At 50.0% G+C, this 127010-nt stretch overlaps 2 protein-coding genes, 1 long non-coding RNA gene and 1 pseudogene across 14 annotated transcripts; 2 read left to right on the plus strand and 2 right to left on the minus strand.

Annotated features, from left to right (window-relative positions):
* Positions 1-1611: 1611 nt before the first annotated feature.
* On the plus strand, positions 1612-33099 carry LOC311512626 (serum amyloid P-component-like). Of its 11 annotated transcripts, none has more exons than XM_084613958.1 (5): positions 1612-1776; positions 4335-4615; positions 9074-9334; positions 22623-22695; positions 31193-33099. In XM_084613958.1, the coding sequence occupies exons 3-5, from the start codon at positions 9272-9274 to the stop codon at positions 31813-31815; spliced, it is 759 nt and encodes a 252-aa protein (XP_084470084.1). In that variant the 5' UTR covers positions 1612-1776; positions 4335-4615; positions 9074-9271; the 3' UTR covers positions 31816-33099. The 11 variants fall into 11 exon arrangements, 9 of the variants coding, with proteins under 9 accessions (XP_084470084.1, XP_084470083.1, XP_084470086.1 ...); XM_084613957.1 differs by having other exon boundaries at positions 9077-9334; XM_084613960.1 differs by having other exon boundaries at positions 4338-4615; positions 9077-9334.
* A 9127-nt stretch (positions 33100-42226) lies between these two features.
* On the minus strand, positions 42227-44895 carry LOC311512162 (serum amyloid P-component-like; the record flags this gene model as incomplete). The annotated part of the gene is made up of 2 exons (XM_084613220.1): positions 42227-42708; positions 44832-44895. 2 exons carry the CDS (start codon positions 44893-44895, stop codon positions 42227-42229), a joined length of 546 nt encoding a protein of 181 aa, XP_084469346.1.
* A 16283-nt stretch (positions 44896-61178) lies between these two features.
* On the plus strand, positions 61179-73728 carry LOC311512137. The gene is made up of 3 exons (XR_014709407.1): positions 61179-61283; positions 61459-61600; positions 73120-73728. It is a non-coding gene; the product is annotated as an uncharacterized lncRNA (long non-coding RNA).
* Positions 73729-90151: 16423 nt separating this feature from the next.
* On the minus strand, positions 90152-113794 carry LOC311512410 (serum amyloid P-component-like; annotated as a pseudogene). Its single transcript has 4 exons — positions 113779-113794; positions 111636-112247; positions 90598-90767; positions 90152-90240 (listed from the first exon to the last, which is right to left on the minus strand). The product of its transcript is annotated as a serum amyloid P-component-like (transcript).
* Positions 113795-127010: the final 13216 nt, after the last annotated feature.

The following is a 127010-nucleotide window of genomic DNA, read 5'->3' on the forward strand; positions in this document are numbered from 1 at the left end:
GGCAGCAGCAGCCGCCTCCCTCCTAACCTTAACCCCAGGGATTGGCACGCTAGCCCGGAATGTGGGAGCCCTGGTTTGATTCCCCCTTTCCCCCGTCTGACAGAGAGAAAGGTTACGAACTGGGGTTTCCTCCTCACAGGGGGTGCCCCTCCCACCCAGCTATAGAGTCAGTCTGACCTGCTCTCTGGCCCAAGGCTGATTCAATTATTTACACAGTGGAACAATTTCAACCGGTGAGTTCAGGGCAGCACATTGTCATGTAGCCAGTGGCAGGGGTGCAGTGAGGGAGGGGGCCCAGACCCGCACCCTGGCTCCTGACTGCAGCTGGGTGATGTAACCCAGACACCCCTCCATCATGGCTAGGACAAATTTGAATGGTGTTGTGACCTGGCTCACAGGGTTGCAACGCCATGCAAATTTGGGGTGGCCGGGCAGGTAAACTGGGGCCCCTCCTTAGCAAAACTGCTGTTCAGATTCCTTCTCCAGCCCTAGATGCCTAAGTCCCAGGAAGGGGCAGGGCTTAGGACATCCCTCTCCCTCTGGTCTGTTTAGGTGGCCTTGGGGGTGCCATTCTCAGGTGTCTAATGCTCCCTGTGCATTGTGTAGGGAGCCCAGGTACCTAACTCAGGGCATCTAGACATCGAAACATTATGCACGGCACTGCAGAGTGTTGCAATGGGCCTGTGTTGAGATCAGGTAAACAAGAGGAGACTGGGCCCAGAAATCAGTGGACCAAAACTGGCATGTCAGAAACTAGGCCTAATGACAGGTTTCAGAGTAACAGCCGTGTTAGTCTGTATTCGCAAAAAGAAAAGGAGTACTTGTGGCACCTTAGAGACTAACCAATTTATTTGAGCATAAGCTTTCATGAGCTACAGCTCATTTCATCGGATGCATACTGTGGAAAGTGTAGGAAAGTGTAGAAGGAAAAGATCTTCCTGCACCTGCACGCCCAGAGAAGGCATGTAACTGTTGATAGTCGGAGGGCACGTACTTTGAACACACTCCCCACAAAAATATAAATGCAAATATAAACTCTGGCCGAAATTGGGGGTCGGGGGAGGACGGGACACATGACCCTGCATGCTCTCCCCACACGTTGCCTCTGCGCACGACAAGATGAGACAGTCCTCCCCAGCTCTGCTCAGCCTGAGAAGTTCCAGTGAAGGAGAGGGACCTGACCAGCCTAGCCAGATGGAGTCCGGATGGAGGACTGTCTGACAAAGTGGGAGACTCTAACCTGTCTCTCTCTTGCCAAGGGGCTCTCCTAGGTTTTGAATGAGCTTGGTTTACAGAACCGAGCGGTAGCAATGCCAGAATGCTGCATGCCTTCTTTTGACACTTTTTCTCTTGTGTATCTTGATCAACACGTTTCCAGTTTTTGGCATGAATTTCCTAGTGTGTTTGCCATGGGACTAAGCAGGCCAAGGTCTCTGCACTCAGAACCCTGAACTGTGTTTCGAGCAATCCACCTGGCTATTGGTGCAGCCTGCTGGGCTCTGCACCTCCAGGGCTCCCCTCTACCACAGCTGCAAATATTTGCTTTCAGTAGCTCTTACTCATTAACCTGTGTGGGCCAGGAGGTGTTCTTTGCCCTCGCACAGTGTTAGTGCTGCCTGAGGAGCAGGGGATATAGCACCTGCATCTGCTCAGCCATTCACTTCCTTTGTGCATTCCTGCCTCCTGGCTCTCCCCTTGGGTTGGCTCTGCAGGGGCTGAACATGGAGAAGTAGCTGCTTTGGTACCTTGCCCTCTTGGGAGCCGTTGCACAAACAAGTAGGTGATGTGATAGGCGGGCTGAGCCCTGTCTGTTTGTCTGTCCGCCTTCCAAACAGTTGACAAACCGTTCCAGGAAGCTATAAACACAAACCCAGGGCCAGGCCCATATCCCAGAATGAGCTGCCCGCTGCAGTCCCTGCCCCAGCACAAGGTGAGCTCAGCCACCCTGCACCAACGGCTGCTCCTCTTCCTGGGTAGCTTAATGTGCTCAGTGCATCTGGCCCACCATTGGCCCCTAGAGTCAGGGGCGGCAGGTTTGTATAATTTTTGGTGGTGCCCAGAACCCGTCCCTGCCCAAACTCCACCCCCCCAACTCTGACCCCCACCTGCCCAAGGCTCTGGGAAGGAGTTTGGGTGGGGGAGGAGGTCTGGGATGCAGGCCCTAGGCTGGGGCAGGGGATTGGGGTGCAGGCTCTGGGTGGGAGTTTGGGGATGGAAGCGGGTGCAGAGGGAGGGAGTGCAGGGGTGAGGGCTGTGGGGTGTAGGGTGAGGGCTTTGGGGTGTGGGAGGGGCTTATGGCAAAAGTAGGGGTGTAGGGGGTGAGGGCTCTGTCTGGGGCTGGGAATGAGGGGTTTGGGGTGTTAGAGAGGTTCAGGGCTGGGGAAGAGGGTTGGAGTGCAGGGGGATGAGGGCTCTGACTGGAAGTGGGGATAAGGAGTTTGTGGTGCTGGAGGGGCTCAGGGCTGGGGTTGAGGGTGTGGGGGGGTGAAAGCTGTGGCTGGGGGTGTGGGCTCTGGGGTGGGGCAGGGCTGGGGATGAGTTTGGGGTGCAGACAGGCTGCTCTGGGACAGGGGCCAGAGAGGAGGACTCCCCCAAGCCCTTTCCCTGCCGGCAGCGGCGAGCTCTCGGGGAGGAGCCCCCCTTTCCTGCCCCCCCAGCAGCACACTCAGCCCCACCACTGTCACTGCATGTGCTCCTAGGGCCCCTCTCAGGTCCAGGAATCTCCCTCGCCTCCCCCGTGGTGGGTGCTGGGGGGAGCTGCGTGCGCCTCCTCCCCTGCTGTTGCCCCTGACTGTAGCCTCACTGGGGGCGAGGGATGGGGCTGCCCCTTGCCCAGCATGGGGCAGGAGTGGTGACTGCGGGCGGGGGGGCCCTGTGCTGGTGGAGGGTCCTGCCGGAAAAGAGAAGGGTCTGAGGTGGAAGGGTAGGCTCAGTCAGTCTGCCCTGGCAGTTGAGATGGCGGCACTAGGACCCTGTGGCAGCAGTTGCTGCAGGGAGGCAGCATGGAGCTGCAGGGCACAGGCTGGGATGCTCTGCTCCGGGGCCAGGGGAGGCAGCAAGCAGGGGCTGGGGAACACTCGGGGGTGGGGGGCGGCAGGTGGGCCAGGGGGGACACCCAGCCCCAAACATTGGTGGAGCTGGGCTCCTGGGCTCTGCATATTGCTGGTGCCAAGGCACCACATGGAGATATAACTCGCTGCCTATGCCTAGAGTCCCTGCAGCTGGAGCCTTGATTTGTGTATGAGCTGATTGAGCTGTGCCACACGACCATGGCCTTGGCACCCGGGCCCAGTCACGGTGCTGCAGGACCTAGTCCTTGGGTTGGAGTCCTGGAGCCATCGCACCGAGGGTTCCTGGAACATGCTTTGGCCTCACACGTGTACTCGCTCTGGGAGGATGTGTTGGGGATAGGGGAGTGGGATGGGAGTATTCGTGGGGGGAGGAGGGAAGCTCACGGGGCCCTCAAAAATATTGGTGGGGGGAGGTTGGAGGAAGGACCCTGCCCCTCCAACGAGAACACAAGCAGGTTTGGGGAGGGGTTGGTCCAGCAGCAGCAGCCACAGTGTCTGGTGACATTCCTGGTCCATGGCCATCAGGGAGGCCAGTCACATACCTGGAGAGAGGGTGGGGGTAGGGTGGGGAGTGCATGCCATGGAGATCCATGGGCCTTGTGGCCTGGTCCCCTGCCCCTCGTGGGTGGCAGGGGGCTTTGTCTCCGGTGGGAGAACGGGGGGGACACATCAGCAGGAGGTGCTAGCAGTGGCCACGGTGCAGCCTGGATGATGCTTACATTGGACTGGGGGGCGAAGGAGGTGGGCGGCCTGCCCACAATTGGCTACATTCCCTAGGCAGGGGGCTGCATGCAGCACACACAGCCAGCTGGGCCATTAGGACCTGGCAGCCCCTGGTTGAAGTGGGCTGGGGTCTCAGATTAGCTCCCAGTGGGACAGAGCTATAACAAGCCCCACTCTCCTATCAAGCGTTTGTGAGCAGAGGGGCCATGGAGACTAAGTGGCCCCTCCAGGCAGGATCCCACTATGCTGGCGTGCAGTGTGGGGAAGTGGTGTGACAGAGTACACCCTTGTGTTCACATCCTACACACTGTTGTAGTAATCTTTATACAAGATATGCCTCATGAAGTACCATTTGAAACCTCAGATTTTGCTGGTCAGTATTGTCCTGATAAAATGTGTGTGGCAAGATTGTAGGTGAAGTTATAAGATTCTCCTGTCTGGTATTTTAAACACATGTTCCACAGCCCTGTTCCAGCAGAAGTCGGCCAACAAGTCTATCCTACACAAAGGAGTGTGAGCATGCCTTAATTTGCATTTCAGCAGGAAACAAAGACATCACGGAGGAAGGGAAACAAACAGGTGAGGAGAAGCCAGCAGGGAACATCCTGCCACATCGACTCTTTGTCTCCTGGTGCCCAGCTGGAAATGTTTTTCAAGAGAGGGACTGAAACTATGAGAAGGAGGAACAAACACCCTAAGGGATCCCGCCCCCCCACTCATCGCATTCACTGCACCTGAAATGGCAAAGAAAGCATTCGTTGGACTCTGGCGGAGGGGTCCTGACCTACAGGGTTTGGTCAGTTGTGCTGCTGAAACGTGAGGTGAGACACTTTGCCTGACTCTGATGGAGTTGGTTAAGTTGGGCATTAGTAAACATCTTGTCTTTATCTTTCTTGTAACCATTTCTGACTTTTAGGCCTAGTGACTAGTACTCACTTAAAATCTCTCTTGTTGTGGTTAATAAGCTTGTTTTATTGTTTTATCGAATCCAGTGTGTTTAAATTGAAGTGTCTGAACAACTATTTGAGATGATAAACTGGCATATTGTGCCCTTTCAGGAATAATGGACTTAATATATTTGAACTGGCCAAGAGAGGGCTGGGCAGTGCAGGACATACATTTCTTGGGGTAAATCTGAGACTGGGGTTGTGTTGGGGTCACCCTGCAGTATAACCCAGGGTGGTGAGAGCCAGTGTGTAACCTACATGCAGCTGGCAGGCTGCAGTCACACACATACCGGGTCAGACCAAAGGTCCATCCAGCCCAGTATCCTGTCTGCCGTCAGCGGCCAATGCCAGGTGCCCCAGAGGGAGTGAACCTAACAGGTAATGATCAAGTGATCTCTCTCCTGCCATCCATCTCCAACCTCTGACAAACAGAGGCTAGGGACACCATTCCTTACCCATCCTGGCTAATAGCCATTAATGGACTTCACCTCCATGAATTTATCCAGTTCTCTTTTAAACCCTGTTATAGACTCATCGATATTAAGGTCAGAAGAGACCATTATGATCATCTAGTCTGAACCTCCTGCGCAATACAGGCCACAGAATCTCACCCACTCACTCCTGCAATAAACCTCTCACCTATGTCTGAACTATTGAAGTCCTCAAATCATGGTTTAAAGACGTCAAGGTGCAGAGAATCCTCCAGCAAGTGACCCATGCCCCATGCTGCAGAGGAAGGCGAAAAACCCCCAGGGCCTCTTTCAATCTGCCCTTGAGGAAAATTCCTTCCTGACCCCAAATATGGCGATCAGCTAAACCTGAGCATGTGGGCAAGATTCACCAGCCAGATACCCAGGAAAGAATTCTCTGTAGTAACTCAGATCCCACCCCATCTAACATTCCATTACAGGCCATTGGGCCTATTTACCATGAATAGTTAAAGATCAATTAATTGCCAAAATCATGTTATCCCATCATACCATCTCCTCCATAAACTTATCGAGTTTAATCTTGAAGCCAGATAGGTCTTTTGCCCCCACTGCTTCCCTTGGAAGGCTGTTCCAGAACTTCACTCCTCTGATGGTTAGAAACCTTCCTCTAATTTCGAGTCTAAACTTCCTGATGGCCAGTTTATATCCATTTGTTCTTGTGTCCACATTGGAACTGAGCTTAAATAATTCCTCTCCCTCCCTGGTATTTATCCCTCTGATATATTTATAGAGAGTAATCATATCTCCCCTCAGCCTTCCTTTGGTTAGGCTAAACAAGCCAGGCTCCTTGAGTCTCCTTTCATAAGACAGGTTTTCCATTCCTCAGATCATCCTAGTAGCTCTTCTCTGTACCTGTTCCAGTTTGAATTCATCCTTCTTAACCATGGGAGACCAGAACTGCACACAGTATTCCAGATGAGGTCTCACCAGTGCCTTGTATAACGGTACTAACACCTTATCTCTACTAGAAATACATCGCCTGATGCATCCTAAGACCGCATTAGCTTTTTTCACAGCTATATCACATTGGCGGCTCATAGTCATCCTGTGGTCAACCAATACTCCAACGTCCTTCTCCTCCTCCGTTACTTCTAATTGATGCGTCCCCAGCTTATAACTAAAATTCTTGTTATTAATCTCTAAATGTATGACCTTACACTTCTCACTATTAAATTTCATCCTATTACTATTACTCCAGTTTACAAGAGGAAAAGGAGTGCTTGTGGCACCTTAGAGACTAACCAATTTATTTGAGCATAAGCTTTCGTGAGCTACAGCTCACTTCATCGGATACATTCAGCGTTGCCAAGAAGGCTAATGGCATATTGGGCTGTATTAGTAGGAGCATTGCCAGCAGATCAAGGGAAGCGATTATTCCCCTCTATTCGGCACTGGTGAGTCCACACCTGGAGTATTGTGTCCAGTTGTGGTCCCCACATACAGAAGGGTTGTGGACAAATTAGAGAGAGTCCAGCAGAGGGCAGCGAAAATGATTAGGGGGCTGGGGCACATGATTTACGAGGAGCGGCTGAGGGAACTGGGCTTATTTAGTCTGCAGAAGAGAAGAGTAAGGGGGGGATTTTATAGCAGCTTTCAACTACCTGAAGGGGGGTTCCAAAGAGGATGGAACTTGGCTGTTCTCAGTGGTGGCAGATGACAGAACAAGGCGCAGTGGTCTCAAGTTGCAGTGCGGGAGGTCTAGGTTGGATATTAGGAAACACTATTTCACTATGAGGGTGGTGAAGCACTGGAATGGGTTACCTAGGGAGATGGTGGAATCTCCATGCTTAGAGGTTTTTAAGGCCGGGCTTGACAAAGCCCTTGTTGGGATGATTTATTTGGGGTTGGTCCTGCTTTGAGCAGGGGGTTGGACTAGATGACCTCCTTAGGTCTCTTCCAATACTAATATTCTATGATTCTATAGGGGGCTATGGAAGAGCCTGCTCTCACCCCAGGGCCCAGAGAGGGGTTGTCAGTCTCCACCAGTTCATGTTTATTGTGACTGTCAACAAAACGAGGGTCAGGAAATGTTGGAAGGGAGAAAACACTTTGATCAGCACCTTGTAGAAGAGGGGAGAGTCACAGGTGTCAGGGGACACATTTGTCCTAGTAGGACCTCCCACCCTTCTGCGGGGTCCCACACCACCGAATCCAGCACTGATGCCATATTCATGCCCCAAACCTGAACCAATGTGTGAGAAGAGGCTGGGAGGCAGGGATGGCTAACACCTCTGATGTCCCCTAGCCAGGGATTGCTGCCCTGCAAGGCCACTATGCTCCCAGGCTGATGGGCTGTGACAGATTAGGTGCCCAGGACTGTCCCAGATCCATCAGCGCCAGGGCTACAGGAATGACAGCTCCATTCCCTGGGCCCCAGCTCCTGTGGGGAGCTGAGACCCACATGAGGTTACCCCTCCCCCAGTGCCCCTGGACATAGATCTGTCATGGGGAGCCCTCCCCCAACAAGGGCACCTGAGCCCATACAGCTCTACCCCCAGCCACCGGAGCTGGGGAAGGGAGAAGTTGCTGGGAAGGGCAGCTCAGAAGCAGACCCAGCAAGAGCTGAGGCCAGTGGCTGCAGCAGAGCCCTGGGGATGTAGGATGCATGACTGACTGGTCTGTGGAGCTTTACCTGCGCTGACTGGCTGTTCACTCCAAACCCTCCCTTGCAGTCTCTGCACCTCAGCTTACTAACCCCCCAGCCTGTTCTCATTCTCCTCCCCTTCCTCTTTGTTTAGCTAATCTCCTCCCAGCCCAAAACACCCCCCAGGAAACACAAAGGAAGAAACAAACAAAAGAATCATGGCTTGCCCATGCCCTCCGGAGCCACAGATCTGCTTGCACATCACGCCCCACCCCACCCTGCCGCGCGCCTGGCTGGTCTCTTCAGGTGTGAGCTCCCCTGACTCTTGGCGCATGCCCATGGTATGTGCCATGCTTTAAACTGGGACGCTGGTCTCTGGAGGCACAGGATTCTTCACTGCTTTGGAGAGCACAAACCCTCAGGGCCCTGTGTGTAACAGTGCTCCGCCTACAGTGTGCCTCTGTACCACGACAACCCTCGCTAGCAACAGGGAATGCAGTGGGGGGTGTCCAAAAAGTTCAACCACTGTGAAAGTTCAGTTATCGCTGTAAGAGCTTTGCCCGCCCTTGTGTGTATCCCTTCCATCTACCCAGTGCAGATGGACAGATAGGAGCTAGCTGTGCACTAAAGAGAGCAGAATGGCCACAGCGGCACAGGCAGAGGGTTGGACTAACCACTCGAGTACAACTCCACCCGACCCTCTGGGTACCTCCTTGGGCAGTCACGAGCCACCACAATCAGAGCCACACTGCTACCATGTGCCTGTCTCCCCACTCTCCTTAGCACTACAAAAAGTAATTTTCCCTCTGTTGATATTCACCCCTTCCTGTCAACTGTTGGGAATGGGCCACATCCACCCTAATTGAATTGGCCTCGTTAGCACTGACCCCGCCACTTGGTAAGGTAACTCCCATCTTTTCATGTGCTGTATATTTATACCTGCTTACTGTATTTTCCAGTCCATGTCTCTGATGAAGTAGGCTATAGCCCACAAAAGCTTATGCCCAAATAAATTTGTTAGTCTCTAAGGTGCCACAAGGACTCCTCGTTGTTTCTACCCACTCTGAGACTCACACCTCCCACCTGCTGTGTACACGTGCACTTACTGTGCATCTGTTCAGTGCCCAGCCCAGTGGGGCTCCAGTCTCCGTGGGGGTCTCTAGGTACCACCATAAAATACTAACAATAATAATTAATAAACGGCCCCCAGAGACCTGTGTTTACATCACAATCTCAGCTTTCATTTCTTTCAAAAAGTAGGTTTTTAGCTCTCATGATTGCAGAGAAAAGATTGAAAAGATGACCTGAGTGTAATCAACACAGCAGCACCTTCCTGAGTCTGCAGAGAGTCTGAGATACTCACTCTCCAAAGGGGACCTACTCCAGTCATCTCAATGGAGTGTAAACTTCCAGCCCCACTGCTCCAAGCCCTCCACCCCCACCCCAGGATTGTGCATGTGGCAGAAGGGGAAGGGTGAAGTGATCCCTTCCGCTAGCAGCTATACCCCGGCTTCTGGGGTAAGTATTGGGGGGTACAGGGGAGCCTGTTTGGTGGGGAGTGGGGCCCCTACTGCTGCTCCTGGGGGAAGAAAGGGGTCTCTGCCTGAGAGAGTAATAGGGCCCCAAACACTGCTACTGTAAGTGGAGGGGCTTGGGCCATGGTGGAGATTCTGTTCTATTCTATTCTAGTTCTTCCCCCACCCTGCTTGCTCTACCTGAGTACCTTAATCCAGCCTTGACAGCTCCTGCACAAATAGACCCCTCATTAGCAACAGAGGAATCTTGCTTGGAAGTGTCACTAAGAGAGAGGAACTTGCTTGGACTCCCTCCCTCTCCTAATGGACATTAGAAGTTGCATTGCATGACTTCCAGTCAGCCAGCCCCAGTGCCAAGGAATAGGAAGTCTCACTATATGTCTACACTACGAAATTAGATCAAATTTATAGTCGATTTTTTAGAAATTGATTTTGTACAGTCGATTGTGTGTCCCCCCACTTAAGACCATTAAGACCATTAAGTTGGCGGAATGCGTCCACAGTACCAAGGCTAGCGTCGACTTCCAGAGCGTTGCACTAGGGGTAACTATCCCTCAGTTCCTGCAGTCTCTACTGCCCATTGAAATTCTGGGTAGAAATCCCAATGCCTGATGGGGCAAAAACATTGTCACGGGTGGTTCTGGGTACGTCATCAGGACTCCCCTCCCTCTGTGAAAGGAACGGCAGACAATCATTTCGCACCGTTTTTTCCTGGGTTACCCGTGCAGACGCCATACCATGGCAAGCATGGAGCCCGCTCAGCTCACGGTCACTGTACGTGTCCTGGCTGCTGGCAGATGTGCTACTGCATTGCTATACAGCAGCAGCTCATTGTCTTGTGGCAGCAGATGGTGCAGTACGACTGGTAGCTGTCGTCATCATCCTCTCCTGGGTGCTCTTGGCCGACCTCAGTGAGGTCTGTCAGGGGTGCCTGGACATAAATGGGAGTGACTCCAGGTCATTCTCTTCTTAAGTTTCGTCTCATGGAGATTCAGTCTCCCTGGAAATGATTTGGCTACAGTCCTACTGCACTGTCTGCTGGCAAGCACCCAGGAGATGACAACGGCTAGCAGTCGAACTGCACCATCTGCTGCCAGCCTACCCCTTGCTCCCCCCCTCCCTCCGTGAAGCAATGGCCAACAATAGTTTCTCGCCTTTTTCCGTGTGGGTGCCATATTGCTGTCAGCATCGTCATCCACCTGCCGCTTCTGCTGCCACTCTGCTCTCCTGCAGATGCCATGCCACGGCAAGCATGGAGCCCGCTCAGATCACTGTGGAAGTTATGAGCGTTGTAAACACCACACACGTTATCCAGCAGTATATGCAGAACCAGAAGCTGCAAAAGCAGGCAAAGAGGCGACGGCAGCGCGGTGACGAGAGTGACGAGGACATGGACACAGACATCTCTCAAAGTACGGGCCCCAGTAATTTGGACATCATGGTGGTAATAGGGCAGGTTCTTGCCATGGAACGCCGATTCTGGGCCCAGGAAACAAGCACAAACTAGTGGAACTGTAGTCTTGCAGGTCTAGGACGATTCCCAGTGGCTCCAAAACTTTCGCATGTGTAAGGGCACTTTCATGGAACTTTGTGACTTGCTTTCCCCTGCCCTGAGGTGCAAGAATACCAAGATGAGAGCAGCCGTCACAGTTGAGAAGCGAGTGGCGATAGCCCTGTGGAAGCTTGCAATGCCAGATAGCTACCAGTCAGTCAGGAATCAATTTGTAGTGGGTAAATCTACTGTGGGGGCTGCTGTGATCCAAGTGCCAACACAATCACTGAGCTGCTGCTATCAAGGGTAGTGACTCTGGGAAATGTGCAGGTCATAGTGGTTGGCTTTGCTGCAATGAGATTCCCTAACTGTAGTGGGGCCATAGACGGAACCCATATCCCTATCTTGGCACCAGAGCACCAAGGCAGCGAGTACATAAACCGAAAGGGGTACTTTTCAATGGTGCTGCAAGCACTGGTGGATCACAAGTGACGTTTCACCAACATCAACATGGGATGGCCAGGAAAGGTACATGACGCTCGCATCTTCAGAAACTCTGGTCTGTTTCAACAGCTGCAGCAAGGGACTTTCTTCCTACACAAGAAAATAACCGTTGGGGATGTTGAAATGCCTATAGTAATCCTTGGGGACCCAGCCTACCCCTTGCTCCCATGGCTCATGAAGCCGTACACAGGCAGCCTGGACTGTAGTCAGGAGCTGTTCAACTATAGGCTGAGCAAGTGCAGAATGGTGGTAGAATGTGCATTTGGACGTTTAAAAGCGCACTGGCGCAGTTTACTGACTCACTTAGACCTCCGCGAAAACAATATTCTCATTGTTATTACTGCTTGCTGTGCACTCCACAGTATCTGTGAGCGTAAGGGGGAGACGTTTATGACAGCGTGAGAGGTTGAGGCAAATTGCCTGGCCACTGATTACGTGCAGTCAGACACCAGGGCGGTTAGAAGGGTACAGGAGGCCGCAGTGTGCATCAGAGAAGCTTTGAAAACCAGTTTCATGACTGGCCAGGCTACGGTGTGAAAGTTCTGTTTGTTTCTCCTTGATGAAAACCCACCCCCTTCGTTCACTCTATTTCCCTGTAAGCCAACCGCCCTCCCCTCCCCACTTCAATCACCGCTTGCAGAGGCAATAAAGTCATTGTTGTTTCAAATTCATGCATTCTTTAAACTGTCAAGGTAGCCCGGAGGGGTGGGGGAGGAGGGAAGCATCGGGTGGGGTCGGGGAAGAGAGAAGAACAAGGCCACACTGTACTTTAAAACTTAGTGAACGCCAGCTTTCTGTTGCTTGGGCAGTCCTCTGGGGTGGAGTGCTTGGGTGCCCGGAGGCTCCCCGCCACCACGTTCTTGGGCGTCTGGGTCAGGAGGCTATGGAACTTGGGGAGGAGGGCAGTTGGTTACACAGGGGCTGTAGCAGCGGTCTGTGCTCCTGCCTTTCCTGCAACTCAACCATACACCGGAGCATATCAGTTTGATCCCCCAGTAGCCTCAGCATTGCCTCCTGCCTTCTGTTAGCAAGCTGACACCACCTATCATCTTCAACCTGCCACCTGTCCTCGCCTTCATATTGTGCTTTCCTGGACTCTGACATTGCTTGCCTCCATGCATTCTGCTGTGATCTTTCAGTGTGGGAGGACTGCATGAGCTCAGAGAACATTTCATCGCGAGTGCATTTTTTTCGCCTTCTAATCTTCGCTAACCTCTGGGACAGAGATGATTGTGTGAGTATTGAAACATTTGCAGCTGTGGGAGGGAAAAAAAGGGAGAGTAGTAGTTAAAAAGACACATTTTAGAGAACAATGGGTAGACTCTTTTATAGTGAACCTTGCTGTTAACATTACATAGCACATGTGCTTTCGGTACAAGGTCGCATTTTGCCTTTTATATTGAGGTCTGCCAGTTTGGTGTCAGAGATCACACATGGAGGGCCGGGCAACAGAATTCGGCTTGCAGGCAGCCACGGTAAGCCACAGTCTTTTGGCTTCTTTAACCTTCCTAACATGTGGGAATGGTTTCAAACAGCAGCGACCCCATTTCCCATACCAAGCAGCCGTTGAGTTGGCCATTTAAAATGGGCTGGCAATTTAAAAGGAGGGGCTGCGGTTTTTGGGTTAACATGCAGCACAAACCCAACTTACCCCCCCCCAACACACACACACAATTCTCTGGGATGATCGCTTCACCCGTCCCCCCACCACGTGGCTAACAGCGGGGAATATTTCTTTTCAGCCACAGGCAAACAGCCCAGCAGGAACAGCCACCTCTGAATGTCCCCTTACTAAAATTACCCTATTTCAATCAGGTGACCATGAGGAGATGTCCCTGGAGGATTTCCACTCCATCCCCAGACAGGTTAACAGACATTTCCAGTAGCTGTACTGGCTGCGAATGCATCATAGAATCATAGAATATCAGGGTTGGAAGGGACCCCTGAAGGTCATCTAGTCCAACCCCCTGCTCGAAGCAGGACCAATTCCCAGTTAAATCATCCCAGCCAGGGCTTTGTCAAGCCTGACCTTAAAAACCTCCAAGGAAGGAGATTCTACCATCTCCCTAGGTAACGCATTCCAGTGTTTCCCCTCCCTCTTAGTGAAAAAGTTTTTCCTAATATCCAATCTAAACCTCCCCCACTGCAACTTGAGACCATTACTCCTCGTTCTGTCATCTGCTACCATTGAGAACAGTCTAGAGCCATCCTCTTTGGAACCCCCTTTCAGGTAGTTGAAAGCAGCTATCAAATCCCCCCTCATTCTTCTCCTCTGCAGGCTAAACAATCCCAGCTCCCTCAGCCTCTCCTCATAAGTCATGTGTTCTAGACCCCTAATCATTTTTGTTGCCCTTCGCTGGACTCTCTCCAATTTATCCACATCCTTCTTGTAGTGTGGGGCCCAAAACTGGACACAGTACTCCAGCTGAGGCCTCACCAATGTCGAATAGAGGGGAACGATCACGTCCCTCGATCTGCTCGCTATGCCCCTACTTATACATCCCAAAATGCCATTGGCCTTCTTGGCAACAAGGGCACACTGCCGACTCATATCCAGCTTCTCGTCCACTGTCACCCCTAGGTCCTTTTCCGCAGAACTGCTGCCTAGCCATTTGGTCCCTAGTCTGTAGCAGTGCATTGGGTTCTTCCGTCCTAAGTGCAGGACCCTGCACTTATCCTTATTGAACCTCATCAGATTTCTTTTGGCCCAATCCTCCAATTTGTCTAGGTCCTTCTGTATCCTTTCCCTCCCCTCCAGCGTATCTACCACTCCTCCCAGTTTAGTATCATCAGCAAATTTGCTGAGAGTGCAATCCACACCATCCTCCAGATCATTTATGAAGATATTTAACAAAACCGGCCCCAGGACCGACCCTTGGGGCACTCCACTTGATACCGGCTGCCAACTAGACATGGAGCCATTGATCACTACCCGTTGAGCCCGACAATCTAGCAAGCTTTCTACCCACCTTATAGTGCATTCATCCAGCCCATACTTCCTTAACTTGCTGACAAGAATACTGTGGGAGACCGTGTCAAAAGCTTTGCTAAAGTCAAGAAACAATACATCCACTGCTTTCCCTTCATCCACAGAACCAGTAATCTCATCATAAAAGGCGATTACATTAGTCAGGCATGACCTTCCCTTGGTGAATCCATGCTGGCTGTTCCTGATCACTTTCCTCTCATGCAAGTGCTTCAGGATTGATTCTTTGAGGACCTGCTCCATGATTTTTCCAGGGACTGAGGTGAGGCTGACTGGTCTGTAGTTCCCAGGATCCTCCTCCTTCCCTTTTTTAAAGATTGGCACTACATTAGCCTTTTTCCAGTCATCCGGGACTTCCCCGGTTCGCCACGAGTTTTCAAAGATAATGGCCAATGGCTCTGCAATCACAGCCGCCAATTCCTTCAGCACTCTCGGATGCAACTCGTCCGGCCCCATGGACTTGTGCACGTCCAGCTTTTCTAAATAGTCCCTAACCACCTCTATCTCCACAGAGGGCTGGCCATCTCTTCCCCATTTTGTGATGCCCAGCGCAGCAGTCTGGGAGCTGACCTTGTTAGTGAAGACAGAGGCAAAAAAAGCATTGAGTACATTAGCTTTTTCCACATCCTCTGTCACTAGGTGGCCTCCCTCATTCAGTAAGGGGCCCACACTTTCCTTGGCTTTCTTCTTGTTGCCAACATACCTGAAGAAACCCTTCTTGTTACTCTTGACATCTCTTGCTAGCTGCAGCTCCAGGTGCGGTTTGGCCCTCCTGATATCATTCCTACATGCCCGAGCAATATTTTTATACTCTTCCCTGGTCATATGTCCAACCTTCCACTTCTTGTAAGCTTCTTTTTTATGTTTAAGATCCGCTAGGATTTCACTATTAAGCCAAGCTGGTCGCCTGCCATATTTACTATTCTTTCGACTCATCGGGATGGTTTGTCCCTGTAACCTCAACAGGGATTCCTTGAAATACAGCCGGCTGTCCTGGACTCCTTTCCCCTTCAAGTTAGTCCCCCAGGGGATCCTGGCTATCCGTTCCCTGAGGGAGTCGAAGTCTGCTTTCCTGAAGTCCAGGGTCCGTATCCTGCTGCTTACCTTTCTTCCCTGCGTTAGGATCCTGAACTCAACCAACTCATGGTCACTGCCTCCCAGATTCCCATCCACTTTTGCTTCCCCCACTAATTCTACCCGGTTTGTGAGCAGCAGGTCAAGAAAAGAAAAGTCTTCATCCCAAGTCTTCAGGACAAATTGATCATTAAACACGCTTGCTTTTAAACCATGTATTATATTTATAAAGGTACACTCACCAGAGGTCACGTCTCCGCCTGGTGGGTCCGGGAGCTTGCCTTGGGTGGGTTTGGGGGGTATTGGCTCCAGGTCCAGGGTGAGAAACAGTTTCTGGCTCTCAGGGAAAACAGTTTCTCTGCTTACTTGCTGTGCGCTATCTTCAACCTCCTCTTCCTCCTCCTCATCTTCCTCATCCCCAAAATGTGCATCCCTGTTGCGTGATAATCCATTGATGGAGTCAAAGCACAGGGGTGGGGTAGTGGTGGCTGCACCCACTAGAATGGCATGCAGCTCATCATAGAAGCAGCAGGTCTGGGGCTCTGACCCCGAGCGGCCGTTTGCCTCTCTGGTTTTTTGGTAGGCTTGCCTGAGCTCCTTAAGTTTCACGCGGTACTGCTGCAGGTCCCTGTTATAGCCTCTGTCCTTCATGCCCTTGGAGATTTTTTCAAATGTTTGGGCATTTTGTCTTTTGGAACGGAGTTCTGATAGCACAGATTCGTCTCCCCATACAGCAATCAAATCCCGTACCTCCCGTTCAGTCCATGCTGGAGCTCTTTTGCAATTCTGGGACTCCATCATGGTCACTTCTGCTGATGAGATCTGCGCTCATCTGCAGCTTGTCATACTGGCCAAACAGGAAATGAGATTCAAAAGTTTGCGGGCCTTTTCCTGTCTCCCCCAAATTCGACCCGGCAAGGTCGATTTCAGCACTAGTACCCTCATTGGGGGAGGAGTACAGAAATCGATTTTAAGAGCCCTTTAAGTTGAAAAAAATGGCTTTGTCCTGTTGACGGGTGCAGGGTTAAATCGATCTAACGCTGCTAAATTTGACCTAATCTCGTAGCGAGAGCAGGGCTTATATATTGAAGCTGAGTTTAGTGCTGTTCTTATCTGAAAACTAGCCAGTGTCTCTACTGGGCTTCACTACAGAGACAGAGCTAAATAAATGGCACTGTCTTAGGTCCTTGCAAAATGTGAATTAGTTTTTTAAAGTCCACGCAAAATCCACTGGTTTATGCCATGCAAGGAAAGCAGACTTTCTCCATTAAAAAGAAAACAGTCGAGTCTTATTGTCTGCTCATATAATTTGATTACAGTGCAGTGTGAGCCATCAGCATTATCATGTGACCAGCCCCCAGGAAAGCCTCACTTGGGGCAAAGAGCTGGGGGTGCTGTTGCAAAGGGCAGGGTTTAGATGCATACTCAGTGCAATGCCCTGCCTTGTTCTGGTGAGGTAAGTGGCAGCCCCTGGAGAGAACAGGAGATGTGCATTTACTGTGAAGGCTGCTGGCCTTCCCTTGCAGAAAGTCTTGTCACTGTTCTTCCCAGATCCTATGCCACCAGAGATGCTTACGGAAAAAAGCTGAGCTGAATTCTGCAGCCCAGCCTGTGGGGCAGTCACACACCACATCATCTCGGCCAGGGAGGAGCTCTGTTCTTTTACTGGCGCTGAGGACCTAAAACGTCTGAAACTTAGCCATTCTGCCCAGACTGGAGATGCTGAGTTGCACCGTCCAGGGCACAAATGATCTAAGAAAGTCCCTGCAATGAGGTCCAGGGCTGAAGTCCGTACTCAGTGAAAACTCCCACAGCTCACCAGGCCCAGAATGGAAGTTCTCACTGAGTAAAGACTAAAAATCTCAGAACTGGGGCCAGTAATTTGTGCTGTTCTCACCTTAACTGAGCGTTCCAGTGGTCTGTCTGGGCAGTGTGGAGAAGGCCATAATGCTCAAGGGCTCCACCCTAGGGAATCCCCAGTCTCTCCCTAAATGACGGGTTTTAACAAGATTTCCAGTACAAGCCTGATTTGCTCCCGTTTCCCTTGGTTTTCCCAAAAGCCCTTAGCACTTCCAATGTTGCTTGTGTCCTCAGTAGCCAGAGGAAAATTTGTTTGAAATTTTTGAACTGAATGAAAAAAAGGTGTGTGGTGGGGGAAATAGTCGACTTTCCCTAACTGGTCCGGGCACATCTGAGCCTTTCAACAGTGGCCTCTGATTTTGGGAGGCCAACCTCAGGTACCTCGGGCCTGTCTCTCAGAGAATCTGAGCAGCCCAGCTCTCGTTGACTTTGCATTGTGGGTGGCATCTGTGGGTGCTCAACCCTTCTGAAAATCTGGCCCAAGAGGTGTCCAGTTAGGCATCCAAAATGACTGGCCACTTTTGAACGTGGAGCCCTTTTATCTGAAAGGTACCTCGAGTGGGGTATTTTAGGGAGTTCTACAGTGCTGGTCTCTGTAGTGTCTAAGTGCTAATTTGCTTCATTCTTGTGCATGGGGCAATTTCCGTGGACACTTGTTTTTGTAGTTATTCACCTTGGACATAGGAGCAGATGATGCTCTGCCAGGGATTGGCAAACATAATGAAGCCTTTTAGATTAAATTACAAAATTAGGGGCTATTTGCAGGAGTAAGAATTACTCACTCGAGTAAAGGTTGCAGATCCAGGTCCTTAGTGGCTGAAGAGGATGCAGGGGATGTGCTGTATGTGGATGTTATTCAAGCATTTCATTCTCTGTTTCATTGCAATCTCACTCACCATTCAGATTGGCTTGGAAATGACACTAGCGCATGGGCTGAGAACTGGCTGCAGGCCTGAAAACTTGTGAGCCATGTAACATGCTGGGGTGCTAGCCCAGTGCTGCTGCAGGGGTCTGAGATAGCATCATCTGGTTTCATAGATTCCATGGCCAGAAGGGACCACTGTGATTGTCTAGTATAACACAGGCCAGAGAACTGTTAGAAAAATATCCGTTTAATCTCTTCATTAACACCATAGAAGGGGGTGTAATGGCAAGACACAGAGAGACCGAGAGCTCCTGGCTAAAGGGAAACAATGCACCTGAGACAACAGAGAATGCCTGAGAATCCTTTCCTGTGCACCCAGCTGATCCCTGCCTTCGGCGAGGGCGGGGATGAGCGGGATTCATGCTACTAGTCTCCTTCCTTATGTTTGCTTTGCGGTCGCTTTGGGTCTAACGACGAAAAGGCCCGTGAGCTCTGCCAGGAACTCCTTTGGGACTCATTTCCACCACTGCAGGCTAAACAGCCATGTAGAGTGTTCACACACATTGTGGCACCAGTTTAACCAGAATGTCCACGCTGCTATGTTTACTGCACTAGCTCGAGCCCTGCTAGCCTAAGTCTCTCTAGCTGGGCTAGGAGGCGTCCTGCCTGCTGCCGTGTGGCCAAGCCCTTGGAGGGGGTGTATTCACAGGGGGAACTGAACGAGGGGGTGATTGGAGCTGCGCAGAAAGCAGGGGCAGAAGGATATGGAGAATGCCGTGGGCACATTCCCTGGCGTTTCTCTTTAAGAAGCTGGTCTCAGTGGAGGCAGCTCTGAGCTCTCAGCCTTCCCATCCCCTGGCTCCTGCCCACTCTCTGTTTCACTGTCCTCTCTAATTCGGTCTTTCCTAAACAGCACAGACCCTTCAATACCTGTAGTTCAGTCATGACGACTATTCCACCATGTTTCTGTTATCCCTAGAATAGCTGGTTTCACTTCCCGCACCAGTAGCTCTAGTTCCTCCATTTTGTTACCCAGGCTCCTCGCACTGGTGTACAAACATCTTCATTTTTGCTGTTTGGCCTCACTCACATTCTGTACCCGATTAGGCATGGACACTCTACAGCCAGTATGACCTGTTAGACTGGTATCCACACTGCCCTTCCTCCTTATGTCCATTCTCCTACCCACGGCTGTATTCTTTCTTACTTCGTTTTCTTCCCTCTCAATGTGAAAATCCGGTGTGGAGATTACCTGGACATCTCCCAACCATCCCCACAAATTCCTAGTTTAAAGCTCTCTTAATCAGTTGTGCCAGCCTCCATCCTCAAAGTCTATTTCCTTCCCTACTCAGATAAAGTCCATCCTGAGAGAACTGTCCTCTGTCCATGAATGCCTCCCAGTGGACATACATCCCAAAGCCCTCCTTATAGCACCACTGCCTGAGTCATCTGTTGATAGTCATAATCTTGTCACACCTTTGTTGCCCTTCTCTAGGAACAGGCAGAATCCCACTGAAGATCAGTCCTAGCCTTCACAACTTCCTCAGGCAAGGAGTTCCACAGGTTGATTGTGTGCTTGCTGCCCATTCATTTCATTTGGTGGCCCCTAGTTCTTATATTATGGGAACAAGTAAATAACTTTTCCTTATTCACTTTCTCCACACCACTCATGATTTTATATACCTCTATCATATGCCCCCTTAGTCTTCTCTTTTCCAAGCTGAAAAGTCTCTTTAGCCTCTTTAATCTCTCCTCATATAGGATCCGTTCCAAACCCCTAATCATTTTAGTTGCCCTTCTCTGAACCTTTTCTAATGCCAGTATATCTGTTCTGAGATGAGACCACATCTGTACGCAGTATTCAAGATGTGGGCATAACATGGATTTATGTAACGGCAATAAGATATTCTCCGTCTTATTCTCTATCCCTTTTTTTAATGATACCTGACATCCTGTTTGCTTTTTTGACTGCCGCTGCACACTGTGTGGGCGTCTTCAGAGAACTAGCCACGATGACTTCAAGCTCTTTCCTGATTTTCTGATCCTGGACGGGAAGGTCTGTGTGTTCCCCAAGAGGTCCAACGACGCATGCGCCATCCTGTCACCAAGGCTGGAGAGGCTGCAGCAGAGCTTCACCGTGTGCCAGAGACCCTTCAGCCACCTAGCCCGGCCCTGTGGCCTCTTCTCCTGTGCCACCAGGGACACAATGACCAGATCCTGCTCTGCCAGGAGAGCCCCACTGAGTATCAGAGGCACGTGGGCGAGAAGCCCCTGACGTTCAGTGTCCCACCGAGCAGCAGCAGTGCCTGGCCTGGGACTCGGCCACGGGGCTGGTGCAGCGGCGGCGAACAGGCAAGCCTTAGGCAGGAAGGGTGCTGCCGAGGGCTGAGCCGGCGATCGTCCTGGGGAAGGACGAGGACTCCTACGGGGGCTCATTAGATGCCAATCAGGCATTTGTGGGGAGGTGAACATGTGGCGTTATGTGCTGTCGCCTGAACAGATGGGGCAGCTGCACAGGGAGAAGCTCCCAGCCCCAGTCCAGACAGGGCAGCCCGGAGTTACCAGCTCCAGGCTAGGGGGTGACGGAGCCCATGGTGCACCACGGTGCACTGAGGCCGCGAGCAGTCAGCGCCCAGGAACCTGGAGTGGGGAGGAGTGGGAGGGCCCTGGGAGATGGAGGGAGCCACCCGGCTCCTGAGCCCTGGGAGCGGGGGACACGCTTTTCACAAGCGACTTGGGATTTTGGGTGTCTCAGTTTGTGGGACACCTGGAAGGGCCCAGCTCCAGAGGGGGCTGAGCAATCTGCTGCCAAGACCTGGCCGTTCCAGGGGCCCCAAATCACTCGTCGCTTATGAAAACATTGGCCCTTGTCTGGGCCCATTTGTGCCTGATGGGCTTCTCTGGAGGCCCCCCCGTCTCTGTGTCACTATTGAGTCCGATGAAGTGAGGAAACCTGCCGGGGCCTCTGCTGGTAGGGCTCCGAAATCAGCAAGGGGTGGGCAGGAGCCTCCCACGCAGAGGCTGTGAGCTCCCCGCGTGGATGGGGAGATGGCTGGGGATGGGCCCACAGCACAGCTAATGCAACGACCCCTCTGCTGCTACCCCTCCACTGCTGCACTCATCACCACCACAGAGAGCTGGGCCCAACCAGCCACTGGCCATAGTAGCTCACGGTGAAGCCCTGCAATCCTGCCCCACCCCGGCCTTTCCTATTCGCCCTCCCAGAGTAGGGCAGCAGCCTGAACCAGGGGCACATTCATCTCTGTGCTGAGAGTTGCCTGGACACTGAGCAGAACCAAAGTCCAGTGCTGGGACCCCTGAGACACTGCTTCCCCCGTGTTCCCACCGGCATAGGCAAAATCCCTCCCAGGGCCGCTGCCTCCTGCCATGGGGACTAGTGCGCTTTTTGGGCCTCAGCCCTTCAGAATAGCAGGGTTGAGCTGGGTGAGATCTGCTTCTACCCGTCTCCTAACAGAGCCAGCCAGGGAGCTCCAGCAAGCCCTCCAGTAACTGGCCTGGCCACCACTTGGTGCTGCTCTGAACACCCTGTCAGCACCAGCATAAACCCTTGTTCCAGCACGGATGTCACCTGCCAGGTGCATGACATCACATGCCATCCCAGGGACCCAGAACTGCTGCTTCCCAGAATGCATCAGCCAGGGAAGCGGCTGATGGGTTAGAAACCACTGCAGTCTCCTGGCACCTGGCAGGCAAGTCTAGGCGGGCTGTGGGGAGAGGGTGTTTCCGACCCTGGATGAGGGCCCTGCTGCGCCTGCACCCAGCATATGGTGTAACAAGGAGCCGTGCTGGGCAGGGCCATGGTGCCCTGGGGGTGATGGACACAGAGAGCACGTGGTCAGCTCATCGCCCCTTTACCTGGCCTGGCCTGGCTCTATTACGGCGGCAGGGTGGGGGTGGGGGTGTTCCCTGTGGGCTGAGCCTCCCCTCCGTCCCCGTCAAAAGCTGCTGTCCTGGAGACCATTCCATAGCCAAGGTAGGCTGGAGGGTGCTGTGGCTGGAGCCTTTGCCAGCAGCTGTGAGAGCGCTGGCCCCGAGGCCAGCACTGCAGCCACGGCTGTGCCAGATGCCCTGCATGGCTGCATGTGGCTGGCTGAGCCCTTTTCCTTCCCTCCCCCCCCACCTCGGGAACAGCCTGTTCCTTCTTGAGAGAAGCTGTTGAAAGTGTGGCTGGTTTCCCCTGTGCAGCTCTAATGAGTAACTGCCATGATCAGCAGCCCTGCAACCTCCCAGCCCCACCCCCTGCATCTGCAACTCTGACTGCACCCGACCTGCAAATACTGGAATATTGTTTACCCATTGATTCTGCTGCTGTCACCACTGGGGATATAAATCAGGGCTGGTCCCCCTGGTCTCTGCGCTTGGGGACTAGCATTGCCTGGGGCAGGTTTCAGGGCAGAGCAGCCCTGGCCTCCCACCTCCCTTCTCTGTGTTCCTGCCCTGCTAACACTCCCCTCTGGGTCTCTCTGCAGGTGAAGAATATGGAGAAACTGCAGCTTTGGCTCCTCGTCCTTGCTGGCTTCTCAGGAGCGGTCACGCAAACAGGTGGGGTAGAGCTGGCTGTGCCAGGGGGCCGAGCCCTGGCTGAATCTGCAGAAGGATGGGGCTGGCCCCTGGCTTCTGCAAGGTTTAAGATGACCCTTGTAATTGCAATGCTGCTGCTGCTGCTGCAAAAAGCAAATGCAATTTTAGGTTTCATTACCAGAGGCACAGCATGCAAGTCCCGGGTGGAGATAGCACTGCTCTGCTCAGTGCTGGTGAGGCCTCAGCTGCAGTACTGTGTCCAGTTTTGGTCCCCAATGCATAGAAAGGATGTAGAGAAACTGGCAAGGATCCAGAGCCAAGCGACCAAGATGATCAAGGGGAGGGAGTTCAGGCCATCTGAGCACAGGCTGAAGGAACTGGGAAGGTTTAGTTTGGAAAAGAGGAGATTAAGGGGGAATATGATAGCGAGCTTCAAATACTTGAAAGGCTGCCATAAAAACGATGGAGAAAAGTTGCTCTCTCTTGCCACGGAGGGCAGGACAAGAGGCAGCGGGTTCAGACTACAGCAGAGCAGATTTAGATGAAAAACTTCCTAACGGTAAGAACAGAAGGACAATGGAGCAGATGCGTAGGGAGGCTGTGGAAGCTCCTTCACTGGAGGTTTTCAAAAGGAGGCTGGAGCCATCTGTCTGCGATGGTTTAGCCCAACAAATCCTGAATCTTGGCAGGGGTTAGACTAGGTGACCCTGGCGGTCCCTTCTAACCCCAAGGGTCCATGATTCCAAGCCCTCTTCCTGGCTTGCTTGTCGAGTGCGTGGGGAGAGGAGGGGACGAGCCGGACTGGGTGCTGGGACCCTCACTCACTCAAGTCCCTTTGCTGCAGCGGGCCTGGGTGCTGGGGGAAGCTGTGAGCTGTCTCTGCAGTGACAGTGTTCCCAGGTTCTTGGCTCAGCAGCTCCTCACACTGAGAGTTGCCCCCCACAGCAGCTGCAGAGAAAGGGAAGAGAGGAAAACAAGGGAGGGAGAAAGGAGGTTGTGGGGGAGGACAGGGCTCCATGGGGCATCGGCCAAAGCACTCACCTCCCAGCGCTAAGTCTCATTGCCAGATATACTGCACAGCCCCGGAGAGAGGTGCCTGGGCAGAGATGTGTGTGTGGGGAGCTTAGGGCTGGGATAACAGGGGGCTGCAGGTCGGGATTGAGGGGCATCGGCAGAGCTGTGTACACAGGCCCCTGCTCTTGCTGTGCAATGGGCCGTGGATTGTGGCCACGGGCAGAGGTGAGCGCATGCATGGCTGGGAAGGGCTGTGAATGTCCAGGGATAGGAATAGCAGTTTTTTCTGCAGGCCAGGGCTGGAGGCAGCCCAGACTGGAAGGGCAGCAGGTACCGCGATCAGGGTCCCATCTCTGGGCACAGCGTGAGAGGGAAGCTCGCCCTCTGTCAGCCCAGCCTGTCCGACGCCAGCCAGGACTGAGCCTCCTGTCTGAGAACATGGCCCAGGTTCCATCCAGCCTCAGCAGGCACAGGGCCAGCTCCTCAATGGGTGCAAATCAGCAGAGCTCCAGTGACATGACTTGTTGTGCCTTGTTAACACCAGCTGCAGCTCTGGCCCCACATGTTTCCTCATGGGAGAGATTGGAAACCTAGATTGAGCCATTTTCTGACAGGCTAAAATTTCCTGCATCCGAGCGCCCATGGGGACGAGGAGCAGCTCCCCTACGGGGAGCGAACAGCACCACCCCTCGCAGGGCACATTTCACCAGGGGATCCGCAGGTACCATGCAGATGAGCTGGGATTCACTCACAGATCGCCCCCTCCACCAGCAGGCAGTCACCACGGGGGCGGGACCCAGTGGCTGTCTGTGCCCAGCAGCTGCATGGCAAAGCCCTGGCGCTGGGTGCAAAGAGGGATGGTGTCTGCAGGGGATTGTGGCTGGTGAACGCACTGGGCTGAGCTGGAGTCTGACAAGGCCTTGCTGTGGGGATCAGAGTGCCAGCCTGGTCAGACAACTGGCACCTTCCTACCAGTCAGCTGGTTCCATGTGAATTCTGGGTCACACCAACTGATTTACTGATTCCAGTCCACCGAGCCGGGGTGAATCCATTAGCTGGGTGCCACAGGGCAGGGTGCCACGGGGCAGAAGGTTGGCAGGGAGGGGCCAGTGCCAGGCGCGTGGGTGGCAGCGACTGGGCAGGCTTGGCCGGAAGCCTTGGGGTAGAGCAGATTCAGCCAGGTGCTGTGGGGGATAGAAAGGCTCGGACCCCCACAGCACCTTGGGGTAAACAGGCTCAGACAGGCACTGTGGAGTAGGTAGGAAGGGGGCCAGGCGGGCTTGGCTAGGTGCCCTGAGGCAGGAGGGGAGCCGGTCAGACTCAGCCAGGTGCAGTGAGGAAGGGGGGCTGGCTCCTGCCCCCCTGAAGGCTTGTTACACTCTGTGACGAGTTGCTTGGAGTCTCCTGGGGCTCGGCAGGCTCAGCCCAGCTCAGTCCCCTCTGCAACGGGGAGGGCCGTGCCACCGTGCCTTCCATTGACCTTATGCGGGGCTGGGCAGGGCGACACGCTTGCTCCACAAGCAGGAACGGAGCAGGCGGGGGAGCCCCATTGGCCTGTGGCCCAGGAGGCTCTGGAGTCCAGCAGTCTCTGGACTCATCAAGCCCTCGGATCGCTACCCCTTCCTGCTTCTCCACGTGGGCACCAATGATACTGCCAAGAATGACCTTGAGCGGATCACTGCGGACTATGTGGCTCTAGGAAGAAGAATAAAGGAGTTGGAGGCGCAAGTGGTGTTCTCGTCCATCCTCCCCGTGGAAGGAAAAGGCCTAGGTAGGGAGCGTCGAATCGTGGAAGTCAACGAATGGCTACGCAGATGGTGTCGGAGAGAAGGCTTTGGTTTCTTTGACCATGGGATGGTGTTCCATGAAGGAGGAGTGCTGGGTAGAGACGGGCTCCATCTTACGAAGAGAGGGAAGAGCATCTTTGCCAGCAGGCTGGCTAACCTAGTGAGGAGGGCTTTAAACTAGGTTCACCGGGGGAAGGAGACCAAAGCCCTGAGGTAAGTGGGAAAGCGGGATACCGGGAGGAAGCACAGGCAGGAATGTCTGTGAGGGGAGGGCTCCTGCCTCATACTGGCAATGAGGGGCGATCAACAGGTTATCTCAAGTGCTTATATACAAATGCACAAAGCCTTGGAAACAAGCAGGGAGAACTGGAGGTCCTGGTGATGTCAAGGAATTATGATGTGATTGGAATAACAGAGACTTGGTGGGATAACTCACATGACTGGAGTACTGTCATGGATGGTTATAAACTGTTCAGGAAGGACAGGCAGGGCAGAAAAGGTGGGGGAGTAGCACTGTATGTAAGGGAGCAGTATGACTGCTCAGAGCTCCGGTACGAAACTGCAGAAAAACCTGAGTGTCTCTGGATTAAGTTTAGAAGTGTGTGCAACAAGAGTGATGTAGTGGTGGGAGTCTGCTATAGACCACCGGACCAGGGGGATGAGGTGGATGAGGCTTTCTTCCGGCAGCTCACGGAAGCTACTAGATCGCATGCCCTGATTCTCATGGGTGACTTTAATTTTCCTGATATCTGCTGGGAGAGCAATACAGCGGTGCATAGACAATCCAGGAAGTTTTTGGAAAGCGTAGGGGACAATTTCCTGGCGCAAGTGCTAGAGGAGCCAACTAGGGGGGGTGCTTTTCTTGACCTGCTGCTCACAAACCGGGTAGAATTAGTGGGGGAAGCAAAAGTGGATGGGAATCTGGGAGGCAGTGACCATGAGTTGGTTGAGTTCAGGATCCTGACGCAGGGAACAAAGGTAAGCAGCAGGATACGGACCCTGGACTTCAGGAAAGCAGACTTCGACTCCCTCAGGGAACGGATGGCCAGGATCCCCTGGGGGACTAACTTGAAGGGGAAAGGAGTCCAGGAGAGCTGGCTGTATTTCAAGGAATCCCTGTTGAGGTTACAGGGACAAACCATCCCGATGAGTCGAAAGAATAGTAAATATGGCAGGCGACCAACTTGGCTTAATGGTGAAATCCTAGCGGATCTTAAACATAAAAAAGAAGCTTACAAGAAGTGGAAGGTTGGACATATGACCAGGGAAGAGTATAAAAACATGCTCGGGCATGTAGGAATGTTATCAGGAGGGCCAAATCGCACCTGGAGCTGCAGCTAGCCAGAGATGTCAAGAGTAACAAGAAGGGTTTCTTCAGGTATGTTGGCAACAAGAAGAAAGACAAGGAATGTGTGGGCCCCTTACTGAATGAGGGAGGCAACCTAGTGACAGAGGATGTGGAAAAAGCTAATGTACTCAATGCTTTTTTTGCCTCTCTTTTCACTAACAAGGTCAGCTCCCAGACTGCTGCGCTGGGCATCACAAAATGCGGAAGAGATGGCCAGCCCTCTGTGGAGATAGAGGCGGTTAGGGACTATTTAGAAAAGCTGGACGTGCACAAGTCCATGGGGCCGGACGAGTTGCATCCGAGAGTGCTGAAGGAATTGGCGGCTGTGATTGCAGAGCCACTGGCCATTATCTTTGAAAACTCGTGGCGAACCGGGGAAGTCCCGGATGACTGGAAAAAGGCTAATGTAGTGCCAATCTTTAAAAAAGGGAAGAAGGAAGATCCTGGGAACTACAGGCCAGTCAGCCTCACCTCAGTCCCTGGAAAAATCATGGAGCAGGTCCTCAAAGAATCAATCCTGAAGCACTTGCATGAGAGGAAAGTGATCAGGAACAGCCAGCATGGATTCACCAAGGGAAGGTCATGCCTGACTAATCTAATCGCCTTTTATGATGAGATTACTGGTTCTGTGGATGAAGGGAAAGCAGTGGATGTATTGTTTCTTGACTTTAGCAAAGCTTTTGACACGGTCTCTCATAGTATTCTTGTCAGCAAGTTAAGGAAGTATGGGCTGGATGAATGCACTATAAGGTGGGTAGAAAGCTGGCTAAATTGTCGGGCTCAACGGGTAGTGATCAATGGCTCCATGTCTAGTTGGCAGCCGGTATCAAGTGGAGTGCCCCAGGGGTCGGTCCTGGGGCCGGTTTTATTCAATATCTTCATAAATGATCTGGAGGATGGTGTGGATTGCACTCTCAGCAAATTTGCGGATGATACTAAACTGGGAGGAGTGGTAGATACGCTGGAGGGGAGGGATAGGATACAGAAGGACCTAGACCAATTGGAAGATTGGGCCAAAAGGAATCTGATGAGGTTCAATAAGGATAAGTGCAGGGTCCTGCACTTAGGACGGAAGAACCCAATGCACAGCTACAGACTAGGGACCGAATGGCTAGGCAGCAGTTCTGCAGAAAAGGACCTAGGGGTGACAGTGGACGAGAAGCTGGATATGAGTCAGCAGTGTGCCCTTGTTGCCAAGAAGGCCAATGGCATTTTGGGATGTATAAGTAGGGGCATAGCGAGCAGATCGAGGGACGTGATCGTTCCCCTCTATTCGACATTGGTGAGGCCTCATCTGGAGTACTGTGTCCAGTTTTGGGCCCCACACTTCAAGAAGGATGTGGATAAATTGGAGAGAGTCCAGCGAAGGGCAACAAAAATGATTAGGGGACTGGAACACATGAGTTATGAGGAGAGGCTGAGGGAGCTGGGATTGTTTAGCCTGCAGAAGAGAAGAATGAGGGGGGATTTGATAGCTGCTTTCAACTACCTGAAAGGGGGGGTTCCAAAGAGGATGGCTCTAGACTGTTCTCAATGGTAGCAGATGACAGAACGAGGAGTAATGGTCTCAAGTTGCAGTGGGGGAGGTTTAGATTGGATATTAGGAAAAACTTTTTCACTAAGAGGGTGGTGAAACACTGGAATGCGTTACCTAGGGAGGTGGTAGAATCTCCTTCCTTAGAGGTTTTTAAGGTCAGGCTTGACAAAGCCCTGGCTGGGATGATTTAACTGGGAATTGGTCCTGCTTGAGCAGGGGGTTGGACTAGATGACCTTCTGGGGTCCCTTCCAACCCTGATATTCTATGATTCTATGATTCTCTGGGCGGGCCCTGGGCTGGCACAAGAGGCACACCCCCTGCTCTGGACAGCGCTGCTGGGCTCTGCCCTGGGCGCCTATCCCAGGTCTGGGCCCAGGGCTCTCATTCACTCTCCTGGTCAGTGGACTCTGCGAACCCCAGCACACATGTGACTGCTGCACTCTCAGGCAGCCAGCGGGGCTCAGACCCAGGTGGGATCTGCAGGGACCCACCATCCTCCCTGGAAATGGCTGAAATCGGGCCCTGAGCTCTGGGAGACAAGCAGCATGACGCTGCCCGTGCTCTTCACACAGGGACCGGGTTAGAGCCCAACTGCCCTCCCCTGAGTGCCAGGTATCAAATGCCGCCTGAACTGCCCTGCAACAACCTGCACCCCCTGCCCAAACGGTCCCCCCAGCACCCTTGATCCCCCTGCCCAAGCCGCCTCCCTAGCACCTTTCATCCGCTGCCCAAACTGCCCCCCAGCAATCTGCACCCCCCTGTATGAACCGCTCCCCAGCACCCTTCATCCCCCTGCCCGAACCGCCCCCCCAGCACGCTGCACCTGCTGCCTGAACCGCCCCCCCAGCACCCTTCCTCCCCCTGCCCGAACCGCCCCCCCAGCACCCTTCATCCCCCTGCCCGAACCGCTCCCTTAGCACCCTTCATCCCCCTGCCCGAACCGCCCCCCTAGCACTCTTCATCCCTCTGCCTGAACCGCACCCCCCAGCACCCTTCATCCCCCTGCCCGAACCGCCCCCCACAGCACTCTTTATCCCCCTGTCCGAACCGCTCCCCTAGCACCCTTCATCCCCCTGCCCGAACCGCCCCCCCCCAGCACCCTTCATCCCCCTGCCTGAACTGCCCCCCAGCAACCTGCACCCCCTATCCGAACCGCCCCCACAGGACGCTGCCCTCGCTGCCCGAACCGCCCCCCAGCACTCTTCATCCCCCTGCCTGTGCCGCCCGCCCCAGCCACCTGCATGCCCCTGTCCGAACAGCCTCCCTAGCACGCTGCATCCGCTGCCCGAACTGCTCCCCCAGCACCCTTCATCCCCCTGCCCAAACCGCCCCCCCAGCAACCTGCACCCCCCTGTCTGAACCGCCCCCCCCAGCACGCTGCCCCCGCTGCCCGAACCACCCCCCCCCCAGCACCTTCATCCCCCTGCCCGAACCGCTCCCCCAGCACCTTCATCCCCCTGTCCGAACTGCCCCCCCAGCACCTTCATCCCCCTGCCCGAACCGCTCCCCTAGCACCCTTCATCCCCCTGTCCGAACCGCCCCCCCAGCACTCTTCATCCCCCTGTCCGAACCGCTCCCCTAGCACCCTTCATCCCCCTGCCCGAACCGCCCCCCCAGCACCCTTCATCCCCCTGCCCGAACCGCCCCCCCAGCACCCTTCATCCCCCTGCCTGAACTGCCCCCCAGCAACCTGCACCCCCCAGCAACCTGCACCCCCCTATCCGAACCGCCCCCCCAGCACGCTGCCCTTGCTGCCAGAACCGCCCCCCAGCACTCTTCATCCCCCTGCCTGTGCTGCCCCCCCCAGCCACCTGCATGTCCCTGTCCGAACAGCCTCCCTAGCACGCTGCATCCGCTGCCCGAACCGCCTCCCCAGCACCCTTCATCACCCTGCTTGAATTGCCCCCCCAGCACCCTTCATCCCTGTTAAGGTTCCCTCCCCACTCTGAACTCTGGGGTACAGATGTGGGGACCTGCATGAAAGACCGCCTAAGCTTATTCCCACCAGCTTAGGTTTAAACATTTCTCAAGGTACAATTTTTTTCTTGTCCTTGGATGGGTTCTGCTGCCACCACCAAGTGAGTTAGACAAAGATTCAGGAAAAGGACCACTTGGAGTTCCTGTTTCCCTAAAATATCCCCCAAGCCCCTTCACCCCCTTTCCTGGGGAGGCTTGAAAATAGTTTACCAACCAAATAGGTAAACCAGGTGAGCACAGACCAGAGGCTTGGATTTCTAGGACACTAAAAACCAATCAGATTTTTAAAAAACAGAACTTTATTATAAAGAAAAAAAAGTAAAAGAAACCCCTCTGTAAAATCAGGATGGAAGGTAATTTTACAGGGTAATAAGATTCAAAACACAGAGGATTTTCCTTTAGGCAAAACTTCAAAGTTACAAAAAACAGGGATAAACCTCCCTTTTAGCACAGGGAAAATATACAAGCTAAAACAAAAGATACTTTAATGCATTTTTTTGCTATTACTTACTATTTTTGTAAGTTAGATATATTATTTAGGAGGAGTTAGATTACTTGCTTGGTCTCTTTTTTTGTCTTTGAGAGAACACACAGAAAGAGACAAAGCAAAAACCTTCCCCCCACAGCTTTGAAAGTATTTTTTCCCCTTATTGGTCCTTTTGGTCAGGTGCCAACCAGGTTATCTGAGCTTCTTAATCCTTTACAGGTAAAGGAGGGATTTTATACTACCCTTACATGTATGTTTATGACACTCCCCCTTCTCGAACTGCCCCCCCCCCAGCACCCTTCACCCCCTGCCCAAACTGCCCCCCCACAGAACCCAGCCTCACTGGCCGCCCATGTCTCCCTGGCAGATCTACATGGCAAAGTGTTCGTGTTCCCTAAGGCATCTGGAACTGCCCACGTCATCCTGAAGCCGAGGCTGGAGCAGCCGCTGCGGAACGTCACTGTGTGTCTGAGATTCGGGTGCGACCTGACTCGGGCCTACAGCCTCTTCTGCTACGCCACCAAGGCCAAGGACAACGACATCCTCCTCTTCAAACCCAAGCCCGGGGAGCTCAGTCTGTACATCGGAGGCGAACTGGTCACCTTCAAAGTCCCAGAAAGAACAGGAACAAGCGCTGGGTGGGTGCACATCTGTGCTAGCTGGGAGTCTGCCACCGGCATAGCCGAGCTCTGGGTGAACGGGAGTCCCTTACCCAGGAAGGGGCTAAAGAAAGGCTACTCTGTTGGCGCCAAGGGTGTGCTCGTCCTGGGGCAGGAGCAGGATACCCCTGGGGGTGGGTTTGACGTAAATCAGTCGTTTGTCGGGGAAATCACAGATGTGTACATGTGGGACACTCTGCTTTCCCCGGATAAAGTTAGCCTTGTCATGAACAATGGGGTCCTGCCTCACCTCATCCTTGACTGGACAACCCTGAGCTACGAGACCAAAGATTATGTTGTCATTAAACCCAGCCTGCTCCCAGTGTACTGAGGGCCCAGCACTGGTTGGCTAGTGGGGCTGGAAAATGGGTGGGGGCGCAAAGCAAGGAATTGTCTGTATCATTGTGGTAATGTAATGGACCTGCTCGGCAGGGGGCTTGCCAGAGCCCTGCGATGGGAAAGAGGCAGGTGTGCTCCGGAGATCTGCACATGGACCTGGGACCAGGGAGCTCCTCACGTCTATCTCCAGCTCTGATCCCAACTCCTACTGGGACCTTGGGAAATCACATGGGCCAGATTTGCGCGGGTGCTCACCTTGTAACAGGGCCAGCCACCCCTGAGCACCTCCTGCTGGCCAGGGGTGGCTCTGCGGTTCCCTGCCTCAGTTTCCCCTCTTGGACTCTCAATCATTCCCCCAAAGCCTTTCATGAGTCCAATTACAACAGCCCTTCTTGGGGTCTGGTTTAAGGCCATAAAATGCCAAAGGATTCAAAGAGCCCCACCCGGCTTAGCCTATGAGCAGACCTCTGTGCCTGCCCATGGCTCCAAGGAGTCTGCAGGCAAAGCTCTTTGCTGGTCCCTCAGTCTTCTCAGGGTCCCTGCAGCACACCCTCTGCAGCATCTTTGCACTATTTCTGACTGGGCTCAGCCCTCCTTCCCAAGGGGGCTGTTCTCTGCTGCAGCTCTGCCAGGCTCCCAGCCACTGCCCATGGCCCCCCCATCTCTAACCCCCTCTAACTCATCTCCCCTGGAAATGGCCATGTCACAGGCCGTGGCCATCCCCCTCAAGGGGCAACCACCCTGAGGCACACACCCGTGCTGAGCTTTTGAGCATTCACCCTTCCCTCCTGGGAGGTGCTGATGGCAACATGTGCCTCCCGGGGAATTGGGAGGTAGAACCAGACCAAGCCTGCCTTGTGAACAGTGCAAAAGGGGTTCAGGCACCCGAGCCCCACTCAGTTCAATGGGAGTTTGTGCCCAGCCAGAGTCTGTGATGTGCTTGGAGCACAGCAGTGCTGGAAGTGTCAGGGGCCTTCATGGTCACCATAAGCAGAGCCTGCCAGAGCAGACCAGCTCCATGTGTCCAGCCTGATACATTCCTGGGTTGGCTCAGTGTTGGAGATATTTCCCAGCCTTGTATGTCACTGTCTCCATTGCTTCTGGGAGGCATCCCAAGTACTAGGTCCAAGGAGCCCCACGGTTACCCTGCTGCCTCTTCACTGGGTGCCTAGGGCCGAGTTTGGAATGACTGTGATCATCTGTGTTGTAAGAGACTGTGTCATTGTCCCAGGGGCTTGGCGCCCTGCCAGCCCCAGTAGATGACCCTTTCAGCTGAGCTGTGTGCATGGTTATTGGGAACCCACATGGTGACCTGCAGGGCCCAGCAAGGTGGGTGCTGTGGTCAGACCTCTTCTAACACCTCTAAGTGACCAAACAGGGAGAGAACAGGTGGGTGGGGGCTTGTGGCACCAGGCCTTGTGCAGGTAGCTAAAGGGGGGTCTGAACAGCTATCCACCCTGTTTCTTTGATTGCCAAGTGCCCGCTTTTCAACCAGAAAGTCTGGTCGAAAGGGGACCTGACAATGTCTGGTCAGATGTACTGAGTGGACATCAAAAGGGCAGTTACCACGGGGCCGGGGGAGACACCGGGTCATTAAACCATGCCAGCCCCATCTCAACCGGAACCGCCTCCTACCTGCAAGTAGGCTCCTTGTCAGACTGCAGCAGCTCCTGCAGCCCCAGAGCAGAGGGGGGAGCCCAGCTGGTGGGGGGAGGGAGGTGGAGACGATCCAATGAGGGGAAGAGGGAGAGAGAGGAGCGATTGACTGAGGCAGGGCCATGGGGAGAAGAGGTGGAGAAGGAGACAGGGCCTCATGATAAGAGGTGGAGCCGGGGTGGAGCCTTGGGGGAAGGGGTGAGGTGGGAGTCAGGGACTTGGGGGAAGGAGTGGGGAAGAGGGCGGGGCCTTGGGGGTGTGGTTACCAGCAATCCAAAAGGTGGCAACCTTCACTGTTTCTGAGAGCTACACTGCATCGGTGTACAGGAGAGACTGATTCCACAAAACACCCTGTCAGTGTGTACTGCTCTTCACACAACACAAAGAAAATGGAGAAACCACACAGGTACTGTTGGGTCAGCCTCACGTTGCGCGCACGCACACCCATACACACACACTCACTCTAAGCTCAAGGCGTCCTATCCCCTTCAGGGGCAGGCAGCTGTGAGCAGCTCCCCTTTCTCAGAGATGCTAGCTGAGTGACTGCACAGAACAGGACAAGACCCTGGTTCTAACCCCAAAGACTTCCGTTTCATTCCTGTGGTCACACTGCCTTGGGCCAGAGCTCGCTTAAAAATGGAATTCCTGTCCTGATAGGAATGGTGACATTTTGAAAGGTGGTTTTGTCCCAAATCAGGAGGAAAATTCAAAATTGCAGAATATTTTGCAGAACAAAATTTTTTGATTTGGACCCATCAGAATGACTTTATCACAATGTTTCATTGTAATATTGTCAAACCCCTGTAATGTAAGCAGAATCTGAATGAGTTTTCCCCTGACATCTGATGATGAGCTATGGAATAGGACTTCAGGAACTGATCTCATTTGCATGGGCACACCCACCCTGCCTAGGTGCTCAGCACGATGGGATTGCTTGCCCAAATGATCACTTTTGGCTGGTGTTGCATCCCCAGTCTCCTTGTTATTGGGACAGGAGTAAGAAAGTGTTGTTATCCTTGTTGTGTGCACCAAGGGCAGCAGAACTGTGCTTGGAAAGCCATGACTGATCAACTAAATGGCACTCGCTAGGCAGGGGACATAGGTTCCACAGACCAGCAGTGGTGGTGGGATTATGAGTAAGTGTATTTGGTGGGGTGGATGTGATTGCAGGGTGCTAGAGACCATCTGATCCATCCTTTCACCACTCTGTAATAAAAGACCTAATTTAGACTCAACTGAAAGTTTTGTTACATGCTGTAGGGTTGAAATAATTGATACCTAGCTTTGAGTGTTAGACCTGCTTTAGGACAGCATTTCTGGTGTAAGAGACTGCCCAGTATGTACCAGCAGTGAGGATCCCATACTAACAATTGGAATCACTGAGAGCTGTGTTAAGTTGTGAGACTTGAAGGCATCCTGGGGGGTTGGCAATCATCTGGCACAATGGTCAGTGGAGAGGTGCGGCAATCTGCCAGCAAGGCAGCTGTTGGAGAGGACTGGAGTGGAGCAGCGCCGAGCAGCGTGGCGATTGGCTAGCAGGGTGTCTGGCAGAGAGATGCGGAGCACCAGCTGGCCGGCAGGGCGGCTGCCGAAGAGGAACGGAGTGCTGATCGGCCAGCAGGGCAGCCGGCAAAGAGGAGTGGCAAGCAAGTGCCTGGGCAGTGGAGTGAGTAAGGTGCCAGGGAGGGAGGTGAACTCTGCAGATCCATCTCTGAACTCTGGGTCTGCACTGACCAAGGGCAGCAACTGTGAGTGGGGTGCAGAGGAGGGTTTGGCATGTTAAAGGGACTTTTGGTTGCTGGACTTAAGAACCTGAGGGGGAAAGGACATTGCCAAACTTACTTGGGGGGTGGGTGTTTTGTTCATGGTTTATGTTTTGAACCCTGTTTGCGGTGTTTTCCCAAATTAATGCTGAGTTACTTCCCTCCTTTTATTAAAAGTTTCTTTGCTACACTAAGACTCTGTGCTTGCGAGAGGGGAAGTATTGCCTCTTAGAGGTGCCCAGGGGGTGGTGTGTAATAGTCCCAGATCACTGCGTGCGAGCTCGAGCTGGTTTTGTGTTGAATTGTTGAAAAGGAACTCCTAGATACTGAACCCGGCCAATGCTGACTGGCAGAAGGGTTACAGAAATATAATATCAAAATAATGAATAATCTATTAAGAATACAATACAATATAAAAGTAAATTGAAATGAAAAAGTCAAACTGAGCTAAACTATTTCATGTTGATTTTTAATCTTTTTAGAAATGTTTCCTTCAGATGTTTTGTTGAAATTGACACGTTCCCACCAAACTTGATAATTTTGACCAAGCAGCCCTTTCTGATGGAAAACTGATCAACGAGCTCTCCTTTTGGCATGAATATGCCAGATCTCGGTTTGGCTGTCCTGTCTGTAGCACCTGCTTTACCCACTTCCAGAGCTGGGAAGTGAACCCAGGGGTTACCATGTGCTTCTGCTGTCTAGCCAGAGGTGAAAGTAGGCCGGTACTGGTCGGTATGGCATACTGGTAAGAAGCGGCTACCTGTACCGGCCCGTACACAGCCCACATGAAAGTGCTGCTGCTTTAACATTGCTGACCCTTTTGCCCCCCTCTCCATGCCACTGATGGGGTGGGGTGGGGGGCGCAAAAGGGGCATCTGCCCCGGGGCCTGACGATTTAAAAGGGCCTGGGGCTCCTGGCTGCTGCCACCACTACCCAAGCAGTGGCCGGAGCCACTGAGCCGGGCAGCGTGGAAGGGCTGGCTGGGGGGGGCTGACCCCACCCGTTCTGGGGCCCCGGAGCCGGGCCCCCTTACCGGTAAGTATTTTATCTTATTTTCACCCCTGTGTTTAGCCAAGAATGTGTCACCCACTGCCAAAGCTCATGGTGTGTGGATCAGAAAGTTCCATGTTCAAACCTTGCTACCAACCCACCGGCTTGTCGTTACAGGTGCACCTAACTCCTGTGGAGGAGTGGGAATGGGAAACCCTGGAATGGGGGAAGGGGAGGATAGTGGGGTCCACACAGATCCTAGTGTGGGGAACCCTGGTAAGGAGGAAGGGGGGAAAGAGGGGCACACAGAGTCCCTGGCATGGGGAGAAGGTGAGAATGGGGGCCACACAGAGTCCCTGGCATGGGGGGAAGGTGAGAATGGGTGGGCACACAGAGCCCCTGGCATGGGGTGAAGTGGGAGGTGGGATGCAGTTAATGCTGGTGGAAGGAGGAGCATGCTGGGAGGAAAGAGAGGTGACACAGCTTCTGGAAGGAGAAGGAGATTGGGGGACCAGTATGGGAGGAGGGTCTGGGGGCCACACAGAACCCCTGGTATGAGGGAACAGCACGGAGTCCCTGCGATTGAGGGAGTTAGGAAGGTGGCATATGAGGAGATGGAGGGATGCCAGGAGCCCTGGGCTGTGCAATGAGCTTGGCCAATACAAGCCAAAGAGTGTGCGGGCCCTAGTATTTCACATGGTTCAAGGAGGGTCCACAGGCAATTTCTGGCAGAGCCAAGGCTAGAATCCAAATCTGTCCTGGAGTCACTGCAAATCCCAAACCAAACCTGTTTCCCACCCAAGGCAGTGTAGAGGGAAGGTGCAGCCTCTCCCACAGCACAACCCACCATCTCCCCTCTGCCCCCCTGGGGGGGAGGCCCACACCTCATATTCCTTCTTGGGGTGGTGGTGGGGAACTTTTCCCTCAACTGTGAATTGTAGGAGATCCACAGAGGCAGTGCTAGCCTATTTTGTTGTATTAATGCCACCAGAAATACAGCAGCGAGGCAGCATGCTGTGCCCAGGGCTCCTCTGAGATGCCCGCGGGCAGAGCGGGAGGTGAATTTGCTTAGCTATATTAACATGGTCAGAGTCTCTGGAGGGCTCCTGGTCTTTCCAACTCTACAATTGCCTTCACCTTCCACAGGTCTGGCTGAGCTACTCTGTCCCTGAGCACATTTCCCCAGAGCCGGTTGCATGCAGCCAGGCCTGGCGTTTGTGCCTGTCCAGTCTGAGGTTCTTCTTTCTGGCTCACTGCCGATTCCCTGTTCTAAACGGAGTGGTGCAGGGTCACTGGGACAGCGCGCACCCAGCCTTGTGGGCCCTGCTGGAGGCCCTGTGGCTCTACTACCTCCCTCCTCCCCCAAAGGAGCAGCAGAAGGTGTCCTCCAGACCTGCCTAGACAGACCTCCCAGAAGCAACCAATCAGAGCCCAGCAGGCTCAGATAAAAGGAGCAGCAGGGCCTCACCAGCTCAGTTGGTGAGCTGGGCTGACTCTGACCTGGGTCTGGTCGCCGGCTCAGCAGGGTGGAGTCAGAGGCGACAGGGCATGGCTGGATGGGTCAGTCAGTTCCTGGCTGGGACCAAAGAGGTGGGGTGGGGAGAGGCTAGGCTGGGGGGATAGGCCTGTCTGTTCCCGCCTGGAGCCATAGCGGGCAGGGTGGAGCTGGGGGGGGGGTACGGGGCTCCGCTCCCGCCACAGGAGCTTGACTGGATGCATTTCCTGGTCCTGGGAGTGAGAGGGCCTGAGAGCTGTAACCCTGAAGTCACGGTGGGAGGTGAAGGGCCTGGTGGGAAGACACCCAGATAAGCAGCAGGAGCTGACTGAAGGAAGAGTCCATGGCTGCTCTTTATAGTGTCCCTGGGTTGGACCTGGAGCCATGAGTGGCCTGCGTCTCCCCGCCAATCACCACCTCCCGGCCACTGGCAAAATGGCCTAAGCCCTGAGAAGGAGGCAATGCTACTTTAGAAGCCCAAGCAGAGGGCTAGATTTAAAGGGTCCAGGGTCTGGGCTGAAGACCTTACTGGAGGCAGACAGTTTGGTGAACTCTTTGCTACCCCAGACAAGGTCCACAACAACTGTGTGACTTGGCTGGAGGGCTGAGCTACTGAAGATCTGCCTATCAAGGTCAGGAGCCCAACAGGGGGTGCCAGTAGTGGGGGGAAAGATTGCAGCACCACTTCCAGCCTCTAGTAGGCACTCAGGAGGAGAGTGCCCCCATTACAGTCATTTGGACCCATAACCACATTGCTGTGTAAACATACATTTAGAACAAGGAGAGAGCAGAATCCAAAAGGTTTTGTCAGTGGACTTTTTTTGGACTGGAATAGCCATAGTTTGAGATTCCCAAGGCCAGGATAAGCTTAGTGATTTCCAGGGAAGTGCATTAGCAGATCTGTATCAAGAGGGACCAGAAACCATCTCTGATTGGACTCTGGGATGGGATGGTGGTGGCTGGCCAAACCCCTTTTGGACATTTCTTTGGGGAGCCCTTTGCCAAAGGCTACAAACACCAGAACTCACCTATGGCTTGTGCAAGCCATTTGTCTCTAAACTTTGGGGAGCTTTTCCCCTACACCCAGACCATAGGTGGACAACTTTGGAACCAGGGAGACCATAGCAAGGGTCCAGAGAGGACATCAGACCATCAGCACAGGACTGCTGGAGCCTCAGCAACTTCTAGGATGCCAGTTTGAGAATACTGCTGCTCCCTTCCCTGATGTCTCATTTCAACCCATCTGACAGTCTCTGTCTGCCTTCTTCTGGCTGTCCAATCATTGGCAAGCTCAGTCAGCTTTGCAACTGGTCCTGTCTGTTAGCTCACAGCTGTAGCTGTACTGATGTGAACAGCTTTATCCTGGCAGGAGGGGACCAGACCATACCAGTCAGATGTTGTCTCAAAGATGTAGCCAATGATTTTCGTTTGTTGTAATGTTATTGTGTGATGTTATAATTAACTAACATGTTATGTCATACAGAATTGTATGTTAAAGAGGGTTAAAGTGTAGGATTATAGAAGTATAAGATTGATCCGTATTTAGAGGGAATCATTTATAAGATATCTAAGTAAGCAAGGCTAAAGTGCAAGACCCGTAGGCTGAGGCTAGCAGAACTTTAGCTTAGCTATTTTAGGCCTTGGAGCTAAGAAATGCTGACATAAGTAAGTGACTGAAGAATAACCCAATGCCCTAAGATTATGGGAAAAGAGGTAACAAGTGGTAATATTGTAAAAAAGTAGATGGAAGATTACAGCATTTTTATGATTTAAAATTAGAGGCACATCTGTCTCCAGCATGTGTCTTAACCACACAATACAGGTTGTGTGTCAATGCTAATGAGAATAAAGAGAACCTACATGACTTATGAAAGTTGGGGTCCCATATATTTATGGGGGACACAGACCAATAAGGAAAAAGAGTGTTGACACTTTCATGGACATATGCAGAATGTAGGTATAGACAGAATCACATTATAAAAAGGGGATGCCCGGGAAAATTGAGCTTCCTATGGGAGAACTCCAGCAGGAACCATCCCTCTACTGATGATCAATCCATGAGAGAGCCATCAGACTCTAACAGTATCTAGGAGGATGTGAGTATGTCTGTAGTTATAACTGGTACATGGATATATTTAGGAGTTGTATATGCTGGAACATTCATATCTTTGTTGGTAACTTTAATAAAGTTGATAAAAGATAGCGGAGCTTGTTCTTGTGATTGTCTGTGTTACTTGCCTATGGTTTCATGTGTTTCCATGAGCTCTAGATCAAAAAGAAGCATAGATAACTCTGTTGAACTTGAGACTGTAGCTGCAAAAGCCATACCCTCGATGATGTAATATGACATCACTAAAATTCGTTTTAAATCAAAGCAAAGGCTACAAAGCAGTGCATGGAAGATAAGGCGACTGACCTGACCCTGGATTGTACCCGAGCTGCAACATGGCATCCAGAGCCAACCACGTTTCCGTTCTGTCACGCTCCCTCTGTGAGCCTTTGTCAGGTATCTCTCAAGGCAGTATTAAGTGTAACCACCAATGACAGCACCAGAATTCTAGGTGTAACTGGCTCCACAAAGAGAATTTGGTGGCCAAGGGACTTGAATTGATACCAGATTAAGGGATTTTATGTAGATCATTTCTGGCACAGGCGATGATTTATTTCATACAAAGCATGCCATGTAAGATATCATATGAAAGGTCATGATCTTCTGAAACCCATCGTTCTGTTCAAATATGTATATCTTTCTTATGTATGAAGTTATGAGATTTTGCTGTATGATTGTTACTGGAATACATTGTAAATTTGACAGTCTCTACTGCTAGGTGGTGATCCATTCCCAGGAGGGTGTTAAGTGACCATTAATCAGCAGAGGAGTTGTAAACAAGGGATTTACAATTCTGTAAGAGAAGCACCACACAACTGGAGATTGTTCAACTCTATGAGTCAGTAAAGCCCAGCAGGACATGTCTGGGCTAGTGTTTTCCAGGCACATGGACTGAGGATATAATATAGGGGACAAAGGTCAAAGCATGATGCCATTCTCCTCCCGCACCTATGCTGGAAGCAACAAGAACACGGAGAAGACAAAGACTTGAACTGAGGAGACTGGTCCCAGGCTTAAAGGGAAGCCTGTGTATTAAGGACTATAACCTACCTGCAACATTGAGTGAGGTGAGAGAACTTCTTGATCCAAACACGGTTTAGTCTAATAAGGTTTAAGATTTAGACTGTGCGCTTACCTTTTATTTTCTTTGGTAACTACCTCTGACCTGTTGTGCCTACCACTTATAATCGCTTAAAGTCTATCTTTCTGTAGTTAATAAACCTGTTTTAGGTAAAATATAAAACAATGTGTTTTGGTTGAAATGCTTGGGAAATCTCAGCTCAGGTTACAAAAGCTACTGCATCCGATGAAGTGAGCTGTAGCTCAAGAAAGCTCATGCTCAAATAAATTGGTTAGTTTCTAAGGTGCCACAAGTCCTCCTTTTCTTTTTGCGAATACAGACTAACACGGCTGCTACTCTAAAAGCTACTGTGTGTCCATGCCACACTGAGGAAGGGGCAGACTGGATAATGAATTTACACTGGTCAGGCTTCTGACCATGACAAGACAGTACAGTTCTGGGGTGCAAGGCTGGGGGCTTGGGAGATTTGCTGGTACTTTTCTCTGTGTGATTTGTGAGTGGCTCGGGGAGCATTCATGCAATCTAGCTGGGTGTGACGCTCCACATGCTGTTGTATTGAGTGATAACAGCACCTAGAGGGGTTTGCTGCTTGTTACTAGCAAAGCATTGTGAGAGACAGCCCAGGCTGGAGAGTTAAGGGGGCACAGTGGTACCCCAGTTCCAGGTTGTACCCCGGGGATCCTGTAACACTATGGAATGGGGACTGTTTTTGAGGTTCTGGTGTGTGTATTAATATTGAACAGGATCCTCTTGTTTGGTTCTCACAAGGAAGAACTGACTCCTGTGGTGGCCGTGAACATTAGGAACCCAGAATTCTCAGCACCCACTGACACAATGGGTCACAACCCGGATTTCCATTCTTAGACTGCACCCAGTGGGGCTGTGCTGGGATTCTCAATACACCACAGGCTGCAGAGGGGAAGGTCATCTCATTTATTGGGATACAGAAGCAGACCAGGCTTTAGACACAGGTAAATGCTCAAATGACACAAACACTAGGGATTGGTTGATTTCACACTGTTCCCATAGGATTCACAAGAGCAGAGGTTGGTGCTAGCTTTGCTCAGATGCCGCTGGCGTGTGTGCATCACTATTCGCTGTCATGCACCAATGGGGTTTGGAGCTGGATGGCCAGGCCCCTGTTCCCAAGGCAAGGCTGCATTTCAATAGGACCCTTATGCCAGCATGGGTTTAAGTACCACGTAACCCTTTATTTGATACTGCAAACTGCCCTAGCCCACAATGGAGTGGGGCAGCTGCAAATCATCGCTGGCAGCCTGCATTGCAACAGTCGGGGTGGCACAATCCTACATGTACACATCAGCAATTTCCCCTACAAATGACTGCTTGGCATCAAATCCACCCCCAAAGGAGTCCTGATCCTGCGCCCAGATGAGCACACCCTGGTTGTTGATAGCGTAGCCTTTCTTCAGCCCCTTCCTGGGTAAGGGACTCCCGTTCACCCAGAGCTCGGCTATACCTGTGGCGGATTCCCAGCTGGCACAAACATGCTCCCAGCCAGTGCTTGTGCCTTTGTTTTCTGGGACTTTGAAGGTCACCGGTTCCCCCCCAACATACAGGCTGAGCTCTCCGGGCTTGTCTTTGTAGAGGAGGATCTCGTTATCTCTGGCCCTGGTAGCGTAGGAGAACAGGCTGAAGGCCCGGGTCAGGTCAGTGAAATATCTCAGACACATGGTGAAGGTCTGCAGAGTACCATTGTTGTTCATGTTCAGGATAACATGGGCATCAGCAGACTCCTTTGGAAAAACAAACACCTGCCCACAGAGATCTGTGTGGAGAAGTGAGAGGAAAAGGCTGGATTCATTCTAATGTTTCCAAGGTGGCTAGCTTGTCCAGCTTCAGGCCTCCCCCTGCTATTCTCGCCCCACCGTACACAGCTCTGTCAGGTAGGGTTGCCAACTTTTTAATTGCAGAAAACCAAACACCCTTGCCCTGTCCCTGCCTTGCCCCTTCTCCGAGGCCCCACCCCCACTCATTCCATCCACCCTCCCTCCATTGCTCACTCTTCCCCACCCTCACTCACTCGTTTAGGGGCAGGGGGTTGCGGTGCAGGAGTGAGGGAGTGAGGAATCCAGCTGGGGGTGCAGGCTCTGGGGTGGGGCCCAGGATGAGGGGTTTGTTGTGCAGGAGGAGGGTGGGCCAAAGGGTTCAGAGTGTGAGAGTGGGCTCTGGGCAGAGGCAGGGGGTTGGGGTGTGGGAGGGGGTACAGGCTCTGGGCTGGGGGCTCGGGCTCCAGGGTGGGTCCAGAAATGAGGGGTTCAGGGTGCTGGAGGGGGTAAGGACTCCGGCTGGGGATGTAGGCTCTGGGGTGGAGCCAGGAATGAGGAGTTTGGGGTACAGGAGAGGGCTCACCAAAAAGCAAGGACTGGCCTGTCTCTCGAGATCTGTGAGAGTGATGGGTCGTCTTTCAGGATAGGTTGTAGATCCTTGATGATGATCCTGGAGAGGTTTTAGCTGGGGGCTGAAGGTGATGGCTAGTGGTGTTCTGTTTTTTCTTTGTTGGGCCTGTCTTGTAGTAGGTAACTTCTGGGTACTCTTCTGGCCAGTCCTTGCTTATATATATATATATATATATATATATAAAATCTCCCCACTATATTTCCACGGTATGCATCCGATGAAGTGAGCTGTAGCTCACGAAAGCTTATGCTTTATTACATTTGTTAGTCTGTAAGGTGCCACAAGTACTCCTTTTCTTTTTAAAGATGCAGTTAGACATCTAGTGGGATTTACAAAGCATCTAAGCTTCTAGGAGCTTTTGAAAATCCCACTAGGTGCCTAAGTACCTTTGAAAATCTGTCCCTTAGTCTGTGTTTGGCTCAGTGCCCCATCTATACATTGGGGATAACAGCACTGCTCTACCTCACTGAGGGGCTGTGATGTGAGGTGCTCAGATACTACGGTGATGTGGCCACATAAGTATCACAGGTTGAGTGGGAACTTCTCTATACCATTGCTATCCCTTCCCTGGGTTTTGGCCCCTTCTTTTCTCCTATGCCCCTCAAATCTCCCTCTTTTCTGAATGTGAACTTGGCTCAGAGGGCTTGGCTGTATTTCTTCTGAGTCCCCTGAGTTCTCTCTTCAAATCCCCACCCCCCACTGGCACAGGGATTCCTGTTTTTTACAGGTTCATCTAATGACTTCCAGATCCTTAATTTAATTACCAGCCTTTTCTTATCTTAATCACCCTGCATCTGTTTGTAAACAAAACACTGACTCCCTGCCCCAGGGACACAAGCTGGGAGAAGCACCTCTCTGCATCCCATTCCAAGGCTGTGCCCTTCAAAGAGCTCTACCTGGGAGCATCCTTCCTGTATGAAACTTGGGGGGAGAGGGGAGGGCTCTTGCCCCCCCCCGCCCTACCTAATTGGCGCCCTTGGCAGCTGTGGTTGGTTCTTCTGCCCCAGGAGGTGGGCAAGTGGGGCAGGCAGCCAATCAGAGGGCTCAGATTTGCTAGAGGGCTGTAGCATCTCACATAATGGGCCAACGGCTCCAGCCCAACCAATCCCGTTACAGTGAGAACATGGCGGGAGCTGGCGGTGCTGCACATGGGAGCCAGACTCAGTGACGCAGACGCTGTCAGGGTTTGGGGCTCCCCAGTCAGAGGCGTTTGGACAGTGCTCCCCCATGTCCCTGCTGCACGCTGCCCCAGTGATGCTCTCTGCCATGCCCAGGGTGGGGCACTGCTGCCCAACCAGGAACAGCTTGTGCCCTGCTTCCTGCGCATAACACACCGGGGCTCGGGACAGGGCTGCCGGGGCATTTCTGACAGGACCCTGCACCCTCAGTACTGAGAGGAAGGCTGTTCAGTTTCCCGCTGGAGCCCACGCTCTGCTGTGTCATTCTGTGCCCAGCCAGGGCTTGGCCCCCGGCACTGCCGCCTGCCCCTACCTGACTGGGTGACGGCTCCTGAGAGGCCAGCGAGGACGAAGAGCCAAAGCTGCAGCTTCTCCATGTTCTTCACCTGCGACCCAGAGGGGAGAGTCAGAGGGGCAGGAAGGTGGGAGGCTGGGGCTGCTCTGCCCTGAAACCTGCCCCCTAATTAATCCGTGAGTGGAGGTGAGAGTGGAAACGTGTTCAACCAAGCCCGTCCCAGGGGCGGATTCTGGAATTCCCCTTTGGCTCCGGATCTCATCCTGTCACCACCCTGCAGTTGTTATTAACCCTTCCTATCCTCTGTACCCAACACTGCCCCTTTAAACAAGGTCAGCTCCCAGACTGCTGCGCTGGGCATCACAACATGGGGAATAGATGGCCAGTCCTCTGTGGAGAAAGAGGTGGTTAGGGACTATTTAGAAAAGCTGGATGTGCACAAGTCCATGGGGCCGGACGAGTTGCATCCGAGAGTGCTAAAGGAATTGGCGGCTGTGATTGCAGAGCCATTGGCCATTATCTTTGAAAACTCGTGGCGAACGGGGGAAGTCCCGGATGACTGGAAAAAGGCTAATGTAGTGCCAATCTTTAAAAAAGGGAAGAAGGAGGATCCTGGGAACTACAGGCCAGTCAGCCTCACCTCAGTCCCTGGAAAAATCATGGAGCAGGTCCTCAAAGAATCAATCCTGAAGCACTTACATGAGAGGAAAGTGATCAGGAACAGTCAGCATGGATTCACCAAGGGAAGGTCATGCCTGACTAATCTAATCGCCTTCTATGAAGAGATTACTGGTTCTGTGGATGAAGGGAAAGCAGTGGATGTATTGTTTCTTGACTTTAGCAAAGCTTTTGACACGGTCTCCCACAGTATTCTTGTCAGCAAGTTAAAGAAGTATGGGCTGGATGAATGCATTATAAGGGGGTAGAAAGTTGGCTAGATTGTTGGGCTCAATGGGTAGTGATCAATGGCTCCATGTCTAGTTGGCAGCCGGTGTCAAGTGGAGTGCCCCAGGGGTCGGTCCTGGGGCTGGTTTTGTTCAATATCTTCATAAATGATCTGGACGATGGTGTGGATTGCACCCTCAGCAAATTTGCAGATGATACTAAACTGGGAGGAGTGGTAGATACACTGGAGGGCAGGGATAGGATACAGAGGGACCTGGACAAATTGGAGGATTGGGCCAAAAGAAATCTGATGAGGTTCAATAAGGATAAGTGCAGGGTCCTGCACTTAGGACGGAAGAACCCAATACACAGCTACAGACTAGGGACCGAATGGCTAGGCAGCAGTTCTGCGGAAAAGGACCTAGGGGTGACAGTGGACGAGAAGCTGGATATGAGTAAGCAGTGTGCCCTTGTTGCCAAGAAGGTCAATGGCATTTTGGGATGTATAAGTAGGGGCATAGCAAGCAGATCGAGGGACGTGATCGTCCCCCTCTATTCGACATTGGTGAGGCCTCATCTGGAGTACTGTGTCCAGTTTTGGGCCCCACACTACAAGAAGGATGTGGATAAATTGGAGAGAGTCCAGCGAAGGGCAACAAAAATTATTAGGGGTCTGGAACACATGACTTATGAGGATAGTCTGAGGGAACTGGGATTGTTTAGCCTGCAGAAGAGAAGAATGAGGGGGGATTTGATAGCTGCTTTCAACTACCTGAGAGGTGGTTCCAGAGAGGATGGTTCTAGACTATTCTCAGTGGTAGAAGAGGACAGGACAAGGAGTAATGGTCTCAAGTTGCAGTGGGGGAGGTTTAGGTTGGATATTAGGAAAAACTTTTTCACTAGGAGGGTGGTGAAACACTGGAATGCGTTACCTAGGGAGGTGGTAGAATCTCCTTCCTTAGAAGTTTTTAAGGTCAGGCTTGACAAAGCCCTTGCTGGGATGATTTAATTGGGGATTGGTCCTGCTTTGAGCAGGGGGTTGGACTAGATGACCTCCTGAGGTCCCTTCCAACCCTGATATTCTATGATTCTATGATTCTATGATTTTATGGAGACACTTCCCCTGCATACAGTGTCTCCTGACTGTATCCCACTCTGCAACCAGCACTTTCCCATCTAGCGAGTCACCTGTTGGCAACTGACACATTTCCATTGGGAGCTTTGCTTCCTCTGCTAAACAATCTGATTGTTAATATATGGCCTGAGCCAAAGCCCATTGCGGCCCATGGGAGACCCTGAGCTGGGTCTCAAGGGCTCTGGTCTGGGCCCATAATGCAAAATGTCTAAATCTTAGGAACGTTGTTGTAGCAGGATATAAGAGAGACTGGGGCAGGGGGCTGAGGCAATGTCTTTTACTGTACCAAGCTCTGTTGGTGAGAGAGACCCGCTTTGGAGCTTGCAGGGAGCTCTGCTTCAGCTCTGGGGACGGCACTCCTGAGTGTCACAGCTAAACACAACCTGGAACAGATTGTTTAGCATAAGAAGTTAATGGGTTGTAAAAGACCATTCAAGGTGAAGAGGGCAGTTAATTCCTCTGCAGTTGTAGCACAAAGGGGAATTAGTGGGTTACAGATTGTTGGAAATAGCCATAAATCCAGTGTCTTTATGAAGTCTGTGATTTTTGGTGTCTAGCAAAGTTATGAATTTAAGCTCTCAGACTGGTCTGTTGAGGGCCCTGGGCAGGTTTCCTTTGTGGACCAAGTCTGAGAGGTTAGATATAGAGTGATGATTTTGTGAAAAGTGTTCACCCCAGGGTGCTGTGGTGTTTGTCATTTATCAGTTTTCCTGTGTGAGTTTTTGAGTTTTTGTTGTGCTTGTTGGGTTTCTCTCACATAGTTGATATCGGGGCATTTAGTGCACTTGAGATGTACAACATGTTGTGATGGGCATGTATAGGACCCTGGGATCTTGAAAGGTGTGCTGTGGGAGATGTTGATGATTGTAGCAGTGGAGATATGTCTTCAGGTTTTGCATCTGTTGTTCTGGCAGGGGCTGGTGCCACTTTGAGTTAGTGTGTCCTGGACTGTGGGGAGTTTGCTCCTGATGATGAGCTTGGCAAGGTTGTGGGGTTGTTTGAAGGCCAGAAGGGGGTGGGGGTGGGAAAATTTTCTTTCAGGATGTGATCCCCATAGAGCAGTGGTCATCAACCGGTCGATCGCAATCGACTGGTCGATCATGGAGCCTCTTCCAGTTGATCGCAATCTCTGGTGACTAAAAGTCCTGCAGCATGGCAGGGTCAGGCAGGCTGCGTGCCTGCCCTGGCCCCACACTGCTCCCGGAGGCAACTGGCTGTTGGCATGTCTCTGAGGCCCCTTAGGGGGAGAATTAGGCAGCTCTGTGCGCTGCCCCTGCCTTCAGCACCATCCCCGCAGCTGCTATGGCCGGGAACCAGTCAATAGGAGCTGTGGGGGCGGCGCTTGTGGGCATGGGCAGCTCACAGAGACCCCCTGCCCTCCCTCACTCTCAGGGGCCTCAGAGACATGCCAGCAGCCAGCTGCTTCTGGGAGTAGCGTGGGGAGTAGCAGACAGAGCCTGCCTGAGCCCCACTGCGCCGCCATCTGGGAGCTGCCTGTGGTAAGCACTTCCTTGCCGGAGCCTGCACCTCGCACACCCTCCCGCACCCCAGCACTGCCCCAGCCTGGAGCCCCCTCCTGCACTAAACCCCCTCCCAGAGCTCACACCCCTCACCCCAACCCGCACCCCAACACTGCCCCAGCCTGGTGCCCCCTCCTGTACCCAACCCCCGTGCCAGAGCCCACACCCCTCACCTCTCCCACACCCCAGCATTCTGCCCCAGTCTGGAGCCCCCTCCTGCATCCAAACCCGCTCCCAGAGCCTGCACCCCTCACCCCAACCCGCACCCCAACACTGCCCCAGCCTGGTGCCCCCTCCTGTACCCAACCCCCATGCCAGAGCCCACACCCCTCACCTCTCCCACACCCCAGCATTCTGCCCCAGTCTGGAGCCCCCTCCTGCATCCAAACCCCCTCCCAGAGCCTGCACCCCTCACTCTTGCACTGCAATTCGCTGCCCCAGGCTCAGCCAGGAGCCCCCTCCCACACTCCGAACCACTCGGCCCCAGCCCAGAGTCTGCACCCCCTCCCGCACCCCAAATCCCTGCCCCAGCCTGGTGAAAGTGAGTGAGGGTGTGGGAGAGCGAGCCATGGAGGGAGGGGGGAATGGAGTGAGTGGGGCGTAGCCTCAGGGAAAGAACAGGGTAGATCCTGGGTTGATCTTAAATTCAAAAAGTGATCATGTGAGTGAAAAGGTTGGAGACCACTGCCATAGAGTACGGGTTGTAACTGTTTAATGATACCCCATATGGGTTCCAGGGTGGGGTGGTAGATGACAACTTCGGGCGCAGTTGGAGGGAATTTTTTTTTCCATATTGAAGGATGTTCTCTTGGGGTACTGGGACAGCCCATTCCATGATGCAAGCTACTTCTCTGGTGGAGTGTCTTTGTTTGGTGAAGGCGGTTTTGAGTGTGCTAAGGTGTGTATCCTGGACTTTCTCCTCGGAGCATGTTCTGTGGTATCTGAGAGCCTGGCTGTAGATAACAGATTCCTTGGTGTGTCTGGGTTGGTTATTGCAGCTACTAGGGTAGGCGTGGTGATCCGTGGGTTTCTTGTACATAACTTCCTGGAGGATTCCTTTGTTGAAGCTGCTCATAGTGTCCAGGAAGTTGATGCTGGTGTGGGAGTATCCTACGACTGCAGAGGGGTTAACTCCCCCGCATCACCTTGAATGGTCTCTTACAACATGCTAACTCCTCATGGTAAACAATTTCTGAGAACCTTTCCCAGCCCTGACACAGAGCCCTGTGTAAACGTATCTCTTTCATTAACAGAAGTTGGTCCAATCAAAGATATTACCACACCCACCTTGTCTCTAGTTCTTAACAACACTAGGATTTGTGCCAGTCAACACAGCACTTCAAATGACCTTTGTGCAAACAATCTTCTTGTTCCATGGAATTGTACAGCTATTGTCCCATATCTGCCAACACCTTTGGCCACCTGGTGAGGGAACATTCCCTGTTCAGGCTCTTAGAAATCCTTCCTCTGTTTTCCTGTAACCTAACTGAGCGTCAGGAGACTTTACTCCTTGTGCAGACTGTCACGGAGTCCCTGGGCGATGCTCTGGAACTACTCCCTACGAAGCCAGTCAGGACTCTGGTGAAGTCTCCTCTCTGTGAGCAGACTGTCTTCAGGGCAAAAAGCTTACACAGTTTCCACTTTCCTGGGTCTGACCGTGGAGCATTCAGCATCCTCTGCCCCTCTGTGCGCTTCCCACAGCGAGTCTGCCCAGGCGGGGTCCTGGGGAACCCAGAGGGTCCTGCCCCCCAACTTCGCAATCAGACGTGACTCTCAGCCAGCCAGTAAAACAGAGGTTTATGAGATGACAGGAACACAGTCTAAACCAGAGCTTGTAGGTACAGAGAACAGGACCCTCAGCCGGGTCCATTTTGGGGGTCTGCACTTCACTCCATGAAGTCTGCACTTCACTCCATGTCCCCAGTAACCCCAAACTGACTCACCCTCCAGCCCCTCCTCCTCCGGGCTTTGTCCCTTTCCTGGACCAGGAGGTCACCTGATTCCTTTGTTCTCCAACCCTTTAGCTCTCAGCTTGCAGGGGGGAAGGGCCCAGGCCATCAGTTGCCAGGAGACAGAGTGTCAGCCATTTATGTACACTGGCCCTTTGCTCTGCAACAATTACATCCCCTTGTCCCACCACCTAGAGACTTAAGAAATGCACAGGGGAAACTGAGGCACACCTACAGTATTCAGAGGAAACATTAAGAACAGTCCCACTTCGTCACACAATCACAGGGTTCCGGCTGTGCTAGCTGTTAGGGGGCTTATTCCTTCACCCACTCACTTCCCTGGTCCTTCTCGCATGAACAGAGAGCAACAATACCCGAAGTCCGAAGGTGCAAACAATTCGATGTTTATTGGGGTGAACTTCCAGCAAGCTTAAATACAAGTTCCTTTTTTCCTTATTTTCGAATCCCAACTTACTTCCTGTTTGCCCCTAATTTATATAGTAATATTCTTAGCTATACCTTAACCAATCATTCTACTAAAATTTAACTAACCAATCCTAACATGGATTAGCTAACCAATTATATCCCATCACCTTAATTAGTTTACACCCAGCAAAATTAATTATACAGCAGACAGAAGCAATCACAGAACCAGACAGAGACCATGCCAATAAACAATAGCAAAGTGGGAACTATAATGACAAAACAATACAGAAGTGAGGATTTCACAACTACATCTGTAAAGACATAAGAGTTTCCCAGCTATGTCTATTGATAAGTGAGTTCTTACCAGACAGAAAACTATCAACCTCAATTTCCTTTTACAGCTTCTAGGCACTTCCCTTTCTCTGGAGGTGATAGGCACTATAAGGACAGGATTAAATTCCTAACAGCCCAATAGCACCTTATTTCAATGTGACTAGTTTGGAATGTGAGGATGTGACCATTCACTTCCCAGCTTATGGCTGCCTCTGTCGCTTAGCCAAAGGCCTTAGCCTAAGAACAGGGCCTCAGACTGTCACAGTAAGAGAAGGCCCTTACACTGGCAGACAGTGATTTTGATTCTTTCTTTTATACCTCTAACTAGCCAAGTGATAGGAATACACCTAAATTCTTAGAGTATAGGCCTTTACAGACAGGCCTGAATATCTATATCCTAACACTCCACCCCTTTTTTTTTCTTTTTCTTTTGGGATCCTCCTGCCCAGGTATTCCTGGAAAAGCATAGGACATATGGCGACACATTTCCTGATAGGGCCAGGCATCGAGGTGGAAGGTGTCGATGCTCCATTTGTCCCACTGCCCCTTGTGTGGTATAGTGCCCTGCACCTTCTCTCGTACGGGCATACCACACCTATTCCAATTAGTGTTCCAGACTTCCCAGTGTAGTGGGCTCGAGAAGGTTGGGTCCAGGTTGTTTAGTACACTTGGGGGGGCTTACTACATTACTTATAAGTTATAATTAGTGGCTGTTCTCTAGGGGGTTGTGCCCCCCTTGATCGTTTCCATATGCAATGTAACACACATATAGTTAACAATACACTAGCTGCTATGATACTCCACAGCAACACCGAGAGTCCTGACCACTGCAGTATGGTCCAACATCCTGGCCACCACCAAAAACACTGCTTCTCCTCCTTTGATAAGGTTAAAATTTTGTTAGCGCCATCCTGTAGTGTGTATTGTAAGTGTGTCCAACTGTTGTTGCTTGCAGCAAGTTGCTTTTGTAATTTTTGTGTACTTTTGTTTATATTGTGTGTTTATTGAATATTTACAGTGAAATTTGGTATTGTCCAAACCAATTCAACTACTTGGTACGGTATTGGGTAGTAGGTGCTGGTTCGATTGTTTATAACGATTGAGTTCACTGATTCATTGGTGCACCATAGTTCAGGTGGCAGAGTATAGAAGTTCATAATTTTGTTATACACTGGAAGGATTTTGCCTCCTAGTGTTATATTGCAGGATTGCATACATTCCCAACAGAATACACCGTACCCCATATACATTACCCCTAAATGCCCCCCCTTTGCAATAGGCCATTGATCCTGCTCCTCCATAGTCATAGGAGAGGGGCACATCCATATTCCTCCTCTGGATATACAACTGCTTAATGTGATGACAGTCCAATTTACCCCATTCCATGCCCCCCACCTATTCCCTAGTGGCTCCCAACGTGCTCCCCCTTCCCTACTTACTCCCATAGGGTACAAGGGAACCACCTTATTTGCATTTCCTTTCCATGGTATCATAGTAACAATTACACAAGAACTGTCCCCACAGGTCGGGGATATTATTTTTCAGGTAGATGGGTATGTTTTTACAATTGTGGATAAATATGGGCTAGCTTCCCGATTTAATACTGAAGGCCATTGTTTTGACCAAGCATTTCTCATAATATCCATTAACATTATTAACTGAGCATTTTGAATACCTATGCACACTTTTTCCCATGTTAGTCTTCTGAAGCCATTTTTTACCCATGTCACCAGGTCCCCTGCCCAATGAGTTAACTGCAAGTTTACCTCTACTGCTGTCCTCCACCCTGTGGCAACTGCTGATAGTTGCTGTGCCATTAATTTATTAATTTGTTGTTGAAATTTCACATTTTGGCTTACTAATTGTTTGGTTACCCACTCGTCCCCCAGATTCCATGTACCCAGCATAGTGTTCCCAGCTGCCCACAATCCCCTTTTCCGACGACGATTCCAGGTGTGTCCCCTCACCCATGCATTGAATTGTTGTTTCAATTCTTTTATGTACATACTACAATTAGGATGGATTTGGTCCACCCACCATTCCTTGGGGCATACCACCCATGTAATAGAGTGAAAGGACAGGTTAAAAAGTGCTGGCTGCACCTGCTCCCACAATGGCTCCCAGACATTTGCTCGTCGGGGAATATTCTTGGCTCCAGGCTGTGGCCACTTTAAATTTGGATTCTTCCAACTTGGCATTCATATCACCTGTAGGGTTACATTCTGTAAAATGGTTAACTCATTGTACACCCAGCGTCCCAAAGGGGATTTTACGCCTAATGTAATATGTACATAACAATCACACCTTTGGGGATTATCTTCCATGGAAGTACCATTGTGGTTACATATGGTAACATCACACCCTAAATGTGGGGCCCTATTTTCCCAAGAGGGTTCATTTGCTCCAGGAGACCAGAGGGTTATATTCTTTGGACCCTCTGTAACAAACCACATAGCTGGGTAACTGTGTTTTTCACTATTGTTAATTATGGCAGCACCCAGGGAGTACCATGCAATATTTCCTGATAAATTTGATATTCTCCACCTGGTTGGGATTTCCCCATCTAATCTATAAACCATATACCGACACTGCCAAATTCCTGTTGGAGTATTAGTGGTACATTTTTTTATGGGGAGATTCTCATAGTCTTCATTAGCTTTATTACCACAGGTTGCATGTGTAGCCGTCCATGTGTTTCTTTTTTTTGACACTTTACATCGTGGGATTTGAATAGAATTTGTAAATGTGACAATTGTGATTAGCACTAGTAATTGTTCCATCCAGGGCCAGGGAATTTTCATCCTTTTCTCCTTTTTGAATTAACCTGTAATACACACATAACAAAATTTACATGTCCCCTTTTCCAATCCCCTGTTTGTACCTTTTTATTTGCGTGCAGTGAACCCACTCCCGTCCTCCATTCTCTGTACCCAGTAATAGCAGACTGGGCCCTAATTGGTCAAGGACAAGATAAGGGCCCTTCCATTTAGGAGCTGGGAATGGATGGTGTTGACCTGGAATCTTGTACATTACTAGATCTCCCACCATGGGTAGATTACGCTCCCCAGGCAGGTCATACCACGCTCTGACTCTTGCTGCTCCTTGCTTGTCTCGCCAGGCCACCGCCTGCTGTACCTGTTTTACATGGTCAATTAAAGTTAAAATCCATTCTTGTGTTAGGCCGTGTGTAGTGACTTCCCCAGGTACTGGGGTAAGTAGATTTTCCCACCGTTCCATAGGCCTTCCCATGAGAGCTTCATATGGAGAAAATCCTGTGCCCTTTGATTCTTGGGCCCTTATTCTCATTAAGACAAAGGGCAGTAACTGTGACCAGTTTTTTCCTCCAACTTCCACTCCCTTTCTTAGCTCACTTTTAATGGTGCGGTTCATGCGTTCCACCTGCCCCGCAGCCTGGGGGTGGTAAGCAATGTGGAACAACTGTGTGATTCCAGTGAGGGCTGATAGCTCCCCTAACAGATCTGATCGAAAAGCAGCTCCTTGGTCTGAGTCAATCACCTTTGGGACCCCCCAGCGAGTGAATACCTCATTTACCAGTATTGCAGCAGTTACCCGGGCTGTTTGATACTTTGTGGGGAAAGCTTCCACCCACCGGCTGAAAGCATCCACTACCACCAACATGAATCGGTTTTTCCTGTGATCTGGTGGTAGGGGTCCTGTGTAATCAATCTGTATTCTTTCCCATGGTCCCCTTGGGGCTTGTCTCATTAATTCTCCCCTTAGCACCTTGTGAGGTGGGCTGTGCCTGGCACAGTCCAAACAATGTTCCAGATGTGATTTTAAATCAGCTGCCATTCCTGGCCACCAGCACAACCTTTTTAAAGTTCCCAGTGCCTCCTCAAACCCGGGGTGTCCCCCTGCCAAGCTCCCATGCACCCAGCTTAAGAAAGCCGTCCGACTTCCCTGAGGGCACAACATGACTGGTCCCTCAGTTGTTAAGACACACCAAATCCCTTCCATTAGTTCCACCTTTGGCACATGCCTGTCCCCAAGTTTCATGATGCCTTCCAGTCCTGGGTCAGATTCCTGCAACTCTCAAATTCGCCCTCCCCGATCTGTATCCACCCCGCTTCTTGTTAACACTGCTACAGGCACACTCTCTTCTGGCTCCCAGGGCCATGGGGGTGCCTCTGTTGCAGCCCGCTTGGCCTCTACATCGGCCAGATTATTCCCTTTGCTTAGGGGTCCTGTTTTCTTGTGTGCCTTTACCTTCACCACATTGATCCGTGTAAAACAGTGACTCAGCTCCTCCACTCGCTTCCACCAGGTAGCATGCTTGATTGTGGAGCCGTCTGTCGCCCTGAAATGATTATCTGCCCACCATTTCAGCATTAATGTGGCACCACGAAATACATAATCTGAATCTACCACCACCCAACATTCTGCCTCAAATTTGGGATCCACTTCATTTAAAGCTGTTAGCAAGGCTGCTAGTTCTGCCTCCTGAGCTGACTTTGCTTCTAGTGAGAAACCAATGGTGCTGACTGTCTCATTGCCTCTGATTCCCACAACAGCTAAGCCTGCAGTTTTCCGTCCCCCTTGATAGCTACAACTTCCATCCAAAAACCATACCAGTGTCCCCTCCTTTACCTGATTGGGATTAGCTGCCCGAAACACCTGATGTTGGGTTTTACCTGGGCTGGCTTCACATTGGTGTGGGGTGCCAGCCAGATGTAATCCAGCTACCCAGACTATGGGTTCCTTTAACACCTCTGCTTTAATGTTTTCTGCCTGTAGAGCCAGCAACCATTTAGCAATACGCTGCCCACTTACTTGTTCCTGTAAAATAGTGTGCATATTTAACAGCCGCAGGGGGTCATGATGAGATTGGATTATTACTTTTTGCATTCCCGTAAGGTATTTAAATTTCCCTACCCCCCAGTAGGAGCACAACAGCACCTTTTCACACCATCCATACTTCAATTCCACAGCACTCAAAAGTCGAGAGGCAAAGGCCACAGGTCGGTCCTTTGCTCCATACTCCTGTGTTAATGCACAACCAATGGTAGTGTCCGATACCAAAGGGTACAGATAAAAGAATTTCTCCCCATCTGGGGAGGCCAGCACTGGAGCACTGGCCAGGTTTTCCTTTAGCACTCTCACTGCCTCAGTACACTCTTCTGACCATTCCCAAGTTGAGGCTCGGGTTAGGTCAAATAGAGGCTGGGCTATTTCTGCATAATTGGCCACAAAATTCCTGCAAAATCCAGTTAGACCCAGAAAACTTTGCAAGCTTTTAACATCCGTAGGCAGTGGCAGGGACTGGATCAGTTGCACCCGTCCCTTATCGATTTCCCTTCCCATCTGAGACACTTCCACTCCTAAGTAGGTCACTCTTGTCTGTCCCATCTGAGCCTTTTTCCCATTGACCTTCAATCCTGCTCTTGCCAAAGCTTGCAAGACCTGCTCAGTTAGTTCCCTGTCTTCTTCCTCTGTCCCTGACATTAGCAACAGGTCGTCTACATATTGTATGCACCTTGCTGAATTCACCCCCTCCAGAGCCTGTCTCATGTATCTGTGAAAAATTGCAGGGGAGTCCCTATATCCCTGGGGTAGGACTGTCCAGCAGAATTGTCTGCCCTCCCATGTGAATGCAGTTTTATACTGACACGAGGTAGCTAGTGGCAGAGACCAAAATCCATTAGCTATGTCCAAAACAGTGAAAATTCGGAATTGGGGTCCAATACGGGCCAACATTTCAGGATACGCTGCCACCACTGAGGCTGGCGAATTGGCCAGAGCATTTAGTGCCCTGTAATCCACAGTGAGGTGCCAGGTACCATTTGGCTTCCTCACGGGCCACACAGCAGCATTACAAGGGGATGCAACTGCCCGAATCAGTCCCCTCTGTTCCAACTCCTCAATAGTTGCCCCCACCTCTGCCAATGCCTCTCGAGGAATAGGGTACTGTTTCTGTGGGGGAGGGTCCCCTCCCTCCATCAGTACCTCCATGCTGCCCCTACCACAATCCAGGTTATCCTTAGCCCACACAGGGATGTGTTCCCACCCAGCCGGGGGTGGTGGGAGGGCATGTGCCGCTTTAATGGTCATAGTGGCTATCCCCATGGGAATGGTATAGCCCTGACCGTCCTGTGTTTGCCCCAGTAAACACACCCAATTGGCTAAATCCAGTACAAGTCCCAGTTTGTGTAAATCTCCTGCCCCCAACAGATTAAGCATATCATTACAACCCCACATAATCTCCCCTTCCCCCCAGATTCCTTTGATTTGTCCCCTCCTCAGGGTTAACTGTGTCTCCCCTCCTGTTGCCCCTACAATTGTCACAGTCCCTTCTGAGGGTCTCCCCTGCCCCCATGTGGTTAAACTGATGGCTGCTCCAGTGTCTATCAAAAAATCCCTCATGGGACTCCCTTCGATTGCCCCCTGGAGCGTGGGGCGACCAGATGCATCCCGTCCTAAACTGAGAACATGGACAGGACGCCTCCCAGGGCACCCCTAAGTTGCAGTACCCACCTCTGTCCCTCCCACTGGTTCATGGGGGGACCGGGGGTCCTGGCACCGAACACATTCCTGTCTCCATGCAAAATTGTATGTCTGGCATTTCAGGCAGTCCCAGTCCCTTGGCCTCCGGGACCACTTTCCCCCTGATCTGGTAAGATCGTGGGTAGTCAGTTTAGCCTGCAGTCTCTGGATCTCTTGCTCTATAGCTGCCCGCTCATCCCTGACTACCCTCCCAAAGCCACGAACTCTCCCTCTACCTCCTCCTCTCCAGGCTGACCCACTCCTTTCCACCTTGTATTGATCCCCCGCAGTAATAGCATGGACTGGCTCTTCCCCCTGATGCATCTGCCTCCACACATCTGCCTGTTCCAGAAACTGGGGTAGCTGATTGGGAGCAAGTTCAGGGTGCTGCAACCTTAAATGCCCCACGAACTGCGGATTGCTCAGCTCCAACCATTTCTCCAGCAATTCCACACCCCTGCCCTGCTCCACACCCCCACCAGGTCCCGGTGCCCCTGCCTGTGGCAGCACCCATGGACCGTCCAGGGGATCCACCCAGCACCGTGCCCAGGCCTGTATGCGATTAAGTGTATCCCGCCCTGTTTCCCCAGGGACTCGCTTCATCTTATTCATCCCTGCAGTACGAGAGTACACCCCAAACAAGGGTTTTGCCACCTGTCCGGGAATTAGAAATGGATGTGCCACTCCTGCCACATCGATTCCCAAGGTACCTCGTCCCAAAAGACTACGCCATAAGATCACCTGGTCCTCCCGAGTTAGACCCTCCATCTCTCTGCCCACCTCCACTAGCCACAGCACAAACTGATCCCAATCATCCCGGGGTACCTTTCCCAAGCGGCCCAGTACGGCCTCCCGGTCCTTCAGGGACAAGGGGCGGATTTCTGCCTGTTCTACTACTTCTGGGGCATGGTCCCCCCACCCCGCAACTGGGGCCACTATTCCTGCCTCCTGCAGTTCCTCCCGGGTAGCCTCTCTCCCAGGGGCTGTAACTGTGGATCGCCCCTTTCCTGGACCAGGAGGTCACCTGATTCCTTTGTTCTCCAACCCTTTAGCTCTCAGCTTGCAGGGGGGAAGGGCCCAGGCCATCAGTTGCCAGGAGACAGAGTGTCAGCCATTTATGTACACTGGCCCTTTGCTCTGCAACAATTACATCCCCTTGTCCCACCACCTAGAGACTTAAGAAATGCACAGGGGAAACTGAGGCACACCTACAGTATTCAGAGGAAACATTAAGAACAGTCCCACTTCGTCACACAATCACAGGGTTCCGGCTGTGCTAGCCAGCGGTTGAACAGGTTGGATGGCATTTCAGATGGTGCTGGGACAGAAGGGATCCAGGTGGGGAGCTCTGGGTCGGCAATGCACAGCATCCTGCATGTGCAAAGTGAACACTGTGGCCTTGTCTACACTACACAGCTTTGTTAGCAAAAGGCAGCTTTTGTCGCCAAAACAGTGGAGGTGAACACACTACAGTGTCCTCTGGCCACAAAACTCTCCTGTTTTGCTGACAAAATAAAACCACCATGACGAGCGGCAGAGAGCTTTTTGCAGCAAAGTGTCAGTGTAGACACCGTACTTGGTTTTGTCACTGTAAATGGTCTTCAGGAGGTGTCCCACAAGCCCATACCGACAGCTCTGCATCAGCAGTTTGAACTTCGCCACCCTGCACTCAGGCATCCAGCCCTCCCCCTTTAGTCTCTAAGGTGCCACAAGTCCTCCTTTTCTTTTTGCGAATACAGACTAACACAGCTGCTACTCTGAAACCTTTAAATGCTTGGGAATTTTAGAAATTCTACTTCCTGTTGGCTCAGCATGCAGAGCTCACATCTTCCCAGCTGACCATGGCGGCTCCACACAGCAAACACTTTCCTGCTGGATCTGCTCAGTGTATGCAGAGAGGAGGCTGTCCAGTCCCAGCTGCACTCTGGCCGTAGGGACTGCAATACTACGGGCAGATTTTCTCATGGCTTGTGTGATTAGGGCTACGAATGGGATATGGAGCCGTGCTGAGTGAAGATAAAGGAGGTGTAGCAGGCACACCAGAAGGCAAAGGGGGCACCATAGACCTGCTGCTTCTATAAGGAGCTGGACGCCATCCTTGGCAGCAACCCCACCTCCACCGTCAATAGGTGGATACTTCGGTGGGGCTGAAGGCAGCGGATAGTGGACCTAGCTCCAAGGATGAAGTCATGGATGAGGAGGTCGAGTTTCAGGATGATGTGGAGCACACGGCAGGGTCGTCTGGTGGGATGGCGAGTGAAGACCTCTTTTCCACTCCAGAGAGATATAGCCCATCTCTGGTGCACATGATGCAGGAGAGGAGAGCCCTGGTAAATGGTCTTTTTGATTTGATGCTGCTTGGTTATATGAAGTAGAGCTATGTTTTGATCTGCATATTGTAGAAATGGGTGAAGGGATAGAAATGTACAAGACTAGCTGTGTTTGAGTGTGCTCCACATTCCCCCGTGCAGCTAAGCAGTGTGGTGGAACAGGGTGTCGATGCACACCGAGATTTCACAGGAATCCTCCAGAGAGATCTCCAGGAAACTTTCCTGGAGGTACTCGCTAATCCTCTGCTGAAGGTTCCTTGGCTGAGCTGCTTTGTTCCTTCCCCTATTGTAGGAAACTTTCCTGCGCCACTCAGCAATCACTTGTGCAGGGACCAAAGCGGCACACAAACAAGCAGCATAGGGACCAGGTCTGAAGCCACATGCATGCAGGAGATGTACCCTTGCATCCTTGCTTACCCTCAGGAGTGAGATATCAGCTTCAATGACCCCTGCCTGTGAAAAATGGTGGCAGAATTTACAATATTGTCCATAGTCGCCTTCACTGATCCCCTGAAAACAACACCTAAACCCTTGCCCCATCGTGAATGCCCGCTCCCCACCCAGGCCTAACTCACCATATTTAGGGTGTTCGCCGAGACTTGTGCTTGACAAAGTGATTGGTATGTTACAAGAGGTGTATTTTTTACTGTAATGATTGAATGCTGCGTGTGAACTGTTTCAGAGTAACAGCCGTGTTAGTCTGTATTCGCAAAAAGAAAAGGAGTACTTGTGGCACCTTAGAGACTAACCAATTTATGCTCAAATAAATTGGTTAGTCTCTAAGGTGCCACAAGTACTCCTTTTCTTTGTGTGTGAACTAACAATCATGCTTCTGTGTATTCTTTCTTGTGCTTCTGCATATGTGACCTTCAGGGGAACCCCATACATGCCAGCGGTGTGCCTTTGCCAGATAAAGATGTGACCAAGGCATGGCAAGGAGTTCTGAGAGGTGCTCCATGTTCTGAGAGGTGCTCCAATCCTCAGAGGCCAAAGAAAGAGAATGTAGGAAATGGAGAGAAAATTAAAGGCAGGACAGAAAGCAGAATGAGAAGTGCATTCTAAAGGACCAGGAGCTGATGATAAAAGTGATGGAGGAGCAAACAGAGATGTTGAAGTTTCAAATCACGCTACAGTCAGAACAGACACATGCTCGCCCCTCTCCCCTGCAGCCCGTACAGCACTGTTTTCCCCAAAGTCCTCCCACAGATTCCTGGCAACTTCCTGGCACGTCTTGGTACCCCATTCCCTCCACCCCTTTGGACAGCTTCCTCAAAGCGAGACTGAAGCAGAGAAAGGCTATTTTGTGCTGTGCCTCTGACGACCTGGTAGGGGCCATCTCAGCAATAGCTCTCAGCCCTTTAAAAGGAAACATCCCCCTGAAGCACTGTGAAGTGAGTCTACAAAAGACAATGGGGTTTATTAAAAAATGGAGTGATAAGTTGTCTCTCAAAAGGCAAAAGCTTTATTGGTCCTTTGTCAAGCTTTGCTCTCCCCCTACTGTCAGGATTTTTACATACCTGGTAATGGAACATGCTTTAAAAAATGTATCTGGTTCTGTGTCATCAGCTAGAACAATTGAGAAGAGCCTCTAGCAGCACAGAAAATATCAGACCATAACCACTCTGAGAGAAAAGACAATCTACAAAGATCGGGTTTATCCAACTAGGAAAAGGCTAGCTGTTTCCACAAGGTCCTGCAAAGATACCTGGTAAGTGCCAAGCAAGGGGAAGTGCAAAGGGCTAAAATAAGTCTCTTTCTCTGAACAAGAGCAAAATCAGCCTCCTGAAGCTGATGGGAGTTCATTGGATTGTGTCTCTCAGGAGGGATTGGAGGGGATAATTACCTGCTGGACGAAGAACACTGAAATGCTGTTAAATAAACTGAGTCAGCATAAAGAAATTTCCTCTTGGGATGATAAAGGAACCTCTGTATATTGGGGTGTGGTGATTGTGGGGGTTTAACATACAGTACTCAGTTTAGTCAGGTGATACTAATGCGCATTCTCTCGCTAACAAGAGACAGCCTAAAGGGTGGGATGTTTTTATTAAAACCATCGGTAGAGCTGAATATGCTTACCTCTGTCATGGGGCATGGTGCCATCAGAGTTTTCAGAATGTCTAAAAACAAGCCTAGAGCCAGCCAGAGGGCAGATAAGAATGGAGGCTGAAAGCGGCGTCTCCCCTTTTAGAACTGGGCTTCCCAAAAACCAGAGGCTATGAGAAGGCCTGACTGGTTAACTGTGTAAAACAAATACTTGAACAGAAACCAATGGGTGTGTTATTTGTTTTTAAAGGGTTTGGGGTACATCTTTAAACTCACAACAATAAAGACAGATCTGGATATGTTAAAACATGTCGGGGGCATGTCCAGTGCTTAATTGCTGCATCAGTTATGAATGTAAAAAAAATTGCTTGAGCCCTGGCACCTCTTTCACAACAAAGCCCGTTGCCAATTGTGCCCACATATCTATTCAGGGGACACCATCACAGGGCCTAATAACATCAGCCACACTATCAGAGGCTCGTTCACCTGCACATCCACCAATGTGATATATGCCATCATGTGCCAGCAATGCCCCTCTGCCATGTACATTGGTCAAACTGGACAGTCTCTACGTAAAAGAATAAATGGACACAAATCAGATGTCAAGAATTATACCATTCATAAACCAGTCGGAGAACACTTCAATCTCTCTGGTCATGCAATCACAGACATGAAGGTCGCTATCTTAAAACAAAAAAACTTCAAATCCAGACTCCAGCGAGAAACTGCTGAATTGGAATTCATTTGCAAATTGGATACTATTAATTTAGGCTTAAATAGAGACTGGGAGTGGCTAAGTCATTATGCAAGGTAGCCTGTTTCCTCTTGTTTTTTCCTCCCCCCCCCCCCAGATGTTCTGGTTTAACTTGGATTTAAACTTGGAGAGTGGTCAGTTTGGATGAGCTATTACCAGCAGGAGAGTGAGTTTGTGTGTGTATGGGGGTGGGGGGGTTGTGAGAAAACCTGGATTTGTGCAGGAAATAGCCAGACTTGATTATCATGCATTATGTAAAGAGTTGTCACTTTGGATGGGCTATCACCAGCAGGAGAGTGAATTTGTGTGGGGGGGTGGAGGGTGAGAAAACCTGGATTTGTGCTGGAAATGGCCCACCTGATGATCACTTTAGATAAGCTATTACCAGCAGGACAGTGGGGTGGGAGGAGGTATTGTTTCATATTCTCTGTGTATATATAAAGTCTGCTGCAGTTTCCACGGTATGCATCCGATGAAGTGAGCTGTAGCTCACGAAAGCTCATGCTCAAATAAATTGGTTAGTCTCTAAGGTGCCACAAGTACTCCTTTTCTTTTTGCGAATACAGACTAACACGGCTGTTACTCTGAAACCTGAAATTAAACAATGGGCATGTCTGACCCCCTCCCTCCGCCGCCTTTTTACAAACTGCACCCCCATGTGGTCATTTTCTGGTAAATCATTGGTGTACAATTTGACAATCTGAACAATGGATAATCCCTTACTAAATTTCTTTAAAAAAATATGCAGCGATATCCACAGGTTACTGCAAGGTCTTGTAGCTGCCTCTGGTGAAACACAATGTTATCAGAATTACAATTTTAAAAAGTCATGATAGCTTCAGGATAGACATTACTGTCTGGGAGAAACCCGTAGGAATAGAAACACTTGCCTGGCCCAAGTTTGGTAGGTAGAGAGAGCATGTGTGTGTGTGTGTGTGTACACATGTAGGCATTTGTGTGTGAACAATCTTCTAGACACAGAACCCTTTGGGAGCAGGTCGCTAGGAAATCCATTTTAAATCGAAGCATCCATTGATAAAATACATGTGAACTGCACAGTGTTCATACTCACATATAATCAAACAAGACATTCCTTCAGTGGTTAACTTTGAGCACATTGTCAACCCTACCCCTACTATGAGATTGACTGTAGAGGGCAGTGCCAGGGCAGAATGCATCTCTGCTCTCAGGTTGCAAGTTTTAATCAGAGAATAATGATGGGCTCATTTCGGGTCCGGGGTCAGGGTGGGGGTGTACCATACGTAACCCGGGACAAATTCACCACAATAGATGAAGAGCACTCGGTCTTTTACATATTTCCCAGACCCCTGCATGAGCTGCATGCACTCCCTCACACAGTTCGCATTCTCAAAATCAGGGTGTAGAAGTTTAGCTGGCACCTGCTTGCTATTCCTATACAAGGCCACAAAATTAATGTTGTGATGTTTAACATTGAAAGAGGTTTTAATGTACTTAAAGTTGCAGTGGGGGAGGTTTAGATTGGATATTAGGAAAAACTTTTTCACTAAGAGGGTGGTGAAACACTGGAATGCGTTACCTAGGGAGGTGGTAGAATCTCCTTCCTTAGAGGTTTTTAAGGTCAGGCTTGACAAAGCCCTGGCTGGGATGATTTAACTGGGAATTGGTCCTGCTTTGAGCAGGGGGTTGGACTAGATGACCTTCTGGGGTCCCTTCCAACCCTGATATTCTATGATTCTATGATTCTATGATTCTACTTACTGCCGAAGGCGTCATTATGTATAAAGCTGACGAGTTGTTTGGGTAACTGCCTCACAGAGAGACTTTCTTGGTTACTGATATGACTACCAGGCAGAATACTATAAACACCTTCATGCCTACCTTGGTCCACAGGGTACTTAGCATTAGTGGTCATTAGAATCTCTGAGTGGCACAAAGAGACCGCCAGAGTAATTGTCACCCATTTCATTCATTAGAATTCTGATTGACATTCCACTCAGGAGGCAAAAAGTATCTTTGCTACATGTGAATTTAATTTTCAAGTCATAGAATCATAGAACCATAGGGTTAGAAGGGACGGCAAGGGTCATCTAGTCTAACCCCCTGCCAAGATGCAGGATTTGTTGTGTCTAAATCATCCAAGATAGAGGGCTCCAGCCTCCTTTTGGAAACCTCCAGTGGAGATGATTCCACAACTTGCCTAGGTAATCTGTTCCTTTGTCCTACTGTTCTTACAGTTAGGAAATTTATCTTGAAATGCTGTAGTTTGAACCCATTGTCTCTTGCTCTGCTTTCTGTGGCAAAAGAGAACAATTTTCACCATCTTTTTAATGGCAACCTTTCAAGTATTTGAAGACCGCTATCATGTCCCCCCTTAATCTCCTCTTTTCCATACTAAACATACCCAATTCTTTCAGTCTTTGCTCACGTGGCCTGAATTCCCTCCCTCTGATCATCTTTGTCACTCGCCTCTGGATCCTTTCCAGTTTCTCTACACCCTTTCTATACATTGGTGACCAAAAGTGGACACAGTATTCAAGCTGAGGCCTAACCAGCACTGAGCAGAGCAGTGCTATCACCTCCCGCTACTTGCATGCCGTGCCTCTGGTAATGCAACCCAAAATTGCAATTGCATTTTTTGCAACAGCATCCCCATTCAGCAGCAGTTTTTCTTGAAAAAAAACAAAGCACTGTGTGAAGGCCCCAGCAGCTTCAGCTTCCTGATGTGAGCAGTTAGGTCAGCCCTGTGCATAAAGCCCTTGTGACCCACACCAGCCAAAATGGTGCTCTTGTGGGCGTGCGCTGTGTCTTTCTGAAATGCCCTGTGGGAAACTTCCTAGCGAGGGTATCGTGGCTGTGGGTCAGAATCAATTTAAAAAGGGCTCAATTTAAGCAGGGTCTGAATGAGTTCCCTCCTGACAGCTGGGTGGGACGGGAAGAGACTTCAGGAGGAAACTGTATTTACCTAAACACAGCTACTCTGCGTAGGTGTCCCCCAGACAGGAGCAGTGTTACTCAAAGTGATCAGCTTTGGCTGGTGTTGGGGTAATACTGAATTCAGGGGTAGTGGAATGTTGTTAACCATGTTGTTACCTTTATTGCCTAAGTAAAGGGGAGCAGTCTGTCCTGACTGAGGGGGTCACCCTCAGTTGAAAGGAACTTGCTAAGGCAGGGGCTCAAATGCCAGAGCCCTGTGAAAGTAAGAGGGGTGGGCATGGTGTCCCAGCCAGGAAATGAACTCTCCCTAAGGGTCCCTCATCTGGTTTAACCTGCCTCTCCCCACTGTTTAAAAAAAAGAGCTAAATAGGCTCCCTTAGAAGCCTTTTGTTATATTAAATGCTCAATAAGAGCTGAAAGTCCTTGCGGCGGAACAGTGTTTCTGTCCAGCTGAAAATCGCTAAGAGACTGACCTGCAGAGGTCACTGTAGAGAGGCGGGTGGCCAGTGGGAGCGGCGAAGGACAGCAGCTGGCAGGTCAGCCACTCAGAGCAAGTGTTCATATGGCGGAGCAAACCAGGTGCCCTCTTGCCTGGGTGGGAAGTGAGCTCACACAGATGCACTTCTGAACCTTGGGTCCTCACTGACTAAGGACAACCACTGTGAGTGGGGCATGGTGAGGAAGCAGATGGGGGGCACAGTAAAGGAACTCTTGGTTGTAGAACTCAAGGACATGAGGCGGAAGACTCTGCCCCACGCACTCGGGGCGGGGCGGGGGGGATGTTCTGCTAACAGTTTTATGGTTATGAATCCTGCTTGTGGCATTTTCCCTAACTAATGCTGGGTGACTTCCCTCCTCTCATTAAAAGTTTCTTTTCTACACTCAGACGCTGTGTTTGTGAGTGGGGAAGTATTGCCTCTCAGAGGAGCCCAGGGGCGGTATGTAATTTTCCCAGGTTACTGGGTGGGGGCTTGAGCCGGTTTGGTGTTATATTGTTGAAAAGGAACCCATAGATATTTAACCCAGCCCTGGTTGCCACCGGCTCCACCTGGCAGAAGGATTACGTCTGTAAGGGTAATAACTGTTGCTCTGGCTAATAATTTGCTCATCTAAAGTAACATCCAGCTGGTTAAAAAGGGTGGCAATGGGGTAATTTGTTACGATGCCCTTGGTATCATCGGAGATGTCTGCACCATCTTCTTTCATAACCTTGCAGCACACATACAGCAATGTGTCGTTAAAGTCTAAGCCCTGGTCTACACGAGGAGTTGAGGTGGAATTTAGCAGCATTAAATCGATTTAACCCTGCACCCGTCCACAAGACGAATCCCTTTTTTTTGACTTAAAGGGCTCTTAAAATTGATTTCTTTACTCCACCCCCAACAAGGGGATTAGCACTGAAATCAGTCTTGCCGGGTCGAATTTGGGGTACTGTGGACACAATTAGATGGTAATGGCCTACGGGAGCTATCCGAGAGTGCTCCATTGTGACCACTCTGGACAGCGCTCTCAACTCAGATGCACTGGCCAGGTAGACAGGAAAAGGCCCTCAAACTTTTGAATTTCATTTCCTGTTTGGCCAGCGTGGCAAGTTGCAGGTGAGTGCAGAGCTCATCAGCAGAGGTGACCATGGTGGAGTCCCAGAATCGCAAAAGAGCTCCAGCATGGACCGAACAGGAGGTACGGGATCTGATCTCTGTATGGGGAGAGGAATCCGTGCTATCAGAACTCCATTCTAGTTTTCCAAATGCCAAAACACTCGTCAAACTCTCCCAGGGCATGAAGGACAGAGGCCATAACAGGGACCCAAAGCAGTGCTGCGTGAAACTTAAGGAGCTGAGGCAAGCATGCCAGAAAACCAGAGATCCCCAAACATGCCACTTCTATGATGAGCTGCATGCCATTTTGTTAGGATAAAGATATTCAGGCCTGTCTGCAAAGGCCTGTACTTTAAGAATTTAGGTGTATTCTTATCACTTGGCTAGTTAGAGGTATAAAAGAAAGAATCAAAATCACTGTCTGCTGGTGTAAGGGCCTTCTCTTACTGTGACAGTCTGAGGCCCTGTTCTTAGGCTAAGGCCTTTGGCTAAGCAGCAGAGACAGCCATAAGATGGGAAGCGAACAGTCACATCCTCACATTCCAAACTAGTCACATTGAAATAAGGTGCTATTGAGCTGTTAGGCACTATCACCTCCAGAGAAAGGGAAGTGCCTAGAAAATGTAAAAGGAAACTTAGTTTGATAGCATCCTGTCTGGCAAGAACTCACTTATCAATAGCTGGGATGTGAAATCCTCACTTCTGTATTGTCTTGTCATTATAGTTCCCACTTTGCTATTGTTTGTCTGTATAATCTCTGTCTGGTTCTGTGATTGTTCCTGTCTGCTGAATAATTAATTTTGCTGGGTGTAAACTAATTAAGGTGGTGGGATATAATTGGTTACATAATCATGTTACAATATGTTAGGATTGGTTAGTTAAATTTCAGGAAAATGATTGGTTAAGGTATAGCTAAGCAGAACTCAAGTTTTACTATATAATCTGTAGTCAATGAGGAAGTGGGTGGGAGGGTGTGTGTGTGTGTGGGGGGGAGATGGGATCAGGGAATGGGGGTAAGAAAATTGGAATCATGTTTTGCTAAAGGTGGAAATGGGAACAGGGAATGGGAGTAAGGAAATTGGAATCATGTTTGGCTAAGGGTAGGAATGGGAACAGGGACACAGGTGTAAGGCTCTGTGGTGTCAGAGCTGGGAAGGAGAATACTAAGGAAGGAAACTGGAATCATGCTTGCTGGAAGTTCACCCCAATAAACATCGAATTGTTTGCACCTTTGGACTTCGGGTATTGTTGCTCTCTGTTCATGCGAGAAGGACCAGGGAAGTAAGTGGGTGAAGGAATAAGCCCCCTAATACATATTAGGGGGTTCAGCCACCACTACCCCAACTGTGTGCTTTGACTCCTTCAATGAAGAGGGAGGCAACATGGAAGCAAGTTTGTGGACGAGGAAGATGTTGATGAGGAGGAGGTTGTAGATAGCTCACAGCAAGCAAGTGGAGAAACCAGTTTTCCTGACAGCCAGGAACTGTTTCTTGTGGCGGTTCAATGACAAGACAGCACATAGCTTTAAGCAAGCAAGCAAGCTGGTCTGCTAACGGGCTTCTGCCTGTCAGCTTTCCACCTTCCCCTTTATTCTTTCTCTCCCCCCGCGCATTACATTCTCCAACAGATAAAAGGAATACACTGGCTTTGTTTAACATGCTTATTTACCAGTTTCTATCTACCGCATTCCTTGCTCTCGGGCCTTGAGCCCAGTCCTGGGAGGCTTCCCACGGTTCATGTCATCTGGGCGAGATTCCAAGGTTGATGCCCTTGAAAGGAGCTGTGTGTGCACAGGTCCAGCACAACACTCCGGGTGTGCCCTGAATGTTGCCAAGCACATAAACCTTGTATGAATCCTACATCCCCTCCTTTCTTGTTTATTTGTGCTCGGCCATCTCATGGTAGCCATCAATTTGCTTTTGCAAGCCAATTAACTCCTGGACAGATGAGGTTATAACTCGTGGAGCCTGCCAGGGCGGTTCTCGACAAAGCCTTAACAAAAAGGAAATACATTGCACACAGCAACAGCAAAAAATAAGCTTAAGAAGGTAAAGTGTAATTGGCCGGGCCCCAATTAGCCATGCTAGAGTACTGGGAAGAGAGGTTCGAGTAAGCAGCGAGCATCATTTTATTCCCAATTTCCTCAGGGTGATGACATACTGGAATAAGACATGTACCTAACAATTCTTCAGCTGCTACAAAATCAGATAAACAAAAGTGGGTAACATTTGCTATTGAAGCCAATCTTTCCCATAGGTTATATGTCATTTGGGCCCGTAACGGAGAAAGCGCTCCCGAGCCAACCCCTACAGGAAATAGCAGGCACAAAAGGCATACAGTCAATACAGAATTAGCAGTGATTTGGGCGAGAATTGCCACAAACAGAGTCTCAGAAGTCTCTGGTTGTTGGTTTGCTGCCAGTCTTCGTTGAGCCGCGGCGACCAATGCTTTTACTGCTCCCCATGTCACGGGCTGGCTTGGGACGCTACGCCTCCTCTGTTTCTGTCCCGCCGTTGTCGACCCAGGAGGCACCACGTTCTCCTCCAAGGTCAGCTGAAACTCCGGTATGGGGTTTGACAGCCCCTGGTGCCACGCCATGCTGCTTCAGTGCCGGTCGCACACACCGGGCCGGAACCCACAACGGTCCTGCAGGGAGAGACACAGCAGCATATCCCCGACCCCAAGTGATTAGAGGTATTGGGCCCAGCCATTGCGGATTGGGCAGCTGACGGTAATAGACACGTGGTCTTTCCAGTACCTCAGATTTATGAAAATGCAAATCCGTGGAGGTCTGCTGATCTGCTTTCAGCGTTAAATTATTTAAAATAAACAAAAGGATACACAATTGTTGCTGAACGTCTCCTAAGGTTCGGAGACGCAGCTCCCCTTGTTTTAATTGTTTGTCGAGAAAGGTTTTTAGCGTGCAATTTGCACGTTCAACAATAGCTTGGCCTCTGAAATTATAAGGGATCCCGTGTTTGAGACAGATGTCCCATTGGGCACAAAAGATGGAGAGGGCTGTGGAGCAATAGGCTGGGGCATTATCTATTTTTATCTGGCTCGGGCGACCCATAACAGCAAAACAGGCTAGCAAATGGTGAATAACTTTGGGAGTGGCTTCCCCACTCTGTGGTGTCGCCCAGAGGAATCCTGAATAGGTATCAATGGAAACATGTAAAAACAAATAGGGACGGAATTGTGGCACGTAAGTGACATCCATTTGCCACAGCTGATTCGCCGTGGTACCTCTGGGGTTAACGGCATAAGAAAAGGTAGGGGCAGCAGCAGCACGGTGGGGGCAGGAACAAACAATAGAATGTGCATGATCAGCAGGAATGTGAAACTGTCGGGCCAAAACAGAGGCAGACTGATGAAAAAAGGAATGGCTTTCAATGGGGTCAGAAAAAAGGGAATTTACCTGACCACGTAACGTGCGATCAGCACGCGCATTGCCTTCAGTAAGTAGCCCAGGCAGAGGGGTATAACTGTGAATATGAGCATCAAAATAAGGGAAATTACGAGTGGGTGATGAGATACTATAAGGACAAAAACAGGCGAAGAAGGTCCGCATCGACCTGAGGGGTAATAAGGGCAAGGGGTAAATGATCAATTACCTAATAAACATAAAGCATGTCCACGATCAAATTAAAGGGACAATCAGCAAAAAGTTGAAAGGCCAAAATAACAGCAGCCAGTTCTGAGCGCTGCGCGGAACGCTAAGGCAGCATAAAACGAGAATGCCAACGAGGGGGGTCACCTAATTGATAGGTGACAACACCGCGATGTGGAGAGCCATCAGTAAAAAGAGTGATAGCTGAAACAATAGGTCGAGAGCGGCTAAGACAACACAGCTACAGACTAGGGACCGAATGGCTAGGCAGCAGTTCTGCGGAAAAGGACCTAGGGGTGACAGTGGACGAGAAGCTGGATATGAGTCAGCAGTGTGCCCTTGTTGCCAAGAAGGCCAATGGCATTTTGGGATGTATAAGTAGGGGCATAGCGAGCAGATCGAGGGACGTGATCGTCCCCCTCTATTCGACATTGGTGAGGCCTCATCTGGAGTACTGCCATCATCCTGCCAGGTTACCGGACAAACTGAGACCAGATCAGCCAGCTCCTCTGCTGTAATATCTGAGCGAGTCTTCGCTGCGTGAACCATTTGTTGCACCAGCAAAAGCCCCTGAGCAGACACGGACGACCCCGCGGGGGGCCCCGGAGCATGGGGCCCCATGGGGGGATGGTAATCACACACTGGCTCCGGTGGGGAAGGCGAGGGAGGCGGTGATAATAGAGGCACTGGGGGCGAAGCAGGGGGAGGGATGGTTGCAGGAGCGGATGGGGGTGGCGGGATCGGCAGCCCCTCTGTTGGCGCGGGAGAGGGCCTTTCCAAGGCGACACGCTGTGTCGCATCGCCAGGAGTGGGGATGGCTGCAGGAGCGGATGGGCATGGCGAGATCACCAGCCTCGCGAGGGAGGGCCTGTCCGAGGCGACACGCTGTATCGCGTCGCGGCAGAGGTGCCAGGCATGTAGAGCCTGCATGGGCGCCCGAAGCTCTTTGTGCAATGTCTGGCCCAACCGCTCCCAGTCCGCTAGCTTAAGGGTTCCAGCTTCAGGGTACCATGGGCATTGGGCACTCACCTCCTGTAGCAGGAGAGTGAGTTCTCGAGTGGGGCAATCATGCTGAGCCTTACGCAGCAAATACTGTAGCTCATTGCAGTGTTGCACTTGCAAAGCAGAGAGGGAGCTTCCCATACTTACCACAATGAAAAATACTCACCGGGATCCGTGAAGCGGATGAGTGACGCGTCTGAAACCCTCGCCGGGCGAGGTGAGTGCTGAGGGCCTCACGTTTGGGCGCCAGTTGTGGCGGTTCAATGACAAGACAGCACAGAGCTTTAAGCAAGCAAGCAAGCTGGTCTGCTAACGGGCTTCTGCCTGTCAGCTTTCCACCTTCCCCTTTATTCTTTCTCTCCCCCCGCGCATTACATTCTCCAACAGGTAAAAGGAATACACTGGCTTTGTTTAACATTCTTATTTACCAGTTTCTGTCTACCGCATTCCTTGCTCTCGGGCCTTGAGCCCAGTCCTGGGAGGCTTCCCATGGTTCATGTCATCTGGGCGAGATTCCAAGGTTGATGCCCTTGAAAGGAGCTGTGTGTGCACAGGTCCAGCACAACACTCCAGGTGTGCTCTGAATGTTGCCAAGCACATAAACCTTGTATGAATCCTACAGTTTCTCACCTTGGATCTGGAGCCAGTACCCCCTGAACTCACCCAGGGCTGCCTCCCAGACCCGCCAGGCGGAGAAGGGACCTCTGGTGAGTGTACCTTTTAAAATAATGGTTTAAAAGCAAGCATGTTTAATGATTAATTTGCCCTGGCATTCGCGGCCAGTACAGCTACTGGAAAAGTCTGTTAACATGTCTGGGGATGGAGCAGAAATCCTCCAGGGACATCTCCATAAAGCTCTCCTGGATGTACTCCCAAAGCCTTTACCACTCCAGGCCAACCACTCGGGAATCATTGCAGAATAAAGCATGGCAGCGTATGTTTGCTGGCGTTCAAACAACATCCGTTCTTTATCTCTCTGTGTTATCCTCAGGAGAGTGAACTCATTCATGGTCACCTGGTTGAAATAGGGTGCTTTCCTTAGGGGGACATTCAGAGGTGGCCTTTCCTGCTGGGCTCTTTGCCTGTGGCTGAACAGAAATGTTCCCAGCTGTTAGCCATGGGGAGGGAGGAGGGGTGAGGGGTTAGCCACACAGTGGGGGTGGAGGCAAAATGCAACCTTGTAACGAAAGCACGTGTGCTATGTATGTAATGTTAACAGCAAGGTTTACAATGAAAGAGTGTACCCATTGTTCTATAAAATGTGTCTTTTTAAATACCACTGTCCCTTTTTTTCCCTCCACCAGCTGCATGTGTTTCAAGGATCACAGGATCTTCTCCTTCCCAGAGACTAGTGAAGATTAGAAGGCGAAAAAAACGCACTCATGATGAAATGTTCTCTGACCTCATGCTGCCTTCTCACACTGACAAAGCACAGATGAATGCGTGGAGGCAGACAATGTGAGAGTGCAGGAAAGCACAAAATGACCGGGAGGAGAAGTGGCGGGCTGAAGAGAGTAAGTGGCGGGCTGAAGAGGGGGCTGAAGCAGAAAGGTGGTGGCAGCGTGATGAGAGGAGGCAGGATTCAGTCCTGAGGCTGCTGGAGGATCAAACTCATATGCTCCAGCGTATGGTTGAGCTGCAGGAAAGGCAGCAGGAGCACAGACTGCTGCTACAGCCCCTGTGTAACCAACCTCCCTCCTCCCCAGGTTCCATAGCCTCCTCACCCAGACGCCCAAGAACGCGGTGGGGGGCCTCCAGCAACCCAGCCACTCCACCCCAGAGGACTGCCCAAGCAACAGAAGGCTGGCATTAAATAAGTTTTAAAGTTTTAAACTTTTAAAGTGCTGTGTGGCCTTGTCCTTCCCTCCTCCACCACCCCTCCCAGTGCTTCCCTCCTCCACCACCCCTTCCGGGCTACATTGGCAGTTATCCCCCTATTTGTGTGATGAATGAATAAACAATGCATGAATGTGAAGCAACAATGACTTTATTGCCTCTGCAAGCAGTGATCGAAGGGGGGAGGGGAGGGTGGTTAGCTTACAGGGAAGTAGAGTGAACCAAGGGGTGGGGGGGTTTCCATCAAGGAGAAACAAACAGAACTTTCACACCGTAGCCTGGCCAGTCATGAAACTGGTTTTCAAAGCTTCTCTGATGTGCACCGTGCCCACCTGTGCTGTTCTAACCTCCCTGGTGTCTGGCTGCATGTAACCAGCAGCCAGGCGATTTGCCTCAACCTCCCACCCCGCCATAAATGTCTCCCCCTTACTCTCACAGATATTGTGGCGTGCACAGCAAGCAGTAATAACAATGGGAATATTGGTTTTGCTGAGGTCTAAGTGAGTCAGTAAACTGCGCCAGCGCGCCTTTAAACGTCCAAATACACATTCTACCACCATTCTGCACTTGCTCAGCCTGTAGTTGAACAGCTCCTGACTACTGTCCAGGCTGCCTGTGTATGGTTTCATGAGCCATGGCATTAAGGGGTAGGCTGGGTCCCCAAGGATAACTATAGGCATTTCAACATCCCCAATGGTTATTTTCTGATCTGGGAATAAAGTCCTTTCCTGCAGCTTTTGAAACAGACCAGAGTTCCTGAAGATGCGAGCATCATGTACCTTTCCTGGCCATCCCACATTGATGTTGCTGAAACGTCCCTTGTGATCCACCAGTGCTTGCAGCACTATTGAAAAATACCTCTTGCGGTTTATGTACTCGCCGCCGTGGTGCTCTGGTGCAAAGATAGGGATATAGGTTCCATCTATTGCCCCACCACAGTTAAGGAATCCCATTGCAGCAAAGCCATCCACTATGACCTGCACATTTCCCCGGGTCACTACCCTTGATATCAGCAGATCTTTGATTGCATTGGCTACTTGCATCACAGCAGCCTCCACAGTAGATTTGCCCACTCCAAATTGATTCCTGACTGACCGGTAGCAGTCTGGCGTTGCAAGCTTCCACAGAACTATTAGAATCACAGAATAATCATAGAATAACAGAGTTGGAAGGGACCTCTGGAGGCCATCTAGTCCAACACCCTGCCCAGAGCAGGACCAATCCCAACTAAATCATCCCAGCAAGGGCTTTGTCAAGCCTGACCTTAAAAACTTCTAAGGAAGGGGATTCCACCACCTCCCTAGGTAACGCATTCCAGTGTTTCACCACCCTCCTAGTGAAAAAGTTTTTCCTAATATCCAACCTAAATCTCCCCGACTGCAACTTGAGACCATTACTCCTTGTCCTGTCATCTGCTGTCACTGAGAATACTCTAGATCCATCCTCTTTGGATCCACCTTTCAGGAAGTTAAAAGCAGCTATCAAATCCCCCCTCATTCTTCTCTTCCTCAGACTAAACAATCCCAGTACCCTCAGCCTCTCCTCATAACTCATGTGTTCCAGACCCCTAATCATTTTTGTTGCCCTTCGCTGGACTCTCTCCAATTTCTCCACATCCTTCTTGTAGTGTGGGACCCAAAACTGGACACAGTACTCCAGATGAGGCCTCACCAATGTCGAATAGAGGGGAACGATCACTCTCGATCTGCTGGCAATGCCCCTACTTATACATCCCAAAATGGCATTGGCCTTCTTGGCAACAAGGGCACACTGTTGACTCATATCCAACTTCTCGTCCACTGTAACCCCTAGGTTCTTCTCTGCAGAACTGCTGCCTAGCCATTCGGTCCCTAATCTGTAGAGGTTCATTGGATTCTTCCGTCCTAAGTGCAGGACTCTGCATTTGTCCTTGATGAACCTCATCAGATTTCTTTTGGCACAATCCTCCAATTTGTCTAGGTCCCTCTGTATCCTATCCCTGACCTCCAGCATATCTACCACTCCTCCCAGTTTAGTGTCATCCGCAAACTTGCTGAGGGTGCAATCCACACCATCCTCCAGATCATTAATGAAAATATTGAACAAAACCGGCCCCAGGACCAACCCTTGGGGCACTCCGCTAGATACTGGCTGCCAACTAGACATGGAGCCATTGATCACTACCTGTTGAGCCCGACAATCTAGCCAACTTTCTACCCACCTTGTAGTGCATCCATCCAGCCCATACTTCTTTAACTTGCTGACAAGAATACTGTGGGAGACCGTGTCAAAAGCTTTGCTAAAGTCGAGGAATAACACATCCACTGCTTTCCCTTCATCCAGAGAACCAGTTATCTCTTCATAGAAGGCAATTAGATTAGTCAGGCATGACTTTCCCTTGGTGAATCCATGCTGACTGTTCCTGATCATTTTCCTCTTGTCTAAGTGCTTCAGAATTGATTCCTTGAGGACATGCTCCATGATTTTTCCAGGGACTGAGGTGAGGCTGACTGGCCTGTAGTTCCCAGGATTCTCCTTCTTCCCTTTTTTAAAGATTGGCACTACATTAGCCTTTTTCCAGTCTTCCCGCACTTCCCCGGATCGCCATGAGTTTTCAAAGATAATGGCCAATGGCTCTGCAATCACATCCGCCAATTCCTTTAGCACCTCGGATGCAACGCATCCGGCCCCATGGACTTGTGCACGTCCAGTTTTTCTAAATAGTCCCGAACCACTTCTTCCTTCACAGAGGGCTGGCCACCTCCTCCCCATGCTGTGCTGCCCAGTGCACTAGTCTGGGAGCTGATCTTGTTCATGAAGAGAGAGGCAAAAAAAGCATTGAGTACATTAGCTTTTTCCACATCCTCTGTCACTAGGTTGCCTCCCTCATTCATTAAGGGGCCCACACTTTCCTTGGCTTTGTTCTTATTGCCAACATATCTGAAGAAACCCTTCTTGTTACTCTTAACATCCCTCGCTAGCTGCAACTCCAGGTGTGATTTAGCCTTCCTGATTTCATTCGTACATGCCCGAGCAATATTTATATACTCATCCCTGGTCATTTGTCCAATCTTCCACTTCTTGTAAGCCTCTTTTTTGTGTTTAAGATCAGCAAGGATTTCACTGTTAAGCCAAGCTGGTCGTCTGCCATATTTACTATTCTTTCTACACATCGGGATGGTTTGTCCCTGTAACCTCAATAAGGATTCTTTAAAATACAGCCAGCTCTCCTGGACTCCTTTCCCCCTCATGTTATTCTCTCAGGGGATCTTGCCCATCAGTTTCCTGAGGGAGTCAAAGTCTGCTTTTCTGAAGTCCAGGGTCCGTATTCTGCTGCTTTCCTTTCTTCCTTGTGTCAGGATCCTGAACTCGACCATCTCATGGTCACTGCCTCCCAGGTTCCCATCCACTTTTGTTTCCCCTACTAATTCTTTCCGGTTTGTGAGCAGCAGGTCAAGAAGAGCTCCGCCCCTAGTTGGTTCCTCCAGCACTTGCACCAGGAAATTGTCCCCTACATTTTCCAAAAACTTCCTGGATTGTCTGTGCACCGCTGTATTGCTCTCCCAGCAGATATCAGGATGATTGAAGTCACCCATGAGAACCAGGGCGTGCGATCTAGTAGCTTCTGCGAGTTGCCGGAAGAAAGCCTCGTCCACCTCATCCCCCTGGTCTGGTGGTCTATAGCAGACTCCCACCACGACATCACCCTTGTTGCTCACGCTTCTAAACTTAATCCAGAGACTCTCAGGTTTTTCTGCAGTTTCATACTTGAGCTCTGAGCAATCATACTGCTCCCTTACATACAGTGCAACTCCCCCACCTTTTCTGGCCTCCCTGTCCTTCCTGAGCAGTTTATACCCACCCATGACAGTACTCCAGTCATGCGAGTTATCCCACCAAGTCTCTGTTATTCCAATCACATCATAATTCCCTGACTTTGCCAGGACCTCCAGTTCTCCCTGCTTGTTTCCCAGGCTTTGTGCATTTGTATATATGCACTTGAGATAACCTGCTGATCGCCCCTCGTTCTGAGTATGAGACAGGAGCCCTCCCCTCTCACACGCTCCTGCTCGTGCTTCCTCCCGGTATCCCACTTCCCCGCTTACCTCAGGGCTTTGGTCTCCTTCCCCCGGTGAACCTAGTTTAAAGCCCTCCTCACTAGGTTAGCCAGCCTGCTCGCAAAGATGCTCTTTCCTCTCTTCGTTAAGTGGAGCCCGTCTCTGCCTAGCGCTCCTCCTTCTTGCAATACCATCCCATGGTCGAAGAATCCAAAGCCTTCTCTCCGACACCACCTGCATAGCCATCATTGACTTCCACGATTCGACGATCCCTACCCCGGCCTTTTCCTTCCACGGGGAGGATGGACGAGAAGACCACTTGCACCTCATACTCCTTTATCCTCCTTCCCAGAGCCACGTAGTCCGCAGTGATCCGCTCAAGGTCATTCTTGGCAGTATCATTGGTGCCCACGTGGAAAAGCAGGAAGGGGTAGTAGTCCGAGGGCTTGATGAGTCTCGGCAGACTCTCCCTCACATCGCGAATCTTAGCCCCTGGCAAGCAGCAGACTTCTCTGTTTTCCCGGTCAGGGCGGCAGATAGATGACTCAGTCCCCCTGAGGAGAGAGTCCCCGACCACCACCACCCACCTCCTTCTCTTGGGAGTGGTGGTCATGGAACCCCTAACCTTAGGACAGTGCATCTCATGCCTTTCAACTGGTGGAGTCTCCTTCTGCTCCCTTCCCCCAGACGTATCATCTGGGCCACTCCCCGCAATGGTACCTGTGCAGACAACATGAAAACGGTTACTTACCTGTACCTATTGCCACTCGCTTCTCAACTGTGAGGGCTTCTCTCATCTTGGTATTCTTGCACCTCAGGGCAGGGGAAAGCAAGTCACAAAGTTCCATGAAAGTGCCTTTACGCATGCGAAAGTTTCACAGCCACTGGAAATCGTCCCAGACCTGCAACACTATGCGGTCCCACCAATCTGTGCTTGTTTCCCGGGCCCAGAATTGGCGTTCCACCGCATGAACTTGCCCCATTAGCACCATGATGCCCACATTGCCAGGGCTCATGCTTTGAGAGAAATCTGTGTCCATGTCCTCATCACTCTCGTCACCGCACTGATGTCGCCTATTCGCTCGGTTTTGCTTTGCCAGGTTCTGGTGCTGCATATACTGCTGGATAATGCGTGTGGTGTTCAATGTGCTCCTAATTGCCAAAGTGATCTGAGCAGGCTCCATGCTTGCTGTGGAAGGCATCTGCACAGAAAAAAGGCGCGGAACGATTGTCTGCTGTTGCTCTGATGGAGGGAGGGGTGACTGACGACATGGCTTACAGGGTTGGCTTACAGGGAATTAAAATCAATGAAGCGGGTGGCTTTACATCAAGGAGAAACAAAAACAACTGTCATACAGAATGGCCCCCCTCAAGGCTTGAACTCAAAACCCTGGGTTTAGTAGGCCAATGCTCAACCCAATGCTTAACCCACTGAGCTATCCCTCCCCCTAGTATTTCAGGCAGGACTGAATCTCCATTAAATTTTTCAAGGTGCCCCGACAGACCTCACCGAAACGACTGTTGGCTGTTGATTTCACAGAGGAAGGGAGGGAGTGGGGAGCAAATGAATACAAAACAAATTTGGTCTATTTCTTGTTTTGATCCACTCCATCTATCTTTTACATCTTTGGCTGGCAGCAGACGGTGCAGTAGGACTGCTAGCCATCCTCATCTCCTGGCTGCTTGGCAGAAGATGGCGCAATAGGACTGCCAGCAGGACTAAAGAGAATGACCTGGTCGAGTCACTCCTATTTCAGTCCCTGCGACCATGTCTGCCCAGGCATTCCTGACCAACCTTATCGAGGCAGGCAGGAGCACCTCAGACATGATGACAATTGTTACAGGCCTATTGCACCGTCTGCTGACACAAGGCAATGAGCTGCTGCTGCGTAGCAATGCAGAACCACGTCTGCCAGCACCCAGGAGACGTAGGGTGATAGTGAGCTCCATGTTTGCCATGGTACGGCATCTGCACAGGTGACTCAGGAAAAAACGCATGAAACGATTGTCTGCCTTTGCTTTCATGGAGGGAGGGATGACACGTACCCAGAACCACCCATGACAATGTTTTAGCCCCATCAGGCATTGGGATCTCAACCCAGAATTCCAATGGGCGGCGGAGACTGCGGGAACTGTGGGATAGCTACCCACAGTGCAACTCTCCGGAAGGCGACACTAGCCTCGGTACTGTGGAAGCACTCCGCCGAGTTAATGCACTTAATACACTTAGAGCATTTTGTGTGGGGACACACACAATCGACTATATAAAAAGATTTCTAAAAAAACGACTTCTATAAATTTGATGTAATTTCGTAGTGTACACTAAGTACATGATCCCTGCGTCTCGAAATAAAAAAATTCTAGAGGGGCAGTCACCATTAAAACGGCCAAAGGCGGCACTTCCACATCAAAGCTATTCTCAAGGATTGCTTGGGTGGGAGCTTCTTGAAATAGAATCATAGAATCATAGAATATCAGGGTTGGAAGGGACCTCAGGCGGTCATCTAGTCCAACCCCCTGCTCGAAGCAGGACCAATTCCCAATTAAATCATCCCAGCCAGGGCTTTGTCAAGCCTGACCTTAAAAACTTCTAAGGAAGGAGATTCCACCACCTCCCTAGGTAACGCATTCCAGTGTTTCACCACCCTCCTAGTGAAAAAGTTTTTCCTAATATCCAACCTAAATCTGCCCCACTGCAACTTGAGACCATTACTCCTTGTCCTGTCATCCGCTACCACTGAGAATAGTCTAGATCCATCCTCTTTGGAACCCCCTTTCAGGTAGTTGAAAGCAGCTATCAAATCCCCCCTCATTCTTCTCTTCCTCAGACTAAACAATCCCAGTTCCCTCAGCCTCTCCCTCAGCCTCCTCTCCTCTTCAGCTCTGATTTGGCACATTCTCCAGAACCTTACTCAATAAAAGCCATTTTGAATTTTAAAATGTATCCCTTTTACCATGGATGATGCTCCACTTCCTCTGCCGAGGGAGTCTTTTAAATTTATGACTGTGGCGTATTCCGACAGCTTTTCTTTTAAAGGGTCTGAGAGGGCCTGTAAATGGACAGCACAATGCTGCTCTTTTTCTCCTAATCACCACTACACCAGCACCTTCATCTTTCACGTGTGCGCTATTTTTGTCATAGTGGTGCTAGACATACAGCTCACTACAGCTTTGGTTATATTTTTAGAGCTGTTTTCATGTGGGGCTTAATAATTTCTAGATGCTTTCTCAAAATTGACACTGCTTTTCTAAAATGACTGTGCAAATCCCCCATAAACCGGCCCTGTACATAAAGGGCAATCCATGATATCCTTGTAGGGGATAACCAGCTTGGGCCTTGTAGTTCCTATACAGAGAGGGGTCCCCATAACATTTTTATAGTCACCGTTGTTCAACATTCCTGGGGCGCAGATGAAGTTTAATGATCCCCCTACCTAAATGAAACATGTTTATTCTAGTCCATCTTTATTTCAATAGTGATGGTTCCAATGTGCTGTTGGCTCATGGGGACATAATGCCGTTTATCATATGTGAGAGTGATCAACTTGTTGCTGCTGCCGCAGATGGGAACACAGTGTCACCTAGGCACATTGCAGTCCCCTGCTAACCAATGTTCCACTCTATCCGGGTGTACACGTATAAAGAAAGTACCTCTCCCACCATGGGTAACATCTGTGGGGTGTGGGGCTATCTTGCATTTCTGTTTCAGGATTGCTCCTAATATTGTTGCCAATTCCCCGGTATGGAAGAAACAACAAAGAGCTTTTCATCGTTTGCACTGGTGCTTCTAACCGAACCTGTCTGGTCACTACATCATAAATGACCCAGACAGCCAATTTCCTGGGGTTGGCATCGCTGTTAATAGCTTCTCTGATATTTTATACTAAATGTCAAATGCTTGACTAATAGCCCACGTCTACACAGTAGTAGTGGCTCTCTTTCTTGGATGCCACCACAAATGGTAAATCATAAGAAATCATGTTCCACAAGTGACAATAGTGAATCTCTGGCAAAGCAACATCTCAATTTTGGATCAGATTTAAAGGCTTAGCCAGCTGTGTTGTGAAGTTGGATCTAGTATTATGAGACAAAGCCCCTGCTGATGTGTTGCTAGGTAAGGTGACATAAAATCAGCCTTCAGTCATTTTTCCTCTTCTCAGAGGTCTTGAATATGAGACACTTCAACCCAACTGTTACATTTTTCAGGCCACCCTTTTCATTTCACCAGAAAATATTTGTTTCTCCCCCATCCTTTCTTCGACAGAACCTTTTCTAGTCTGCAAACATGGTCCAGCCGGGGTTCACTTCTTGTAATTCTTCAGAGTAAAAAGACAATATATTTCCTCTTCTCTATAAGCTTTTAATGTGTACACAGACCACAGCCCTTTGAAACCCCTGCCATGATCCATCGGTAGAGGTTTTCGAAAGCTCCTTCTGATTTAGGTATCCTTACATGATCTCCTTTCTGAAAAAGGAACTGCAGTGACTTTCATTTAAAAATGTCCCCATATTCCATTTTCCATCCCCTTAGCGAGTTAGTGTAGGTAATGTTAATCTGTCATACTCGGATAGTTCCATGATCTCTTCTGTTGTATCTGTATATGAAGACCTGCAGCAGGTTGATGTATTGAAAGGTGCTACAGGAGGCAAAATACCTCCACATCTGTTAAACCTCTCTGCAATCCTTGCCTTGCCTTGATTATTGGTAACAAAACAATGTACTCCTGGGTGTTTTTACAACATCTTTAAAGTTTTGTTTAAAAACTCTATTTCTCAGTCTGTCAGTAATTTTTAAGGCACCTGACCTTGGCTGAAAATAGCTTTAAACGCTGTTGCCACCTCTCACCTAGGTTTATTCTTTAGGGCTACCACCGAGGCATATTTAGACAAAATGTCTATGACTGTTAAAATATATTTACGACTATCTTTGTGGTAAAGAGTAGGGGCCATGTTGACCAAACCAGCCTGACTCTGCACATCCACATCAGACACAACTTTTCTATTTCTTTTAAACTTGATTCTTACTAGCTTGTGCAAAGTGTAAGCATCTTGATCTATAAGCAAAGCTTCAGCCTACTTTCTGCTCAGAGTTTTATCACGTTTTTATCAGCTTGAAGTAAGAAGGTTACACCTCCAAAACTCCCAACCTCCCTGAGAAATACATTTTCTATAACAACCTTGTCATTTCTGACCTGTCTTATTCTAAGACTTTAGTATCTGTAAGAAAACACATACTTGGATTTTTTTGTTTTTATTTAATATAGCTTCTCTCTCTTGGTTACTTGTTAGCCCCCCCCACACCTTATTTTCCTCTAAAACGCATGCTCTATTATGAATATTTAATACCTTTATTTAAAAAATGCAATTATTTTTCTCTAAAAAAAGTGTCATTGAGACTTTATTTCAAAATAACCTAAATTTATTAAATTTATTCTTTTCCCCAAAATACTTATTACTAATATTTAATGCCTTTAGTTCAAAAGGCATAACAGTTTTCTCTAAAACCGTTTTATTCTTCTAACTTCTAAACTTCTAACTTTAAAAATAACTCTAAATGTGAAAAAACTATTTTTCCTAATGCTCCTTATAAATAATTTTTTAAAATGTCAAAATGGCCCCTGCACTGAAAGTGTACATGTCCAAAAATGAGGCTGGGGGTGGGACATACATTTAAAAAGCGGGTGAGGACACCTGTCACAATTATATGTTGAAGAACACTATAGAGCCTTTCCTACTTACAGGCCCCAAATCCCTGAGCAGTGCAGAGCAGATCTTGCCAGCAAATGACATTGTTTGTTTCCCAAATGATTTTTATTTACTTGATGCCATGTGGATAATCTGAGGTTACATGCTGGGGTCAAGTAAAACAGGCCAAGACATAATATAACAGTGTTGTACGCTGCAGTAGGATGGAGAATACGCATCATCAAAACATACATAAGAGTGTTTATACCAAGGAGCGGTGTATGCTGAATATCATAGAATCATAGAAGATCAGGGTTTGAAGAGACCTCAGGAGGTCATCTAGTCCAACCCCCTGCTCAAAGCAGGACCGATCCCGACTAAATCATCCCAGCCTGGGCTTTGTCAAGCCTGACCTTAAAAACTTCTAAGGAAGGAGATTCCACCACCTCCTTAGGTAACGCATTCCAGTGTTTCACTACCCTCCTAGTGAAAAAGTTTTTCCTAATATTCAATCTAAATCTCCCCCACTGCAACTTGAGACCATTACTCCTTGTTCTGTCATCTGCTACCACTGAGAACAGTCTAGAGCCATCCTCTTTGGAACCCCCTTTCAGGTAGTTGAAAGCAGCTATCGAATCCCCCTTCATTCTTCTCTTCTGAAGACTAAACATCCCCAGTTCCCTCAGCCTCTCCTCATAAGTCATGTGTTCCAGTCCCCTAATCATTTTTGTTGCCCTCCGCTGGATTCTTTCCAATTTTTCCACATCCTTCTTGTAGTGTGGGGCCCAAAACTGGACACAGTACTCCAGATGAGGCCTCACCAATGTCGAATAGAGGGGAATGATCACGTCCCTCGATCTGCTTGCTATGCCCCTACTTATACATCCCAAAATGCCATTGGCCTTCTTGGCAACAAGGGCACACTGTTGACTCATATCCAACTTCTCGTCAACTGTAACCCCTAGGTCCTTTTCTGCAGAACTGCTGCCGAGCCATTCAGTCCCTAGTCTGTAGTGGTGCATGGGATTCTTCCGTCCTAAGTGCAGGACTCTGCACTGTCCTTGTTGAACCTCATCAGATTTCTTTTGGCCCAATCCTCCAATTTGTTGAGGTCCCTCTGTATCCTATCCCTACCCTCCAGTGTATCTACCACTCCTCCCAGTTTAGTGTCACTTGACACTAAACTTGGGACCATTGCTCCTTCTTCTGTCATCTGCCACCACTGAGAACAGCCGAGCTCCATCCACTTTGGAACCCCCCTTCAGGTAGTTGAAGGCTGCTATCAAATCCCTCCTCACTCTTCTCTTCTGCAGACTAAATAGGCCCAGTTCCCTGAGCCTCTCCTCTATCTCACATTCAGAGTGCAAAAACAGGAGGCCGAGAAACCAGGACTGAACTCCTGATGATCAGGGAGCCTAGAAATCTGTTTTCCAGGGAAAAATGTGGAATTTGCGTTCTTACAGAAAATCTTTAGTTTTTACGTTTTGTGAAAAAATAAAAACCTATATTAACAATTCATTAAGTTTTACTGAAAGTGCCAGTGCCATTTATTCAATGAACATAACCACCCCCTCTTGTGGTTGCTTTTTGAATTTGTTTTAAATTAACAGCTGAAACCTATTTATCCGATCTAATTGGGACCGGGGCCAGACTGGGTAATCAAAAATTGGGATTGTCATAAATATAAAGGGAAGGGTAAACCCCTTTGAAATCCCTCCTGGCCAGGGGAAAGCTCCTCTCACCTGTAAAGGGTTAAGAAGCTAAAGGTAACCTCGCTGGCACCTGACCAAAATGACCAATGAGGAGACAAGATACTTTCAAAAGCTGGGAGGAGGGAGAGAAACAAAGGGTCTGTGTCTGTCTATATGCTGGTCTTTACCGGGGATAGACCAGGAATGGAATCTTAGAACTTTTAGTAAGTAATCTAGCTAGGTATGTGTTAGATTATGATTTCTTTAAATGGCTGAGAAAAGAATTGTGCTGAATAGAATAACTATTTCTGTCTGTGTATCTTTTTTGTAACTTAAGGTTTTTTCATGCAGGTCCCCACATCTGTACCCTAGAATTCAGAGTGGGGGAGGAACCTTGACAGGGATAATCAGGAGAACTGGCAAAGAGCTTTCAATCCCTTTTTTTAAGATAGGGGGCTCAGGCTGTCAGCCCTGCACAGCTGGCAGGTGGGCTGTCAGCCCTAGGAGACTGGTGGATCGGTTAGTACGGAGAGCTGGATAATGGAGGCTTGGATAAACGGGCTTCTACTGTATATCAACATACCATTGTGTTCATTGTTAGGATATAGATATTCAGTCCTGTCTGTAAAGGCCTATACTCTAAGAATTTAGGTGTATTCTTATAACTTGGCTAATTATAGAGGTATAAAAGAAAGAATCAAAATCACTGTCTGCTGGTGTAAGGGCCTTCTCTTACTGTGACAGTCTGAGGCCCTGTTCTTAGGCTAAGGCCTTTGGCTAAGCAGCAGAGGCAGCCATAAGATGGGAAGCGAACGGTCACATCCTCACATTCCAACCTAGTCACATTGAAATAAGGTGCTATTGGGCTGTTAGGCACTATCAGGACAGGATTGTATTCCTATCACCTCCAGAGAAAGGGAAGTGCCTAGAAAATGTAAAAGGAAACTTAGTTTGATAGCATCCTGTCTGGCAAGAACTCACTTATCAATAGCTGGGATGTGAAATCCTCACTTCGGAATTGTTTTGTCATTATAGTTCCCACTTTGCTATTGTTTGTCTGTATAATCTCTGTCTGGTTCTGTGATTGTTCCTGTCTGCTGTATAATTAATTTTGCTGGGTGTAAACTAATTGAGGTGGTGGGATATAATTGGTTACATAATCATGTTACAATATGTTAGGATTGGTTAGTTAAATTTCAGGAAAATGATTGGTTAAGGTATAGCTAAGCAGAACTCAAGTTTTACTATATAATCTGTAGTCAATGAGGAAGGGGGTGGGGGTGGGGGTGGGCATGGGCATGTGTGTGGGGGAGATGGGAACAGGGAATGGGAGTAAGGAAGTTGGAATCATGTTTGGCGAAGGGTAGGAATGGGAACAGGGACACAGGTGTAAGGCTCTGTGGTGTCAGAGCTGGGAAGGAGGATACTAAGGAAGGAAACTGGAATCATGCTTGCTGGAAGTTCACCCCAATAAACATCGAATTGTTTGCACCTTTGGACTTCGGGTACTGTTGCTCTCTGTTCATGCGAGAAGGACCAGGGAAGTAAGTGGGTGAAGGAATAAGCCCCCTAACATTCATCTGATACCTGTAGGTATGGTGCCTAGGGAAACTACAGTTCAGCTTTTCATTTTAATTGTGGAAAAATGCAAACTTTTATAGTTTTTATCAGAGAAGTTTGTTTTTTTATCATGGCAAACTAGGATCCCTGCTGCTGACAGCCTTGAGCTCCACCCATGGCCTGGACCTGAGCCGAGCACAGAGCTAAGAACCATGGGTGGGCCCAGGCTTGGATCAGCTTGGAGACCTTAACCATGAAAATGTTATAATGATTTGGTGGTTGAGGGTGTAGATGTGTTGCTTCCGCCAGCCCACTCATGGAATGGGGCAGGGTCGCTGGGCATCCAGCAGCGCTACTACGCCCATGTGCAAATGGTTCCCCAGCCGCCTTGCTCTGCTGCACCAGCATGGGCTGGCTGAATGGGAACGGCTGTGAGCTGTTTTTTTTTTTTTTGAAGCAGAAAAGAATTTTATTTGTGTAACACTTACAAAGAATCACCAAAGAGGATAAAGCAAAACTATGCAACAAAACAAAAGCAAACAGAAGGTATGACACAGCAGCCTTCAGGAGGGAGAAGTGTTCAGGCTAGCCTGGGCCCAGAGCTGGGGGGCTTCCTTGACACTCGTGGTCTTCCACCCTCCTGAGTTACCTGTTTCAGAGTAACAGCCGTGTTAGTCTGTATTCACAAAAAGAAAAGGAGTGAAGTGAGCTGTAGCTCACGAAAGCTCATGCTCAAATAAATTGGTTAGTCTCTAAGGTGCCACAAGTACTCCTTTTCTTTCTGAGTTACCTGGTGGCCTAGAGCAGGGGGGCTTCCTCAACACTCGTGGTCTTCCACCTCCTCGAGTTCCTAGTGCCACGCCCAGTGTCACCAATTATTCCTCTCCTGAGAGTGCCCGACAAGATGGGCACGGCTGCAGGGTGGGCGGTTTGGGATGGGGGGGGGGATTACACCCACGTGTTATAGGACCCCTCCTAGGTGACAGTGATGATGGTATCCACAGCGGCAACGGCTGGGGCTGGGGTCTCTCGCTCTTCCCCTCAATCAAAGGGTCAGACAGAGGGAACCGGATGGGGTCACCGAGCAGAGAACCTTGGACAGCGCCCACCGCTCCTCGAAGGCGTCAAGGGAGTCGGTGGACGCCGCCCAGAGGAACTCCACCCAGATACGTGAATGTACTGAGGATCGGAAAACGGCCCTACAATCGCAGGACGCTTCATTAGCCTTTTTATCTACACACTCCCCTCTCTGGTTTTATAAATGGCTGTTTTAGCTAGGGCTAGGAGGAGGTTAACCAGGAGATCTCGTGATTTTGTGGGGCCACGGATGGGGAGTGTGTAGATAAAAAGGTGAGGGGAAAAGTGGAGCCAAAAGCGTAATAAAATATTCGTGAGGAGCTGGAAAAGGGGCTGCAATCTGGCACACTCTAAATATACGTGTGCCAGGGTTTCCCTCATGTTGCAAAAAGGGCAAGTATCCGGGATGGGGGTGAACCGTGTCAAAAACACGCCCGTGCTCACAGCTCCGTGAAGGAGCCGCCAACTAATGTCCCCGACAGGCCTCGGGACCAAGGTGGAATACAAGCTGGCCCACTGAGGTTGCTCACCCTCCAAAGGTGGCAGGAGGTCCCACCACTTTGTATCGGGGCGGGACACCAGGGTGTGGGCATGAAGGGTGTGAAGCGTGAGTGTGTATAAATGTTTCCGTGGCACGATTTGGAAGCTGACCGGTTGCAGTTCATGCAGCCGGCTTGCAGTGAAAGGGTGAGGGGTTTGCTGGGATCTACGGGGTAGGGGCCCAATTGAAAGGTCCGGCGGGCCTGGGGTAGAGGGTGGGTGGGGTGCGCCCTCACGCAGGGCTCGGTTGAGATAAGCCCGAGCAGCGGGCATTGCTGTGAGCTGTTGGTGGGTTTTATGTTGCTCTCACTCAGGCTAGGTCTACCCTGCAATTGGACAGCCTGGCTGGCCCATGTCAGCTGACTCCGGCTGGTGGGGCTCAAGCAAAGGAGCTGTTTAATTGGGGTGTAGGGAGGTCCTGGGTGGTGGGAGGGTCCCAGCTCTTGAGCTGCAGCCAAAGCTGGAACATCTACACGGCAATTAAACAGCCCCTTCGCCGATATGAATCAAGAGCTCCAGCAGGACCATAAACAGTGAGAAATGCTAGAGGGTAATAGAATGAGAGCGGGAGGGGATGGTGCCTTCTGGTCTCATTTCAGAGCCTCTTAAGACCTAAGTGACCTGGAAGAGAGTGAGGAGAATGCCTGTGTGAGAAAATCGCGGACATAAGGAGCTGAGTGGGAGGGGTGGGAGCCTAGAGAAACAATGCAACAGGTAGGATTATAGCTAAACAGACAGTAGGAAAATGGAGATGTACAGCCAGCCATGGAGGGCCGGGGGGAGCTAATCAGCAGCCAAACTTTTCAAGAGGAGGGCGCTGTCTAGCAAGAGGCAATACTGATACACTGAGGGAATGGGCAGGAGTTTGCAATGACGTGTGCCTTCATGGAAAGCCAATGGGATTTGGGTCTGTCTGTGCCAAGGGCTTAACCCAGCAGTGAAAGGCAGAGCCCGGCACAGCTCTGCAGGGCCAGAATTCACCAGATTAGTGGGAGGAACCCAGGCAAATGGTGCTGAGTGCATGTCAGGATCCCATCCTGCCCATGAGATCTGCAGTGAACAGGAAAGCTCATGGAGAGCTGCACCAGCCGTGATGCCAGGCACATTTATAAGCAGACTGGACCAAGCGCTGGAAAGCTCACTGAGGAGCATCCATGCTGGGGCCCAGGGTGGGAGGCCTAGACAGCACCTTCCAGCCTCTCTCAGCTCTGTGCTTTGGCCCAGTGTGTGCGACAGGGAATGGCATAAACCCTCAGGGCTGGAGATCATATTCTCCTTTGTGCTAGACGTGCCAGGGTTTATGGCACAGTTGCCAACTTTCACACAGTAAATAAGCACCCCAACTTTCACAATAAGCCAAAAATCAAGCTAATCCCATTTCAAAACAAGGCCAAAACAAACCAATCCCTAAGAACCCCAACACTCTATGTGACTAGATCCCCCCAATGTGCAGTCTGGAACTGTGGTGGCCCCGCTGTGCACTCCTGACTCTCCCTCTCTTGCCCCTTGCTTGCCGGGAGCCAATCAAAAAAAAGAAGCAACAAGCTACAACAAGAAACGAGCTACAAGCCAAAACTAAGCCAAAACGCAACTCACTAGCCAATTAAGCCAAAAACAAGCTCAATTTCTGTGTTTTTTTCATGGGTTTGGCATATCTGGTTTGTGGCTGCAGACAGCACAGCCTGGGGCACGTCACTCTCTGAAAGCAGACAGCAGGAGTTGGAGCTCCATGGCTTTGGGCTGGGGCTGCACGCTGCTGAACGTGGCCCGTGTTCACAGGATCAGAATTGCAGCCTGGGTTTCAGGAACACGTCACTGACTAATTCATAGTGCAAATTATTCCAGCCAAAGATGTAGCAGGAAAAGGACCCACCCCACATTGTACACTCCATGTTATAGAGGACATGGTCCTACATGTACACATCTGTGATTTCCCCTACAACTGACTCTGGGAGTTCAAACCCGCCCCCAAAGGAGTCCTGCTCCTGCCCCAGGATGACGGGGGGAGGGATAGCTCAGTGGTTTGAGCATTGGCCTGCTAAACCCAGGGTTGTGAGTTCAATCCTTGAGGGGGCCATTTAGGGATCTGGGGCAAAAATTGGGGATTGGTCCTGCTTTGAGGACTAGATGACCTCCTGAGGTCCCTTCCAACCCTGATATTCTATGATTCTATGATTACAGCCTCGGCACTGACGGAGTAGCCTTTCTGCAGACCCTTCCTGGGTAAGGGCTCCTGTTCACCCAGAACTTGGCTATGCCCGTGGCGGAGTCCCAGCCGGCACAGACGTGCTCCCAGTCCATACGGGTCTCTAAAGGTCACAGATTCCGCCCTCCGTCGCCCACATATAGTCTGTACTTCCTGGAGCTGGATTTGGAGAGCAGGATTCGTTGTCATGGGCCTTGGTGGCATAGGAGAAGAGGGCATATGGCTGGGGCAGGTCAGTGTAGGATCTCAGACACATGGTAAAACTCTGGAGTGCCTGCTCTGGCTTCAGCTTCAGGATTACATAGGAGTCGTTGGATGCTCTTGGGAAAACAAACACCTTACAGAAGAGGTCTGTGAGGAGAAGGGAGATGGGGGAGGGGGTGTTTCTCCATCAGGGTAAGGGACCCGATTGGAACCACTCTTCCTAGTTAACCCCTGAGGCCTCTAAATCCTCCCCCACAACTATCCCAGCCCTGGGGTGACTCAGCTCTACCAATGCCCACCCCCATTCTCCCCCAAGCTGATATTTCAGCCCCGTGTCCGACCAAACTCTGTCACTGCCTCTTACTCCCCCCACACCATGCTATCCCAGCCCTGGGCCGTACCCAGTTCTGCTAATTCCCTCACCCCCTCCCACACCCTGCTATCCCAGCTGTGGCATGGTGGTGCTGCTGCAAACACACCTCATCAGCCCCTGCCATGCCAGCCCCAATTAAGGGGGATATTGGGGTTGGTTGAAAAGCCTTATGTCTGCCTAGAGATTGGCAACACCTGCCAGCCTATTAGGCAGGAGCTACAAAGGCTGGGAAGGAGCCAGAAGGAAGAGGTCAGTCAGAGAGAGTGGTGGAAGCCCTCTAGCTGATTACTGACCCAGCCTGCAGTAGGTGAGACACCTGTAAGGATTGTATATAGTTGGACACTGGTGGTGGGAAAATGCTTAAAGAAAAAAGGACACGGGTATTGCACAGAGCAGAAGTCTCTCTGGACTTATTTGGGAGGGCAACCGGGCCCAGAAGAAGAGGGGCTGGCTGTGCACCCTGTGACACATGGGGTCTTGTCAGAGATCCTTTTGTGCCAGAGCTACAGTTTGGTGACCTGGAGATGGAGGGGAACCCTGCAGTGGCTGGCTCAGCAGCTGGAGGAGATGCAGAAGACACTGCAGGCCTTCCAGCAATCCCACCAGATGCAGAGACAGGCTCTACTTGCCTGGCAGGCTGAGCAGCAGAGGACTGAACAGGACTTTATTAAGGAGCAAGCGGGGGTGCAGCAACAACTCCTGCAGAAACTGGTGAGTTCCTTGCGGGGAGATGGCACCCGCACTACGGGGTTGGGCCTTTGTAAAATGGGCCCCGATGATGACCCCGACACTTTCCTCCGCACTTTTGAGCGAGTGCCCATGGGTGCCAGATGGGACAGGGCAAACTGGGTCCTACGGCTAGCCCCATATCTAGGGTGACCAGATGTCCCTTTGTTATAGGGACAGTCCATTTTTTTGGGACTTTTTCTTATATAGGCACCTATTACCCCCCACCCCTGTCGCGTTTTTTCACAGTTGCTATCTGGTCACCCTACCCATATCTCACCCCCAGGTAGCGTGCGGACACTCCGGAGGTGGGCACGGCGGGTGCTGTGGCTGCGTGTGGCCCCCAGGCAGCGTGTGGACACTCCAGAGGTGGGCACGGCGGGTGGTGGCTGTGGGAAGGTCACAGCTGCAAGGGGTGGAAGGCTTATGCTCTGGCAGATCTGATCCTACTGCTCCATGCACAGCGCAGGGCTCAGCAAAAGCTGCAGGGGGGGGACGTTCGGCATTTCCTGCCCTGTGGGGATGATCCTGGTGTGACCTGTGTTGTGTCCTGGGCTCTACCGATGGGTTCAGGGTGGGCGTGATGTGAGGGGAGTGCTACAAGTGCAGGGTGGGGGTGATGGGAGGCAGAGGGGCGAGAGCTATGGGCCCAGGGTGGGGGAGGGCGTGATGGGAGGGGTGAGCGCTATGGGCCCAGGGTAGGGATGGGCGTGATGGAAGGAGCAAGTGCTGTGGGCCCAGGGTAGGGGTGAGTGTGATGGGAGGTGGAGAGGTGAGCACTATGGGGGTGGGTGTGATGGGAAGGGGAGGGGCAAGTGCTATGGATGCAGGGTGGAGGTGGGCACTGTGGGTAGGGCAGGGCGAGCGCTTTGGGTGCAGGGTGGGGTGGACGCAATGGGGGGAGGGGTGAGCTCTTGGGCGCAGGGTGGGAGTGGGTGTGCTGGGAAGGGGATCACTAGAGCAAGAGCAGCCGAGGGGAGGGGAGCTCCTTACCCAGGATCTCTTGGGATGTCACACTGCAGCTCTCTGCCTGGGCTGGGGTAGGGGGGCCGCGGCTGAATCCTCACTGCTGGCTTGTCTGGTAATGTGGAGAAGGAAGAACATGGAGCCAAGCCTGTTCCTCTGCAGGGGCCGGGGTAAGCAGCGACTGCACTGGGGAACGACCCTGCAAGCCCCTGTCTGCCCACAGTGTCTCTGCCAACCCCTTGTGCTGCTCACCGAGCCCCTGTGTCATCTGCTAATGCCCACATGCTGGCTGCTGTGTGCCCACCACAATCCCTTTTTGCTGGCCAGAATGGAGCCCCCAATCCTCCTGCACTGTCACAGCACCCCCATAGATCCCCCATGCTGTTGCAATGCCCCCCAAATCCTCCTGCGCTGTGGCAGCTCGCCCCAATGGACCCCCCTGTGCTGTCACAGCATGCCCCCTTCAGGTAGGGCAGGGCGCAGCTGATTGGCCATTACATTCTTATGGCACTTCAGTAAATGTCTCTAGCCACACCTGTGGGCACCAAAGCAGTGCCATCAGATGTGTGCAGCAACGCATGTCTTCCCAAAGCCCCCTCTACCCCGCGCTGGTTCTGCATTGCTGTTTCTGGGTGTCTTGGGGCCTGGCCCTCAGAGGCACTGAGCCCCAGCGCTTCAATTGACATCAGGCCCCACTGTCTCGAGGTGGGAGCCAAGATCCAATGGGGCTAAAAGCTGAGCACCAGGGGACTTAGCACCGACAGACCCCCGAGTCCAACAGAAGCCCTGCCCTGGATGGGGGCATTAGCGGGAGTCCTATCTTCGGCTGGGGGCTGTGGGGAGGGCGACTGGAAAATGTGACCCATGCACCCTCCAGAGTGCCAGGGACTCGGCTGCTCTCTGCCTGCAGAAGCACAAACCCTGTTCTCCCTGTACAGAGGGCATCCTAGCCAGTGCTTGCCCTCCTTCCCCGGCACAGCTAGCTCTGCCCCTTCCTGTCTGGGCCACAGCTCCGCAGAGGCCAGTGAGGAGGAGGAGCTAAAGCTGCCGCTTCTGCATCTTCTTCACCTCCAGAATAAACCAGAGGGAAGAATCAGAGGGACAGATGTCAAGAGTCTGTGGCCAGTGTGTTACGGACAATCAAAAGCAGCAAAGAGTCCTGTGGCACCTTATAGACTAACAGACGTATTGGAGCATGAGCTTTCATGGGTGAATACCCACTTCATCGGCTCCAATACATCTGTTAGCCTATAAGGTTTCACAGGACCCTTTGCTGCTTTTACAGATCCAGACTAACACGGCTACCCCTCTGATGATGGGCAATCAAGGCATTCTTTAAATCTGTCAGGAACAAACAAAATCCCAGTGTTCATACAGATCCATTACGGGAGAGCAGCGGCAACACTGTCAGCCATGATGGCAGGAAAGGGGGAAGTGTTCAGTAAATATTTTTGTCCTGTACTGGAAGGAGGCTGGGAGACTGTAACAGGTTTCAATCGGTCCACCAAGCCTCTAGGGGGTGATGGAGAGCTACTGTCCCACTGGCAGGCCTTAGTCACACCTTTCGGGCACTGGGGAATTAGCGGAGAAGGTGTGCGGGGGGGAGTGCCGGCGGGGGGGGGGGCGCGCCGGCGGGGGGTCTGTGGCATTCGGGATTCTGCTACCCTGCATTGACACGCCCCTTTGCCCCGCACAGGACCTGCCCCCAATGAGGGAAGCCAGGTGTCTCACACAAGTTGTAATTCTGGTGTTTCAAACCCCATTGTTGACTGGGGTCTACATATCCCATGATGCACCACAGTCTCCCCTCTTTCTGAGACACCATGGTGCATCATGGGAGTTCCATTGATTCACTATTTTTGATCAGCCCTAATCATCAGGGCCATATTCCTGGAGAGGCCTGGACCACAGGCCCCCAAATCTGTGGAACTCAGTGATTGGTGCTGTGGCTCTGTGCACCAGGTTGCAATGCTTGGAGGGAGCAAAACCAAGCCCAGCCCCATGTGACAGGAGCCACTGCTGGGAGGTGAGTGCAGGACAGCAGGGCGTGGGACAAAGTGGGAATTTTCTGTAATATTTTTATGAAGCCAATGTGTGCCTCAGTTTCCCCTATATTTGCATGGCTACCCAGTTGGGAGGGGAGGGCTAAGTTTGCTCTCATGACAGGCTAAGGCTTGGTCTACACTACATATTTACATTGGTATAACTGTTGCTCAGAGGTGAGAAAAATCCAGCCCCATAGTGACATTGTTCTATTGACCATAACCCCCTGTGTAGACAGTGCTGTCGATGGGACAGCCTCTCCCAGTTCCTAGGGCTCAGGTGTAACCCTGCAGGTTTGCAGGACCTTTACCAGTGAAAGAACCTTACACAGTAATAACCTTATCCTGTATTTATTAACGATTACCAAAAACAGACTGCACACACTACACATATGTAAGCAGTCAGGATGAGCTCCACCCTGACATCTGGTGGTGAGGTGTGGCAAGTTGTGGAAAAGAACTTCAGGGGCCGATCTCATTTGCATAGGCACACCCACCCCACCTAGAATGAAGCTATAGCTGCCCAAATGGTCACTTTGGCTGCTGTGGAATCCCCAGTGTCTCTGTTATTGGGGCAGGAAGAATAAATTGTTATTACCCTGATTATGGGAATCAAGGACAGTGCAACTGTACTTGGCCTTTTGTTATGATGGAGGGACTTGCCATCAACTCGCTAGGCAAGGGACATGGGTTCCAAAATTCTGTGAATTGAGAGAGGCTGGGGACAGGTATTAATACTTGGTGGCATGGCCCCCCTGGTGAGGGCCTGTCATGCTAATTGCACTTCCTCCTCTCTCCACTGGAATATCAGAGCAAATTTTTGGTTTCAGAGTAACAGCCATGTTAGTCTGTATTCGCAAAAAGAAAAGGAGTAGTTGTGGCAGATTAGGGTATGTCTACACTATGGAATAAGGTCGAATTTATAGAAGTCGTTTTTTTAGAAATCGGTTTTATATATTTGAGTGTGTGTGTCCCCACAGAAAATGCTCTAAGTGCATTAACTCGGCCGAGTGCTTCCACAGTACCGAGGCAAGCGTCGACTTCCGGAGTGTTGCACTGTGGGTAGCTATTCCACAGATCCTGCAGTCTCCGCTGCCCATTGGAATTCTGGGTTGAGATCTCAATGCCTGATGGGGCTAAAACATTGTTGCGGGTGGTTCTGGGTACATATTGTCAGGCCCCCGTTCCCTCCCTCCCTCCGTCAGAGCAAGGGCAGATAATCGTTCCGCGCCTTTTTTCTGTGCAGACGCCATACCAAGGCAAGCATGGAGGCCGCTCAGCTCACTTTGGCAATTAGGAGCACATTAAACACCACATGCATTATCCAGCAGTATATGCAGGACCAAAACCTGGCAGAGCGATACCGGGCAAGGAGGCGACGTCAGCGCGGTCACGTGAGTGATCAGGACATGGACACAGATTTCTCTGAAAGCATGGGCCCTGCCAATGCATGCATCATGGTGCTAATGGGGCAGGTTCATGCTATGGAATGCCGATTCTGGGCTCGGGAAACAAGCACAGACTGGTGGGACCGCATAGTGTTGCAGGTCTGGGACGATTCCCAGTGGCTGCGAAACTTTCGCATGCGTAAGGGCACTTTCATGGAACTTTGACTTGCTTTCCCCTGCCCTGAAGCGCATGAATACCAAGATGAGAGCAGCCCTCACAGTTGAGAAGTGAGTGGCAATAGCCCTGTGGAAGCTTGCAACGCCAGACAGCTACCGGTCAGTTGGGAATCCATTTGTAGTGGGCAAATCTACTGTTGGGGCTGCTGTGATGCAAGTAGCCCACACAATCAAAGATCTGCTGATATCAAGGGTAGTGACCCTGGGAAATGTGCAGGTCATAGTGGATGGCTTTGCTGCAATGGGATTCCCTAACTGTGGTGGGGCCATAGACGGAACCCATATCCCTATCTTGGCACCGGAGCACCAAGCCAGTGAGTACATAAACCGCAAGGGGTACTTTTCAATAGTGCTGCAAGCTCTGGTGGATCACAAGGGACGTTTCACCAACATCAACGTGGGATGGCCGGGAAAGGTACATGACGCTCGCATCTTCAGGAACTCTGGTCTGTTTCAAAAGCTGCAGGAAGGGACTTTATTCCCAGACCAGAAAATAACTGTTGGGGATGTCGAAATGCCTATATGTATCCTTGGGGACCCAGCCTACCCCTTAATGCCATGGCTCATGAAGCCGTACACAGGCAGCCTGGACAGTAGTCAGGAGCTGTTCAACTGCAGGCTGAGCAAGTGCAGAATGATGGTAGAATGTGCATTTGGACGTTTAAAGGCGTGCTGGCGCAGTTTACTGACTCGCTTAGACCTCAGGGAAACCAATATTCCCACTGTTATTACTGCTTGCTGTGTGCTCCACAATATCTGTGAGAGTAAGGGGGAGACGTTTATGGCGGGGTGGGAGGTTGAGGCAAATCGCCTGGCTGCTGGTTATGTGCAGCCAGACACTAGGGCGGTTAGAAGAGCACTGGAGGGCGCGGTACGCATCAGAGAAGCTTTGAAAACCAGATTCATGACTGGCCAGGCTACGGTGTGAAAGTTCTGTTTGTTTCTCCTTGATGGAAACCCCCCCACCCCTTGGTTCACTCTACTTCCCTGTAAGCTAACCACCCGCCCCTCCTCCCTTCGATCACCGCTTGCAGAGGCAATAAAGTCATTGTTGCTTCACATTCATGCATTCTTTATTCATTCATCACACAAATAGGGGGATGACTACCAAGGTAGCCCAGGAGGGGTGGTGGAGGAGGGAAGGAAAATGCCACACAGCACTTTAAAAGTTTACAACTTTAAAATTTATTGAATGCCAGCCTTCTGTTTTTTGGGCAATCCTCTGTGGCGGAGTGGCTGCTTGGCCGGTGGCCCCCCCACCACATTCTTGGGCGTCTGGGTGTGGAGGCTATGGAACTTGGGGAGGAGGGCGGTTGGTTACACAGGGACTGTAGTGGCAGTCTGTGCTCCAGCTGCCTTTGCTGCAGCTCAACCATACACTGGAGCATACTGGTTTGGTCCTGCAGCAGCCTCAGCATTGAATCCTGCCTCCTCTCATCATGCTGCCACCACATTTGAGCTTCAGCCCTCTCTTCAGCCCGCCACTTACTCTCTTCAGCCCGCCACCTCTCCTCCCGGTCATTTTGTGCTTTCCTGCACTCTGACATTATTTGCCTCCATGCATTCGTCTGTGCTCTGTCAGTGTGGGAGGACAGCATGAGCTCAGAGAACATTTCATCATGCGTGCATTTTTTTTTTCTTTCTAATCTTCACTAGCCTCTGGGAAGGAGAAGATCCTGTGATCACTGAAACACATGCAGCTGGTGGAGAAAAAAAAAGACACATTTTATAAAACAGCGGCTATACTCTTTCAGGGTAAACCTTGCTGTTAACATTACATACATAGCACATGTGCTTTCGTTACAAGGTCGCATTTTGCCTCCCCCCACCACGTGGCTACCCCCTCAACCCCGTGGCTAACAGCAGGGAACATTTCTGCGCAGCCACAGGCAAACAGCCCAGCAGGAATGGGCTCCTCTGAGTGTCCCCTGAAGAAAAGAACCCTATTTCAACCAGGTGACCATGAATGATATCTCACTCTCCTGAGGATAACACAGAGAGATAAAGAACGGATGTTGTTTGAACGCCAGCAAACATACACTGCAATGCTTTGTTGTACAATGATTACCAAATACATGTTACTGGCCTGGAGTGGTAAAGTGTCCTACTATGAAGGATGCAATAAGGCTGCCCTCCCAGAAACCTTTTGCAAAGGCTTTGGGAGTACATCCAGGAGAGCCGCGAATCCCAGGGCAAAGTAATCCTTTCACATGCTTGCTTTTAAACCATGTATAGTATTTTAAAAGGTACACTCACCGGAGGTCCCTTCTCTGCCTGCCGGGTCCAGGAAGCAGCCTTGGGTGGGTTTGGGGGGTACTGGCTCCAGGTCCAGGGTGAGAAATAGTTCCTGGCTGTCGGGAAAACCGGTTTCTCCGCTTGCTTGCTGTGAGCTATCTACAACCTCATCATCATCATCATCTTCTTCGTCCCCAAAACCTGCTTCCGTGTTGCCTCCATCTCCATTGAAGGAGTCAAACAACACGGCTGGAGTAGTGGTGGCTGAACCCCCTAAAACGGCATGCAGCTCATCAGAGAAGCGGCATGTTTGGGGCTCTGACCCGGAGCGGCCGTTCGTCTCTCTGGTTTTCTGGTAGGCTTGCCTCAGCTCCTTCAGTTTCATGCAGCACTGCTTCGGGTCCCTGTTATGGCTTCTGTCCTTCATGCCCTGGGAGATTTTGACAAAGGTTTTAATATTTCAAAAATTGGAACGTAGTTCTGATAGCATGGATTCCTCTCCCCATACAGCGATCAGATCCCGTACCTCCCGTTCGGTCCATGCTGGAGCTCTTTTGCGATTCTGGGACTCCATCATGGTCACCTGTGCTGATGAGCTCTGCATGGTCACCTGCAGCTTGCCACGCTGGCCAAACAGGAAATGAGATTCAAAAGTTCGCGGTTCTTTTCCTGTCTACCTGGCCAGTGCATCTGAGTTGAGAGTGCTGTCCAGAGCGGTCACAATGGAGCACTCTGGGATAGCTCCCGGAGGCCAATACCGTCGAATTGTGTCCACAGTACCCCAAATTCGACCCGGCAAGGCCGATTTAAGCGCTAATCCACTTGTCAGGGGTGGAGTAAGGAAATCGATTTTAAGAGCCCTTTAAGTCGAAATAAAGGGCTTCATCGTGTGGACAGGTGCAGGTTTACATTGATTTAACGCTGCTAAATTCGACCTAAAGTCCTAGTGTAGACCAGGGCACAGAGACTAACAAATTTATTTGAGCATAAGCTTTCGTGAGCTACAGCTCACTTCATCGGATGAAGTGAGCTGTAGCTCATGAAAGCTTATGCTCAAATAAATTGGTTAGTTTCTAAGGTGCCACAAGTCCTCCTTTTCTTAGAGCTAATTTTGATTCTATTAGGAGTCTAGTTACAGGCTGCTGAGCTGAATTCACTTTGGGCTAATGATGCACCAGCACTGAGGCTCCCCTACTACAAGCTGAAATCACAAAAGAGCTGAACTGACTGTGAGGATGTGACGCAGCAGGGAGGCGGGAGAGTTGACGTGGGAATGTGCCCTGGGGATGGGAGACCTGAGAGCCTGTCACCTGAGCCAGGAGGGGGAGGGGGAGGTGACACCTCTGCCCAGGAACATGAAGACAGACTGCAGGAGGGAGCCTGCTGGGGGGGTTTAGTTTCAGTTTGGTGCTGGGTGGAGGAATGCAGGGAACCCTAGGGCTGGGGTCTAAGCTCCCTGCTCCCCCAGAAGGACTTGACTGAGGGGTCCTGGTTGTACCCACAACCTCTGTTTTGGACTATGTTCCTGTTGTCCAATAAACCTTCTGTTTTACTGGCTGGCTGAGAGACTCAGTGAATCCCAGGAAGAGGGGTGCAGGGCCTGGAGTCCCCCACACTCCGTGACACTTACTAAGAGCTGAAATCACTGAGCGTTGTGTTAAGTAGTGGGGGAGCCTGAAGATATATGGGGGAGCAGTTTGCGGGACAGCGAGCAGAGCAGCTGGTGGAGCAGAGCAGTTGGATGCCTAGAGCAGCTCATGGGGCGGCTGGCAGAGCAAAGCCCCATGGAGAGGTGGGATCATCAGCTTTGGACCACGTAAGGTGCCCCTTAGCCCCCCCCCCATCTCCACCCAGGTTGGGAGGTAAAACTCTGCAGATAAACTTTTGAACTCTGGGGCTGCCCTGACAAGGGACAGAGACTTTTGGGTCTGAACCCGGCCCTTGTTGCTGCCAACTCTGACAGGCAGAACGGTTACACATACAGTGCTCACCATTCCCAATAAGAGGAAATGAACTTTTCTTGATGGCTAGTCACGATCAGGTCCATCTGGGGGACTCCGGTTTCTGCACGGTGTCATTGGCAGAGTGTTGAGTTCTGGCCACTCTTTATCCATCTTAAGATCTGTTTCTTTATCTGGTGATAGTGGGTGCCATTAGGACAGGATCTTCTTCTTAACATTCTGATATTACATTCTTTTAATGTAATTTATGTAACCATTCTGCCCATCAGAGTTGGCAGCAACAAGAGCTGGGTTCAGTATCTAGGGGTTCCATTCCAATAACACAATGCAAAACCGGCTCGAGCCCCAACCCAGTGACCTGGGACAAATATATACCACCACTGCTGGGCGCCTCTAAGAGGCAATACTTCCCCTCTTGCAAGCACAGAGTCTGAGTGTAGCAAAAGTCTTTTAATAACAGAGACAGACAAGGTGGCATTATGTTGGGGAAACACCACCAGCAGGATTCATAACACAACCCATGAGCAAAAACCCACCCCAAGCAAATTGGGCCGTGTCCTTTCCTTTTGGTTCTTGAGTCCAGCAACCCAAAAATCACCCAAAGTCCCAAAAGTCCAACAACCCAAAAGTCTCTGTCCCTGGTCAGTGCAGCCCCAGAGTTTTGAAAGTTTATCTGCAGAGTTTTACCTCCCAACCTAGGTGGAAATGGGGGGCGTGGTGGTTAAAGGGCACCTTACGTGGTCCAAAGCTGATTACCCCACATCTCAGTGGGACTCTGCTCTGCTCTTCTCCACCAGCCATCCCACAAATCGCTCTACTCTGCCAGCCACTCTGCTCCACCAGCCGTCCCATGAGCCACTCTAGTCCTCCCACAAACTGCTCCACTCCACCAGCCATCCTATGAGCTGCTCCACTCCACCAGCCTCTCTGCTCACCATCCTGCAAGCCGCTCCACAATATATATTCAGGGGCACCCCCCTTAACACAACACTCAGTGATTTCAGCTTGTAGTAGGGGAGCCTCAGTGCTAGTACACCATGGGCCCAAAGTGAATTCAGCTAAACAGCCTGTAACTAGACTCCTAGTAGAATCAAAATTAGCTCTGATATTCTACAGGGAGGGAAGACAGTGCAACTAGCATCTAAAGCCCTCACCAGGAGACCCATACTGCCTGCTTGCCTCTCACTTGGTTTGGAACCCATGACCCTTGCCTAGCGAGTGGTGCTTAGTTGATGGTGAGTCCCTCCATCATAACAAAAGGCCAAGTACAGTTCCACTGTCCTTGATTCACATAATCAGGATAACAACAGTTTATTCTTCCTGCCCCAATAACAAAGAAACTGGGGCGCCTACAGCAGCCAAAGTGACCATCTTGGTGGGGTGGGTGTGCCTATGCAAATGAGATCAGCCCATGAAGTTCTTTTCCACAACCCACCACAACTCACCACCAGATGTCAGGGTAGAGCTCATCCTGACTCTGCTTACATTTAGATGGAATGTGAGGAGGTAACTTCCTGCTTCTCAGCTAATGGCTGCTGCTTGGCTGCTCTTTTAATCTGGCTGCAGACAGAGGCCTTAGGCCTAACAATATGGCTGCAGAGAAAGGCCTTATCCTTACAGTCCCCTCCTTAATGATGCTTTTACCAAAGCCGTCATTACTATTCCAGGAGTCCAATACTCAGACCTGCTGAGCTTGGGCTTGCCTCCTGGGTATAATTAACAGGGGCCTTATTTGACTTTGTATGCCAGCTACCTGTAGTCTTCTAACAGTTTTCTTCATCCAGCAAGCCAAAGTTATTATGCTCACTAATAAAGCCAATTGGATACCAATGATCACCACAATCGGGCGAACCATTATATTTAGTATACCTGTTGCAGAAGTTGCCCACCCTAATAGTGTTTTCCACCAGGATTGATGTTCTGCATCTACAATACTTTTCAGTACATGAGTGATTTTTGTATTATGTTGTTGTACTTCCATACATATTTGTTCTCTTGTCTTTGCAATATCTTGTAAATACGAATGTAACATAGGATTGATTAACAATTTTCTTATCACAGTCATATTCATGCCTAAGTTTACAGGCATTATATTGTGATACAATTCTGGTTTAAACTTCAAGTGGTTTACAGTCCATACAGGTACACAGTATTCAAAATCACAACTTTTAATCTTGTAATGCTGCAAAAACATCTATAAACTAAATAAGTCATAAAATACAATTCCTTATCTTCTACTACTACCATCGGACAATGACTTCTAACACAAACACATCCCCTTCCTGCATATACAACAGCTGACTTTTGTTCAGTGAATATATTAAACATACATCTTTGGGTTCCTTTGTCTTTAAGATAGAAACATTTATCTCTTTCTTGTAAATGTTTTGATCTTCACAAACATATCCCAAATTTTCATGGGCCACACACTGAAACATGTCAATGGCTTTCCATTGTTCGTTTCCTTTACATGCCCAGGAATGATGATCAGTGGAATACATAACCACATTTTTCACACAGAACCACTGGATATATACCAATAGTTAGACTGGGGTGTACAGTTACTACATATGCTTGTAGAACCATTTGATCTTTATTTAGGGTAAAATTTACCAATTTCCACCACGCCATTAACTGTTTCTCCCCTTCTGTAACATTTTCCCACAACTTTTTTATTTCCAAAGGTAAATTTCCTTGCATGCCTTCCCAGATTATTTGAATGACCAATTGCTCACTTATTTCCTGGGCCTATGTACAGACTAATGCTAGGGACACATTTTCTTGTATTGATTCCATAGTCCCTGCTAACAATAACAAATTCTTTTCACCTTGCTGTTGCCATACTGGCAGTATTTTAGAAAATAACTGTTGCTCCATTCCTAATTTTGACAAGGATGCACTGATGGGCTTTCCCAATTCTTGTACTTCAGCTGTAATGTATCTTAGTTTGTTTACCATTACCTCTATGTTGGTAGCATCCAGTACTCCAACTCCTAATCCAGTTTTACCCAAAGCAGTTCAATACACGTCTTGGGAGCCTTTTCTTTAGGCTACCCACCCTTCCTGGCTGCCAGGGAAATCCAATAACCTTCAGTACTTTACATTGAGATAGTATTAGGGCATCTATACCTTCACTGAGCGTTTACTGTATTGCTCCTTATAGTAATCAGGGAAAGTGTTGCAATGGCCTTCTCTCCTTACATACAATTTTATACAACAGCCAAGTGAATTCAGCTGGGCTTGCATGCTGGAAGTTGATTAAGACTGGGAAGAGGGATAGCTCAGTGGTTTGAGCATTAGGCTGCTAACCCCAGGGTTATGAGTTCAATCTTTAAGGGGGCCATTTAGGGATCTGGGCCAAATTGCAGATTGGTCCTCCTTTGAGCAGGGGGTTGGACTAGGTAACCGCCTGAGGTCCCTTCCAACCCTGATATTCTATGAAGTCTTGCCAATTATTACTGATTTTTTTCTCCCCAAGCAACCAATAGAATCATAGAATCATAAAATATCAGGGTTGGAAGGGACCTCAGGAGGTCATCTAGTCCAACCCCCTGCTCAAAGCAGGACCAATCCCCAACTAAATCATCCCAGCCAGGGCTTTGTCAAGTCTGAATTTAAAAATATCTAAGGAAGGAGATTCCACCACCTCCCTAGGTAACGCATTCCAGTGTTTCACCACCCTCCTAGTGAAAAAGTTTTTCCTAATATCCAACCTAAACCTCCCCCACTGCAACTTGAGACCATGACTCCTTGTTCTATCAACAGCTACCACTGAGAACAGTCTAGATCCATCCTCTTTGGAACCCCCTTTCAGGTAGTTGAAAGCAGCTATCAAATCCCCCCTCATTCTTCTCTTCTGCAGACTAAACAATCCCAGTTCCCTCAGCCTCTCCTCAGAAGTCATGTGTTCCAGTCCCCTAATCATTTTTGTTGCCCTCCGCTGGACTCTTTCCCATTTTTCCACATCCTTCTTGTAGTGGGGCCACATCCTTCTTGTAGTGTGGGGCCCAAAACTGGACACAGTTTTCAAAGATAATGGCCAATGGCTCTGCAATCACATCCGCCAACTCCTTTAGCACTCTCGGATGCAGCGCATCCGGCCCCATGGACTTGTGCTCGTCCAGCTTTTCTAAATAGTCCCGAACCACTTCTTTCTTCACAGAGGGCTGGTCACCTCCTCCCCATGCTGTGCTGCCCAGTGCAGTAGTCTGGGAGCTGACCTTGTTCGTGAAGACAGAGGCAATTGAGTACATTAGCTTTTTTCACAATGTTTTCACATATCCTTTTTTCCCCTTGGTCATTTCACTTTGTGCTTCAAAATTTTTTATGTTTATTCTTCCATTCCCATCAACAGATAAACCTTGTGCCTCAGGCATATTCTGCCTTTTCATGTGCCTTTGCTACCTGTGGATGTTTCCCTGTTAACAGACTGGCGTTCCTTGACCTCTGCCCTTTTGCAACATTTGTATCTGTAAATACAGTTTAAATGCTTATTAATCCTTTTCTGCCTAATGCAGTATCGTCTCTTTTTGTAGCACAATACACAACAATGCAAGCAACAAGACAAACACCATAAAACAAACAACACAAAACATAAAACACAAAACACAATCTTCATCACGACAGTATTCTGGTATTCTGGTTGGTATTCTGGTTGCTCTTTAGCTGGCACCAGCTTTTCCTAAAGTTCTGAAAGACAAAAAATATTTTTCTACCCCTTTTGGGATGGCAGATTATTGCTTAAAATATCCCTTCCTTTTACAAATACCCTTGCTGATTGCAGGCAAAACAGAGGAATTACCCCCATACTTTCCTGTGTTTTTGTTCTATAGGCAGGTTTAGTGGTTTTTAGCCTTTAAGGGTTTAGGGGAAATTATCCCACTGTTCAGTCATTAAATTCAGGATGTGGTGTACCTCAGTTTCCCTTCTTATACAGGAGACCAGGTTTGTAATGTTTTTTCTGCTGTGCTACACTTTAAGGTTATTCACAGGTAATAGCTGAGAAGCATCATCACCATATGACCTTAAAGGATTTTTCCAAAAATCATACACACTATACATTGTTACAGCGGTACTTATTAACCTTAAATTTATCCCAATGTTTAATATTAACAGTAACATTAGTATCAAATCTATTCAAGGTATCTTGTTATACCATAAATTATATCCTTGGGGGTTTGGTGAATTAAAAGGTAGGGGTGTCATGCATATAAGCAGACCCCTTTTGTATTTGTCTTTAGATTTTAGCATTGGGCATACACACAAAAACATATTTTTTTTTCTACTTAGGGTTAACCTGTCCCTCTTATTCTTAGGGCTGACTTCTTTTTCCACCTTCTTCTGGAGGGTCATAATTTGAGCCTTTTGGTTTCAGGTAGTTTGTTTGCTGACCAGGTCTGTTCATTATCTGCAGCTCCTTTGTGCTGGCATTTATGGGCAGTTCTCTCCTTCATCTATCAGTTAGGTAATTTGCATCAACACAGATGCTTTCTGGCTTGCTTCTGAATCCAAAGCCATCAGCAGAGCTCAGAGACTCTGTCAGCTGTAGCTCACGAAAGCTTATGCTCTAATAAATTGGTTAGTCTCTAAGGTGCCACAAGTCCTCCTTTTCTTTTTGCGAATACAGACTAACACGGCTGCTACTCTGAAACCTGTCTTAAAAGGGACACAATCAACTTCCACCAGCGTTTTGATTACTTTTTACTTTCAACTCCTTCATCCAAAACACACTGCAATCTGAAAAAGAAAACACAAACTACAGTGGCTCCTTAGGAGCCCTAATAGGATTTTAATTCAGTAGCATGTTTTGGTTGCATTTCTTTTACCCCTTCCACAATAGACACTGCACATGTCCTGAGAAAAATGCACATTCCTTTCATAGTTTAACTTCTATAACATTATATTAGCCATATCAATTATTACATGGCTGCAAAGAAACCAAGAATTCTCTTTCTATAACACTTTTCCTTTTTAACATTATTACGTTCCACTGCTTAATTCCCTCCAGCCTCTGCAGAGTTAACTTCTCACTCTTTTACCAGTGAAAGAGCCTTATACAGTAATATCCTATTTAACCTCTATTTATTAACAATCCCCCCAAACAGACTGCACATGCTACACATACCACTCCCAATAAGACAGATAAACTTTTCCTTGCTGGCCAGTCAGGATCAGGTCCACCTGAGGGACTCCAGTTTCTGCACAGAATCATTGGCAGAGTGTTGAGGTCTGGCAACTCTGATCTTGGGGCTGTGTCCTGGAGCTGGTTCCAAAGAATTTCCTTTTGGACCCCAGTTGATATAGTGAAACTTGAGTCCTTTTTAGCTGTACCTTAACCAATCATTATACATAAATTTTACTAACCAATCCTAACATAGTGTAACAATATTCTCTAATCAATCATATCCCACCACCTTAATTAATTTACACCTAGCAAAATTAATTATGTAACAGACAGTAACAATTAAAGAACCAGACAGAGACCATACAGATAAACAATAGGGAAGTGGGGACCATAATGACAAAACAATAAAGAAATGAGGATTTCACAACCACAACTATTGATTAGTGGTTTCTTGCCAGACAGGATGCTGTCAGACTAAGTTTACTTTAGCCATCTTAATATCTGTTTCTTTATCTGGTGATAATGGGTGCAATTAGGACAGGATCTCCTTCTTAACAGCCTGATATTACATTAGTTTTAATAAATCTTCACTAACAAGGTCAGCTCCCAGACTGCTGCGCTGGGCATCACAACATGGGGAGTAGATGGCCAGCCCTCTGTGGAGAAAGAGGTGGTTAGGGACTATTTAGAAAAGCTGGACGTGCACAAGTCCATGGGGCTGGACGAGTTCCATCTAAGAGTGCTAAAGGAATTGGCGGCTGTGATTGCAGAGCCATTGGCCATTATCTTTGAAAACTCGTGGCGAATGGGGGAAGTCCCAGATGACTGGAAAAAGGCTAATGTAGTGCCAATCTTTAAAAAAGGGAAGAAGGAGGATCCTGGGAACTACAGGCCAGTCAGCCTCACCTCAGTCCCCGGAAAAATCATGGAGCAGATCCTCAAAGAATCAATCCTGAAGCACTTACATGAGAGGAAAGTGATCAGGAACAGTCAGCATGGATTCACCAAGGGAAGGTCATGCCTGACTAATCTAATCGCCTTTTATGATGAGATTACTGGTTCTGTGGATGAAGGGAAAGCAGTGGATGTATTGTTTCTTGACTTTAGCAAAGCTTTTGACATGGTCTCCCACAGTATTCTTGTCAGCAAGTTAAAGAAGTATGGGCTGGATGAATGCACTATAAGGTGGGTAGAAAGTTGGCTAGATTGTCGGGCTCAACGGGTAGTGATCAATGGCTCCATGTCTAGTTGGCAGCCGGTATCAAGTGGAGTGCCCCAGGGGTCGGTCCTGGGGCCGGTTTTGTTCAATATCTTCATAAATGATCTGGAGGATGGTGTGGATTGCACCCTCAGCAAATTTGCGGATAATACTAAACTAGGAGGAGTGGTAGATACGCTGGAGGGCAGGGATAGGATACAGAGGGCCCTAGACAAATTGGAGGATTGGGCCAAAAGAAATCTGATGAAGTTCAATTCAACAAGGATAAGTGCAGGGTCCTGCACTTAGGACGGAAGAACCCAATGCACAGCTACAGACTAGGGACCGAATGGTTAAGCAGCAGTTCTGCGGAAAAGGACCTAGGGGTGACAGTGGACGAGAAGCTGGATATGAGTCAGCAGTGTACCCTTGTTGCCAAGAAGGCCAATGGCATTTTGGGATGTATAAGTAGGGGCATAGCGAGCAGATCGAGGGACGTGATCATTCCCCTCTATTCGACATTGGTGAGGCCTCATCTGGAGTACTATGTCCAGTTTTGGGCCCCACACTACAAGAACGATGTGGATAAATTGGAGAGAGTCCAGCAAAGGGCAACAAAAATGATTAGGGGTCTGGAACACATGACTTTTGAGGAGAGGCTGAGGGAACTGGGATTGTTTAGTCTGCAGAAGAGAAGAATGAGGGGGGATTTGATAGCTGCTTTCAACTACCTGAGAGGTGGTTCTAGAGAGGATGGTTCTAGACTATTCTCAGTGGTAGAAGAGGACAGGACAAGGAGTAATGGTCTCAAGTTGCAGTGGGGGAGGTTTAGGTTGGATATTAGGAAAAACTTTTTTACTAGGAGGGTGGTGAAACACTGGAATGCGTTGCCTAGGGAGGTGGTGGAATCTCCTTCCTTAGAAGTTTTTAAGGTCAGGCTTGAGAAAGCCCTGGCTGGGATGATTTAATTGGGGATTGCTCCTGCTTTGAGCAGGGGGTTGGACTAGATGACCTCCTGAGGTCCCTTCCAACCCTGATATTCTATGATGATTCTATGATCCTAAAAAGGAAAGGAGTACTTGTCGCACCTTAGAGACTAACAAATTTATTTGAGCCTAAGCTTTCGTGAGCTACAGCTTACTTCATCGGATGCATTCAGAGGTATTTTCCACTGAGTGCATCCGATGATGTGAGCTGTAGCTCATGAAAGCTTATGCTCAAATAAATGTGTTAGTCCCTAAGGTGCCACAAGTACTCCTTTTCTTTTTGCGGATACAGACTAACACGGCTGCTACTCTGAAACCTGTCATTAGTTTTAATGTAATTTAGATGGAATGTGAGGAGGTAACTTCCTGCTTCTCAGCTAATGGCTGCTGCTCAGCTGCTCTTTTAATCTGGCTGCAGACGGAGGCCTTAGGCTTTAGGCCTTACAATATGGCTGCAGACAAAGGCTTTATTCTTACATATTGACACCAGGCAACCAATGCCCCACATCTCAGCAGGGAATCTGAGCAAACAGCCCAGCTGGAGACAAAGGACTGGGAGGTGAGGGAGAAGTGCTGGCTCCTGGAGAAAGCTGGGATCTCTCTTACCTGAGAACTGACTAAGGAAATCAGACAGAAACAGATAGAGCCCGAACATGGTCTTCACTACAGTGCACAGGCGCTGACTTTCAGTTTTTCCTGCGGGGTGGGGTGGGGGGGAGAATGCTCCTCCTACCCTAGGCCCCAAGGTCCCGCCCCCACTCCACCCCTTCCCCTGAGGCCCCACCTTCACTCTGCCTCTTCCCGGTTCTGTTCCCAACTCCCCGCCACGAGTGTACCCTAACCTGACTCCGCCTCTTCCCACCCCCACAGCACCTCCTGCCCCTGCCGAACAGCTGATTGGCGGCAGGCGGGAGGAGGGGGAGGAGCTGATCAGTAGGGCCTGCCAAACAGCTGATTGGCGGGTGGCTGGTGGGTGCCAAGCACCCACTATTTTTACCACGGAGTCGGCACCTATGCTACAGTGTGGCTGGGCTCTGAGCTGACAAGAATGGCTTCTTGTCTCTGTGCTAATCTACGGCCTCCTTCTGCTGTGTTCCAGCTGACTAATAAACCCGGCTGTTTTGGAAATGCTGTGTGTGTGTGTGTGTGTGACAAAATGGGAATTTTCCCTTGTTATGTTGTATGTCAGCCTATGTGAGTCTTACTGTTTTGCATGAATGCTGTGTGTGCCTCAGGTTCCCTCTGTGTTGCACCAATGCTTAGGTGATGGGAATAAGGGTGTGACTTTTGCTGAGACCCTTGTGGACAGATGAGGCTGCTCCAGCTGCCTGCATGTATGCTATGGCCAGTGCCCTTCATAACCTGAGCTCCAGGAGGGGGATGCAACCAGGTGACATGGGAAATGAGACAAAGACCAGGAGGAGGAGCAACGGATTCGGGTTGCTGGAAGCTGGGCAGTCTGCATTTTGGGACTCAGAGCGGGGAGTCCAGGGCGTCGGGCCCGGAGTCCCCCCAAGATGGACTCGGCTGAAAGTCACTGATTTCTGGGCTAACAAGCTCCGTTCTATGCTTTGTTCCTGTCGAATAATAAACCCTTTTTTTTTGCAATGCTGGTTGAGAGTCACTGCTGACTGTGGAGTTGGGGTACAGGGCCCTCTGGTTTCCCCAGGCAGACTCGCTGCGGGAAATGCACAGTGCGGAAAGGGATGCTGAATGCTCTGAGGTCAGACCCAGGAAGGTCAAAGCTGTGTAAGCTTCTTGCCCTGGAGACAGTATGCTCAGAGAGAGGAGGCTCCCCCAGAGTCCTGGCTGGCTTCATATGGAGCAGTTCCAGAGCATCAGCCTGATGACTCCCTGACAGAGCGTCACTGGTTATGCTGTGTGAGGTGCATCAATCCCTGCAGAGTGGACAAGTCTCTCCCAGGGGTCTGTCTCAGTCAGACTCACTGAGCAGAGCTCACCCATGAAGCAGGAACTGGAGCCCAGAGGTTCAGAGTCAGGAGGCAGTGAGGCTGTGTGGGTGACCCTGAAGGACACATGAGAGTCTCTGGGGGTCCGGCACATCAGAGGAGTTCCTCCAAGAGACTGTTCCAAAGCTGGGGGCATAGCACAAAAGTTTCTGGGGCCCTGAGGCAAAATCTGAAACAGCCCCCCTGCGTCCTTCCTAAAATATTTAAAACATGAAGGGGAGGCCTCAGAGGTGGGGGACGCTCAGGATATTCTGTGCTCAGTACCCTGAACCTTCTTAATCTGGCCCTGAGCTAGATTGGACCTCATGGCCTTTCCCAGCTCTGTGCTTTCTCCCCGTGTGTGTGACAAGGAATGACATGAACACCAGAGGTGCAGAAGATCACATTCTCCTTTATGTCAGAATCATCATGGTTTAGACACAGAGAGAACACCCTGGGCAAGGTCAGCCTCTCTGAAATGAGACAGCCAGAGTTGGAGCTCCATGGCTTTGGGCTGGGGCTGCACCCAGGGCCAGCTCTAGCTTTTTTGATGCCCTAAGCGACGAAGAAAAAAAACCAAGCCTGGTTGAGCTGCCGCCGAAGTGCCGCCGAAGAGGAAGTGAGGGACTGCAGGGCCCGCTGCCGAATTGCCACCGAAGACCCAGACATGCCGCCCCGATGACGGATGGAGTGCTGCCCCTTTCTATTGACCGCCCCAGGCACCTGCTTCCTTCGCTGGTGCTTGGAGCTGGCCCTGGCTGCACTGTGCCCTAATGCAGCCTGTGCTCATATGATCAGCGTGTCTCTCAGTCTGGGCTTCACAACCACATCACCTTTTATTTCATAGCGTAAGTTCCTCCAGCCCAGGGCACAGGGGGGCAGCTGCAGAGACTGATATGCACCTCTCATTTTACCTGGTGACAGACCATACCCCCACATGTACACGTCAGTCATTTCACCTGTAAAAGAATTATATAAATCAAACCTGCCTCCGAAGGAGTCCTGCTCCTGCCGCAGGATGATCACAGCTTTGGCACTGATGGAGTAGCCTTTCTGCAGGCCCTTGCTGGGTAAGGGCTTCCCGTTCACCCAGAACTCGGCTATGCCCGTGATGGATGCCCAGCCGGCACAGACGTGCTCCCAGTCCATACGGTTCTCTGGGACTCTGAAAGTCACAGATTTCCCCCCCCCCCCCATGTATAGTCCGTACTCCCTGGGTTTGGGTTTGAAGAGCAGGATTTCGTTGTCCTGGGCTTTGGTAGCGTAGGAGAAAAGGCTGTATGGCCAAGTCAGATCAGTGAACGATCTCAGACACATGGTGAAGTTCTGCAGCAGCCACTCCGGTTCCGGCTTCACGACCACATGGGCATTGCTAGGTCCTTCCGGAAAACAAACACCTTTCGATAAAGGTCTGGGAGAGATGAAAGACATGTTGGGTGTTGGTACTGGTGTGATGGTATCACTACTCAGGCCCCTCGCTACAGACTCTGCTCTTCATTCCAGTGCTTGTGCCGCTCTGCAGCTTGCCCTGGGCTCCTCTGTCTTGGCCCTCAGCACCATCTGCTCTTCCGCTTCCACACCCCTCTACCCAATAACCCTCGCGTGTCAAAGTGTGAACAATGTATGGCCCACACCTCCCCCGGCCAATCAGAGAGCAGGCTGTGCAGTCATTGCCAAATGCCAACTCAACCCTTTTTGACCAATGGACTGTCCGTACTCCCATAAATCCCTCCTTTATCCCTCATGCCATCTGAGTCCCTCCCATGGACTACCCAGAAGGCAGGAGGTTTAGAAGCGCCTGCCTGCAATGGGGTGTTCACCTCACACTAGTCCACAAAGGGTTAATGTGGCTCAGAGAGGGTTAAATAACCTGATTAAACCCATCTGAGGGAGAGTTAGGCTTGATGGACAAGCCCTGATTGAGGATGGAGCCCAGCTGAGCAGGAGCAGGCAAGGCTCCTATAAAGCCAGGAAGCTGGCAGCAGAAAGGGGGATGCAGCGTGGAAGCCTGAAGTCACTTTTTGGGCTTAGAGAGGGAAAGGAGGTGACCTGGGGGGAGAGGAGAAGCCCTGGGATCCTGACCCTGAAGGAAGGGGGTACCCAGCGGGGAGCAGAAGTCTGAGAGGTGGGCTTATAAGGTTACTTAAACCTGCAGAGCCACATTAACCCTTTGTGGGCTAGTGTGGCGTGAACACCCCCTCATATTGCTCCATGACCATGCTCAATGGCGTTTAACTTGGGAGACCTGCTCAGTGGCTCTAGATTGTGTGTGAAACCCTTCGGATTAAGGGTGGAACGTGGTGCCCCCTTATCTGCTTGTGAGCCTGCTTGTCACAACCGTGTCTCATAAAATGCGCATTTTGAACAGTGGGGCGATTAGCCATGGGAACAGCTTACTAAGGAGTGCAGTAAATTTTCTACCCCCAGAATCTTTACCCCCAGGGTAAAATTTTCAAAAGCACTTCAGTGATTTAAGAGCCTAAATCCCATTTTTAGGTGTGTCACTGAGCCACAGACATGACTGACTCTCTGTTAGACTCAGAGTCCTAAGGGCCTTGTCACTTTTGAAAATGGGACCCGAGGCGTGTGGATTTTAGAGTATTAAAATCAGCGCTTGAACAGAAAGCCTGAACCGTAGCTAATCTGCATCTTTGCTCTGACTGAGCAGGCTGGAGCAATCTGAGGATGCTCTGTGATATCTGCTGAAGCCACTGCCATCACTCTGCCCTCACTTGCTATCAGAACCTGCTCCCTGCTATAAATGGGTTTGGGGGAGAAGGGGAAGGCAGAAGGTGGGAAGAGGGGGGCAAATCAAAGGGAAGGAATGGGCAGAATTTGTGCAGGGGACAAAAATGTGTCTGTTGGCTGCTTCTGGGGTGCAGCATGGTGCTAGAACCGGTAGGGATTAGCCTGTCTTAGCCCGGCAGCACCACTGCCCGGACTTTTAATGGCCGCCATGGTCCCTTTTTGACCAGGTGTTCCAGTTGAAAACTAAGGCCTTTGTCTGCAGCCAGATTAGAAGAGCAGCAGCCACTTGTTAAGAAGCAGGAAGTCACATCCTCACATTCCATCAAAATTACATTAAAACAGTGTAATATTGGGCTGTTAAGAAGGAGATCCTGTCCTAATAGCACCCACTATCACCAGATAAAGAAACCGATCTTAAGATGGCTAAAGAAAACTTAGTTTGATAGTATTCTGTCTGGCAAGAGTTGTGGTTGTGAAATTCTGATTTCTTTATTGTTTTGTCTTTATGGTCCCTACTTCCCTATTGTTTGTCTGTATGATCTGGTTCTTTGATTGTTTCTGTCTGTTACATAATTAATTTTGCTAGGTGTAAATCAATTAAGGTGGTGGGGTAGGATTGGTTAAAGAATTTTGTTACACTGTATTAGGATTGGGTAGTAAAATTTTAGTAAAATGATTGGTTAAGGTCCAGCTAAACATGCTGAGTAGTAACACACACAGCAACATTTGCAGAAACTTGCGAAGGGCAGGACTAGAACACACAGCACTCTTGGGAGCATAGTGTACTACCTGGGCCCCTAAGTCACCCAGTGACTGCACCATAAACACCTCTCTGCAACACAGTTGAGTACCACCACACAGCACACCAGGCCTGACATCCTCCATCTCACCATGCACATGCTAATCACTCCTCTGGCACATATTGCAGATACATGCCAATGTTTAGAGCAGGACAGACTAGCAAATAACTTCGTAACAATAGCTAGTGCCCAGCTCTGTGTTGGGGAAGCAGAGCTCAAATCTGATCTGGTTATCCCAGTCTGGGGCAGATCAGGGCCATTGTTTCAGCCTCCCACAGATATGTGAAAAAACAAGTTATTAGAACAAGGAAGTTCTACTGGTAGGTTCCTTCTACCCTGACACCACATCTCTGGAGCCCCTTGACCAGGTGACCTCAGCTTTGTACCACCCTGGCCCTGGTGAGGCAGCCCCACGTTCAGGACACTGTCAGCATACACATAGAATCATAGAATATCAGGGTGGAAGGGACCTCAGGAGGTCATCTAGTCCAACCCCCTGCTCAAAGCAGGACCAATCCCCAACTAAATCATCCCAGGCAGGGCTTTGTCAAGCCTGACCTTAAAAACCTCTAAGGAAGGAGATTCCACCACCTCCCTAGGTAACGCATTCCAGTGCTTCACCACCCTCCTAGTGAAAAAGTTTTTCCTAATATCCAACCTAAAGCTCACCTATTGCAACTTGAGACCATTACTCCTCGTTCTGTCATCTGCTACCACTGAGAACAGTCTAGATCCATCCTCTTTGGAACCCCATTTCAGGTAGTTGAAAGCAGCTATCAAATCCCCCCTCATTCTTCTCTTCTGCAGACTAAACAATCCCAGTTCCCTCAGCCACTCCTCATAACTCATGTGTTCCAGTCCCCTAATAATTTTAGTTGCCCTCCGCTGGACTCTTTCCAATTTTTCCACATCCTTCTTGTAGTGTGGGGCCCAAAACCGGACACAGTACTCCAAATGAGACCTCACCAATGTTGAATAGAGGGGAATAATCACGTCCCTCGATCTGCTGGCAATGCCCCTACATATACTCCCAAAATGCCATTGGCCTTCTTGGCAACAAGGGCACACTGTTGACTCATATCCAGCTTCTCGTCCACTGTGACCCTAGGTCCTTTTCTGCAGAACTGCTGCCGAGACATTCGGTCCCTAGTCTGTAGCAGTGCATGGGATTCTTCCGTCCTAAGTGCAGGACTCTGCACTTGTCCTTGTTGAATTGAACCTCATCAGATTTCTTTTGGCCCAATCCTCTAATTTGTCTAGGGCCCTCTGTATCCTATCCCTACCTTCCAGCATATCTACCACTCCTCCCAGTTTCGTGTCATCTGCAAACTTGCTAAGGGTGCAATCCACACCATCCTCCAGATCATTAATGAAGATATTGAACAAAACTGGCCCCAGGACCGACCCCTGGGGCACTCCGCTTGATACCAGCTGCCAACTAGAGATGGAGCCATTGATCAGCCTGGAAAAAGGCTAATGTAGTGCCAATCTTTAAAAAAGGGAAGAAGGAGGATCCTGGGAACTACAGGCCAGTCAGCCTCACTTCAGTCCCCGGAAAAATCATGGAGCAGTTCCTCAAAGAATCAATCCTGAAGCACTTACATGAGAGGAAAGTGATCAGGAACAGTCAGCATGGATTCACCAAGGGAAGGTCATGCCTGACTAATCTAATCGCCTTCTATGATGAGATTACTGGTTCTGTGGATGAAGGGAAAGCAGTGGATGTATTGTTTCTTGACTTTAGCAAAGCTTTTGACATGGTCTCCCACAGTATTCTTGTCAGCAAGTTAAAGAAGTACAGGCTGGATGAATGCACTTTAAGGTGGGTAGAAAGTTGGCTAGATTGTCGGGCTCAACGGGTAGTGATCTATGTCTAGTTGGCAAGTGGAGTGCCCCAGGGGTCGGTTTTGGGGCTGGTTTTGTTCAATATCTTCATAAATGATGTGGAGGATGGTGTGGATTGCACTCTCAGCAAATTTGCGGATGATATTAAACTGGGAGGAGTGGTAGATACGCTGGAGGGCAGGGATAGGATACAGAGGGACCTGGACAAATTGGAGGATTGGGCCAAAAGAAATCTGATGAGGTTCAATAAGGATAAGTGCAGGGTCCTGCACTTAGGACGGAAGAACCCAATGCACAGCTACAGACTAGGGACCGAATGGCTAGGCAGCAGTTCTGCGGAAAAGGACCTAGGGGTAACAGTGGACGAGAAGCTGGATATGAGTCAGCAGTGTGCCCTTGTTGCCAAGAAGGCCAATGGCATTTTGGGATGTATAAGTAGGGGCATAGCGAGCAAATTGAGGGACGTGATCGTCCCCCTCTATTCGACATTGGTGAGGCCTCATCTGGAGTACTGTGTCCAGTTTTGGGCCCCACACTACAAGAAGGATGTGGATAAATTGGAAAGAGTCCAGCGAAGGGCAACAAAAATGATTAGGGGTCTGGAACACATGACTTATGAGGAGAGGCTGAGGGAACTGGGATTGTTTAGTCTGCAGAAAAGAAGAATGAGGGGGTATTTGATAGCTACTTTCAACTACCTGAGAGGTGGTTCCAGAGAGGATGGTTCTAGACTATTCTCAGTGGTAGAAGAGGACAGGACAAGGAGTAATTGTCTCAAGTTGCAGTGGGGGAGGTTTGGGTTGGATATTAGGAAAAACTTTTTCACTAGGAGGGTGGTGAAACACTGGAATGCATTGCCTAGGGAGGTGGTGGAATCTCCTTCCTTAGAAGTTTTTAAGGTCAGGCTTGACAAAGCCCTGGCTGGGATGATTTAATTGGGGATTGGTCCTGCTTTTGAGCAGGGGGTTGGACTAGATGACCTCCTGAGGTCCCTTCCAACCCTGATATTCTATGATTCTATCACTACTCGTTGAGCCCGACGATCTAGCCAGCTTTCTATCCACCTTACAGTCCATTCATCCAGCCCATACTTCTTGAACTTGCTGGCAAGAATACTGTGGGAGACTTTGTCAAAAGCTTTGCTAAAGTCAAGGAACAACACGTCCACTGCTTTCCCCTCATCCCCAGAGCCAGTTATCTCGTCATAGAAGGCAGTTAGATTAGTCAGGCATGACTTGCCCTTGGTGAATCATAGAATCATAGAATATCAGGGTTGGAAGGGACCCCAGAAGGTCATCTAGTCCAACCCCCTGCTCAAAGCAGGACCAATTCCCAGTTAAATCATCCCAGCCAGGGCTTTGTCAAGCCTGACCTTAAAAACCTCTAAGGAAGGAGATTCTACCACCTCCCTAGGTAACGCATTCCAGTGTTTCACCACCCTCTTAGTGAAAAAGTTTTTCCTAATATCCAATCTAAACCTCCCCCACTGCAACTTGAGACCATTACTCCTCGTTCTGTCATCTGCTACCATTGAGAACAGTCTAGAGCCATCCTCTCTGGAACCCCCTTTCAGGTAGTTGAAAGCAGCTATCAAATCCCCCCTCATTCTTCTCTTCTGCAGGCTAAACAATCCCAGCTCCCTCAGCCTCTCCTCATAACTCATGTGTTCCAGTCCCCTAATCATTTTTGTTGCCCTTCGCTGGACTCTCTCCAATTTATCCACATCCTTCTTGAAGTGTGGGGCCCAAAACTGGACACAGTACTCCAGATGAGGCCTCACCAATGTCGAATAGAGGGGAACGATCACGTCCCTCGATCTGCTCGCTATGCCCCTACTTATACATCCCAAAATGCCATTGGCCTTCTTGGCAACAAGGGCACACTGCTGACTCATATCCAGCTTCTCGTCCACTGTCACCCCTAGGTCCTTTTCTGCAGAACTGCTGCCTAGCCATTCGGTCCCTAGTCTGTAGCTGTGCATTGGGTTCTTCCGTCCTAAGTGCAGGACCCTGCACTTATCCTTATTGAACCTCATCAGATTCCTTTTGGCCCAATCTTCCAATTGGTCTAGGTCCTTCTGTATCCTATCCCTCCCCTCCAGCGTATCTACCACTCCTCCCAGTTTAGTATCATCCGCAAATTTGCTGAGAGTGCAATCCACACCATCCTCCAGATCATTTATGAAGATATTGAATAAAACCGGCCCCAGGACCGACCCTTGGGGCACTCCACTTGATACCGGCTGCCAACTAGACATGGAGCCATTGATCACTACCCGTTGACCCCGACAATTTAGCCAGCTTTCTACCCACCTTATAGTGCATTCATCCAGCCCATACTTCCTTAACTTGCTGACAAGAATACTATGGGAGACCGTGTCAAAAGCTTTGCTAAAGTCAAGAAACAATACATCCACTGCTTTCCCTTCATCCACAGAACCAGTAATCTCATCATAAAAGGCGATTAGATTAGTCAGGCATGACCTTCCCTTGGTGAATCCATGCTGGCTGTTCCTGATCACTTTCCTCTCATGCAAGTGCTTCAGGATTGATTCTTTGAGGACCTGCTCCATGATTTTTCCAGGGACTGAGGTGAGGCTGACTGGCCTGTAGTTCCCAGGATCTTCCTTCTTCCCTTTTTTAAAGATTGGCACTACATTAGCCTTTTTCCAGTCATCCGGGACTTCCCCGGTTCGCCACGAGTTTTCAAAGATAATGGCCAGTGGCTCTGCAATCACAGCCGCCAATTCCTTCAGCACTCTCGGATGCAGTGCATCTGGCCCCTTACAGCATGGCTCTTACAGCACTTTGGAACACTGGGTCTTAGACAGACACTTCTGCCCCACCTTTGTTATAATGTTTCTGGCTCGCCTCTGCAAACTTGTTTTTAAAACCTGTGCCTTTCTGCTTTCACTTCCTTTTTTATCCAGGATGCTTTTTTTAGTCTTCTTTGTAACTGTGACTTTTTAGAATCTAACAAAAGATTCTAAACAACCCCCAATTATTGCTCACATTTTGCCTTTTAATTTTTTCCTCCCAATCAATTTAGCTCATGATTGTTTTCACATTTGGAAAATTGGCCTCTTTAGGGTGCCAAATGTCTTTATGACTGTATTGTGTTTGCAAATAACAAATGTAGCAATTAGGTTCTGATCATTTGCATCCAGACTATCACTTTTTGTGCAGCAACCAATTAATTCACCGTTAGCCACTGGAAGATACTGTACAAAGTTGCCTTATGTTAGAAAACCATCTGTAATTATTAGAAACTCACAAGACATTTAACTAGCGCAGTATGAGTCTTCCAGCATTTGCCCCAAGATTGACAAAATGCAGGGGTCTTTCCTGCACCGGAGAGATTTGCTTGTGCTTCTCTGTAGTCTGATTTGAGTCTGTAATGCCCCCCTGGTAGCTCACCTAACTCAAGTCTCCAAGTCTAGAGCCCTAACCAACTCCGGCCTGATCACCCTGTGCAGCAGGATCTTCCTGGGCGATGGCTCCCAAGAGGCCAGCAAGGACGAGGGGTCAAAGCTGCAGCTTCTCCATGTTCTTCACTTGCAGAGCGACCCAGAGGGAAGACTCAGAGGGGCAGGAATGTGGAGAAGGGAGATGGGAAGCCTTGGGCTGCTCTGCCCCGAAACCTGCCGCGGCGCAGGGACCTGATTTATCCCTGAGTGGAGGTGGAAGAGGAAACATGTCCAACCAATCCCGTTCCGGGGCGGAGTCTGGAATTGCCTGTTCAAGCTAATTTCATGCTGTTCATGGGGCAATGGCCATTATCAACCCCTTCCTGTGCAGGGTGGGGCCCAGCCTAGCCAGCTGTGCCCACTGACAGAGACACTCCCCATGCACACAGCAGTCCCAGTATTTGTTGTACTCATTGCTCGTTACATAGACTGTGAGTGAGAGAAAGAGAAATACCCACAAACACCACACGGCATGTCCTGGCAGTGAGAGGTGCTCCCCATTTAGCTGAGCCTTTCCCCCAAGCCCCATCCCCAAGCCAAAGCTCTGGGCCTTGACTCCTGCCCTGCTTGTGAAGAGAGTCAGGCTCTGTCAGTGCAGCTAGGACATGAATTGCTGAGACAAATGCTGTCCCCGCCGATACAAATGCTGTTACACTTACCTCCCAAATCCTGGGCTGTGCAGAAGAGCCCTGGCTGGCCTTGAACGTCCTGGTGACACACAGAGGGGGCAGGTCTCCCTGCGAGGCCCAGCTCAAACCCCAGAGCTTTAGAGATCCACACTGTGAATTGCTGCTGGCATCAAAGGGGAAGCAGTGCACCCTGGAGAACCGGGTGCATGCTCCCTGCCCAGTCTGAGGCCACAAAGGCCTGAACCTCCAGGGCAAAGCCCCAGAGCTGAGCTATCACCCTATGAGGTGGTGATGGCAAGGTGCCTCTCACAGTATCTGTCTGCCTCTGTCAGTCTGGTTCTCCCCAGATGCTGCATTGGCCAAAGGTTTCCCCTGCTGAGTGGTGAAGATCAGGCGCCTGTGCTGACATCATTAGATCTAGAGCAGTGGGTTTCAACCTTTTTTCATTTCAAATGGCAGTGTGGACCTCTGGAAACCTTAAACATGCTCTGTGGACTCCCAGGGCCTGCTGCCCACAGGTTGAAAACCACTGATCTAGAGACCTGAACCATTATATTGCACTTGGCAAGCATTTGATCATGAGGCAGGTGAATATCCTTAGCCCAGTTTCGCATCTGGGGAAGCTGAGACTGTGAGAGGCTTGGCCATGACAAGCCCAAGGTCCCGGGCACTCAGCTGAGTACCTAGCCAGCCTTTCTGCCCCTTGGCTTCCCCATCTGTAATGAAGGGCCCAACTCTGAAAGTGCCATTTTGCACATGGAGAAGCACGGGATCGGGAAGGACAAGAGGGCAAGTTCTTGCCCTGACACTCCCTTGCTGTGTGACCTGAGGGAAGTCCTGCGCTGATTACAGGCTCTGCACCATGGGAATGGTGGCATTCCCCTTCCTTTGGGACAGAGCAGCGCCTGGAGAGTGCTGTGAAGGGGCAAGATAGGCTCCCTGCCTGGAGTTCACTGGGCTTAAGGCACCAGCTCAAGTGGCTGCCTTGGTTACTGAAGAAACAGCTGTTAGGATATAGATATTCAGGCCTGTCTACAAAGGCCTGTAGTTTAAGAATTTAGGTGTATTCTTATCACTTGGCTAGTTAGAGAAAGAATCAAAATCAAAAGAAAGAATCAAAATCACTGTCTGCCAGTGTAAGGTCATTCTCTTGCTGTGACAGTCTGAGTCCCTGTTCTTAGGCTAAGGCCTTTGACTAAGCAACAGAGGCAGCCATAAGCTGGGAAGCGACCGGTCACATCCTCACATTCCAAACTAGTCACATTGAAAGAAGGTGCTATTGGGCTGTTAGGAATACACTCCTGTCCCGATAATGCCGATCGCCTCCAGAGAAAGGGAAGTGCCTAGAAGATGTAAAAGAAAACTTAGTTTTGTTGCCGGCACCCAGTACCGAGAGGCTAAACAACAGCTGGAGTTGGTTTGCTACCCGGTATGCTACACCCAATAATCACAACGGGGTGGAGAAGCAGAAAAGTTTATTTGCAGCTGCAAAAAGGTACAGGGAGAATAAAATCTCAAATCCTGCACCCAAAGCAGGAAGTTACACAGGCTTTTATACATCCTTTTTCCCAGCATACTTATCCAATAGCAAGCTGCCCTAAGTATCCATATAGCCAGCCAATCCAGTTCCCAGCTAGTTCCCTTGTGCTCTGTATCATTTCTTAAACCATACATAAAGCTGCTTTATTCAGCATTGTTCTTCCATATCTGCCCTGTTTGGCCTTGCTTAATTTCAGGCAATCTGACTCTGCAGCACATTGTTGCAGATTCTCAGCATAACTGCTGTGAGTGCCTCCAGGTGGGAGGGGGGGCCAAGGACACTTGGGCCTAGTGTGAGGGGGCTTCATCGACACTCGTGGTCTTCCATCCCCTCGAGTTACCTAGTGGCCATGCCCCAGTGTCCCCAACAGTTTGATAGCATCCTGTCTGGCAAGAACTCACTTATCAATAGCTGGGACGTGAAATCCTCACTTCTGTATTGTTTTGTCATTATAGATCCCACTTTGCTATTGTTTGTCTGTATAATCTCTGTCTGGTTCTGTGATTGTTTCTGTCTGCTGTATAATTAATTTTGCTGGGTGTAAACTAATTAAGGCGGTGGGATATAATTGGTTACATAATCATGTTACAGTATGTTAGGATTGGTTAGTTAAATTTCAGGAAAATGATTGGTTAAGGTATAGCTAAGCAGAACTCAAGTTTTACTATATAGTCTGCAGTAAATCAGGAAGTGAGTGAGTGGGTGGGTGTGTGTGGGGGAAATGAGAACAGGGAATGGGGGTGGGGAAATTGGAATCACGTTTGGCTAAGGGCAGGAATGGGAACAGGGACACAGGTAAGGCTCTGTGGTGTCAGAGCTGGGAAGGGGGACACTAAGGTAGGAAACTAGAATCATGCTTGCTGGAAGTTCACCCCAATAAACATCGAATTGTTTGCACCTTTGGACTTCGGGTATTGTTGCTTTCTGTTCATGCGAGAAGGACCAGGGAAGTAAGCGGGTGAAGGAATAAGCCCCATAACAACAGCCACAGGGCCCCACCCCTCCTTTCTTGCCTTTTTATTTTTTCAATTTTAAACTGTCATCTTTTCATCTTTTCTTTCTGACCATACAGGTTCCCATCCTATCAGATAATGAGTTTATTTTAAAAAGAAATGTTTGAAAGTTTAACAGGTAGACCAGGTCATGGGGGTCAGAGAGCAGTTTTGAGTTTTAGGGGAATATTGATAATTGACTGAAACCTTTTGTAGTGAAATTGTTTTGTAGGCAGCCATTCTTTGTTAGTTGTCATGCTTTAGCATGGCAAGCGTGTGTCATTCAGAAACACTTCCCTCCTTTACCAGGCATTATCTCCCCCATACAATGGACAAATGAAATAATCAATAACTAAGATTAAGGGAAACACTGGGGGATTACAGGCTTGGAGACATTTTGTAGCAGGACCCGCAAAGCAACAAGTACATTCCTGTTTATTATTACATTCCAGGGTCCTAGAGGATGAGTGGTTTGGGGTGTGGGAGGGGCTCAGGCAGAGGGTTAGGGTCTGAGGGCTCTGACTGGGGGTGTGGGCTCTGCGGTGGGGCTGGGGATGAGGAGGCTGGGGTACAGGCAGGCTGCTCTGGGGTCTGGGGCCAGAGAGGAGGACTCCCCACAGCCCTCTCCCTGCTGGCAGCAGCGAGCGGGAGGGGCCCCTCCTCCCCCCCGGCAGCACACTCTCCCCACACCACTGTCACTGCACGTGCTCCTAGGACCCCTCTCAGGTCCAGGAAGCCCCCTCGCCTCCCCTGTGGTAAGTGCTGGGAGTGGGGGGTGTTGCCATCACATGTGCGCCTAGGGTGGCAGGCGGGGCCGGGGGAGAGACCCAGCCCCGAACATTGGTGGAGCCAGGAGCCCATGCCCTGAATATTGCTGGAGCCCAGGCACCATGGGCGCATATAATTCCCCATCCCTGCCTTTTCATCAGAAAACTTGGGTTGGGTTGGGTTGTAACAGAACTGACTCAGGAAAGTATAAGATATACAAATAATACAAAACTAAGGGTGCAACAGCTCCCATCCTCCTGTGCCGTTAAACAGAAATTCCTCCTTACTTAGGGAGGGAGATCCATGGACTTTTGAAAGATTAGCCCTGAACTATTGGCTAAGAGTATAGCGCAGCTTTTCGCATAAAAGAGAATGATCTGTTTCAAGAGGCCTGTTGGTTGAAGATGGAAGCACCTAGAAGTCCCTTGCTAGCACCAGCAGTCAAGTGGCTCACAAAGAGATGTTATATGGGTGAAAATTGTGGGAAATGAAGAAACAAATATACCACTGACACATATGGCGTGTGAGACGTGTCATGGGAGCGGGCCAACAGGAATAGCTGCCGATGATTGTGATCACAAGGACAATGTGGAGGAGAAATATGAGGCCAGACCACTGACCCAAGTTTGTTTGAGACTCTGGATCCCAAGCAGGAGACCCAAATGATTCAAAGGGAGGGTTGTACGGAAGTGAGTCACAGCTACGTTGTACGTAAGTGTAACCCTTCTGCCCATCAGAGTTGGCAGCAACAAGGGCTGGGCTCAGTATCTAGGGGTTCCATTCCAATAACACAGTGCAAAACTGGCTCGAGCTCCCACCCAGTGACCTGGGACAAATATATACCACCCCCGCTGGGCGCCTCCAAGAGGCAATACTTCCCCTCTCACAAGCACAGAGTCTGAGTGTAGCAAAAGCCTTTTAATAACAGAGAAACAATGTGGCATTATGTTGGGGAAACACCACCAACAGGATTCAGAACACAGCCCATGAGCAAAAACCCACTCCAAGCAAATTGGGCCTTTGGTTCTTGAGTCCAGCAACCCAAAAGTCACCCAAAGTCCCAAAAGTCCAAAAACCCAAAAGTCTCTGTCCCTGGTCAGTGAAGCCCCAGAGTTCAAAAGTTTATCTACAGAGTTTTACTTCCCAACCTGGGTGGAAATGGGGGGGTTAAGGGGTACCTTACGTGGTCCAAAGCCAATTGCCCCACCTCTCCATGGGGCTCTGCTGTGCTCCACCAGCCATCCCACGAGCCACTCCAGCCATCTCACAAACTGCCCTGCTCCGCTCTACCAGCCATCCCATAAGCTGCTCCAGCTGTCCCGCAAACTGCTCCACAATATAGCTTTGGGCCCCCCGCGACTTAACACAATGCTCAGTGATTTCAGCTTGTAGTAGGGGAGCCCCAATGCTGGCACACCATTAGCCCAAAGTGAATTCAGCTCAGCAGCTTGTAACTAAACTCCTATAAGAATCAAAACTAGCTCCAATATTCTACAGTGCAGGAGGAAGAAGGTGCAATCAGTATGGAAGATGGGCCGCCCCCCCGGGACCCATAACACCAGGCATTAATACCTATCCCCAGCCTCTCTCCATTCACTGGGAGTTGGAACCCATAATGCTTGCCTAGCAAGTGCTGCTTAGTTGATGGCGAGTCCCTCCATCGTAACAAAAGGCCAAGTACAGTTTCACTGTCCTTGATTCACCTAATCAGGATAATAACAGTTTATTCCTGCACCAGTAACAGAGAAACTGGGGCTCCTACAACAGCCAAAGTGACCATCTTGGCGGGGTGGGTGTGCCTATGCAAATGAGATCAGCCCCTGAAGTTCTTTTCCACAACCCACCATGACTTGCCACCAGATGTCAGGGTAGAGCTCATCCTGTCTCTGCTTACATAAGAATGTTTAGGGGCTTGGAGGGGACCTGGCCACGGTAGCTCAATTGGCTAGAGACTTTTGGATCGAGCCCATCCAGAGGCAGTTCTTTTATTGTAAAAGCTGCGAGCTGAAGGGGTCTCTTGACACACAAAGTAAAAGGTTTTAAAAGCACATCATATAAAAGTACAAAGATGCTCAGAGTATTTGGAGAATGTGGACACCAATTGTCTGCCAGAGCAAATGGATAGGGCCTGATCTTGTTTTTGCTCAGACCCAATGCCAGATGCTCAGCAGGATGCTGAAAGAGAAGAGGGTGCTTATCCTATAGGCCTGTACTCTTTAATGTTGAGGAAGAAATATGGTATTAAGCCTGTGCGAGGCCAGAACTGTAAAACTGTTATGTGTGTGTACTTGTGCGATTGGCTGTGCATGGACTTGTTATGCACTGCCTGAGAGAGAAACAATTTGAGGACTGCCCGGGGTTACTCATAGATGCCCCCTGCCAGAGGAGTCACGACTGTGTGAACTGGAATCAAAGGAATTACTGGCAATTTGTGCATGGAGAGTGTTCTACATAGTATCGTCACACTGGGAGAGGTACTGCTGTGCCTCTGTTTAACCCAGAAACATTTAGCTCAAGGGGCAGAGCTGATGGACAAAGTGACTGAGGACCCAGACAGAGCGTTAGAGGAAACAAGCCGACGGATACATGTTTAATACGACATGTTGAACGTCTTCTTTGTTCAGCAAATCACAAAACCCTGCTGAAAAAAACCCTAAAAGTTTGAGTGTGGTAGGGAACAAAACCGGATATGTTATGAAAATATGGCGTGTGTTGTAAATAAAATGTCAGTTGAAAATGATTGTGTCAGGCATATTTTTATGGAGCTCCCCGTCACAGGATGGGAGAGGGGAGGGTTGGTGGGCCCTGTGTCATATGAACCCCTCATGCAAAGCTTACCAAATTACAGCCCCCATCAAGCCTACAGCATCAAGGCTGTGGCATAACCTCTGTTGCTGTGCCCTTTCGGTACGCACAATGCACCGGGCGCAAGCTGGTGCAGGAAAACATTGTCTGTAAATGGCGGCAGTGACACTTACTTGCCCCCACAAAATTGTTGTGCCGCTTCGTTTCGGGAATGTGCCACCTAAAGTGAGTCAGGCATGTCCAGACAAACCCAAACATGTTTCAACATGTCCAAACCCGTCTTTCTTAAAAACAGTCTTCAGCAATCTACCACTGGTAAAAAAAGTTCATGACAAGAATGTAATAAACAAAAACCAAAACCAGAAGTAACTGTTGCTTTGCAGGTCCTGCTACAAAAGGTCTCCAAACACATAATCTTCCAGTGTTCTTCTGAATCTGATTTATTGATTATTTCTGACAGTCCACTGTATGGGGGAGGTAATGCCTTGTAATGTAGGAAAGTGTTTCTGTATGACACACGCTTGCCCAGACTAAAGCATGACAAAGAATGGCTGCCTACAAAATGGTTTCACTACAACAGA

The sequence above is a fragment of the Lepidochelys olivacea genome (genome assembly GCF_965140295.1).
Source record: "Lepidochelys olivacea isolate rLepOli2 genome assembly, chromosome: 24".
Taxonomy (NCBI): domain Eukaryota; kingdom Metazoa; phylum Chordata; order Testudines; family Cheloniidae; genus Lepidochelys; species Lepidochelys olivacea.

What these genes read in the sequence shown, in the direction of transcription:
- LOC311512626 (XM_084613956.1), top strand. Translation starts at nt 22,344, where the DNA reads ATGAGTAACTGCCATGATCAGCAGCCCTGCAACCTCCCAGCCCCACCC. An exon ending in AGGAGCGGTCACGCAAACAG is followed by an intron (nt 22,696 to 31,192) that starts GTGGGGTAGAGC and finishes TCTCCCTGGCAG; the next exon opens with ATCTACATGGCAAAGTGTTC.